This window comes from Grus americana, chromosome 25 (assembly GCF_028858705.1).
Source record: "Grus americana isolate bGruAme1 chromosome 25, bGruAme1.mat, whole genome shotgun sequence".
Lineage (NCBI taxonomy): Eukaryota > Metazoa > Chordata > Aves > Gruiformes > Gruidae > Grus > Grus americana.
In genome coordinates, this window is record NC_072876.1 from 111,756 (window position 1) to 222,993 (window position 111,238).

Genomic DNA, 111,238 nt, shown 5'->3' on the forward strand with positions numbered 1-111,238 from the left:
CTTTTAATTGCGCTCCCCAGGACAAGAAGGACATGGAGCTGTTGGAGCAAGTCCAGAGGAGGCCACAGAGATGATCCGAGGGTTGGAGCACCTCTGCCATGGAGACAGGCTGAGAGAGTTGGGGTTGTTCAGCCTGGAGAAGAGAAGGCTGCGGGGAGACCTTAGAGCCCCTTCCAGTACCTGCAGGGGCTCCAGGGAAGCTGGAGAGGGGCTGGTGACAAGGGCAGGGAGTGACAGGCCAAGGGGAATGGCCTGAAGCTGAAGGAGGGGAGATGGAGATGGGATCTGAGGCAGAAATTCTTCCCTGTGAGGGTGCTGAGGCCATGGCACAGGTTGCCCAGAGAAGCTGTGGCTGCCCCTGGCTCCCTGGCAGTGTTCAAGGCCAGGTTGGATGGGGCTTTGGGCAACCTGGGCAAGTGGAGGGTGTCCCTGCTCACTGCAGGGGAGTGGAACTAGATGATCATATTAGCATCAAAGGAGTTTTTATCTTCCACACACGTCACAGCCGAGCCTGAGTTTAAATGATGAGTGGTTTTACAAGGGTGACGCTCAAGGTGGTGCCCTGGATATGGTCCTGGCCACCTGGATAGTCAGGACAGGTAAGTTCCCACACCAGAGCCACCCTCATTGCTACCTCAAACCATGATAGGGATGAGGAGTGGCACAGAGCTCCAAAGCTGCGCAGGCAGAGCAAAACTCAGGCTTACCCGCATTTAGGCTACAAGCAAGGTCTCCCGGAAGGGTAAAGTCCATCAACTCATTATTTATGTTTGCTCTTCCACCTGCAGGTATAGGTGTTGTATTCAACCCATGCCATGACCTCAGGCATCACCCAATGATCCATTTGGACTCCACTGGTGAAGACCTGGTTTCCCTTCCTGCGTGCCTGGCAATGGCAAGAGAGGAAAAAATTAATAGGATTGGCATTTTCCCTTCAGCTGAAAGGTAGAGGCTGGCATCAGTTTGCTGTGACTGGCTTTGCCAAGGGGTGAAACGCCCGCTGGAGAACGGCAAATGATTCCTAGGGTTGAACTGAGAGGAAATTTAATCATTTCTGTCAAATTTAATGCTGGAAACGTCCCCACTTACCAGGGTGACCCCCCCCCCCCATCCCTGGCGGCAGCACAGGCCACATCCGTCTCTTCCACAACAGATGATGCTGGTTTGTTCAGGGTGAAATTGTAATTTCTGAAAATAGGAGAGAGCGGAACAGCCTCTGCTGCCTGCCAACGTTGACAGCGTGGCATAGAGCCAGCTGCTGGGGCCAGGGCAGGGCTGGCTTTCCAATTTCCTGCAAAATTCAGTGGTTAAATTGTGCAGGTACAGGTAAGGGGCTGTCCCATTAACCCCAGACCTATTCCCACTCAGGTTCTGCTCTATCACAGACATTACAGATATTTTCCAGGCTCCCACTAGAAGGAAACGCAAACCCCCAAGGCCTGGTTACAGATTTCTTCCCTGCGAAGGAGTCTGAGCTCTGGGTAAGTCGTTACACAGAAAAAACACTGGAGAAGTACAGGGGGAAATGCACCAAAAATGTAAAAATGTAATGTTTGTCAAGCCTCAGTGAAATGACGTGTAGATCTCCTGACACAGTATCACCACACTCTCCACGAGAGGGAGACTTGCCACTGCCACAGCCAGCGAGGACAGCAGCGCCGCACAGCAGCACCACAGGCCTGGCAGGCACCGCTTCGCCCTGCGCTCATTTCAGCAGATGTTGCTTCCAATCTTTAGCTCTGAACTGTCCCCCCCCATGATGAGAAACCCAGGATAGAGTAACAAAATGGTTTATTCTCATTTCCTCTTATTGTAGAGACCAGTTATGTACAGAAACTGTAAAAAAACAAAACCTCAAGAGCCTTCCAAGAAGAGCAATTACAGATGCTGCTGGAAAATAAAATCACAGGTACTAGAAGGAACCGAGAGTCAGTTCACTTTGATCGGGGAGGGAGAATGAGCCTTTGAGGGAGTCTCTCTCCTTTTCAAATATCCTTGATGACCTCTTCAAGCTCCTCTTTTGTGTACATGTGGAATTTCATCCCGGGCTCCACAGTGGCAAGCTGAAAGAGACGGAGCAAGGGGTTAAACGTGCCCACATACGTGAAGTGACAGCATGGGGCAGGGAACAGAGAGCTGCCGAAGCAGACAGAGCAGCTGTTCCTTCTTGGCTGCCTGATCTGCCAGCCCAGCAAGATCATTCCACCCCGTAACGTGCTCTTTGATTCCCTAAAATAGCTGCCCGCCGCAGAAATAGCTTTTAATTGACTCAGTCTTCTCATAGTAGCAGCAGCAGGGAATGTCTATAGGGAACAGGCAGGTTCTGCTTCTGCTTGCTGGGGAAAAAAAGACCCTGTTAATATGAGTCCTTCATCAAACACCCCTCAGAGAGGGGCAGTTCTTGCTGCAGTTCAGCGTGGCCCTCAGAAGTGCCTCTCCTCCTCCAGTAACTATCCAAGGGCACAAATCCCGGCCCATTACATGCCGTGAAAGAACCAAGACAGCAAAACACTCAAAAAGGGGACTGAGGATTAGCTCCAGGAAACTGAGGCAGGGGCAAACCTGCATTTTGATTGCCAAACACCGACAACAAGCAAGCCACGGTGCACCTTGCAGCTGCCTGGTGCCCTGTACAAGCAGCCCAAAGAGATCTCTTCCAAGGCAAAACCCAAGGGACGAAGCTGGGGGACAACACACTCCGCCCTGCCCCTTTGCCAGGAGCAGAGAGAGGCAGCGTCCAGGGCAGACAGCTGAGACATTTCATGGGGCAAGCACCAGAACAAGAGCTACTCAAAGAACGACAAGACTGGAAGAGGAATGTAAGCGGGACTTTTGTTCGCACCTAGCTCACGGCATGAGAGCCCAAGATACAGAGAGCTGCCATGGGCAGGCAAGCCAGAAAGTTGCAGGAGTTAGTTGGGATGCTCCAGATCTCGCTCGCAGGCACCCCTCCCCTGACACGTATCTTTACTCTTAAGGGATCAAAATGTTTGGCTGCAATAAGCTGAGCAGAGGGTCCTGGTAAGTCCCAGAGCTCTTCCTGGGCTTCTCCGCTTGCAAGGTCACCTGTAAAGCAGCATGAGATGGTGGGACACAATTTTGGGGTAGCAGGAGGGTAGCTGTAAGCCTTTTTCAAGGAGAAATGTCCCAAGGGCTCAGCCTGAGAGCCTCTGACAGCCCAGGTTTTATGTGGCATTCTCAGAGAAGTCACAGACATGCACATGCCACTTTCGGCCCCTCAAATCACCTGTACAGGCACTGGCCTGACGCCAGACCTGATGGGCTTGACACCACACATATATACACCCTGAAACCCAAAACAGGTATTCAGAGACACCAACTACTCCGCTTTTCCATGTCTGCTCAAACCTGTGCCTCACCTTCTCCCTACAAACAAAAGCTTTACTCAACTATTCCCTTACAGGCTTCACAGGGAAGCAATTAATTTAAAAGCATAACACCGTTTAAGGCTCCTGACTTTTGCCACCAACTGATTTAACTCTTCTAGGCCCACACTTTGCCCCTTCTCTTTGCTGCTAGATGGAAAATCCCATACAAGAGGGGGAAGCGGCTGAAGTAAATAAACTGGATGACCACATACTTGTAAAAGGCTAGAAAGCAAAGCAGCTACTTCAGGTAGAAGATTTTCAGCCAGAAGGGTGACTTGAGTCAATAGAGACCTTTTAATCCTCAGCACATTCTTCTCATACTTAACCCTGATACGATTCCTCAACACGTTCAGAGCTTTGCCAAGCACAGTTAAGCCCTGTTAAATGGGGACATGACTGTACACACTCTGCCTCAATTTCTTCACACTGTACTGCAGATCTTCCAGAAGAGACCTGAAGCTGATCAAGAGAGAACTGATCAGTGCAGGTTGGCAGTTCATCTGGGGAAGAAATATTTCAGCCTGCCAGCATCACTTCTGGACAGACCATCCAAGTTTTCAGCCTGCTGTTGGCCCTTTCTCCCCCAAAGGAAGGCAGTTAATCATGTCAGGAAGGGTCCCCAGCCAGTGTTTAATAATAAAATGGGGTGCACACTTTTAGGCTGTTTCGGAAATGGGCTCCCAGCACTCAGAGGAAAGGAATGGGAGAATGGCAGAGGGAGAGCTGCTCATAATGACATGATTTGAAAAGGTCTAGTGTCTCATAACCTGCCAGAAATAGAAGCAAACTCTATACGCCAGCCTTGCTCATCATCTATCCATTATCACTAACAAACTGGAAGGGTTTTTACCTTTGGTCCCTAAAAAGGAGCATTCCACGTCTCACCAGCAGGGTTTTAAGAGGACAGATACCACTAAATTTGTGGGGATCTCAGAGAGCACTGCGTGCTCGGGTCAAGCTGAGCTTTGTAAGCCTGGCTGCTTTCGGGCAGAAGCTGGAGGTTAGAGGAGCACATTCGGTCCTGGAGGCTTCACCTCTTTGGTTCTCCCATCCAACAGATTGTTGGCACCGACCCAAGACTGAATATAGCAAGTCCAGAAGCTGTATAATTTTCATTCCTTCTAATATTACAAGTACCAGGGAAAAAAGGAATGGCTAAACCCAGGGGAAGAAAAAGCAATCCGGCTGGCACGACAGGTTCCCACTGGCTGATTTGGCCTGTGTAAGGTCAGCAGGGGCTGCAGCCCATGACCAGGGAGCTCCACAAGAATCACTTCTGCTGGCACTCATGGATTACCCAGGCAAATGAGCCTGGCTGCATACCCCTACAAGTCAAAAGAAACCTGCAACCTTTCCAATGTGCCACAACGGGCAGTTTGAAGTCACAAGAACACGTGCAGCTAGCCAGTTGTTGGCTTGGGAAGTCCTGACCTGCTGCACCAACTCATTCCTTGCTCTAGAAGCAGAGGGAACCCTTCTCTCCAGAAAGCAAGTGGGTGGCTTTCTCACCTGGACATTTAAAATGCAAGACCCTACTGAGACACTCGCTGCGCAGCCGGCAGGATTTGCACCAAGGAAGCAAAAACTACAGGCAGCACAGATTTCTGCTCCACAAGCCATGATCACACACTGCTACTGGAGTCACGGTTACCTCAATGTTGGTTGCATTCAGTTTCTCCTCCATAACTTGTTTCAGGATGACGAGGGAAGATTTGATTGCTTCTTTCAGCGTCATTGACTGTAAAACAAATCACTCATTAATTGCATTGTTGACGCTCAAGCAAGCGCTCGTACGTTACCCCTTTGACTGCGAAAGCGTGCTGCTCTCCCTCCCGCTCTCCTCAAATCCTTTAAGCTGTCACTGGCAGCAAATTTAAAAGCTTATCAAGTTATCTACAGCATCAACAAGAGATCAAAGCACACTGTTCAGACAGGACAGTGACAATTGCAAGGATGGTGACTTTCTGCTTCTGTTTAACTTCTTTACAAAGCTTAGAATTGTTAATCTGGGCACATAAACCTTAGCATCAGGACCGAGACACGAGGGTCCATTTCCCTTCACCAGTCATCGTCTGTCAAGCAGTTCCCCCTCGCCGTGGGAGCTCTTGGCAGAAGCCTTTGTGCTTTAATCGCACAAATCCCTGTGTGAGGGAGAACTAGAGCCAGGGTGCTGTGCAGCATTCAAAGAGTGACGATAGCAGTGTTTGCAGTAACTTTGCACTTGGAAGACAGTTAACAAGCCACAGAGCCCAGAACTTGTATAATTCTGCTAGTGAACAAATTAGGTTATCGAGTTGTAGGCTGGAAGTCTTCACAGCAATCAACACCATCAGTTGTGCTTTCATTTACAGTGTTAGGTTTTTTACCACACAAAACGAACGGTTCTATTTAACATCAAATAGGACCAGTACTTGCAGCATAAAAGCTGTTAACTTCACTGGCTTCACTGATCTGGTGAAACAAAGCTGCTTGGTTTAGCTCCTTAGGCTTCAGGCCACATCCATACTGAGCCCTGATGCCGACCAGCGGTGTTTGTATAGCGGTTCTTTTATTTATAGAGTACTTCCTGACATGGCAGAGACCGGCATCTCGGACACCAGTCTTGTGTTCCAGCTGCAGCCTAGGGGGAAGCTGCTGGTAGTAGCACTCCTTGTCATAGAGATCCTCATCCAGCAGCTCAGCACTGACATCTAATCATGGCATAAACTACCAAGGACCAAGTCCCACCCTGACAAGCTCACACACATCCTCTACAGAGCAAGAAGAACCTTTCGAATCACTCATCGGGAAGGAAACCAGTGAATCCTCGTAGGTCGTGAGGTACCTCTGTAACTCGTGTGATATCAACCCCAAGCCAGCCTTTTACCTTATGGTAAACCTCTTGCAGAGAGCTCTGTGCGCCTTCTGAAGCGGAGCCGATTGCTCTGGCGTCACACTGAACAAACGTCCCTGACGGGTCCATGTGAAACCTGCAGGAACACGGGGGAGAGAGTGAACGGGCATCGCACCCCATCCCATCCCATGGCACCCCAAGGGCTTTCCCACCAGACCCACAGTGCTCCCCAGAGCTCCCTGCGCAGTTCGGAGCTGGGGAAGGACACAGGCTCCTCAGCAGCAACAGCTTGTCCGCCGACACGGGGCAGAGCTCGCAGCAGCCCCTCGCTGTGTCTGGCCTCCTCAGGGGACTGCCGCGATTAGCATAGCAGCAGGTCTCCCCTCCTGGCACACAGAATTGGAGATCAAGGTTTGAGGAGTGCCAGATCATCACCTGCAGACCCATGCTGGGCTGCTAATCAAGAAGGAGAGCTATACGCTCCTGAGACTGCCCTCCATACTCAGAGCAGAATCATTTTTCCTTTTTTTTTTTTTTTTAATAAAACCAACAAGTTTTCGCTCCTGCTCCTGGGAGAGAAACCTTATTGGGCTGGCTCTGCTGAGCCATTCCCACCTCCCGCGGAGGCTGGGTGTTTGAAGCAGAGGAGTTCAGGTTACAAGCACTCCACTACCTCCCCAGGGAATGTTACAGCACATATTATGTTACCAGTGGCTCTGCTAGTCCTTTAGGGAAAGGTAAGAATAAACTGGGGACGAGGAGAGCTTTAACGGCTACCTCCTGCCCAGGAAACCACATTAAGAAAAAGCAGGGATTCAGTGAAGACACAGCGTTCTCTTCAACCCCAAACAAGCAGCCGGTGCTCAGGCTGCTGAAAACCGTGCTTTGAAAGGAAGGGTTTAAAAGCATTAACAAACACATCAGGTACACAATGGGATAAGTAAAATCCCAGAATCAAGACATTAAAATGTCCTGGGAAGTTTCAGTGGAGGTTTTGTCTCTTCCCAGAGCTGGCTTGGATTAAGAAAGCTGAACTTACAGCTGGGGTCCCTTCTCATCAACTCCTCCAAAAAGCAGCGCAACACCAAACGGACGAGACTGCAACAGAAAGGAGCCAACAGGTTAGGCAAGGCCGAGGGCAAAGTCAGAGGGAAGCCAGCAGCACCTCCCCAGAGCCCCCAGTTGCGCACCATCGCCCCTGGGTCTGCATCCTCTTCCCCAAACTGCAGCGCCAGGTTGGACACGGCCTGTGTCACGCTCTCCACTGTCATGGTTTCATTGTAGGTGAACCAGTGATTCTGCAAAAAAATAAATTAATATTCAAATTATCACGTCGTTCCCAAAATACAACAATCCTGGATCGTTCACACAGCAGGCTGGAGCGATGCCCCACATAACCACCAAGACAACTTCCCTCCAGCTCCTTCGGGCAGGCTGCCGGCACCTGGGGCGCAGCCCGCTCAACCGCAAGAGGGAAGCGCCAGAAAGAGAGCGGGAAGTGCAGAACAAGCAGGGAAGCTTGTGCAGGAATCCCCCAGAAAGGCTTGGGATATCTATCTAGGCCTTGGGATGCCAACTGGGAAAACGCAAGGCAGGAGCAGTTTATCCCAGTGTGTCTTTCTGAGCCGATGGGGTTATCTGGTTCTCCAGAGGCAGGAGGAGTGCTGACGTGCAGGAAGAGTCTTTAGTACAGCACAGAGATTTGCACCTGGGACTTCTGAATACCTAAGGCACCGGGTAAATTTAAGGGGTCAAAAATATAAGCAATATAACCAGGCTTTTGTCCAAAGTTAGACACACAGCCCCATACATTCCCTGGAGCACATCCATCAGTGCTAAGAGACCACTGGAGAACCTGCCATAAGATTCCCAACAAACATGCAATACCAAATCAGGAAAAAAAAAAAAAACAAAACACGAGACTCCACCTGTTTGTTCTGCAAAAGCCCTGTGAAGGAAGCTACTCTCCCCACAAGCCTCCCACTCCACTCCGGCTCCTTTGCTCTAACGATCTTCCCGTGCCAGAGACTTCCGAGATGCCCCCAAGCCTAGCGCTGTTGTTTTAAGACGACAAATGTCAAATCTTACCTGAGTCTCCACTCTTGCTTTATCAATTAAAGTCTTTGCATCAGCTATTAAGCCACTCATGGCACACCCTGGAATTACAGAGGGAAAATGCAAGTTGTTTCACTGATTATTTGCGACTCTTCCCCCAGACTTCCCAAAGCCCACGGTGAAATACAAAAAGCCGCAGGGCTGAGCGGGTCCCCATGTGGGAGCACACAGCAGAGCCGCACCACGGCTTGCTGGAAGGGAAGGAGGGTGGGATGGAAAGAGATTTGCTCAAGAGCAAGGATCGCCACACAGCTGAAGGGCAGGGACATAACCCAGTTCTCCCAGTCACACTTCCCACCCACCCCAAATCTGGACTGGTTAAAGGAAACAATGTTTGAGGCTTTCCAAGAGAAGCTAACCAACAGAAAGGCAACCTGCTCGGAAGGGGAACTCACTCATGCCCTCCGTGGAGAGGGCTGGATAACCCATAGCTGGGGGGGATGCAGCAGGAGCCTCCAGCACAGATCCTCCTCTCCAGGAAGAGAGGGGCTGTATCGCGAGCACACGGGAGGAGGAAATCAGATTCTTCAAGAGCTCCTGCCATCAGCAACATGGGTATTTTGGAGGTCCCCTGCTTTTCAAGGCGACGTATTTGGTAATGAGCCCATCGTGGGCCCCCTCAGGGTGTGGGAGGCCGCTGCGAGCAGGGGTACAGGCTAACATTAGTGCTCCGAGAGAAACTGGCCTTGAGTCAAGCCTTTTGCAGTAATTCCCTGCCCTCCCAGATCTAAATTTGGGATCAGCTTTCATGAGGGAGGTCATGGAGGTGGTGGTGCTTCAGCTGCCTCTTCCTGCTCCTGTAACTATGTCCTGCTGGCCTGGAGCCTGGAAAACCAGTGACCAGGATCTGGTGTTCACTGGGAGGGATGAGCATCCCCGCTCTGCTCAGTAGAGCTGCCTGCAGAGAAGGCTAGTGCTAAAACACAGCTTCTGAAACTCGCAGATAGATAGATAGATAGATATAGCTATCTCCAAAACTTGAGCGATGCTCCCAGGGCTCTACCAGAGGGACACCGAAAGCTCATTTCTTTCTTCTTACCTATGTGGGAATCGATTTCTACAATCTTCTCAATGCTGCTGGGTTCCATGAGCGGGGAGGTGATCCTCTTCTCCACAGCCAGGCATACACCCTCCGAGGTCTGGATCCCGATGGCAGTGGAACCAAGCTGAAAACCACCACACGGTCACCACCACCACACCCAACATGGGGTCTAGGCGTGACGGCTTGCACAAATATAAACGCTGCAATGCTAATTTTGACTTGTATTATTTTCTAGGTGTTTTGATTTGGAGACAATTCACATCATCAACACAGAAATCCACTGCATGCAAGACTCTATGGCTTTGCACACACCAAATTTTAAATGTTACGACTTGAATGAAGAAACCGGAAAGGCCAAACCCATGCAACTTCCCAGCCCATTAGTTCGTCAGAACCCAGCAGGGCTGCCGCAAATCATTAATCTCTTCCCCAAGCAACATCAATTTTTACAGCTTAAAGCCTTATGAATTTTGCGAATCTTCCTTCGCAAGACAGAAGTTAAATTTTAAAGAGAGAGAGGAGGATTTCACATAATGGTCTCAATTCTGACTGTATCTGTACCTTTCCATTAACTCTTTTTCTCCCAAGTGTCCTCATATCCACAAAATTTACAACAGGAATGAGAGCATTTTGCGCACATACCATTTTCCAGGCAGCAGTTAATCACCCACAGCCGTAACCACAGCAAATTTTACCCTGGACACCACATTGTCACCATGGCCACGAGCATAGCCCAGGGATGGGGCGTCGGATCTCAAGGGCTCCCAGCAGCCCCTACCTTGCTCCCAGCACTTGTGTTTTCCACGTTGAGGAATTTACTGGAATAACTGTACCAGTTGCGGTGTGGAGATGCTGACTCTGAATACGAGGTATAATTTTAGCAGCAAGTTTCCCCAGGTAGCTACACATATAACCACAGGCCTGGCAGAAGGAAATCTCCCTGTTGCAGGGACTCGTGTTTTTAGACATTGCCCAACTCTCCAGACCTTTAAGCATGCAGCCTGCTAGAGCTGTGCACAAACCTCAAGGGAAAAAGGGACACCTGATGTCATTTCAGATGCATTTTTGTTAATGAAGCTACAGCACACAAATAAGAACTCCTCCTACACCCCTAACACACAGGCACAACATGTAAAACGTCACAAGAACCGCCCGAGCCGCAGCAATTTCGTCGGTAAGTTTGTGGGCTGATCTGGAAAAAAGGGAGAAGCCAGAAGGCTTCTGTGTGATTGCTGCTCTCGTAAACGTATTTGTAATTATAAAATTGGCATGATGACCACCATCATTTTAAGAGTTTTTCCTTCCCAATGCCTTAATAAATGTTAATTATTCCTTTTTGCTTTTCCATTTAAGCAGTCTTCAACGAGCTAAAGCAGTACAAGGAAGATAAAGCCAGCACCCTTCTTTTCCCCAAACACAGGCCTGCTGAGTTTCTTTGTTTCATCACTTGACCAGTTCTCCCCAGGTTTAAGCTTATTCCCAGTCATCACCCACATTCTCAGAAACAAGAACATTTATTAATTAAGACTATTTAACGCCCCAGAAAGGCCATTTGGCTCCACGGAGGTAGGTCAGTTTGCTCATAACAACCTTTAACTTCAGGTTTTAAAATTCACAGTCACCCACTCCGAGCTGCAACAGCAGCGAGCTAAGAAAAGGAAAGCTGACCTAGCGAGAGAGAAGTTGCCACTTTGGGGGTTTATTTAAGGGAATCCATCTTTTTATAAAGCCCACGGACCAGAACGGAACACTGCATTAGCTCAGGGAGGCGAAAAGAAAGCAGAGCGCTCCTCTGCTCTTAGACAAGCGCTTACAGACACAACGTGTGAACTTCTGCGGGCAGAGCCACAGTGTACAGGCTGGAGCTCTCACTTCGACATTAGCGTTAATAGGTTTGATTTGGGGATTAGCATCTCCAGATTGTGTTTGGTTTGGGGGAAAATTGGTTGGTAGAACACAGGGAGGGGAATATTCCCCTGCATTTGGGGGAAATTTGATGGCTTTTGATTCTTCACGAGCCATAAAAGGGTAGAACTGCAGGAGGTTTGGCTGGATGGAAGGAACTGAACGCTGGCATGTGCCTCTCTACTACAAACCGTAGATGAAAGGCTGCTGAAAAGCTGCCGGAGCAGTCGCAGGCAAGAGCAGCACCTATGGAGAAAGGCAGCAGCTCCTGCTCAGCGCTGCGTACTGCCGAGCAGAGCCCAAATGAACAGAACCTGCCTGTTTTTCTTCTGACCAAACCCAGGCTTTGGGTTTAAAAGAGCCCTTAATGTCACAGTTTGGCAACCAGATGGAGCTGACGATACCTTTATGGCCTCGATGGCATACTCCACTTGGAACAGCCTTCCCTCCGGAGAAAAAGTGTTCACACCCCTGCAAGAACAACATCAGAGATGGTGTAAAGGGCAGAAAACCGAAGGCTGACAAGAAAAGCAGTTCCGTATTCAAGAGCAATGTCAGGAAGGGTGATGCCAGCTGGGAAGAGGTAACACAGGGGGGCAGCAGGAACACATCATGGCTTTGCTGGAGCCTGTCACCTTCCTGGCAGACACTCGCAGCACCTGGATTCAGGACGTTAACAAAGAAAGAACAAAAGGAATGCCAGCAGGTCTAGTTACAGGTGGGAAGGAGATTTGTTTTCATGGCACAGTTCACACTGTGAATGCTGGAAGCAAGTAGCCTTCGGACTCCAAAAATTCTGCCTTCTCTCAGCACCAGGAGACAGCAGGATTCTGTTCTACCAGCACAGGCTCGTTCCTTTCCCTAGATACCCCATCACACCCCATTCCCGCCCTCCCCACGCACCAGCCCTGCCTGACTTCCACGGCGCTGCAGAAAGCAGGAGGTGACCCTGCCCTGCCAGCCCCATTGTGCCGGTGGCCAAGAAAAGCGCTGTGCCAGGGACTCCATCCACAGGCAGAACCCTCCGAGGGATTTCTTAAGTCTCCTGCTTTCCAGAGACATTTAGCAAGATAAACTACTGAGAGGCTCCCCCCCCGCCCCGTACCGAGGGCCTTTCAGCACTGGAAGCCACCCGTTCATATGGGATGAGCCTCCCTTCCCCTGTATTTAACAGAATCGGGCTCTCAAAAAAACCCAAATGAAATAATAACAGGGGGGTAGAGGGCTATCAGCTTACTAGTGCCCGGCGAGGCGGGAACCCTCACGGGCCCGGGTGGGGCTGGCAGGGGGACGAGCAGAGGTCCTTGGACAGAGCCCAGCAGGACTGCGGCGTCCCCGCCAACTCCTCAGAGCGGCCCCACGGCGGCCGCAGGCACGAATCACCGGCCAGGGCCTACCGGGATGGGGAAGGTGGTGACCGGCCGCAGGCCCATGACTCAGCCACAGGCCGCGGGCGGCGGAGAGGGCGCGGGCGAGGGACGGCAGGGGCGGATAAGCACTCACCGGTCGTATTCGGAGCGTGTGAGGAACATGGCGGCAGCGGAGGACGCGGGGGGGAGCGCGGGGCAGGGGGGGAACGGGCGGCGAAGGAGGCAGAAGCGCCGCTCTTCCCTCGCCGGGTTCTTCGCCGCCGCTTCCTGTCAGCGTGTCCGCACCGCGCAGGCGCCACCCCGCCCCTTCGCCCCACTTCCCCCCGCGCCGCCTTCCCATTGGGTCGCATCCCTTACCGCCTAGCCAATGGAAAAACGGGGAGGGCGGGCTCGGTGAAGAGGCGAGGGGGAGGAGCGGCTACCAGCGGGGATTGGAGGGAGCGCTGGAGAGGGGCGGGGTCAGAGCGCTAGAGGGGCGGGGTCAGAGCGCTAGAGGGGCGGGGCGGGCGGGCACGCCGCGGGCACCGGGGAGGGGGCACCGGGGCGGGGGTACCGGGGCATCCGAATACCGCAGGGTCCTCCGGGGCTGTGCCGGCACCCGGCTCCCGGTGCGGTGCCGACGGTCCCGTTACCGGCCGTTGAGGCCGGTAACGGGACCGTCGGCACCGCACCGGGAGCCGGGTGCCGGCACGGTCTCCGTCCCGTTCCAGCGCTTAGGGGCACAGGGAGACTGGTTGGGGGTCGGACGAGCCGATGGACGGACGGACGGACGGACACTCCCGGGGGGGCCGGGTCCGCGCGGGGCGGACCGGGCCGGGAGGTTGTCCCGGGGGTGTCCGGGGGCGGACCGGGGACCTTGCCTGGGGGCGGGGCGGTGCTGCCCGCCCCGGGGGCGGTGGGGTTCCCGGTGGCGGCTCTGACAGCGGAGCGGTCCCAGAGGGCGGTGGAGGCAGCACCGACCGCCCCCGGCCCGGCCATGTCGGAGCCCGGCGCACCCCCCGCGGCAGGCGACAAAGCGCCCCGGCTCCAGGTAGGGCTTCGGTGTGACACCCCCGCCCCGGTTCCCGGGGCACTCTCCCGGTGCGGCCCCTCGGTGCCTCGGCACAGTTCCCCGGGACAACTCCCGGTGCAGCCTCCCGGTGTCCCGGTGCAGCCCTCCGCTGTTCTGGTGCCGTGGCCGGTGCGGCAACCCGGTCCCCCGGTGCAGCACCCCCGTCTGGGGCAACTCCCGTTGCAGCCTCCCGGTCTCCCGGTGCAGCCCCCCAACCGGACCAGCCCCTCGGAACAGCTCCCCGGTCCCCCGGGGCAGCCCCCCCGGTGCATCCCCCGGTCCCCCGGGACAGTCCCCCCGGTCCCCCGGTGCATCCCCCCGCTCGGAGCAGCTCCCCGGTCCCCTGGATCAGCCGCCGGTGCCGCCCCGGTGCCCCGGCTCCCGCCGCTCTCTCCCTGCAGGACCGTGTCCTGGGTGGGCTGCGCTGGGGCCGCCTCCAGGAGCCCCTGGGCTTCATCAAGGTGCTGGAATGGGTGAGTCCTCCTCCGTGCCCCCCCTCCTGGGCCTGTTCCTGGCAACAGGACACCCCCCCGGGGCACAGTGCCTTCCCCAGCACCCCTGGGTGCTGGTCCCCAGGGACCCCTGTCCAGCACATTCCCCCCACCCCCAGATTTGGGGTGCCCCATTGCTTTCCAAAGTGCCGCCCCCCCCGACAAGGGGGACCCTGGACCCCCTCCAGAACCTCCCACACACCGGCAGCCTCGGGCGTGGGGACCCCATCCCAGGGGGGCTCCGGGGGCGGAGGGGTGCGGGGCTGCCCAGACGCCTGGGTTTGGGCCACGCGGCCCCCCCGGTGACCTTGAGCAGGTGGCTTTGCCCAGCCATGCCGGAGGGGACGGTGCCATCAGGGTTCCAGGTCCCCGTCATTCCCACGGGCTTGGGGGGCACCAGGCGGGGGGGGGGGGGCTGGGGGTCAGTGGGCCCCAGGAGGGGGGAACCCTGAGGATGGGGGGAGCCAAGTGCCCACGGCCCCAGCCCTGGCCCGGTCGTGCTATGAATGGCTCCGGGATTGTATTTCAGGGTGGCATTTCTGCAGCACAGCCTCGCTGTAGCTGAGGGGCTCCCGGCCGGCCCCACGTCTGGGTGCCAGCACTGGGGAAACTGAGGCACGGGGGGGGGGATGTGCTCATCCTCGGGGCATGAGGCTGGACCCATTTGGACATCTCCCACCCAGAGGAGCCGGGTCGAGAGGGCTTTTCCCCTGATCCCATGGCTCTTTGCTGTGGATAATCCCACCTGGGGAGGCGCTGGGCACCCCCTGCCAGCAGTGCCAACATGCAGGATCAGGCCCCGCGTGCACAGACGCCCCAAAACTGAAAGCAGGAAGAAAGTCCACGGGGTGGCTGCCGACACTTCTGCTTCAACTCTTGGTGCCGTACGTGGGCCTGCCCATCCCTACGGCATCAGGCCTGGCCGCTCAGCTTCCCCCCTTCACCCAGCCGGCCCCGGGAAGCTGTGAGCTCAGCCGGGATGAGTTGCCAGAAAACTATTTGGGAATGGCGTTTTCCCGGCACCCTCTGCCGGAGACGAGAGCAGCTTGGTGCCGAGGGATGGGACACGGTGGTGGCGGCTCCCCAGGGAAGGGGATGGATGCTGGCGGGACGACCCCGGGGGTCCCACACGGGGATGCTCCTGGCTAGCTGCAAACCCGCTCGGGTGCTCAGCACAGTGCCTAGAGTAAAGGGGGGGAGGGTTTGGCCTCGCTGCCCCCGCCGGAACATCGCCTGCCACTGCTGCCCCTGGTTTCAGCAACTCCAGCTGCAAATCCCGGTGTCGGCGGCAGCCCAGGTGCTGGTGCGTGAGGCCCGCGGCAGCTCGTCCTGCACAGCCGCAGCCACCATGACTCAGCGCTGCGGGTGCAAACCCCAAGCGGGACCAGTTGGGTGCATCTCCCCCTCCCAGGGTGGGGGGGTCCCCAGGGTCTCGAGCAGGTATCCCCCCCCGACCCCGCTGATCCTCTCCCGCAGCTCTTCGCCATCTTCGCCTTCGGGGCCTGCGGCTCCTTCAGCGGTGAGACTGGGGCAACGGTAAACTGCGGTGGCGAAACGAGAGAGATGAGCGCCATTTCTGTCCAGTTCGGGTACCCCTTCAGGTGAGGGGGCGCTGAGTCCGGACCCCCCCAGGAACCCTCTCTGGTGCGGCTCCACAGCAAGCTGGGGGGGACGTGGGGTGCCGGGTTGGGGTTAAACCCCATCCCTGCTGCTGGGACCCCTGTGGGACCGCAGCCATGGTCCCTGTGAGCAGAGAGGTGCCGTGTCCAGCCGGGGACACTCTGCACCCCCAGCACTGCAAGACATCACCCGGCTCCAGTTCCCAACACCGTCGGGGGGGGGATCCTCGTTAATCAGGGAAGGCGAGGACTGAGCCAGGCCAGCCATGAGTCACAGTTTTAACCCCTTCCCTCGGCTGCTGGCCCCGTGCCTGGGCACCAGACCGCAGCAAAGGGTCTGGGTTCCGACCCGGCAGCGGGTCCGTGCCCTCCAACAACCCCCGTGCGGTTGTTTCAGGCTGGCAGAGCCATCCGCATTGTCCCCTCCGTTCCCGGACCACCCGACATCCCTCTCCCACTGTCCCAGGTTATACCAGATCCCCTTCGAGATGCCGGACTGTGAGGGGCAGTCAGAGACCCACACCCTGCACCTCGTCGGCGATTTCTCCGCTCCCGCTGAATTTTTCGTGACCCTAGGGGTCTTCTCCTTCCTCTATGCCATGGCAGCTTTGGTGCTCTACTTGCGCTTTCATTCCCTCTACGGCGAAAATAAGAAGCTCCCCTTCGCGGTAAGGGGGCTGCATCCCTGGGGGGGGGACACACACGGGACGGATCCTGCGCCGCTCCGTGCCAGGGTTGGGGCTGAGCCCAGTGTTCCCATCCCGGCAGGATTTCTGTGTCACCATCTGCTTCGCCTTCTTCTGGCTGGTGGCGGCAGCAGCATGGGGCAAGGGGCTCACCGACGTGAAGGCAGCCACGCGGCCCGCCAGCCTCATCGCCGCCATGGGGGTTTGCCAGGGCCAGGAGGTGGTCTGCAACGCCGGCACCACGCCGGCCATGGGGCTGGCCAACATCTCCGTGGTGAGCGCCAGTACACACCGACGCCCACAGGCACACACATGCGTGTGGATGCCTGCGCATGCTTGCCAAACCCATGCACATGAATGCGCACACACGTGTTCACGTGAAAAAGCACATGCACATGTGAACATGCTGGCACACACATGCATGCACACATGTACGCTCACACCCGCAAGCCCTTGTGCATGCATACGCACGCTGGATTCGTGAACGGCGCAAACATGCGCACACGCTCCATGGCCATGGTGCTGACTCCCTGTTGGTCCCATGGGACACGGGACCCATCCTGCACCCCCATGAGACCCCCCCCAGCCACAGGGGACCCCCACGCCAGGGTGGACAGTGGTGATGCAGCCCCTGGCATGGGTGCGTGGGGTGCACAGGGCACATGGGGCACACAGGTTACATGGGGCACATGAGGTGCATGGGGTGCATGGGGTGCATGAAGCACAAGGGGTGCATGGGGTGCATGGGTTGCATGGATCACACGGAGTGCACGGGGAGCATGGTGCACACAGGGCACGTGGGGTGCACGGGTTGCATGGGGCACACAGGGTGCATGGACTGCACGGGGTGCACAACATGCACAGGGTGCGTGGGATACACGGGGCATATGGGGTGCACGAGGTGCCTGAGACTCACCCGTGGGTGCCCCCTGCCGGGGGTCTCTTCTCTCCCCCCAGCTCTTTGGCTTCATCAACTTTCTGCTGTGGGCCGGGAACTGCTGGTTCGTGCTGAAGGAGACGTCGTGGCAGGCGCAGGCTGCGCCCCGCGACAGCGCCGCCGAGCAGGGTGCCATCGACAAGCAGTAGCCGCAACCGGGGGGGTCCCACCTGTCCCCCGGGACCTCGCGCCGGCCGCCAGCCCGGGGACGGGGTGTCACTGGCCCCAGGGTTGGAGACGCGGGGCAGGGGGGTATGGATGCTGTAGGGGGGGATGCGTAATCCCAGGCAGGGCGCATTAACCGCTGCTGCCCGGCTGTATATAGGGGTCTGCGTAACCCTGGGTGTCCCGTTCTGTATGGGGGGCTCTATGTGTAACCCCGGGGCGTCCACGTCTGTTCGGGGACATATAAAAGTCCTGGGTACCGGCTCTATATAGGGGTATATATAACCCCTGGTGTCTGGCTCTATACAGGGGGTATATACAGTACCTGGGTGTCCTGCTCCATATAGGGTATATATAACCCCTGGCTGTCCAGCCCTGTGTCGGGGCTATATGTAACCCCTGGGAATCCACTGCTGTATAGGGGTAACCCTTGGGTCTGTATAGGGAATGTATATAATGCCTGGCTGTCCAGCTCTATATAGGGATACCCCTGGGTCCCCAGTCCCATATAGGCGATACATGTTACCCTTGGGAGTCCAGCCCCGTGCAGGAATACTCCCAGGTCCCCAGCCCCGTATTGGGAGAATATATAACCCCCAGCCCGGTATAGGGGCTATATGTCGCCCCCGGCTGTCCAGCCCCCTGTAGGGGTACCCCCAGCCCGGTATAGGGGTACCCCCAGCCCGGTATAGGGGCTATATGTCGCCCCCGGCTGTCCAGCCCCCTGTAGGGGTACCCCCAGCCCGGTATAGGGGTACCCCCAGCCCGGTATAGGGGCTATATGTCGCCCCCGGCTGTCCAGCCCCCTGTAGGGGTACCCCCAGCCCGGTATAGGGGTACCCCCAGCCCGGTATAGGGGCTATATGTCGCCCCCGGCTGTCCAGCCCCCTGTAGGGGTACCCCCAGCCCGGTATAGGGGTACCCCCAGCCCGGTATAGGGGCTATATGTCGCCCCCGGCTGTCCAGCCCCCTGTAGGGGTACGCGGACCGCCGGTCTGTCGCCCGGGCTTGGCGGGTGTCCCGGGACGGCGCCGGTGCGGGGCAGCCCCCGGGCGGGGCGGGACTACACCGCCCGTGGTGCCGCGGGGCGGGCGGGGGCGCGCGGCGCATGCGCGGGGGCGCGCGCGGGGCGCGCGCGGGGCGGGGGCGGCGGCGGCGGCGGCGGCGGGGGGGGGGGGGGGAGCGCGCGGGCGCGTTCCCACGGCGGCGATGGCGGCTCGTGGGCGCGCGGCGGCGGCGGCGGCGATGGCGGCGGAGCGGCGGCTGCCCAGCCTCGACGAGTTCGCGGGGCAGAGCTGGAGCGCCTGGGTGGAGCGGGCCGGGCCGCCGGCCGAGCCGGGTGAGGGGCGGCGGTGGCGGCGGCGGCGGCGGCGGCGGGGGGGGGGGGGTGCCGCGAACGGTGCCGCGCCCGCCGCCCCCCGGTCCTAGCGCCGCCGCGCGGTAGGCGGGCAGCGAGGTGCCCCGCAACGGGCAGCCGGCACTGGGAACTGGGCATCCTGCACCGGGAACCGGGGCGGCAGGAGCTCCGCACCGCGTACCGAGAATCGGGCACTCCGCACCGGGCAGCCAGAGCGGGCGTCGGGCACCCCAGTCTGGTCACTGGGAACGCTGCGCCCGTTACTGGGAGCCAGTAACCAGGTGCCAGAAACCCCTGGGTGCAGTGGGCACTGGGTAGCCTGGACCAGGAACTGGGTAGCCCAAACTGGGAACCAGTTGCTGCCGTTACCCTGGAGCAGGCAGAGGGCACTGCCCCACCTGTGCCCCACATCGTGGCTGGACGGTACCGGGCAGCTGGCGGGCACGGCGTGGGCTCCCAGTATGGCATGGCCATGCAGGACTGGGCACCCAGTGTGGGATGGCTGGACAGGACTGGGTGCCCAGTATGGCACTGCTGATTGGGACTGGGCACCCAGTCTGGCACAGCTGGGCAGGACTGCACATCCAGTATGGCACAGCCAGACGGGACTGGGCGCCCAGTATGGCATGGCCTGATAGGACTGGGGATGGACTGGGTACCCAGTATGGCACAGTGGGACAGCACTGGGTGCCCAGTATAGCACTGCAGGATGGCACTGGGCACCCAGTGCGGCACAGCTGGCTAGGACACCGTCACCACTGGCCTGGTGGACATCGGTTTCCCCGCGGCAGAGCCCGGTGCAGCCGGCTGGGGCCGGGACACCTGCCTGGCACGGCCAGCGAGGACACGGGCTGCGGGGCCACCGCCAGATGGGGACCGAGGTGTCCCCAGGGGCGTCTGGGGCTGACCCTGGTCACGTCCCAGCCAGGACGGGGCTGTCCCCAGGCACCCACACCCCGCTGACGGGTTGTCGGTAAGGATATGGTGCAGCGTGGTGGGACGGGGACTTCAGAGGCAATGGCATGCGATGGGACCAACCCTCATCCCGGGATAGATCCGTCCCTCTGGTCTCATTTTAGCCGGTTTAATTGTTCCGGGAGCACCGGTGGAGTTTGATGGCCGGGAGCGACGGTGCTGCCAGCTGTGAGGACTCAGCGGCCTTACCCAATGTTGGATGTGGCTGGGGGAAGCCAGGACCGTCCCTGTGCCGGCCACTGCTGACAGGGTTTTGTCTCCGGCAGGATCAGGGTCGGAGCTGGAGGAGAGCGGGAAGAGCGGCAGCAAGAAACTGGACGCCATGACCCTGATTAAGGAAGGTAAGCTCCCTCCTTTGGGGAGTAAAGCCGATGTTTTGGGGCTGTGCTTGCCTTCCAGCCCAGACTCTCGTGCTGTGATGCTTCCCACGGCACCGAGACACGGTGAGAGCTGTGCCGCGCTGCTCACCGAACTCTCACACCACAGACATGAACATCTTCGGCCACTGCCCAGCACATGACGAGTTTTATCTGGTGGTTTGCAACCACTGCAGCCAGGTGGTGAAGCCCCAGGCCTTCCAGAAGCACTGCGGTGAGCCAGGGGGGGCTCTGGGCACGGTTATCCCCCACGACGGCATCCCCTCCAGCATTGGGAGGGACACGGGAAGGCAGCCGGGGCCAGCTATGCCTGTGCAGCCCAGGCTGGGGGGCTCATGGCAGTGGGACCCCTGGCGCGGGCTAATGCCAGGCTCCCCCCCGCCCCGTTCCCCCACCCCATCCCACCCTGTCCCAGCAGAACGCCGCCACGGCCCGCTCAGCAAGCTGTATGCCCGTGCCGCCGCCAAGTGCCACGTCGCCGTCAACGGGCAGCCAGTGGCCAGCGGGAACCCTGGCACGGCCAAGGCGCTGCGGGAAAAGTCCCCCGGTGCCCGCGGGCGAGTCCAGCCCCTGCCCGAGCGGCCGGACAAGGACAACAACCTCTGGTGAGCACCGGGATGGGCGGCTCTGCCCCTTCTATGCCGCGGGGCCTCTCTCACCGCCCCCCCAAATTCTCTCCCCAGCTTGTTCGTGCCTGTGGTCAACCTGGAGAAGATTCCCAGCATCCCCAAACCGGACGGGCACGGGATCAAGGTGCCCCCCAAAGCTGTACACACCAACTCCAAGGAACCCATGGGGAAACCCGCCACCGCCGCGGTGCCAAAAGAGCCCCCGGCATCAGCCGGGGTCGGGGGGGATTCGGCGATGCCCGCCGACGGCCCAGGGTGCAAGCCGGAGAGCGCACCCGCCCCAGGGGAGAAGGACGCGTGTGCTTCCAAGCCGCCCCCCAGATCCCACAAGAAGCTGGCGCGTGAGTCCCCCTTTCCTTGCCGGCGACGGGGTGGGGGCAGCAGGTCGGTGCCGCACGGCACCGGATCCCAGCGTGGCATCCCGGTCCCATTATTTCGGCGGCCGGGTCTGACAGCGGGGTAGGTACCGAGGGGGCATCTCCCACCTCTCCTCCTGCACCCGGAGGGGCCGTGCCCTGACCGCAGCTCCGTTCACCCGGCAGGTTTAGGGTCTCTGCCCGCGGTGCTGGCTGGCCTGGAGGAACGGCGGTGGCGGCGTGCGGCAAGAGTGTGAGCCAGGGTTGAACCCCCCCTTTCACGTCCCCGGTCCCCCCCCCAGATATGGGAGTCGGACAGATGCTGCGGTGCTCGCGGGCACTCTGGGGCGACAGTGAGCGATGCCATTAGCAGAACCCAGGCTGGGGGTGAAATGGGGGGGAAGCTCGCCCTGGGAGGGAGGTGGAAGGAGGGGGGGCAAGGAGACAGCAGCCCCCCCCCACCCCAATGAGCTTTTGGGGTTGTTCGCCTCCCCGGAGTGGGGATGCTGCGGCCTCTCGCTTCGAGAAGGGGGTGTCTCCATCTCCAGCCGTGGCTGGGGTGGGTTGGGGTGACCCCCGCAGAACCCCCACCACCACCATGGCCGGCCGGCAGTGGTCCCGGTGAGGCCATGCCCCCCCCCGCAGCCGCCGGAGCCCCCCTGCCGCCACCGCTCTCATCCTGCCGTCCACACCTTTGGAAACCTCAACCGGGGCTGGACATGGCAGGGCAAAGCACTTGCTCCTCCCCCCTCCATCCACACAGCTCGGCCCCCCCCGGACCCCCCCCCGGCATCCCGCTGCCTTCCTCTGCCCGCAGGCAAGGAGTGCGACCTGAACAGGCAGTGCGGCGTGCTCAACCCCGACACCAAGAAGATCTGCACCCGCTTGCTGACCTGCAAGGTAGTGGGATGCCGGGGAAGGGGGGGGAAATGCTGGGGGCACGGACACACACCGTCATCCTGCCCAGAGGTTTCTGGGGGGATCCTGGTGGGTGTTGTGTCACCCCCCCCGAGCCCCTCCCCGCTGTCGCCCGGCACAGATCCACTCAGTTCACCAGCGCCGCGAGGTGCAGGGTCGGGCCAAGGACTTTGACGTGCTGGTGGCCGAGCTGAAGGCCAGCTCCCGCAAGGGCGAGTCCCCGAAGGAGAGGAGCCCCCATGGGAAGGAACCGCTGCTCCCCGCCCAGCAGGACCCCTCCTCGCTGCCGCAGCCCCCCGCCGGCCTCCCCAGCACCTCTCCCTGCCGAGTCAAGCCGCCCCACTCCCACTGCCTGCTCCCCAGGTGAGGACCCTGGCATCCGGGAGGGGGCGAGGGGGTGGGGGGACACCCCCGTATCAGGCATGCCAAAAATCTCTCACCACCCCCTCTCCGGCACAGGGCCCGGCTTTCCTCTGACAGCGATCCTGAGGATGTGCCATCCGCCTCGGGGGAGGGGGGCACGGGGGTGTTCCCCTTCCCCGTGCCCAAGGGGGGCAGCCGGGTGTCGAGTGAGGAGAGCGAGGAGGAGGGGGGCGAGGAGCCCCCCCACCCCCCCATGCGCCCGCCACGGCCCCAGGCGGTGAGTGATGGGACCCTGGGGCGGGTTGGGGACCCCCAACCCCACCATGAGCCCACCCAGCTGCATCTCGCAGCAATGGGATACCCTGGGCGGGGGATCTGGGGGGGCCATGCTGACCATGGTGTGTCTGTGTTGTGTGTCGTTCCCCCCCCCCTCCCCCGCAGTTTTGCACCTTCGGGAGCCGCCTGGTCAGCCCGGGCTGTTACGTCTTCAACCGGCGGCTCGACCGCTTCTGCTCGGCGCTGGGCTCCATGCTGGAGCGGCACCTCAGCTCCCACATGTGGAGGTGAGGGGGAGGCGTCGGGGCGGGGGGCAGCGGGAGCTGGGGGGTGCTGCTGGGTGCCAGGGTGCAAAGCTGCCCGCCCCCAAGGGAGGGTTTGCCTTCCCCAGGGTGCCAGTGTGGCGTGGAGGGGGTGTACCCAAACTGGGAGGGCAAGGATGGGAGCGGGAATTTGGAGAGGGGGTGGGGGGCTCCTGTCTCACCCCTCCCAGCCTGAATTGGGGGGGGCATGTGGCAGGGGTCAGGGATGGGAGTGGGGATTTGGGGGGGTCCCATCTCACCCTTCCCCTCCCCTCCTGCAGGAAGATCCCTCCAGCTGCTGAGCCCCCTCTCCACACCGCCCTGGCCCCCCCCAGCCCCACCACCTCCCCCTGCGGCCCCGTTGCCCCGACCCCCTCACCCCCCCCATGGACCTCGTCAGTGGTGGCCCCCCCCGGCAGCCGGGAGGGCCGGGTCCCCGCCAGCCTCAACTACACGGTGGGGTCCCCCCACGCAGCGGCCGCCTGCAGCCAGCCAGAGTGCGGGGGGGGCGGCAGCCAGTCCATCACCTCCCCACTGCCTGCCAACATCCCCTCGCCCTCCTTCAGCAAGTTGCCTTCCACCAAGGCCAGCAAATCTTCCCGAGCCCGGGAAGCAGCCAGTGGGATGGAGCCAGATACCCGCAAACGGAAGCCCCCTCTCGCCTCCAGCGGCCCACCCTATAAACGGACCTGTTCGGGGGACGGCGTCAAAAGCAAAAACCCCGGCTGCCAGGTTTTGGTCCCCCCCGGCAAGACGAACCCCACCCATCTGGGTTGTCCGGCTTCTTCCTCCACCACCGTCCTCAACGGCACGACACGGGTGAAACGACTCGCCCCCCCGGACTGCCGCGACCCACCTGCCGCCGCCGCCATGGACCCCCAAGGCTCGCCACTGCACGGACCGGGGGTGCCACCGCCACCCCCCCGTTGTATCTCTGACGACGAGGTCAAGAAGCGCAAGAACGCGGCCACGTACTGCCGGCCCGTCAAGCCCAAGCCTGTGCCCTCCCTGCCCGGCCCCCTGCCGCCCCCCAGCTCGGCCCCCCCCGACTCGAGCAGTTCTGTCCGCAGGAAGAAGCTGGGAACCCCCCCGGGCTTCGAGGAGAAGCGGAGCGCCCTGAAGGTAGGGCTGAGCTGGGGGGGGGGCATGTTGGGGGGGGGGGGTCTCTGCTGAGCTGGGGGAAGGGAGCGGGTGTTCGGGGTGCTCTTTGGGGTGCAGAGCAGCATCAGGGTGTGATGCTGTGCAGTGACTTGGGGGGGACCCCCCAGGGCCACCAGCACCCACAGGGGACGGGGTGGGACCCAGCTCCCAGGGCTCAGGGCCGCTCGCGTGCACCCGTGTCCTGAGGGACACCCTGGTCCTGGGGGGGGGTGGGACCACAGGGACACCGTGGGTCCTGGCGGGGGGTGGCATGGGGACCCTCTGGGGATACCCATGGCCAGGTGAGGGACACCTTGGGGACCCCCTGGGGACCCCCTGGTGCCGTGGAGGGGGCACTGGGGGACACCGTGATCTTGGGTCTTTGGGTCATGGGTGGTGGCTGCTGTGTGGACCCCTGGGGACACCGTGGCTCTGGGTGGAGGGCACCACGGGGACCCTCTGGGACACCTGTATTCCAGGTAGGGGACACCATAGGGACCCTCTGGGACACTTCAGCCCCAGGGGGGGATGCCATGGGGGTACCCATGTCCCAGGTGAGGGGCACCATGGGGACACTCTGTGTACCCCCCCGGCACAGGGTAGGGGACACTGTGGGGGACACCGTGGTCTTGAGTCCTGGGGACATCCTGGTTGAGGATGGTGGATGCTGTGGGGACCCTCTGGGGGGGGGGTGAGGTGGGGACACGCTCATCCATGGTGGGGAATGCTCCCTCTGGGGACACCCTAACCCTGGGCGGGGAGCCACCATGGGGCTACCCTAGCTTGGTCGGGGGCCGCTGTGGGTCTGGGGTCTCCATCACCTCCCCCTGTCCCCAGGGTCAGTCCCCAGGGCTGACCCAGCACCTCTCCTCTCCCGCAGTCCAAAGCCCATTAACGGAGGGGCCGCTGGGGCCACCCCCCGCTGCACACGGGTGTCTCCCCATGTCCCTCCACCACAGGCACGAGGAAGCCCCCACCGGAAAATGCCGAAAAACTGATGAAAGGGGAAGAAAAAACAAAACAACAAAACCCAACCTCCCCCAAGGAAACAAGGAAAAAACCAACCTCCAGAAAAATACCTCAAGACTCTCAGTTCTGTTCTCTTGCTGCTAAACCAGCCCCCGGGAGAGGCAGCGGCTGCGGCCGGGGGGGTCCTGGCACAGGACTGGCCACCGGGCCACCACGCCGGCCACTGCCGGCCGCGGATATTTATAAGAATTGCTATTGCTGTTTTTTGTTTCTTTTTTTTAAAAAAAAAGAAAAAAAAAAAAGCGCCAAGTAGTGCAGAGGGCGTGTGGAGGGGTCGGGCTGTGGCCGGGGGCGGGGGGCGGTCCCCGTGGTGGCTGGTGTGTCCCCAGAGCCGGGCCAGGGCAGAGCAGGGGCTGGGCTGTCCCCAGGGAGGGCAGGGGATGTCCCCAGGCCCACCAGGAGCCCTGAGGGGGCAGGGGGACAGCGGTGGGGACGGGGTCTGTGTGTGTCGTGTCCCCCCCCCGCTGCCGCTGCGCAGCGCCAAGCCCCGCCCACTGCCCCATGGCCCCGCCCCAGCAGGTGAGGCCCCGCCCCAGCAGGTGAGGCCCCGCCCACTGTCCCATGGCCCCGCCCCGGGGGTGGAAGATCGGGGGGGGGGGGTGCTGGAGGCCTGGGGGAGGCGGGGGGGGGAGGTACTGGGGACCATAGGGGGTTGTGGGGGGGCTGGGGGGGGACTGTCCGGATCGGTGGGGACATTGGGGTGCTGGGGGGGGCAGTGGGGTGGGGAGTGAGCACAGGGCTGCATGAGGGGGTCAGCTGGGCCTTGGGGTGGGTGCATCGGGGGGTGCCCCCTCCTCCCCCAAACCCTTGCTGCTGCCCCCCCCGTGCACACACCCCCCCCACACACCCCCCAGCTGGGGGCCAGGGTGGCAGTGGGGGCCCTGGCTCAGCCTGACCCCTTGATCCCAGCAGGGGGCCCACAGGGCTGGCGTGGTGACACTGTCCCTGTCCCCCTCCCTCCCCACCCCAGCAAGGAGCCCCCATCTTGGAGACAACACTTCCAGCACCCCAACAACGGGTGAGGGCTGCGCAGGTACGACAGGAAAACACGTTTATTTTGGCCAAGGCATCAGCGGGCAGCTGCCAGCACAGGGGGGGACACGCATCCCGGGGGGGGTGACATGGGGGACACAGGCTGGGCTGTAAGGGTGCAGGGGGTACCCCTATTTGGGGTGCTGGAGCCCCCAGGGTCCCACTCCCTGTGGGTTTGAGGCTGTGGGTTGCATGGAGGGGGCAGGAGGGTGTTGGGGGGGGTGGTTGCACCCTGTGGGTACCTGGGAGGGTGACATGCCCCTCGTGTCATCCCCCCCCCACCGAGCGCTGGCCAGGGTGGCACATGCCCCCCTGGTGGGACTCATGCTTCTCGACACACATGCCGGGGAGGGTGTGTGGGGGGGTGGGCTGGGGAGGGGGACCCCCAGGGCCCTTCTCCCGGTCCCGCGGCATGGGGGTGCCCTGGTGCTGCCATCCCTGGGGGGCACCCGCTGAGCTGGCCCGGGTACCATTACCGGCACTGTCACCCACGGTCCTGCGATGCCCGGTGGGTGACGGAGTCGGTGCCCCCCCTGCCATTCTGTGGCCATGCTGTCCCCACAGGAGCCCCCTCGTCCCTCACGGTCCCACGGTGCCATGCCGGTGTGGTGGTGGTGACCTTGGCAGAGGCCAGCGTGGGTGAACAGCAGTGATGCTCAGTCTCGGGGCGGGGGGGGCATGGCATGTCGTCCCCCCCCAAGCTGGGGCCACGGCGGTGGGGGTCCAGGCTGTCCCCTGCAGCGCATCCACTGGGGACACAAGGCGTCCCTGGGGACCGTCCCCGCGATGTCCTCCCCCTCCCTACACCACAATGGGGGTGTCGGAGAAGACGGAGCTGACTGAATCCGGATCGGACACCTTCCTCTGCGCCTTGGGGCCGTGGCGGGGGGGCGGCTGGGGGGTTCCCCCCACCTTGAACCTGCCGTTCTGCCCAGGGCCGGCGGTGGAGGCTGAGCGGGAGCGGCAAGGCTCCCCGGGGACTCCGGCGGCGTGGTTTGGAGTGGCGCTGAGGACGGAGGAGTTGATACTGTCGTCGCGGGGAGCCGGCGGCTTGTCGGCGCCGCGGCAGCAGCAGCAGCGGCAAGGGGTGAGGTACAGGTAGATGAGGACCAGCACCACGCTGAGGATGCAGCCCACCAGCGTGGTGTAGGCGGTGTTGAGGGTGTCGTGGGGACCGTGCAGGGTGAAGTTGTGCACCAGCAGCTCCACGTAAAGGGTCTCATTGAGGAGGGGACCTGCCACCCAGCAAGCATAGGTGCCAGCGTCCTCGGGGCGCAGCGCCCGTAGCTGCAGGCTGCCATTTGCCAGGAGAGCGGCGCTGCCGTTACCCCCTTCCTCCAACACCCGCTCGCCTCCCGGCATCACCCAGTGTCGGTTACGCACCCCCCGCAACCGGGTGTCGCAGCTCAGGGTGATGGTGTCACCCAGGTGGGCTTCCAGCACCGCTTCCCGCGCCTCGCTGCAGTTGAGTGGTTGCCGGCCGGCCAGGGTGAGGATACCGACGGGTGCCGGGGCGGTCGGCAACGAACACCGCAGCTCCTCCTGAAAATCCATCACGGCGCTTAAACGGCGGCGGTGACCACGGGCAACCAGCTGGAAAAGCGGACAGTCGCAGGCCAGCGGGTTGCCGTGCAGGTAGAGACGGTCGCGCAGCCAGGCGGGCAGCGCCTGCAGCTCACCAACGGGCAAGCTGCGGAGGCGGTTGGCCGAGAGGTCGAGCAAGGCCAGCTGGGGCAGGCGGCTGCCGTCACGCAGCAGCTCCAACGGGAAGCGGGCGATGCGGTTTTGCCCCAGGTAAAGCTTACGGAGACGGCTGAGGTTATCGAAGGCAGTACGATCCACGGCAGAGATCTCATTGTTGTAGAGGAGGAGGACCTCCAACTCGGCCAGGTCACTGAAGAGGTTTTCCTCCAGCGCCCGGAGACGGTTAGAGGAGAGGTCCAGGTGCCGGAGGTGGGGTACGTGGGCGAAGGCTTCGGTGGAGACAAAGGAGAGCCCGTTGTGGCTCAGCAGCAAGGCGTGGAGGTGGGCCAGCCGCCCCGGTGCCCAGTCGGCGCGCAGCCGGCTGACGTTGTTGTGGCTGAGGTCGAGGACGGCGGTGAAACGGGGCAGGGGAGCCGGCACCGAGCTCAGCACCGCCTGCGAGCAGCTCAGGATGTTGGAGGCGCAGATGCAGCGCGGGGGGCAGCTCCCGCCGGCGGACCCCCACGGTGACAGCAGCGCCAGCACCAGCAGCAGTGGCGTTAGTGGCAGCGGGGTCCCCCGCCCCCCAGTGCTCCCCATGACCACGTTCTGCCCCGTGGTGTCGCACGGGTGCTGGGGATGGGGCGCCGGCATGCCCGCGACCTCCGGGGCTGGCTTGCTCGGGGTGGCTTTGGTCACCCGGTGTCACGGCATGCGCCGGGCTGGCTGCTCACCTGGTGTCCCGGCACGGGGCGGCTCGGTCACCCGGTGTGGCAGCGTGGGGTGGCTTTGGTCACCCAATGTCACAGCACGTACCAGGCTTGGTCCCCACCCGGTGTCACGGCGCGGGGTGGCTTTGTCACCCCGTGTCACGGCGTGCCCGTGGGTCGCTGCCCACCCGGGTCGCGGCTCGTCCCAGGCCTCCCGCGCGCCGCAACCCCGCTCCCCCCGCGCTGCGGAGGCGGCCCCGGCCGCCCCCCCCCCGGCTCGTCCCGGCCCCCCGGTCCCGGCCCTGCTGCGGACGGAGCCCGCGGGAGGATGCTCACCGCCCCCGCTTCCCGGGGCGTTACCGGGGCCTGGTACCGGGGCCGGTGCGGAGGAGAGCGGGCAGGGCAGGCCGAGCCGAACCGAAACGCACCGAGCCGAGCCGAACCGAACCGAACGGGGCCGAACCGAGCCGGGCAGAGCCGAACCGAACGGGGCCGAACCGAGCCGGGCAGAGCCGAACCGAGCCGAGCGGAGCCGAACGGAGCCGAATGAAGCCGAACGGAGCCGAGCGGGCCGGGCCGAACCGAGACGAGCGAGCCGAGCCGAGCCGAACCGAGAGTAACCGAGAGTAGCCGAGAGTAGCCGAACCGACCGGAGCCGAGTCGGGCCGAGCGGGCTGGGCCGGGCCTCGCGCCGGCTGCTGCGCGCACCCGCGGCCCCGGGACGGGGTCTGGGGGCGGCCCCGGCGCGGCGCACCCCGCGCACGGCCGATCCCCATTGGCTGCCGCCGCATCGCCCTCGACCAATGGCAGCAGCGCCCGCTTAACCCCTCGTGGGCCGCGCATCGCCCCCCGGGAGGGACCCACCGCTCAGCCGGCACCCCCCCATCATCGCTTCATCCCTGTCATCCCTGTCATCCCCATCCCATCCCTTCCCCATCCCCATCCCCATCCGATCCCATCCCATCTCCATTCCATCCCACCCCCATCCCATCCTATCCCCATCCCATCTCCATTCCATCCCACCCCCATCCCATCCATCCCCATCCCCATCCCATCTCCATCCCATCCCACCCCCATCCCATCCCATCTCCATTCCATCCCACCCCCATCCCATCCCCATCCCATCTCCATCCCATCCCACCCCCATCCCATCCATCCCCATCCCCATCCCATCCCCATCCCATCTCCATTCCATCCCACCCCCATCCCATCCATCCCCATCCCATCCCACCCCCATCCCATCCATCCCCATCCCCATCCCATCCCCATCCCATCTCCATTCCATCCCACCCCCATCCCATCCATCCCCATCCCCATCCCATCTCCATCCCATCCCATCTCCATCCCATCCCATCCCCATCCCCATTCCATCCCCATCCCATCCCATCCCCATCCCATCCCCATCTCCATCCCATCCCACCCCCATCCCATCCCATCCCCATCCCCATTCCATCCCCATCCCATCTCCATCCCATCCCCATCCCCATCCCATCCCCATCCCATCCCATCCCATCTCCATCCCATCCCACCCCCATCCCATCCCCCCCCATCCCATCCCCATTTCCATCCCAGTCCCCACACCATCCCCACCCTCATCCCATCCCACATCAGCCCCAGCCCTACCTTCATCCCCAGCCCCATCCCACCCTCCTCCCAACCCCAGCCCAAATCTGTCTGTGCTGCCCCATCCTGTCGTGCTGGTACCCACTGGTGGCACCGGCCCACATCCTGCTGTGCCAGCCCACACCCCATGGCACTGGCCCAGACCCCACGGCACTGGCCCAGACCCCCCATTCCAGCCCGAATTCCCGGGTATTGGCCCCATCCCGCTGCCACCCACCACCCCGAGGATGGAGGGGATACATCCTGCCCTGGGGTCCCTGCTGTGTTACCACCCCCAGCCAGGCAGGGGTGCCCCGCACCCTCCCCCCCCCCCCATGTGTGCGGCCACGCCTCTGCCTCCCAGGCATATTTTTAGATGCAAACATTTGTGCCATTTTTTTGGGTCCAAAATTAGAGCGAAAGGAGCCAGAACAAACCAGGGTGAGATGATGCAGCTTTTTACTGGGAGGGGAAGACAGTAATCAAAGGGGAGCTCCCTGCAACACAGAGTAGGGTCCCCCCAGGGTGCCCGTCACCCTGTGCCCCCAGGAGGTGCCACCCCATGCTGTCCCCCCCCTCACTGCCATTGTGTCCCCCACCCACCTGCTGGGCCAGTGACAGGGAATTTTGTCCTTTGATCGTCCTCAATTTCTCTGCTTTAATCTGGGTGCTAATCCCTGCCCAGCACCCGCTGCCCAGCCCAGCCCCCACCCAGCACCCAGACCCCCCCTTCTGCGGTGGGGGTGCCCTGGCTGGGAGCACCCACACCCCAACCTCCCTGGCCCACCGGTGGGCTCTGGGTGTCCCTGTCCTTGTGCCACTGTGGTAGGGACCTGGCAGGGACCCAGGTGTCCTGGGGGGAGCCGGCAGAGCACTGTGGCCCTGGTAGTGTGCTGGCACGGCTGCAGGAGCCAGGGGTGCCGGGGTGCCGGGGTACGGGTGTGCCGGGGTGCCAGGCTGCTGGGGTTCCAGGGCGCTGGGATGCTGGACTGCTGGGGTACAGGTATCCCTGGGTGCTGGGGCGCTCAGTACCAGGGTGCCAGGATGGTAGGGGGCCATGGTGCCGTGGTGTCAGAGGGTGCTGAGGTCCTGGGGTGGCAGGGTGCTGGAGTACTGGGGTGTCACTGTGCCTTGATGCTGGGGTGCCAGGTGCACCCTGAGCCCCATAATGCCAAGGCAGCCCCCCCACCCCAGCACTAGCCATGCTGAGCCCCCCTGGGGTCTGGCTGGGCTGTAGTGTGGGGGTGGCAGCCAGCCCTTTTTGGGGGGCAGGACATCCCTGGGGGGAGCCATGGAGGTAACCCAGTCTGGGGTCTGCACAAGGGGGGCCTGGGGATCTGGTTTTGGGGGTTTGCATGGAGTGGGTGCCAGGAAGGGTGCCCAGTGCGGAGCAGGGGTGTGTGGGGTGCCCCTGGGGTTGGGGGGTCTCCCCCTGGCTGCAGGGCAGCACGGGGCGGGGGGCAGGAGGAATTCACAGGCAGCTGCGAGGCTGCGCCGCGGCAGCTCAGCCACCCGGGCTCTGAATTATTGATGCAAAGCCATAAATCTGCCTGTGCCAGCGCTGACACCAGCGTGATGGGGCAGGAGCAGCCCCGGCCCCCTGCCTCAGTTTCCCCAGGGAGGGGAAAAAACCCTCAGGGCCCCTTCCCCATTCTCAGGGGTGCTGGGGGGGGGAGCTGTCAGCATGGCTGAACCCTTGTCTGCACCAGGAGGAGACGGGGGCTGGTGGGGTGTGAGCCTGGGGTAGGCACCCAGGAAAGGGTGGGCACCCAGGTTATGGTGCCCACCTGGATTTTGGTGCGCCCCCCAGGACAAGGTGGGGGCCCCCAGGATTTTCCCTCACCCTGGGGAGCAGGATCGATCCCCTGCACTGCTGCACGGGGCGGGGGATGGACCCAGGGCAGGTGGGGGGGATGTGCCACAGGGTGGGTGCCCCCACGGGTCCCTGGCACTCCTGTTCACTTGAAGACCCCGTGCTGGTGTGACCGGTGCCCACAGTGACCGGGGAGCCACCGGCAGCCGTTGCCGGGCCCTGGTATGATAGGGTTGGTTCATCCAAGGTCCCGCGTTTCTAATCCGGTTTGGATGGATTTATTTTTGGGTCCTTGTAACCTAGCAATGGGCACGTGACACGCGGGGCCTGCGGCAGGGACATGCGTCGCCCGCCGGCCACTCACCACCCTCTGCACACCAGCCGGGGATGGGGCCCGCTCAGCCCGCTCAGTCCCCCCTCCCCAGGCACCCATGGGACACGGTCCAGGGCACTGCCAGGAGGAAGTTTGCAGCCTGCGCAGGCTTTTGGGGTGGCACCGGTCCTTGGAAGTGATGGGGATCCCCCCTTGCAAATTAATGACCGTGTCCTGGGGAAACTGAGGCACAGAGCATGGCAGGGCCGGGGGAGCACTGCCCCGATCCCAGTTGCTCCATTGCTGAACTGGGAGGAAGGGAAGGGGCACTGGTTCGGGGGTGGGCAGAGCCAGGGGCCTCTGTGGCCCCTCTGAGGGCCCCCCGGCCCTGTGCATCCCCCTGCACCCATCCCAATCCCCACTCTGTGCCCCCCATGCGGACCTGCCCCGTGTCCCCTCCTTCCCACCACCCCCCGGTGCCTCCAGTGCTGTCACCCTCGTCTCTCCGAGCCCCCTCTTTCCCTCCCCACCCCAAGGCCCCCCAGTGCCTCCTCCCTCCCAGTCCCCACCAGCCCTCTCCAGTGCCCCCCCATCCCCTCAACCGCCCCTTTGGGGGGCAACTGTGGAAACTGCGGCCCAAAGCCATGAGTGGGGCTGCACCGGGGAACCCACCCACTCTCCATCCCCCATCCCGCGGGGGTGAAGCCGAGCTCCAGCCGGCCGCGACCCCCGCCCCGGCCCCGCTGGAGCTGCGGGACCCCGGGGACCACCGGGAGGGGGGGCTGTGGCCGAGGTACGGCCGCTCTGGCGGGAGGTGTTTAGGACCCAGCAGCCGGGCGGGTGCGGAGCATCCCTCGCCGCAGCGGCCCCGGCCCCGGCCCGGCCCCGAGCATCCGCGCCCGGCCCGGCCCCCCCCGCCCGCTCCGGGCCCCCCCTGCCCTCGGCCCGGCCCGCGGCCCCATGCAGCCCCCCAGGGTAGGTGCCGCGGCCGAGCTGCCCCACCGGGGCGATGCCCGGGGGGAGGGGGGTGGTTGGGATGCGGCCGGGAGGGGGGGGGACGGGGACGGAGGGACGGGAATCGGGGGACTCCCCCGGGGCTGGAGGGGGGGGACCCGACCGGCAGCATCGCCCCAGGGCGCTGGGGATGGGGGGACGGCGGGCGGGGGAGGGGGAACCCGCTGCCTGCACCCCGCTTCTATCAGCAACTCCTCCCCCCCCCCCGGGAGGGTTCCCTGGGGTGCAGGGGATGGGGACCCCCTCTCCGCCAGGGAAGTACCCATGGGGGGAGGGGGCTCCGGGGTGGCCCCAGCCCCACACCCGCACCCTGGGTTCCGCTTTGCAGCCCGTGGCACCCGTTGGGATGGGTGGGGGTGCAGCACCCACCCTGGGGACTGGCTTGGGCTGGGGGGTCACGCACGGCCCTTGAAGCGCAAGGGGTGAACCCAGGGGCCCGGGTTGCCGGTGACCCCCCCCCCCAATCCCTGCGACCCCTCATGGTCTCCAGGCTCTGGGCGAAAGATCCCACTGGGGTGTTTTGAGTTGAAACATTGGAGCTTGGGGGCTGTAGCCCCAGAATTGCTCCTTTTCAGACGGAATGAGGCTTTCGGTTGACGAAGGGCTTTAGTGGGGGGGGTTGTGGGGGGGACCCGAGGGTGAATGGGGACTGTGGCCGGGGCCATGCCCCCACCCCATTGACAGCTCTACCTTCCCCACAGGTGCCCGCCGCTGCCCGGCAGCAAGGAGCGGGGAGATGAGGGGGGCTGGGGGGCACCCTTGGGTGCTCTGAGCACCACTGCCGTGGCAGCACCCATCCCCGGACGGCAACCCGGGGCCGGCGGCGGGCATAGGGCGTGCGAGGATGTGAGCACCCAGCGATGTCCCGCCACCCGGAGGATGGGCGATGGGCCGGTGAGCACCGGCACGGCGGCACAGGATGGAGCCCTCCCTGCCCGCCCCATGGGCCTGGAACGGCTCTAGGGCGGCGCGGGGGCTTCAGCCCTCCCCGAGCCCCATGCCCCCCAATGGCACAGCCGACGGCAAACCCAAAGACGTGGCCTCTAAATCAGTGGGGCTCTTCTTCATGCTGCTCATCGACCTGACGGCCATCGTGGGCAATGCCGCCGTCATGACTGTCATCGTGAAGACACCGGCGTTGCGCAAGTTCGTCTTCGTCTTCCACCTCTGTCTGGTGGACTTTTTGGCTGCCCTTACCCTGATGCCGCTGGAGATGCTCTCTGGCTCCGCCGTCTTTGACAGTCCGGTTTTCGGTGAGGCCATGTGCCGTGTTTACCTGTTCCTCAGTGTCTGCTTCATCAGCATGTGCATCCTCTCCATCTCCACCATCAACGTAGAGCGTTACTACTACGTGGTACACCCCATGCGCTATGAGGTGAGGATGACGGTGGGGCTGGTGGCCTGCGTCCTCGTCGGCGTCTGGCTCAAAGCCGTGGCCACCTCCCTCGTCCCCGTGCTGGGCTGGTTGTCCCCTGACCGCCCGCCTGTGCCTGCCAGCCGTGGTTGCTCCTTGCAATGGAGCCGCAGTCCCTATTGCAAGTTCTTTGTGGTCTTCTTTGCCGCCTTCTACTTCCTCCTGCCCCTCCTCATCATTGTGGTGGTCTACTGCAGCATGTTCAAGGTGGCGCGGGTGGCCGCCATGCACCACGGCCCCCTCCCCACCTGGATGGAGACACCGCGACGTCGCTCTGAGTCTCTCAGCAGCCGTTCCACCATGGTAACCACGTCAGGAGCCCCTCGTACCACCCCGCAGAGGACGTTTGGTGGGGGCAAGGCAGCCGCCATCCTGCTGGCCGTGGGCGGCCAATTCCTCTTCTGCTGGTTGCCCTACTTCTCCTTCCACCTCTACACAGCCCTGAGCACCCAGCCCTTGGTGGGGCCAGCGGCCGAGACCGTGGTCACTTGGCTCGGTTACTTCTGCTTTACCTCCAACCCTTTCTTCTACGGGTGCCTCAACCGTCAGATCCGGGGCGAGCTGGGACGACTCCTCACTTGTTTCTTCAAGCAGCCGCCCGAGGAGGATCTGCGTTTGCCCAGCCGGGAGGGTTCCATCGAGGAGAACTTCCTGCAGTTCCTCCAGGGCACCGGTTGTCCCGCTGAGCCCCGGCCTCGCACCCCCAGCCCCAAGCGGGACCAGCCCCCCGTTGATTTTCGTATCCCGGGGCAGATCGATGAGGACACGGTCGAGGGGACGGAACAACGTGGCGGGGATGGGGTCTACATGCCAGTGGTCGCCTCTCCCAAACCGGAGCTGTAATGTTGGGGAGGGCTGGGGACAAACATGGCTGCAAGGGGAGAGCTGGTGTGAGTGCCTCCATGGGCAGGGTGGGGGGTCTGCGGGGGTGAGGGGGGTCTCATGGTGCTCACCGGGAAGGGCCACCGGGTCTGGGGACGGAGGGCTGGGCAGCACGAGCCTGGGGAAAGCGTCTCACACCGGGGCCGAGTGTGGGAGCTGGGGGGGGGACTCGAGTTTTGGGGTCCCCTCAGGAGGGGGGTCCCCAGGCCCCCTCAGCCCTGTCTGTCCCAGGACCCTTCCCCGCACGGCCAGGACACGGGGCGGGGAGCTCCCCTGTGTCCCCTGCAGAGGGGGCGGTCCTCCCGTCCCCAGCGAACCTGGACCCCCCCAGGTCCCCAGCCCCTCAGGGTCACCCCCCAGCGCCCCGGGCCCCGCCCACCCACCCCGCAGCTGTGGGGCCGAGGCCTGTCCCTCTGGGAGTGCGTGGGGCTGGAGTCCCCCTCAGGAGGTGAGCGTGGGGTGGAAGGGGGGGGCTGAAAACGGGACATGGGGCCGGGGCGGGCTCGGGGCGGGCTGGGGCCGGTGTGGGGCCGGGCCGGGGCAGCCGTGGGGTCCCCCGACAGGCGGGTGCCCCCCCCGAAGGACTACAACTCCCATCATGCCCCGCTGCACCGAGGCGGAAGTATGTCCCTTCCCGCCTCACTCCCGTCACGCCCCGCTCTACCGAGGCGGAAGTCCCGCCTTCGACTCCCAGCATGCCGCACGAGGACTACATTTCCCGTCGTGCCCCGCAGCGGGGTAAGCGGATATCCGGTCCCGCCTCAGGGAGCCGCCCGGGCTGAGGGAGGAGAGAGGCGCAGCCCCGCACCGGCCCCGCTCCCATCCCGCTCCCGGCGGCTGGGCCGCTCGCCGGCCTTCCCCGCCGCCGCCATGGGTTGTACGCTGAGTGCCGAGGACAAGGCGGCGGTGGAGCGGAGTAAGATGATCGATCGCAACCTGCGGGAGGATGGCGAGAAGGCGGCCAAGGAGGTGAAGCTGCTGCTGCTCGGTGAGGAGGGGCCGGGGGCGGCTTGGAGCGGAGGCTCGGGGCGGTAAAGTGCCTCAGGGGAGGATGTTGGAGGGTAAGGGGGCTCTGGGGAGGATCTCGGGGGCGGGGATGGGGCCCTCCCGGCCTCAGGAGGGGCCTGGGGGGGGAGTGAAGGCGGCAGAGGTTGCGGTCTGTAGTGCCGCGGCGTGTGCATCGAGAAGGGGGCTTGGGGGCCCCCGGGGAGCTTTAATGAGGGGGATTGTAGGTCTCCCGGGATCAGGAAGGGGCCTGAGGGGGTGGGAGAGGGCTGGGGCGTCCCCGGGCCCCGCAGGGGTTTGAGAGGGGCCGGGAGGGCTGGGGGCTTTGTGAGGTCTCTGAGGCTTGGAGAGGCTGAGGGAGCCCCTGGGAAGGAGGCCTGGGGCTTTCCAGGACTCCGGGGGGCTCTAGGGGGGTCCGAGGAGGTCTTTGAGAGAGGAGGGGGCACACAAGATTAAAAGATCTTTAGAGAGTGAGGAGTGGGGAGGGGGCTGGGGAGGGATCCTGGGGGGCTGGGGAGGCGTGAGGAAGACCACGGGCTGTGAGGGGCTGGGGAATGGCCATGGTGGACAAGGCCACTTTGAGTGGCAGCCCTGCCTTTGTGTCGCTGGGGAGGTCTCGGCTCTCCCCGAGGTCCTCAGCCCCAGGTATGATCCTGTCCCCTCATGCCACCTTGGGTCCCCGATCCCCTCAGGGCAAGAGAGCCCCATGGGAGGTGGCTGGGGGGGTGTGTGTGTCTGAGGGGAGTGTACCGCTGTCCTGGAGCAGGGCTCTTCACCCGCTAGCTGCTGCCTGATGAAGTAATTCTCTGCTGTCTGGATGTTCCCAGTGCTTGGCCTGGCTGCTCCTGGGGGCTGGTCCCTCCTCGGTGGCTTTGGGTTGGGGCTCTGAGAGCAGAAGGTTGGGCTGGCATAGGCATCCTTCCATCTTCAGGTTTGCAGGACAGAGAAAGAAGGGAGCATGTGTTACTCATGGTTGGATACAGAGACTATATTGTTGGGGCTTGGCTGTTAAGCTTTTTGCTTGTTATGGGGTAGAGGAATGAAATCCTTTTGTCAGACAGTCAGGTGAGAACGGCACTCGTGTTTCTTGGGCTAGAAGTGCCCACGTTGGCATGTGAGCTGCCTTGGCAGGGGTACAGTAATCACGCTGTGTGCTCCGTGCCTTGCGCTGCCGTGGATCCTCTGATAGGATCTGACTTTGCGTGGAAGATTATTTCGGTTCGGTTCTTCTGTAGCTGGGCTGGTTCCGCAGAGTTTGTGGGAGTATGAAACCATCATTGTCGCTGCCCCGGTGCAGGTAGAGGCAGCTGTGAAGAAGGGAAGCATTGCTTCTCTGCGGGTTTTTTTTTTCCAGCTAAAATACATCCATGGGTTTTGAGAAGAGCTGAATGGAATATTGCCCTTTAGAAGAACTACAGGTTCTCTTTAACAGAGAACTTTTGCTGTACTTGGTCCACGTTTTGTTTGCTGTCTTAAGAAGTTCTTGCAGGTGATAACCAACTCAAGCGCAGAGGAGGGAAAAGCTGCCTGTCTCTGCCGGATACAGACCGACTCCTGGGCCGTCTCTTTGCAGCTTGGTGTGAGCTCAGGCCCAGCACAGTGCGAGGTGGCAGTTGGACCATCTGGGCATGTAGGTCTTCAGCTTCTAACGTCTGGGTGGCTTTTTTTTGTTATGCTGATGTTTTCCATCTCAGGGGAGACAGATTGAGTTTGTGAGGACCAGAACGACTGTGTTGAGCATCTCCTGTTAGAATAAGACACGTTAATGAACGATTCTGCTTTCCAAGTGATCCTTGTCCTAAGAATACTCCCTCTCCCCCACTCCCATTTAGCTTGTTTTTACTTGTACCCTTCCAAGAGGTGCTCTGAGGTTTGTGGTCTTGTGTTTATGTAGAAAGCTTCTTGGCTGTGTGTCAAGATAATCCTTTATTCTCTGGGGGTTTGTTTTGGTGTTAGTAAGCAACACTTGTAAATTTTCTGGATGGAATAATTCTCCCTTTGTATTTTTGTATGCCAGGTATTTTCTTTGTGGTGCTTTATTCTTTGTGGCAGTATTGAAAAGACACTGAGGGCTTTGGGGCCAAGACTGACCTTGTCAGCAAATGACAGTCAAGGGAGTATCTGAAAGGTTGTACAATAATTGGTTTCAAAGCACTACAGACCAGGTGAGGCTTTTAAAAATACAAGCAGCAGTTGCCTTTTGGACTGCTGTTGACTTTGGATGGCAGCAAAATACCTGATTGCCGTGCTCCTGAGCACAGGTAAGGGCTTGTGCATGTCGTTACTCCAGAGAAGCTCTTCTGGAATAATTGGACTTGCACGCAGCCTGACACTGGAGTAGTGATCTGTATCTACCCTCATTTAAAAAAAATACCCCTTTCAGATCGGGTTTGCACCTTGCCGTAACCTGCAATCTCTCTCAAATGTCATGGTTTTCTAGTTCTAAAAATTACTGTAATGATTGCTGGCGATCAAAGGGAATGCTGAAATGTGCTCTCTCCACGTGCAGCCCTGTTAATGTGCAGGTAAAGCAGAGCAGTTAATTGCCAGAAGAAAAATATCTGCAGTGGGAACAAATGTCTTTTCAGTCAGGCATCAAGAAGCTGATGGAAAAGTTCATGAGGTTTTTTCCATTGTTTGAGCAAGCATTTATTTTTTTTTTCGTAACATAGTATTAATGTCTAGGATACGTAGTGTCTTGTATCATTAACTGGTTGTAAGAGATCATGCGGTGGTTTATGTAACTGGAGCGAGCCTCTTGCAGTACTGCTGATGCAGTGAAGTGTAGAAGAACTGCATTTATCGATAAAGTTTGGAGTCCGTACGTTCTTCCCCAGCTCTGTTAAAATAACTGCCCTAGTTTGGGCTTTGCAGAATCATGTAGGTTAAGAAAAGCCTCGTGTTTGTGCAAAGGGTGGTTGTTCTTTCCCAGCTCTGCTGTTAACCGAGCCTGGGTGTTAGGAGAGCTTGGTGAGTTAACAACGGACCCAAAATCGGTTTTTGGTGCATTTGACTTCCTCCCCTCTTCCATAAGCATCCTTGGGCAGAGGAGGAGGGAGAGAGGATTTCAGCTGTGCACTCCCTTCTTCCAGGATCTGCTTTGGTTTGATTATTACAGCACCTTGCATCTGGGAGCTGGTTCGGATGCTGGCAGAGGTGATCTCGGTAACTTCCTAATGGTGGGATCGTTGGGGTAAAGGTAATCCTAGAGCTGCTTGTGTGGCAGCTTCTCCACAGGGATTTCAAGTCACTTCATAATGTTTCCCTTTCACAACTCTGCGTGTTGAGCAACTCCTATAAGCTTTTGGATTTTTTTAATAAAACAAAAGTAAACCTGAGCGTTGAATAGCCACTGACCCAAGGTTGTGCCAACCCCTGCTCATGTGATGTAATTGTTTCAAGTGCAAATGCCATCAGCATCTCCTCTTGAACCAGGGTACGGTTCGAATGATGGCACGCACCAATTTGCAGCAGCAGGTAAACGCTTTCCGCGACAAAAGCCAGCATTCCTGGGAGGCTGGGAACAGCCTGGGAGTCCTCGCTCAAATCCCCCTGCTAAACACTGCCTCTTCTTTCCTTCCTTTGCCTCCAGGAAAATGCTACTCTGCAGGCGCAGACATGCAATTTTGCTGACGTAGAAACCTGTGGGATTTTTCCAGTTGGGATGAGCAGCCAAAATGGAGGAGGGTGCAGGAACCCTTCCTGGTTAGTTTAGGTGCTAGACTGTATCCTTAGCTCTGCTCTCCTGTGCCTTTCGAGTCCGTCATGTCATGCTGTGTCTCGGGCTGGGGGGATTTTTGTGTGACATCGGGTGACAAAGCTCGCTGCTGGATGCACAAAGTTGTCCTGTTGCCAAATCCGGCCAGTTTCGTTTCTGTGCCCAGACTGGTCCGTGCAAATGGCGTTTCTGTTGCTCCGGCCGTGTGGGTGCAGCCAGCATTGAACTGTCTGTGCCTAAAACACACCGTTATTCATCCAGTTACAATTTTACTGCGTTTAGATACTCTGTGTAATTATGTCGAAGCATTCCTGCTAATTCATGCAAAATAATTAAAAGCACAAGTTTGTTCTAAAAGAGCCTTCATCTACATAACTAACCAAGCAAACTGCAAGCTCTGCTGCTCCTGGAGGCCTCAGGTTTTTTTCTGAAACTGATTTTCCACCTTTTTATTTTCCCCTCTCCAAATTCACCAAAGCTTCCTCAGCACTGATGCTTAACAAGACTTGGTAAAACATAGAAAAGAGCCTTCTAGGGATGCAAACTGGGGGAAAGCTGTTGATGCTATTTATTGTATCGTTAACCAGAAGTTTTCTAGTAGCGCAGCTACTTTGTTGTGGGCCCTTATTTCAGAAGGACCATCAGAGTGTCAGACCTGGCTGCTCCTGGGCTCTAGAGCTGTTTAATGTCCTTTGAAGTGTGACACGAAGCTCTGAGGTTGGGCATAGACCTCGGGTTGTCCTGCCTCTGCGGCGGTGGCTGCTGGAGTAGGGAACCCTCAAGGAGCTGTGGTCCTCTCTGATCTTTGAGCTATCTGGAGCTTTCCTCCCGCAAGTTTTTTTGAGGTACACGGCATGTATCTTGTGACTCATAGCCACGTGAAGATTTTTCTTGCAAATGCAGCAGGACTTAGCCCCGAGTTGTGTTTTCATAAGACAAAAATTAAATATCTCAATCCAATTAGCTTCAAGAGGCAACCGGTGGGAATTGTGATGAGATCAGTTCAGTGCCTGACTCCCAGCTTGGGTTATGAAAGGTGCTCTTGATATCTGAGATGTCCTGATCTTTGTGCAGAAGTGTCCCAGCCGTCTGGCGACCTCTTCCTAGTGGAGAATGCTTGAAGCAATTTAATGATGGCTCAGATCTCTCCGAAGACACAGCACTTCTTGTCTGTGCTTTGAACCTCTTCGAGGACTTGATGCACTTGTCTTCTACTGAGATGGAGGTAGTATCTGTCTTGGTGTTGGTATTTCCTTGTATTTATCTACAAAACAATTGTTCTTCACAGTGACTTAACCTCACTAGTTTACGGAGGAGTCAGCTGTGATTTAATCAGGGCAACTGCAGCTTGGAAAAGAGTCACACTGGATGCAGCCATGTAGGTGCAAACTTCTGGGGTTTTTTGCACAATGTCACATCTGATGCCATTATCCAGCTGTGGGATGGGACTGCTTCTGTCTGACGCTGCCTGGGTTGTGCATGCATCATGTGCTTGTGTAAAGACGGACAGACAGATGTGTTTGGGCCCAGCACTGGCAGCTGAGCACAGAGAATTTATAACACAGCTCAGCTACAGATGGAGTGACTGGCTGGGGAGTTGGGATTTCATCCTATTCTCCAAGAGCCCTCTGGACATGGTTCAAGTTTCATTAAATTCTGAGGCAAAGCATTGAAATAACTTTTTGTGGAAGAGTATGCTGTGAAGGGGTTGGTTTTTTTAATTAGAACATGGCTTTTTTTTAAGTTTTGAGCGATTATAGCTGTAAAAGTCGCAATGCTCATCACTTCAGATACATGAGACGCTTGCTCCTCGTGCAAGTGGGATTGAGCAGTAGTCTCTTAATGATTTAAACAGGATTTGTATCTGAAATGACTGACAGATGCTGATTATTTTTCTAGTGAGCTCTTTGTAAACCGGGCGGTGAGACTCGGGTGATACCACTCCTCTGTGCCGTCACCTTTTGTTCCCCCATGGGTACCAGAGATGGCGGCCATCTGATGCCTGTCTCTTATTTCATGTTTTCTCAGTTGGTGTTTGGTAACTTCTCTGCCTCGTTTAACCTTCTCTCGTTACCAGGGTGGCACTGGCTGGGATATCTTTAAAAACAAACAACGAGCAGGATCTGAATTCTGGGGCGAGCGGAGGTGCTGATGGAGCTCAGCCTCCTGTAGTTTTGTGTTTTTGGGGTCTCCATCCACCATGAACTCCTCGTGTTTGAGGAATGAGCTTTTCCCTCAGTGGGGGAACTAACAGTCTGTTCCCCACCCTGCTGCTTGTTTTGATAAGAGTTTTTAAACAACTCAAGACTGTTGTCCCTGCATCGGGTTGAGTGCATGTTTGATTATTTTTTTTTTCTATAAACAGGCACATCACAAGAAGAAACTTGATACCCAGGAGACCAGGCTAATAAAAATCTTTTCCAAACCCCTCTCTTCCCACTGTTCCCTCCTCATCCAAGTCATCTGTTTCTTTCTGATATAATTCCCATTTTCATTCCACCATTCCATAAGCCTTTCTCTGTTTTATTCCACTCGTGCTAGTATCCAAGCAGACCGGGCGGTGCCTTTTCTATCCTGTATTTCTGTAAGAGCATCCACTTGTGTGAATCCTGCTTGAGAAAGATTCGTATTGCTGTGTTATTCCATGGCATTAGGAGGATGAAAAATCTCCCATGGAGTGCATCTTCAGGACAACTCTCATGACAGGTTAGGGAAGATGTTTGTGCTGCATTTGTGACGTGCCGCGGCGCTTCACTGGAAGCTGCTCCTTGTGCTTAAACTTAGGTCTGAACATAAAAACATAGGTCTGACCTACTATAAGTCAGGAGCTGTAGGTGAGAAAAGGGTGCCCAGCCAGGAGAGATGTTCATTTGATCTTCAGCCAAAAGACACATCACAGCAGCATGTTGCGGATCAGTGGGTGTCTTGAGTCCGTGCTGCTCAACAGCAGGCGCAATTAGTTTAAAACACTCCCAGGAGTGTTGTTCAAAGAGCTGCAAAAACAACTGCAAACCAAAAGTCCTAGACTGGCTCTTTGCTATGTAGCTTAAAAAGCAGCAAAGGGGGCTTTTCCTGAAGAGAACAAGGTGTTTGCAGCTGATTTTTGGAAAGGATTTGAATGCCCTGGTTGGGGAGGAGGGAATTCGGGGCTCCCTTGCTGAGCATTTAAGATACAGGTTGCCGGCAATGGTGTGGGTTGTTGCAGTGTCCTACCATGGGCCTAGCTGGTGCTGGCTTCATGGAGGAGAAGGGCACAGCTGGTATTTACAGTTCTCACCCTTGGGCCGGTTGGCTGCTTCACGGTGGGAATGAAAGGCTTCGTTTTCACCAGTGAAATTTCTTTTTTCATGTGTTTGTAGCTATCAGCAGTTTCAGTTGTGACACCCCTTCTTCCCTGTGCTGCTGGTGGATTAGGTAATGCGACCGTTAGCATCCCTCTCCTGAATCGGATTTGAACTTTGATTTGATTCTGGCCATGGATGAAAATAGCTTTTTGTACGAGAAATTATTTTTGTATCAAAGGTAAAAAGGGATGTTGCCAAAGTTCAGGATGTTCGTGCTGTCACTCAAATGCTATTGCACGCTGGTCTTGCATTTTCACCAGAAGACTTGTTTGTGGAGTCACCACTTTGACATTTATTGTCTTGTAGATTTAGAGCAAGGCAAGGTGCTTGAGGGATGACAATGGAGGAACACTAACAGTTGCTGTCTGCCCACTTCAGGGCTACAAGTGGTTGTAAACCAGTTGTTCTCTTACTTAGCTGTGCCTCTGCAAGTTTACATGGTCATTAAAATCTAGTGCAGCAGCCATGCAAGGGTGGGGGGGAACCAGTCTACCTTTCAAAACTAGCCTTTTTCCCTTTTTTCCAGTTTCTATCTTTAATTTTATCAGTAAAAAACTTTTTTAACCTCTTTAATTTTGTAATCGCATGATTTTGTGCCTATATCTGCAACTCCTTAAGCAATTTCTCGGTGACGTCAACAGTCACTCAGATCTGCGTGTGGATGACAGTGCATTAGCAGGTGGCTAGCTCAGCCCTACCAGTTTTTCCCGGTGGTCGGTAGGACTGGTGCAGAATTCCTGGGGATATCTCAATCACAGGATGTTTTTAACCGCACTCTAGTATGAAGCAGAGCTGGCACTTTGAACCCAGTGTTTCACAGTCCCTTGTTAGGCTGTGACATGGTACGATGTCAGCTTTAAATGCTGCAAATTAAATCAGTTGATGGTCTCTCGCCATGCTGGCACCGACTGCTTGGAGTTCTCTCTTCATTTGATAGATGAGCTTTGGCCTCGGCGCTGCCCTGCACGGAGGTGGTGGCTGTGCCAAGTGCTCAAAGGGTTTCTCTTGGAAGGTACCTGTTAAAAATCTCTGCTCAAGCTTTAAGGCAGTCCTTACATGTTCGAAGCCTGTAAGTAAAACAAAAGCTAATGCCCTAACAAAGATTCAAGGCAAAAAGAAACAGGCTTGGGTGCTCAGGGGTTAATGTTCATCACTGAGGCATTTACAGTTTTATGGTTTCAAGTCTTTAATTTTTCTGTCTTACACAAACAACATTTTAAGGCATATTGAATGGCTGAATGATATATAAATCTAATTCTTTCCCTAACTTTTTTCATATGGGGACATTATTAGATTCACGTGGAAAATAAACGCAATTGCATGCAGCATGAAGTGCCTGTGATCTGTTGTGAGCACGTGAAAGCGAGGTGGAAACGCACAGCTCCTCGGCGTATACCGCAGGGCAGTTCTCGGGCTGGGTTGGCCAGAGCCACCTGGACACGGCTCTTGCACCGCTCACCTCTGTGTTTGGAAATCCTCATCGGGGGCTGCTGCTGGTCCTGAAACTGTATCAGCTGCAGCCCAGGTAAGCCAGCAGGCACAGCAGTACGCTGTGTTTCATTAGAAAGCTGGTTGAAGTGATCCTAGGGCTCGTGTTACTTCTGTTTTCAAAATGGCATTCCTTAAAGACTCCTCCATTTTTATTTTGTCCAGAGGCAGCGACAACTTCAAGTGCTTTATCCTATAACATTGGCTCCTGTTACCTCCGATGTTAAGCTTTAGTCAGCCCATATTTTATTTGTATATATTATTTTTTCTGATATGTAATTATTCTTGTAAAAGTGTAAGTGTCAACCTAAGCTGTCCCGGTTCCTGTTGACTTTTCTAACAATAGCTGTATCTTCTGTGGCCTGCTGGTTTGACACTGCCACTCCTTTCTCTAATGTTTTTTCCCCCCTTTTCCTGATTCCCAGCACAGCTCTTGCTTGTGATGTCCAAGAGCTTTCCAGGGGTAGAAAAATCTTGACAAGGGGAGATGGGGCAAATGTTAGCAGGGCTGGCAGCTCGCCCTTGCTTAGAAATACACATGCAAGGAGGTGGGGATGTCAGGATTTGAACGTGCTACAATGAAGTTAGAAACCAGGAGGATGGAAATGGGGAAGAGGACCTGATAGTTCAGCTTTCCAGAAATGCGGGTGCAGAGGTACAAGGGCTGCAGGAGGGTGTGTGGGGTGTCCAAGAGCCTTTCCAGGTGGAATACAAACCTCTTAAGAGCATGTTTGTGTGTAAGGGGAAGTATTCGTGTGCACTCGCTAGGGTGGGATGTTGAATAAATGTTGACAAAAGGAAACATCTGTTTTCTCAGGGAGATATCTATCCATTAGGGTTTATGATGATTTGAATAGCTCCTGCTCCATGCTTGCAATGGTTCCCCTGACATTGTAGCGGCTGGGCTCCTCACAGCTATGTTGTGCTGTTTATTTGGCCCCTTTTTAGTCTGTTAGAGGGGAGATTGTTTTTGGGATTTGCAGGTGGGCTGTAACCCCAGCCAGGTGATTTGGTGTCCCTTCATAGCTGAGCCTTAGCACAAAAGGGTCTGGTTGTCTTCCTGGGTCTGCAAATCAGCCCTGCAGCTTCAAGCTCTTCAAGTGAAATGTCTGGGGGTATTCCCAAGCTATTTAAGAGAGGATATTGGAAACCCTAAGAAATTCCAGTGGATTTTGGAGTTCAGCAAGGGTTGCAGCATCATCCTTGCCTCAGGAATGGTCTGGCAGTTTCTGCCAAACCCCTGCTGAGATTTTAAAGGCAATACGGGCTGTTGCTGTAGTTACAAGCTGTGCACGCTCTCCTCTAGAGGCTGAAATCAGAAACATGTCAGACCATTAATTTTTGTCTTCCTTGCTTTTACTTTAATGGATATTCCAGGTGCATCTCTTCTGTGTCTCTAGTAAGAATTTGTTTCAACAGTGACCTGGTTTCTCTTCAGAAACTTTCAGATGCTGCAGAGCTTTTCCCCTTAATTGAAGGGGGGGGAAAAAAATTCCTCACCTGAAGTACAGTTTAATGCAGTTTTGCTACAGCTTTAGAAAAAAGCACTTAAAATAAGATTGTTTGTACCTTCTGAAGCAGTGAACTGGATGCTCATTTTGGGAATACATAGGTAGACTTTGACCTACCGTCCTTATTTCCCGAGCAGTTTGAATTAAGTAGTAATTGGTTTAAAAGCAAACATTTTACCCAGATTGTAGCTGCATAGACCTATAATTCCCAGTCTAAGCTGTGTTTTGGTAGCTTGCTTGTTGCTCTCTTCCCTGTAATCTCCAGCGCGTGGACATGCAGAGTTGCTTGGCTTCCCATCTCCTGCTACAGGAAAGCCTTGCCTGCCTTAGGCGAAGTGGTTGGATGATAATTTCCCCCCTTTGTATCCATCCTTCTCCCAAGGCCAGTACTAATATGGCTTGAAAGCAGCTCAGGTTCCTTTCCCTCTCCAGAGGGAAAAGGGATCCGGCTGTAGGACTTCTACTGGGCTTGCCACCCCTTTGAGCAGGAGGGAATTTGGCGATGTCTGATGGTGACAAGCTGTCCTCAAAGTGCTTGGGGTATTAATCGGATATTTTGGGGTGAGCTCCGGGGAGGCACTGCAGCTCCCACAACCTCCCGGCTCTCGTTTCTGGAGGGAAGGGTTGCTAGCTGAAGGATGTATTGAAGAACAAGATCTTCACTGAATTCTTGCATCGATCAAGTGAGGCAAGCCACTACTATAAAAAGCAGCAAATGCTTTAACGGATGAGCTGCTCTTTGTGTCTAGGGTGTGCAAGCAGAGCTGTGGGATAGATAGGTTCCCTGCTGCTAATTTGGGAAGAGAGAAGTTAAGACTTCTGAAACAATTTTTCCATGGAGTTACGACATCCCGCTTAGGTCAGCCTCAGTTTCTTCTGACGAAATGTGATCCCTGTGTAGCTGTGCAAATCGGAGCGAAAAGGAAAGGTTTGCTTTTCCTTTTACAGTCAGAAATGCTGTGACTTTCATGTTTTTTGAACCCAATACTGGCCAGTGTCATGTTTCATGATTTTTGAGCTCTTTTGAGCTCCCCATCTGGTCCCTGCCTGTGATCGCAGAGGCTGGGAAGAGTCCGTAAGAATTTCAGTGTAACTCTATCCACTCTCACTCATCTCAATTTCTAATGCAAAGCATTGTGTATTCTGTAGGTTGGAGCAGTGTTTCCATAGCATTTAAATTCCTAGTCTTTTTTTTTTTCCCCTACTAAAGGTACTTGACTGAAGGCTTAAGCCACACGGTAAGTGTAAACACCATGCATCAGGGTAAATGAAGCTGCATGATAGCAGGGAGCAAAGAGTACAGATTAAAAGCTGTTTACCGAGTAGGTCCAATATGGATTTCTTTATGGAAACCCTTAACGGCCGCTCCAGTGAGTTGGGAAAAGGAGAATAGCAGCTTGTGGGGTGTGTACATCTGCAAATATTTAGAGAAGTTGTGTCAAAGAACAGAAGTGAGAAGCTAAGGTCGGAAAGTAAGAGTAAAATGCAAATGACTGTGGTCCTTGTTTGCGGTGGAGGGTAAGATAAAAGGTACAAAGTGAGAGAGGGCCCTGAAAAAGCCTTATGCTGTGTGGGGGGATGTAGTACAGGTATCTCAGAATAGACATGGGCAGCGTTAATGCTTTTTTGTTTTACTGAGCAATTGAGATGAAACTGTGCCCGATGTTGGCCATCTCGTCCGCGAGCAGCTGCCACCCCAGCAGGAGCTCCCGGCAAACGATTACGGAGCTGGAGGGCAAACGTTTTTAAATGGCTGTTTAATGAGGTACCTTGTCTGGGAGAGGACCTGGAACATCAAGAAAAACCTCCTTTAGGAGTAACATCCCAAGAGGAGATGACTTACTGCTTGGCCGTGCCCTTGTAGCTGTGACTGCCATTAGTGGCTGCTGTAGGAGCCAGTTCTGTGTTGTACGTTTTCCAGGAGAGAGGTTTAGAGGATATGGGTCTCTGTTTCCTACCTCTGCTAGTCCCTTAGGAGCAATGGGGGGAGTAGCTCCTCTGAGAGTGTGGATTGCTGCTCAGTTAAACTCCACTGAAGTGTGCGGGGGTTGGAAACGAGAAGGTAAGGAGTTAACTGAATACAGTTTGAATTAGTGTTGTATAACCAACTTGGTGATGTTGTCATGGCATAATTGTATCTGATATTGTTTTGTCAGTCAAATGACAGGTAGTACAAGTTCAGCATCGCCTGCTGCAGCAGCAGATTATTTTAAGATAATATAAGGAGGAAATGACAGCAAATAAGATGATGAGAAATAAAAGCCAGAGAGGTTATGTTCAAAAGTCTTTTCTAAATTCCCACTGGCAGGACTCTGGGCTGAATGCTGCTGTTCCAGGACACCAAAACTTTCAAGTCACAGCACCTTCATATGAGAAATGTGGAGGATGGCTGTGGAAAATAAAAATGAGGTTTTGTGTTCCTCCCAGGGTGGAAGTGCTGATACAGAGCGTTCAGGTTTTCACATCTGACCACGAACTCTGTCGCGCTGGGTGCCCGAGAAGCTGTAGCAGGAGCACGCAGATATTGCCAAGCCCTTCTCGATGCCATCTCCCTTAAAATCTGTGCCAGCCGGAAGAGAGGCGCAGACGTCTTGGCAGCTGGGAGAAGAGGCGATAACAAAAGAAAACCCACCTGCTAAAGGGAAGGATATTTCCTGTGAGCTGCTGGTTTTGGATGGAGTGTGGAGTGGGGAGGCCTGCTGGCATTGTGTGCTCCAGGCCCCGGGGTTTGCTTGGGTGGAAGGTGTTAACTCCAACACCTCAGCTGATTTTGGGGGATTCTGCTGAAAACATGCTTCATTCTTCTTCCCTGTAAATGCTTTGAAGCTTTGAAGGTGGAATGTAGTTTATATTGAGGCTGAACCAGCAACAGCTTTTCTTTAAGGCTTAAGGGAAGGAAAAAAAAAATTGCCTTATGCTTAGGAATAATTTAAAAGTTGAAATTCTTTAGTTTGCAGTTTTTAACTTGACAGCCTGAAAGCATTTTGTCATGAGAGGCTCTAACCTGGTAACCCTTCAACCTAAGCTAAAGGCTAATTGATTTAAATTGCACTACATGCCCTATCTTGGAAACAGTTTTCCTGCTGTTGGGGGCAGCTGTAAGTGGTGCAGTCCCCTGAGGGGGATGTCAAGACAGGTAAACCCAAGGCAGTATCTCACCAGTCGGCATTCAAAGGTGTCAGTGCTCTTCCATGTACATCCTGGCCATGGCACCCCCAGGAGCTGTGCAGGAGAGGCACTGGGTACTTGTTCATTGAACACCAGCATGTTTCTCTTGTTGTGTCTCTCTCTTTCTTGTGCGAAACGGATCCAAAGAAGTAGAAATCCTTGTCTGGCCACCCAACGATGGAGGTACAACCCCATGACACCTGCAAATGGGCCTAATGAGTTAAGGGACCGTTTGACTTGATTTTCCTCCCATTTGGCAGCCTGAGAACCTGCCATGAAAGTGTTTGTCCTACTGTGAAGGCTCTTACTGTGTGAAGAGGCTGATTTGCATTTGTTCTCTTCAGCCACCAAAAGCTGTGAAAATATTTGGCTGCTTGTTTGGTTTGAAACTGTTTAAGTGCAAATAGGAAATGCACCTTCAGCTTGAAAATGACCTTGTCTGATGTTGGAGAAACTTTCAGTTGTAATTTAATACAGTGATGGATCCTCAGGAATCCCTGTCAACATCTGGGAACTGAGCAGGATGAACTCAGGAGTTGGAAATAAAAGTGCAAGGCTGTAATGGCTGCGTTGTCCTCATTCGGTCCTGATTGCCGGTGACAGGTCTGGGCTCAGGTTGGCATGATGTGTTCACCACCGGTGAATGAGCTTCTTGTATTGGGCTGTTGGGTAACTTCAGAAAGCAGCAGTTGTGTTTGCTCCTTCCCAGCCACTGCTGGAACCTGCGCCTTAATGTTCCTGCCAGTGCTTTTAATTCCCTTATCAGCCAAAAGGGTTTTACTAGTGATACTGGAAAGAACCTGAAGGAATGTGAAACAAGCAGGCTAAAAGGTGTACAAAATTTCAGGCAAGGAAGTAGTTTGTAAACTATTGCACACACAAACCCAGCAAAGCGACCTCTTATCTTCAGGGGTTTGATTTCTTGGTTCCTCTGCCCATCTGACATGAAGTGGTGAGACTGGGAAGAGAATTCTGCTGCTTTTACACCCTGTTCACAGTGCTGTTCCCAGGAGCTGGCCTTCCTGAGGCTTTGAGGATGTGAGAATGACACTGAAATGTAGTGTTGACCTCTCTGGATGTTGCAAGAGGCTTGGGGAGCTCTTTCCTGGAAGCCATGCTTCCCGAAGGTAGCACCAAGAACCTTTTCTGCCTTTTTTTTTTTCCTCTCCGGAGAAGTATGCCACAGCCTGACATTCCTGAAAGCTGGTCTGTTTTTGTTTCTTTTCTTTTTTCCTGTTAGTCTGATAATCTAAAAAGATTTTTTTTTTCCTCTTCCAACAAAGCTTGCCTTGCTTGTAGCAATGCTGTTTTGGGTTAGCACACTGCCGCGTTGTGTAGGCTCTGCAGGCTGGGACATCTGGTGCCTTCATGCCAGAAGTGAGTGGGAGCTTGGGTCTCTTAGTCCATCCAGGATCTCTTGAGTCATATATCCAAATCCAGGCAGGCTCAACTTCATTCCTTTGCCTTTAGCAAACCCAGTTCAGCAGCTCAGAGTGAGCCTTTTAGGCTGAGGAGCCCTGAAGCCAACAACTGGTCTGACTTCTTTGCGGTGAACTGGCGTTGCGGTTACACAAGGTAGAGTAATCCAGGACCTGCTCTTCTGCTGACGCACAGTAACGCCGTGCGTGCTTTTCCCATGCTTCATGGCCGCAACAGGCATGCGTACAGGCAGCGCAGCTCGGCTGCTGCTGACTACAAAGCTTGGTAAACCGTGATAACGTGATGACTTTGAATCCTGGAGTAGGCATCTGCTGCACCAAGCTGTGCAAACGTATCAGCTGCTGCATGGGTGTGCAAAGGTGGTTTCTGCCTCGTGGCTGTGGGAGGGGGACGCGGTTTGTGAGTGCTCTGTGGTTCAAGAGCAAAAGCTGTGAAAAAACAGATGAACTAGCTGTTATTTTGCAGACAGACAGGGATAATTCAGCTCCCCCCAGGTCTGCAGAGGTTTGGCAAGCCAGGTTTCTCTGCCTGTCTTTGAAGGAAGGCTGTTTGCAATGCCATGGCCTGTGGGTCTGCTATTTCAGCTGCAAATCATCCTGTGGCAAAAGCTCATTTCTGAGCTAAACCTGCGAGTCTCTTTACCTTCAGTTTCCCAGAATAATAATCCTTGTATTGTGGGAAATGATAGAAAATAGAGCTTGTTAATCAATTAACATCTGCCTTGCGTGTTCTGTGGGTGGATGCATATTGGTGTGCCACGGTGAAGATCCCCGAGTTGTCTGGTGACTGTGGGAAGGTGTTAGCAGCTGGAGGGTTAGAGCAGGAACCCAGGTCCCTGATCTTCCTGCTGGTGATTCACAGACACCTTAGTTGTGACTTCAAGTCTAGACAAGTATCTTCTTCAAATACTGCTGGAGCTGTTTAAGAGTTATCTAGCTCAGGAGTGATGTCGGTGTGCTTACTTGTACTAGTAATGGATCGTGGGAGTGCACCGAAGTCTTTTCTCCAGGATCTGTGACTGCATCCACCTGGTTATTCCAGGCTAATGCTTTTCTCTTGCACAGCTCGGTAACAGCGGGTAGCAGGTGATGATGCACTTAGCTGTAGGGCTACCATGGGCTGTAGTTACTGAGCTGGAAGAGGGATGGTAGATAATCTATTAGATAAATCCTTGTCCCGGTTTTTCAGACCTGCCTCCCAGGTGGCTAGCCTCAGTGATCAGGAAGTGTACTCTGGAAATTCAGAAATTCTAGGGGTTTTTTAGCAGATGAATGCATGAGTGTCGGCATCTGTAAATAAAATCTGGGAAGGATGTACCTGTGGATGTGCTCTTCAGCGATCCCTCCTGAGGGACTTGGATGGCAGAAGTCTCTTACTCCAGACCCCATCATCTTCTGTGTGAGAACTGGGAAGAGTACATTCTGCTCTTCCTTTTAATTTCATGTGGTTGCTAACTGGATTTTTTTGTGTGCTTTTCAGGTGCTGGAGAGTCTGGGAAAAGCACCATTGTGAAGCAGATGAAGTAAGTGAGAGTGCAGGCATGTAAACTGCATTTTTGTGTGAGATGAAATAAGGAATCTGTGGTGCCCTTCTGGTTTGGCTTGGGAATGACAGCTTGGTTTTCTTCCAGGATTATTCATGAGGATGGCTACTCGGAGGAAGAATGCAAACAATATAAAGTGGTTGTCTACAGCAATACGATCCAGTCCATCATTGCAATCATAAGAGCCATGGGAAGGCTAAAGATAGACTTTGGGGAAGTTGCCAGAGCAGTAAGTATTTCACTTATTTCCCTTAGTCTGAGTCTGCTGTGAATTGTGTTAATGAATCCTGGAAATTCAGTCCATGATACTCACAGTGGAAATATGTTTTGTTGCAAGATGAAATAGCAAAAGACCTTTCATAATCTGTAATGTATTACTAGTACAAAGCCTCAAGTATTTTACTGAGGTTATGGGTAAGAACCTTTAGTAGTTTGAATGCTCAAAAAAATAAATAATCCCTAAACCTTTGTCTAAGCTATTTGATTTTTTAACAGAATTCTCACTTTTTGTTTAAATTGCTTGACATCAGTCCTTAGTAGTGTTTCATAGCATTGTGCCAGTAAATTTTTAAGCTGAGCCAAATAAATCCTAATAATTTTCCCTACTCGTAATTGTCCTCTTAGTTGTTTTGGGGGTTTGAGGCCCTGCTTTTCCCCACCCATCCAGTTCTGCTGATTCCTTGGGCTATTAGTAGCATTCACCTCTAATCCTTCAAGATGGTAGAAATTGAAGTAACCTACTCTGTTTCTTTGTGATGCCACCCCAGATATTTTGAACTTAAAATTTCCCTGGCGTTCCCCTCCACCTTTCCTCTGTGCTTGTTGAAGCTGAGTGGTGAGCTCAGCCTAGCTAGTGTAGCTGGAAAGACTCAGAACTGAGGTCCCCCTCTGTATTGTGGCAGTTCAGACCTTGATTAAGTTAATTTAGTGCAAGGGAGTTACCCTTTGGAGTAGTAAAACATCAGTGTGGGGTGCAGGTCAACGTGGTTTTCACTTTCAGAAATCTGCTTGTTAACTTGTAGAAGAGTGAGGTCCTGCTCTAAGGCTTCGGAGAAGAATTTTTCATGCTCCAGGGCAAACACTCAAATCCTGATTGGTCCATCCCGTCTTCTGATTAAATCCTTTGTGAAGAAATTGGTCTCCCTTACTTCTGACAGCTAATGCAGCAAATGGCAAATACTCAAAGCTTTAAATCTGTAATCATCCAAAGCCTGCTTCTGATAGTGAATTTTCCCTTGTTGCCATACTGTACAACACTATAATAATGGTTTTCCAGTCTAAAAACTGTTATTTATCAATAACTTGATGATTTGGGAGAGATTAATGGATAGACAGCATATGAGAGAGAGGACCAGGATTCCGTAGAGCAGTTTGCAGCCCTGAGGATTGTTACTGATGATAAGCCTCACTGTAATTTGTAAAGGTAAAAATGAGTGTAGATCCTAATTGTTGCGATTTCCCCTCTTTCTGCAGGATGATGCCCGTCAGCTGTTTGTATTAGCTGGAAGTGCAGAGGAAGGTGTGATGACTGCTGAGCTAGCTGGTGTGATTAAACGGTTATGGAGAGATGCTGGGGTTCAGGCCTGCTTCAGCAGATCGAGAGAATATCAGCTTAATGACTCTGCATCATAGTAAGAAACTGTTACTGGCTTCTGGGCTCTTGGTGTTCAAAAAAGGGCCGATATGACTGAAAGCAGGGTGGCCTGTGTCTCACTGGTTTACGCAGAGCTGGGCTCACAAGGTGACTTTGCTTTAGCTCATTTAAGTCAGTTTTACTGTTTGTCTTCCCTCTATGTAGTATTGTGTAAAAACCCTTATTTTGTGCCTAGGTGAATTTGTCAGTCCGTTTGGTTTTAGTGGAAGAATTAACTTAGCAGCTTGCGTTAAGCTGGCTTGGTACAGCAGGTGATCAGCTACATCACCTTCCTTATCCCTACAGAAAGGAGTAAGACCTCCTAAAACAGAGCTCCTGATTAAACTGCTACATTGGTGAGGAGCAACAGCTTCTGCCAGTGGGATCCCCCGATTATTGGCAGATCGATATTCGCATAGTTGTTCTCCTTAACAGCTCTCGTTGCGCTTCTGTTCCCATGCCTGTCACCACATGGGCAGCTCTGCAGGCTAGCTATAAACCTACTTATCGTTCTCTTTCTAAAACGCACACAATTGCTTAACAATTGGAAAGTTATGACCAGATAAATAGGCTGCTGCTGGCTGGTTAATGAGAATTTTGACTAAATACCTCATCTATTTCCAAGAGGCAGGTTAGTGCAGGGAGGGGAAACTCTTTGTTTTAGTGAGCAAAAGAGTTGTTGCTTTTTTCTTTTTTTTTTTTTTTTAAGGTCATGTGCTTGTTCTCTCTAGAACAAATATTTGCAACTCTGAAAGGATGATTTTTGGGTTTAAGTGTGCCTCCTGATGTCCAGCTGAAAACTTGTTTCAATTTAGCCAAGTTTTAAGCCTTTGAAAAAATCAGTTTGGAAGTGCTTTATAAAGAAACTTCAGATGTGTCACAGCTCTGTTGCCTGCAGGCTCTTTCTGCACAGAGCATATTTTACCTTGAAAATAAGGAAGAATCTTGCTAAATTTGTACCACCTTGGCAGGCTATCATGGGTTTAGATCAAGGTGAGTTGACAAGAGGAGGCTTTCTCAGATTCGTGTGTGCCTTTGCAGCATGCAAGGAGGAAATTTCTGCTTCAAAGGGAGAAAAAAGGATAGATGAGGAGGGGGGACAAACGAGGGAATAATTTAATGAAAAGTTATGGAGAGGAAAAGGAAAACTTTAGGGACTACTTAAGCAGAGGATCTAGGGCAGAAAGCATACGTGGTTGAGTGGAGCTTAAGGAGGAAGCTGAAGATGGGAAACCTTGGCTTTGGTCTTGATGGTCAGCTTTGAAAGAGGAGGAGAATGAAAGCAGGCTGGAGAAAACAGGGTAGAAAGGGGTCGGAATCAGAGCAGGTTGGGGAGTGAGGATGTTAGCCTGCTTTAAGTGCCCACAGATCTCAGTGCCTTCCAGAGACTGGGTTTCAGGTGGTCATTCCTGTTCCGGAATATCTGCCACCCACTTGTGTCCAGTTTCTGGTACTGGTACGTGGAGGCACAGCTACTGTGACAAATTGCTGTCATGGGCTGGTGTCAGATCTGCATGGCAGAGAGATTTCAGCCCGATGACCCACGTGGCATTTTTTCTGATAAACACATCAGAGAATTTTGTTTCCTGTCCGAAGACCACAGGAAGTTGCACTAAAGCAGCATTATTTTGAATTGGTAGCCCAGCAACTCAGTTGGGAAACACTGTGAGTAGGTTCCTTTCGTGCAGAGTACAATTATGCAGTGAAAGACGTGGGTTTTTTTCTGTGGGACCTCACCACATACAGAATCAGCATTCAGTTGATATTTTTTCCTTTCCACTCAACATGTGGCTCATGACCTTCCTTATCTTCTGGTGTTACCCAATTTATTCCCTCGTCCATGCTTAAAGGATGGATGTCTTATCCATTTTTGTGGTCATGTAGGTCTTAGCTTTTTGTGTGTAATTTTCTTGGGGGGGGAAATATGAGGAAATCCAAGTGATTGCTTGTGAAAATTAAGTGGCATCAAGAACAAGAGTGCTGTGGCAGAGAACCCAGGTTTTCTGGGCAGCATCAAATTTTTCCAAAAACTTTTCTTCCTGCTGTTTCCTGCCTTGCTGAGCACTTCCCCTTGTGTGGGCAGGGATCCTGCCTGTCGGAGAGCTGCCCCGGCAGGCAGGAGGTCATGTGGGAGGAGAGGAGGCAACCAAAATAATAACAACGGCATGTCGTAATCCATACGCCACGGGTGAGGGCAAGCTCCCAAAGACAACCACTTGTGACACTGTGATCCATCCTGGAATCATAGCGGTTTGTGTGTTTTCTTCTTATTTTTGAAGAACAGTTGAGTAATTCTTGGTCTAAACTGTGGATGTTCAAGGACTCAGCGTCTTCTCTAGGCACCATCTGATAACGTCCCTCTAGCAACTGCCCTCCTCTTTTGGTGTGATATTTCAAACTTTTTTTTTTTACTTTGCCTTATTGCAACTTCCCATTTTTCTTTACCTATGACATGAGCAAACAGCTCTGTAGCTCACTGGGTTGATGCCGTGGAGAAGCATTTCAGACCTTTGTGCACAATTCTTGGTGTAATAGCTACAAAGACCAAAAACCTGTTTGGTGCAGCAGTGCAGATGCGAAGGCACGTTGCTGTCTTGCAGTTATCTCTATCTGATACTTGGAAATGTCGGCAAGCAGATAATGCTTTAAAATATTTTAGCTGCTGGTTTTGCTACTTTTTTCCAAAGTTCATGCAGACAGTGTGCAGATACTGTAGGTAATTATCTGCAGTCTCACAAGCAATTAGTGTAGTTTCTGATCAACCATTCTCTATTCTGGCATATCTTGTCTTGTTCCCAAGTGGCAGTTTTGGCCTGAATTCCCTGACATAATGCTGGATAAAACCTAGATGTGGGTTTCTTTTTTCCTCCCCTTGGCTTTCAAGCACTAGCTTGCAGGGCATTGTCCTCCCATTTCTATCCTCATGCTCCCTTGTGATTCCACCTTGGGATCACAGCTCAGGTTTTTGAAGCGAGTGTTTTCATCTGTGCTGCAGGCTGCAGGGCTCTCTTAGCTGGCCCAAATGAGCATTGGAATTGATAACACACACCGTTCCCTTTTCTCACTCTGTTACTTTGTTTTCTGCTTTGCTTAACCTGCCAAAATTGAGGGGAAAGAGGAGGCAGACTTCTGCAAAATAAATGCATTTTGTAAATACAGGTTTCACCAGATCTCTACCCATTTTCTTCTCGCTGCAGGAAGACTCAGCTAGAGATGATTAATTCTGTATGAGCTGTCAGCCTCTATAGGAAGAATACTGTTTGTGTTTTCAGACTGGCACACGTGCTTCTGATAACATTTCTTGGAAGCTTGGCGTTCGGTGGCTGCAAGTATCGACCCACTCGGCTACCAAACCTGTATCTTTCTGCCCTCTTGTCTCCTCTCCCTGGCGAATGCTGGCTTTTGTTTGCTGCTCTGCCTTCGGGCCTGATGGTGACAGCCCCTCCTTTCCGTATCTTAGGCTCATAATAAATGCTTTGTATGAATCTTTCAGAGCTTTCGGAGCCCTTTTTTTGGCCCTGAAAGCTTTTTTCCAGGGCTAAAAGGAAACATGACTGAATTGTTAGGAAAATACCATTGCATGGTTCATGTGAGCATGTGGAGGAAGGGAACTCTGTTATCTTCACTAGCTGAAAGCTGTCCACTTCAGAACATCCCGCTGTTGTGCTCGGTGTTTCTTAGAGCAGTCTTAGCATGAGATGGCACGACAGTGAAGCTGGTGCGTTTTCTGATTGAACTGGAACTACACATCCCTGCACTCACAGGTGTTGAACCAGTGCCAGCCTGGCACAGGATGTCCTGGGAAGGCTGGGAGGGTCAGGAAGACAAACACGAGTTGTGTTGTAGGCTTTTAATCAGCTTTTTTGTTGTTGTTGTTGTACTCGAGCCCTCATTTTAAGGGTGAAAAAAGAAGGGAAACAAAACCAAACTGGTTTTTTTTGCAAGTTTGTATTTGCAAGGTGGTGGTGAAGCATGAGAAATAGTTGGCTCTGTAAACACAAGGATCTGAGGTGGGGAACGAGTGTTGCAACCTCAGCAAACAAAGGAAGCCTGGTAGCAAAGATGATTGTGAAAAGGGATTCAAACCGCGTGGGATGTAGAAAGATTCAGTAAGGTCTATGTTTTCAGTTCCCGAAACAATATTTGTGAGGAATGTCTTTAAACTTTCAGACAGACTATGGCAAGCTGTGGGTTATGAGTTGCTCAAAACCATGAGTCTCAGACTGTGCTTTTCCACTTGTGTGGGGGGTCTTTTTTGTTGTTTGTTTTTTTGTTTTTTGTTTTTAAGTTCCACTAAATCTGTATGTGGTAGAGGGAAACAAGTGGCACTCTGCACAGGCTGGGCTCTGCAGCCTGGTTTTATTGGGTGTCCACTGCCTCCGGCAAGGCAAGGATGGCTGGAGGAGGCTCTGTGCACGGCTCTTCTGGGCTGGATCTCCTGACTCATGGGATTTATCCTTTGAGTGTCTCTGGAATTAGTCTGGGAAAGCTTTTTTTTTTTTTTAAGGCAGCTCGCACATAGAACATAGCTTAATCTGATATGCCTTGTTCCCCTGATTGATGTGCAAGCGTTTGAGTGGCACTCTGCAATTCATTTGGTGGGAGTTGCCTGACTCCGATTCGCTCCTCACTGGCTGCCTAAAAAGCCTGAAGTAGGAATTATACCACTTTCACTGCCCAAACTTCTGATGCTGAAAGCTGGCAATTGGGAGCAGATGTTTTACAGCTCCAGCTTGCACATTTATCCCTTGAGTGGTGCAGGGCAGCTGTGTGACCCGTATCAAAGCCAAGCTGTTAGGAGTTGCTGGGTCAGTTCTTAGGTAGTGTTTCCATTGGCTTTTGAACCACCATATCCCAGTGAAACCCACACTGATAGGAAAGGGAGGAGAAAATAAATCTGGGCACGTGATTTCCTCAGCAGAAATATTTCTTAACAGAAGCCCAAGGAAGGTAAGTAACTTCCAAATTCTGTTTTACTAAGCTGAAACTAAAGCCAATCCCAAGTGAGTTTTGGGTGCTGCAGTTCTGGTGGAAGAGCGGTTCACAAACCTGTCATGCCACTGAACACAAGAGAGGAATGAGAGAAGCTGGCTTTTTCTGGGCTAAAACAGCTTGCAGATACCAGCTCTTTGAGAAAAACCCCGTGGCACCAGGCGAGCACAGGCAGGATTCTTCTGGAGTTTGGAAAACAGGTAATTCTTGGCCGGGAGGGCAGAGTTTATTACACCAGTGTAGAGCTGTTGGGCCACTAAAATTTCACGGTATTGATTAAAAACCGCTCCTGATAAAGATGTGCCCGTAGCTGTTAGGGATAATGCTGCTGGCACCTGTAGATTCTTGCTCCAGTCCCTTCCCAATGGAGTTGGAGCAATCCTCGTCTCTTCTGTGGAGGCAGGAGGCCATCACCTTCCCCTTAACAGGAAAAATGAGCTCAGAGGTGTTGCTGGCTGGTGTTGGATTTCTGACACTGCTGGAAATGATGTGTACCTCTTACTTACGCACCCGAGAGCCGAACTTCAAAGGGAATCTGCTGGAGTTGGAATTAGTTGGGGTCTCAATGGGTGCGTTGCCTTGATGCTGCAGAGAAACAGCTTCATCTGGCGGCCGTGCCGTTGGGGGCTGAATGTGTTGTGTGTTAGTTTGCTCTCACTGAAGGAGGTGAAGGAATCTGCCTGGTTTTGGGGGTAGTTCTCAATGCTTAATTCTTTCCTCCTGGTTCATTTGACATAACCTTGCCCTTTAAAAGCAAACCACTGGATTCATGGCCTTGTGCTTTGATGCGAAAGACCTTGACTACTTTGAATTGCCCCAAGAGATACCAGTCTTGGCGTGACTTCTGCATCAGCAGTACTTCTCGTGCTTGCGTCTTATCAGGCTTCACTCCCCAGCTAGCTGAACTCTACCCAGCACACGCTGCAAGGTTGTGTGGGGAGGGGTTAAAAAAAAATCCAGCCACAAAATCAGCCCTGGGATAGACCCAAGGGGGTTCGTTCACTGCACGTTCGAGGTCTGTACGTGAAGATGATGAATAAATTCCGTGATGACTTTCTTCTGCAGTTTATAAAAGATTCATGGTGAGCAAGCAGACTAAAAAAAGTGCATCTTGTGTTGTCTCTTCTGGTTTAGTTACCTAAATGACTTGGATAGAATATCCCAGCCGACCTATATTCCGACTCAGCAGGATGTTCTGCGGACCAGAGTTAAAACTACAGGCATTGTGGAAACTCACTTCACCTTCAAGGACCTGTACTTCAAGTAAGTGAAGGGCAGCGCTTGTCCCTGTGGACTGCAGTGATTTCTTCTGTGCGTGGTGGTGGGTCCCACACCTGCGCTGCAAAATGTCTCACCCTGTTTTAACTGTCCTCCTTGCCCCCGTTACACTCTCTCTCTACTGGCATCGCTCACTGGAGATACTGGTTTGACTCTTATTTGCCTTCTTCTGTTCTTTTCAGCTGCTTTTATGTTGGAATCGCAGACACAGGTACTGACTGCTTGTTTACAGGATTCCCCCCCCACCCCCCAAAAAACCAAACCAAAACTAAAAGGACACTGACTCCTGGATTTTGAGTTTGAATTTAACCCTTTCCTTTGAAGCAGGAGAGAAGAACTCTCCCTGCAGTCAGGCTTGGCTCTGGGCTGCATGGTGTTCCCCATGAAGCTGTAGAAGACTCAGGTATTGAACCTGGTCTTGGCAATGTCCCTTTATGTATCGCTAATCGAGCTCCCTCTGACCTCTGTAGTGGTTGCTAGCCTGCAGTTTAGCTCTCCTCCCTGCTCTTAGAAAATTCTTGCTTTGGATCCTGAGTGCACTCCTGACACACAGTCTGTTGCCCCGCAGGGTGGGTATTCATGTCCCATAATGTGGATGTAGGAAAACACAGTACCTGTATTTTGGGCGAGTTCCCTTCATCTGTGGCAATGTTTTCAAGTCTTTGTTGTTCAGAGCCTTTAAATAAGAATTTATTTGCTTATTTTTAGTTTGTTTGAAAGACCTATAGCAAAAATCCAAGTGTTGCTTAAAATCTGATTTGTTTGCATGCTTTTTTTTGGGAGAACAGTAGCATTTTGGCTTCTGAACTTACGAACCCTTTTAACAAAAATGCCTAAACACTTTGCATCATTGAGCTAATTACACAGCTTCTGGTTCATCCAGGGGGAAAAACTTCCATCGTGATGTATTAGGATTAGCATTTCCAGCTGTGGTGTGTGGTGCTCTTTTAAAAATCACCATGTCTGACTGATGGAAGAGCAAGCTGGAGGGAGCAGGCGTACTCCGTTTAATCATTATAACCCTTCTTTTTCAAGTGAAATGGCTGAGCACTCAGATGTGCCTCCCTGATGCAAAGAGGGGAATTGCTCTTCCCCAAGCCTGCCTGGAGTCATTGATCATGTGCAGAGCCTGAGACACGAGGTGTCTCATCTTGGAGGGATTTGCTCCACAAAGGAAAGCATTAATACATCTTAAACCCTGAAGCTGCCATCTTTCCTGCGACAGAAGCCTTGATGTTAAATCTCAGACGTTAATAATGGGCTGAGGTAGCTTTAATATAATTGTGATTCGAATTTAGGTTAGCTTGGCGAAGCTGTGTTGTCAAGGATGCCATTCCTTTCCCGACTAATGGCAAATGATACAAGCTAGGTAAATAGCCTGTATCCTCACAGAGATTTTAATCTTTCTTCCTGTGGTCTATGGGGACAGTTTACCTTAAATAAAAGATTGCAGTTAGTGGAATGACATTTCTGGCTGCCTTGTTTGGCGTCATTGAATTGCATCGTTTTTGGCTCAGCCTGGGCAGTTTCTCTCGTGTCTGCCTGTTTGCTCTGGTAACAAATCAATGTTTATGATTTTCATAGCGCTCGGATATTGACTTGTATCTGGCTTGATTTAATTAAGTCATAGTCCATCAGAACATCCTGGGCAATCCTGCTTCTCATCAAAATATTTTGGTGAGCAGGGTGTTGTGACTGGCCAAGACTCTTGCATCTTTTTTTTTTTTTTTTTTTTTTTTTACAGACAAACTCTGCAGCCTCTGAGCTTCAGTAGCTCGTAGATGTATTTATTTTTTTTAAGACATGAGACTGTTTCTTAACCCCATTAATTTTCTGGGTCCTAGTAGTAGCAGGCAGGTAGTATGTTCCAGATAATTCTTTGTGAGATACAGTGTCAATTAACTGGAAGAGCTGACTCTGAGTAGGTGTTTGGAGTCCAGTCAAGCAAATAGATTGTTGCTAAGGAAATAGGAGATGGAGAACAAAATAAGCATGCCCTGGTGAATCAGCAGACTTCTGGATAGCAATGTAGGTAATGTCTAGTTCCTACTGCTGAAATTGCTCTGAAGAATTTTAAAATCCAGTGGGCACTCTCCTGAGAAAGGGAGGGCTCAGAGTTGTCAGTCTTGCTGATGGAAGGCTGTGTACCTCTTCTCCCCTGAACCCTGCTTATTTGAGAGTTCTTAGCAGAGCCTCCTCAATGGTGCAGTGGCCAGGAAGGAGGTCTCCAAAGCTTCTGAGATGGTTCTTCTGCCTCTCCCAGGATGTTCGATGTTGGTGGCCAACGGTCAGAGCGGAAGAAGTGGATCCACTGCTTTGAAGGTGTGACGGCAATTATTTTCTGTGTGGCCCTCAGCGATTATGACCTTGTCTTGGCCGAGGATGAGGAAATGGTATGTTGTGGAGGAGTTACCAGTGCCTGGCTGCACGGTACTGTAGGAGGGAGGTGGAAGCAAGTGCAGACCTACTTGGGGGTGGAGGTGTCTCTGGCTTGCTTCTCTGGTAACAGTTGTTCAAGGGCTGTGAACATGAGCACTTCCTTGCAGCAGCCTGCAGGATCTTGCCCTAGAAACTGATAAAAATAATACAGAAATGGTGGTGCTGTCCCTGTAGCCTGTCCCCCTAGGTGTGAGTACCTCCGTGGAGGAACAGACACATCCTGGGGGAGTTTTCCCTGCTCAGGGTTGTGCCCGTGCTCTTCCTGATGAAACAGCAGTGAGAATATTTCAGTGACACTTGACTCTTTAGTCCAGCCTTTGTAGTTAAGCCTGTCTGTCCCTCCATCCCATCCTCCCCTGATAGCTTTGCAATGATGCATCGCCCTTCTCGTTGTTTTTCAGAACCGGATGCATGAGAGCATGAAACTGTTTGACAGCATTTGTAACAACAAATGGTTTACAGACACATCGATCATTCTCTTCCTGAACAAGAAAGACCTGTTTGAGGAAAAGATTAAGAAAAGCCCACTAACGATCTGCTACCCAGAGTACACCGGTAAGGTTGGGCTCACGAAACGGCGTTTTATTTATGTTGCCAGGACCAGGAGCGAGTCAGTTAAAGCCTACACAATCCAGGATAACTCAAAAGCTTATCTTTTTCCCCATTCCCTTAACTCTGTCTCTTGGGTAGCATCTTCGGGCTGTCCAGTCAGCTGATAGCTCATTTTCTCGAAAGAGATGCGGTCATGCATGTCTGTGGTTCGGAACAGCCCTTGTCTGTGTGTCTTATGGCCTGGAGTATGGATAGCTAAGTATTGCAGTCCAGCAAATTGAGGTCACTTTGCATTTTCCACATGTTGTTAGGAAAATACTTTATTTAACTTCAATTTCAGAGGCAATGAAACTTATCTGCATCCTGGATATGGCACTTGTCCACCCTGGTGTGCTTGTTTTGCAGCCCTCCCCTGCCAGGGCCCACATGATGCTTCGTAGTCACTGCTAGAGGCATTTGACTTTTTTCTTTAAATGGTCCTTCCTTCAAACCTGCTTATTCCTGTTATTTGTCACTCTTCTGATACAACTGCAAGTCTCTAGCATGAAGCGTTACTATAGGTAGTTATCTCAGGGTGGGGAGCGACTTGTCCGAGGTCACTGACCAGAAGCTGGGAATAGACTCTCAGATTTACTAGAAGGAGTTAATGGTGGATTTGGATTTATAGCTGGATAAGGCAGATGGTTGCAAGCAGCTTAATATGTACTTAAAAGATCTCTCTGCTGTGAACTGCTGGCCAAAGTAAGGGATCTTATCTTTTTCAGGCTCCAACACGTACGAGGAAGCAGCTGCGTACATCCAGTGTCAGTTTGAAGATCTGAACCGAAGAAAAGACACCAAGGAGATCTACACGCATTTCACCTGCGCCACTGACACCAAGAACGTGCAGTTCGTGTTTGATGCTGTTACAGATGTTATCATTAAAAACAACCTGAAGGAATGCGGACTCTATTGAGAAGGGGTGTGGGAAGAAGGTAAAGCCGAGCCGCTCATAGCATTTAAATATTACATGCCAACTCGGGCTGGCTTTGCCTTTCACCTTGCTAATGCTGACTCTTTTCTTTTCAGGTTTTTTTTATGATGTGGCATTTTGAGAACCAGACTCTTTGCTGCCTCATGGGGACAGCTGCAAGCATGAACAGGACCAGGGAAATGAAAACAGCATGCGGAATCGTTGCATTCTTTAGCACAATCTTCTGTATTAGGGACCTTTATATTGATATGGGATGTTGAAGTTAGGTCAAGGTGGAACAACTGTTAGTGTGACTAGATCATCCTGGCATCGTTTGGATGGTGTAATCTCAAGTGTGTACAGCTGTTGTGAAGTTGAGGTGCTGGATTCCAGACCTTCAATATGTAGCTTTCTCTCTTTCTTTGGTTAACAAGCCACCACTAGTCTGTTTTTAAGGTTTTGGGTTTTTTCCATCAAGAAAACTATAACTTTACTAAATTTTATTTCTTTATTTGCAAACAAATCTTGTTTTAAAAATAAAAAAAAAACAACAACAAAAAAAATCACTGAACTATGCACATGTGACCAGATCATGCAGAAAGTATTCCTCTTAGCAGGAACTCTTTGTTTTTAACACTTGGTATGGTCAGGATTTAATATTTCTGCAACTACTTAAAGGATCCTTAGAGCTCTTACAGCGATAGCTTTGGCTTTTTCTGACATGTAATTTGTTACCATCCTGCTACCTTAAGGCTTTTGAAAGAAACTTCTGCAGCAGGACAAATGAATCTTTTCAGCTTATGGTTAGGGGTGAACCTGATTTATGCTGATAGCCAAATCGAGATTCCTTCTGCGTGGTAAGCGTAAAGCCAGCTTCGCGGTGAACGTGTATCCAGGCTTGGAGAGATGAAACACTGGGCTCCAAACTGGCTGGGAAACACGTGCTGCTACAGAGCTACTCAACCAACCACTTACTCTTGTGCATTTTTGGTCTAAACCGGTGGGTAATTTTGTAAAGGGTGCACCTCATTCTACATTTACCATGGCCTTTTCTGTTCAGAGACTCCCAAACTGTATTGACAAGCATGCCTTTACTTTGTATATGTGGTGCCAAATTCCCATTTGCCATTGTTGTTACTGTAGTAACATTCATAACCAGTCAGTACATTCCTTTGCTGAACCATTGCATTGAAACTCTTTTCCCCCAGTTTGTCACGTGTACAGTTTCAATCTGTTATAGTTGTTGGCAGTATTAAAATGGTGAGTAAACAGTTTTAGCCTTTCCTCTAGTTTATTCTTAATTCTCCCCCCCACCCCACCTTTTGCACTTTGCTGGTCAGCGCTTTGATGGGAAATGGGTTTAATTAACGGGAAGGTTTCTTGTGCTTTACCGTACGCGATTGTCAGTGCTCTCTGTGCAGCCACCGATTGGTCTTGATGGGAGATCTGGGTGTGGATTGAACACAAAGAATGTAAAGTACTTCTCGATCCAAGCTCTTGGGTGGAAGGACGGGGCTTGGGAACAGTTATCACAGAGAAATTGAAGTGGGAGAAATGATAGACATCCATGTCATGCGTATTTCCTTTATTTTGTTTTCCTACAGTTAAATGAAGCTGTTCATGGGATTTCTGCAGCAAACAGTGAGAGGATACAGGACTTGTCTGTAGTACCGGCATAGATTTATTTACAAACAGTAAAGAGCAAATACAGCTCTAAATAGCAGAATGAAAATCTTTCAAGTAACCATTTCCTCTTTATCCAGCCCATTCCTCTGACTTACCTCCGTCAGACCCTAATGTGCGTGCTCCTGCCTGCTCCTGCCTGTGCTTGCCCACCATCACCTACAACCTGAGCAGCATTCCCTCAAGTCTTAGGGCACAAAGAAAACCCCCAAAGCCCTAATTTTTCTTGCCAAAGGATTGAAGTTGGTTCCCAGAAGTGACTTGTAGGTAACCCAGCCTCTGCCTTCCCCAGAAATCCCTGGTTTGATTAATTCGACTTTGATATAAGGGAAGAAACCAGTTACAGAGGGACAGGCAGGGGAGGAGCGCCTGTCCCCGCCTCCTGCAGAAGCGATGCTGATGGTTCAATATTAATTTTTCTGCCTGGCATGCTCAAACCACTCTGGATCTCATTTATAAACACTGCAGAGAGCAGGGTTTGCTTTCTTCAAAAAAAAAAAAAAAAAAAAAAGAGGAAATGGCCACGAAAGGGAGCAGGAAGTTCAGCTTCAGCCCCTTCCTATTTTGGGCTTGAAAGTAGGCGGCTTGGTTGGGCAGGTCATAGAAAAAGTGGGGTCTGAGTAACTTTTTTTTGGTTAATCCTTCTGGCTCTGCTCAGCAGAATGGCGATGTGAAATTGAAGTCCTTTCTTCTTCTAGCAGGAAGGAAGGAAGAAGAGGAGTGTTAAACACTTTTTCAAACCATGCGGTTAAGGTTGTAACGGTACAACGTGCAGGAAGGGCGGGTTGAGAGAAGCAACTTTTTCATTGCACAACACTTGGTGATGGGGGGAAAAATGCATCAGTTTAAATGCTCTGACCCAGGTTGGTGTAAATGTTACACCAAGTGTTCCCCCACTGATCAACCCCTGTAGCTCTCGCTGCTGCCTGCACCCTCAGGTGAAGGCAGGCCCTCCCTGCCTGCTGCCTTGCTGCACTATGTATTCATTTTTTCTGGATGCTAGAAGCAGGTTTTCGGTTGACGGCTGCTGAGTGCTCTGCTTAGCAAGCAGCTTTGTTCGCAGCACAATGCAGAGCTGGCAGCCGAGGGCTGCACCCCCGGTCCTGTCTCTGCCTGCGAGGAAGCTGCCTGCCTGTTTTATTTTTGGAGTTTTTTTAATTCTTGCTTCTCTATTAATGTTCAGGGATAAGGGAAGCGCCGGAGGTTCCCTGGAACAACAAAGTGGCAAAGCTGGTGGCTGCGTAACAACCTCCGAACCGGGTTGCAAACCGGCGTGGCGCCAGTGACCGCGTTGTGGTAACTGGAGGCCCTGAGATAAAATGGCTTTATTTTGCCCGGGTGCATAATTTGGGCTATAATCTGCTGGTTTCATCTCTTTTCTGTTGAAGCGGTCTGACAATGAATTCAAAATAATCCCATCGCCCTGCAGAGCGGGATGGAGCCAGCTCTGCTGTATCTTCGCCCCCCTCCCCTTCCCCAGCCCTTTTTTTGTGGCTAAATAACAGTTTCCCAGGTACCTGCCCCCAGATGCTCAGAAGAGGCCACAGTCCTTGAGGTTCTCTTTGATGATGACATCTGTGACTGCGTCAAAGACAAATTTGACGTTCTGCGTGTCTGTGGCACAGGTCATGTGGCTGTAGATCTCCTTCACATCCTTTCGCATGTTGAGATCAAGGAACTGGGTCTTGATGTAATTTCCTGCATCTTCAAACGTGTTGGGACCTGTGGAGGGAGGAAACGCTGCTGCTGCGGCTGAGCTGCTCCCAGAGAAGATGAGAGCTGGGCGAGGACCAGGGGATGCTTAAGGCTTAGTTTTTAGGAGCTAGATCTGAAATCTCCCTCCGGAGGAGGAAGAAGAGGAGAAGGGCTGGGTGGCAACTGCACCTAGCACGGTGATTAAAAATTTAAAAAAACAAAACAAAACCCCTTTTCTCCCATTTCAGTCCTTCCAACCACCTTCCGCAGGCCATGTCTGTCTTATCCTCTGCTCCTCCCGCCAGGGATTGATCCCAAACCCAAGCTGCTGTGTCTGCATCAGGCCCACGTGCCTCCCTGCCGGACAGCAGGTTTTGGGGAGAGGGAAATGAACCAACTCACCGTCGTAATCTGGGAAGCAAATGCTGAGATGGACTTTCTTGATCTTTTCCTCAAAAAGGTCCTTCTTGTTGAGGAAAAGGATGATGGAGGTGGCGGCGAAGAACTTGTGGTTGCATATACTGTTGAACAGGTGCAGGGATTCGTGCATGCGGTTCTGCAAGCAAACAGGCTCGTTGGCACAAATAATTTACTTACCACTTTTGGCCATTACAGCCCCCCAGATTCCCCTGGTCCTCAGACCAGAACGTTTCCCTGTGCTGCTGGGGGTGCTCCCGTTTGCCACAGCAGCCGCTGCTGCCTGTCCCCTGCCTGCACTGAGAGTCCCTCTTGCCCATTGCAGTGCAAGCAACCCGGATAAATCCAGACTCTGTTTGGGATGGGGAGCGGTGTTAAGCAGCTCCGGGCAGCGTGATGCTCCAATCCCTCCCAGCAGCTTCTGGGATGGTCAGAAATGAAGGCTGACAGTGGGAAAAATATTTGGGGAAAGGTCACAGCCCTGCGGCATGGCTGCTGGAAGGTGCTCGGTGAGGGCGTGGAGCTGCTCTCCCCATTATCCGGGCCGTGCTGCAGGATGCTCTTGCTGGACCGTTAACCTGTAGCTCGGAAAGGAGCAGGGAAAAGGTTTTAACGCAGATGTGAGGTTTCTGGTTTGCAGCAGGGGCGCCCTTGGGAGGACGAGGCTCCAAGCAGGGGCTTTTGCTGACAGACGGTGGATCTCCTTTGTGTGGCAGCAGGCAGGTTCTTCAGGGTTAATGGGGATGTCCTCTCCAGATTCCTGTTGCAGCAGCTTTTATGGTTTCAGTGGGCAGGGCACCCACTTTGGCCAAGTCCTGCCCCATCCTGCACGTGGAGAAGCACTACAACCTCTGCTGAGGGCTTCGATGGGGAAGATGCTCTCTGCAGCACGTGCTGCTGCTTTGTGGCTGAGGAAGGGCTGCGTGCTCCTGCCCCAGCTCCCGGCGAAGGTGTTTGGAGCCCAGAGCACCAGGGAGCATCCACGGGATCGGAGGCCGTAGGAGATGCCAGGCAGGGGTGCTTTGCCCCAATCCTGTAGGCCGGGGAGAAGGCAGCCTGCTTCTCCTGCTCTGCTCCTTTATTTCTTTCAAGAAATGACCTGGTTTGGGGCTGTCACGTTCCTCCTCTCTGGACCTCTGTCCTCAAAGCTGCTTTCCCCCGGGGCCGCTTGCAGGGACGGTGAAAGCTGCCCCTTATCGCTGCCGTTCTGCCCACCTTGGAGGGCACGGTGAGGCACGAGGCGCCTCTGGGCGAGACTTTCCTTCACTGAGACCCATTTGCACCTCTCCTCCTCCTGTGCAGGGCTGGCTCCTTTGGGTTTGCTCCGGTGGTTTTCCTGCTTTGCCTGTGGCTGCTTGGAAGGACCAAGGGGTTCCTCGTGGGCATGGGGGAGGGCGGCCGCACGGCCCGCATTTTGCCTTGGTTGGGCTGGTTGTGCCCCAGAATAAGTGCTGATACGTTACTGGGTGTAACTGGGTAGGAGCCAGCTCTGTCCTGCATCTCCCAGCCCTTCCCCAGATCACCCAGAGCATCAGATGACGCAGGGCCTTGCCCTCCCGCTCCCTGAAGCACCTGGCTCCTCTCCCCCTCAGCCACTGAGCTGTTCCCTGGGCCCCGACCCACCACTTCGTCGTCCTCCACCAGCACCATGTCGTAGGCGCTCAGCGCCCCGCAGAAGATGATGCAGGTCACCCCCTCGAAGCAATGGATCCACTTCTTGCGCTCTGATCTCTGCCCTCCTACATCGAACATCCTGGGGAGGGGACAAGGATGGGGTGGGGGGGTGACGCATCTGGTCCTGCCACCCACCACGTGATGGTCCCAGCACCCTGTCCTCGGTGGTACTAGGGATGCCGTGACCGACGACCCCTGGTCCAGGTGGGGGGTTGGTGGTCCCTGGAGCATCAGGTTCACCCCAAACCCCTTCCCCGTGTTGGGACTGGGTGGAAGGGCACCCACCCACCTGAAATTCAGGTCTTTGACAGAGAACTTGGTCTCAATGATGCCCGTGGTCTTCACTCGGGATCGCAGCACATCCTGCTCGTTGGGGAGGTAACCGGGGGCCGTGATCCTGTCCAGCTGGTTCAGGTAACTGGGGGGGGGCAGGGACAGGACCCGCTGCCGAGGGGCTGTCCATGTCCCGCACACCCCCCCGATGGCTTTTTGGAGAGGGGTGGGGATAAGCTCTGCCAAACACTGGGAGTCCAAGGCAGCACCGTCCCTGGGGGAGCTGGGGGGCTGCAGGGACATGGGGGGGGGGGTACGACGGGGGGGGGGGGGGCTACAGCCCCCTGGCACCGGTGGGATGAAGAATGGCAGCCTCAGGGGATTCCCAGGATCAGGGACGGGATTGATTTTGCCAGGCTGGGTGGGAAATGGCAATGAGCAGCTGGGGGGGGTCCCCAGGCACGTCCCTGTGTCCCATCCCCCCCTCCCAGCTGGTGACCCCACTCACTACGCCGCCGAGTCGTTGAGCTGGTACTCGGCGGCCCGGTCGAAGCAAGCCTGGACTCCCCCGTCCTTCCACAGCTTCTTGATGCAGTCAACCAGCTCAGGGGGCATGGTGCCCTCCTCAATGGAGTCGGCCAGGTTGAAGAGCTGCCGGCCATCATCCTGCAAGAGAAACCCTTCGCCACCGTCCCACCTGTGATCCCTGTCCCCCCAAAAGCCACCCCGGGGCCGCCGGGAAGGGAGCTGGGGGGGCGCAGCACAGGGCTGCTATGGACCCCGGCTCTGGGGTCTCCCCAGCCCCGTGTCCCCTCAGCTGGTGCGGGGGGAGGACATACACAGACGGGGATGATTGCCCTGACTGACCGCGCGGGAGGACTCGGCATAGTCGATGCCCAGCGTGGACATGGCACGGATGATGGCCAGGATGGACTGCAGAATGTTGCCGTAGATGATGGACTTGAACTCCATGCACTCCTCGGGCGTGTAGCCATCCTGGTGGATGATCCTGAGGGGAGCACAGCGGCCTCAACCCCAAGCTGTGGCACCTTGGAGTGCTCCCTCCCCCCCAGCATCACCCCACGCTGGGAATCAGCAGGGTGCCACCAGCAGCATGCCATGGGGGGGGTGACCGGGGTGACCCTGCTGTGGGGCTGTCCAACCCTTGGGCTCATCCTCGTGACCCCTCCACCCCCCGCCCCGTTCCCCAGTCTGGGTGCCTCATCCTCGGGCCATACTCACTTCATCTGCTTCACGATGGTGCTCTTGCCTGACTCTCCAGCCCCTGGAAAAGGATGGGAGGACACCTTAGTGCTGGCCAGGGCAGGACACACCACAGGCCTGATGTCACAGTGATGGGCACAGCACAGGGACCGGAGCCACTTTCCCTCCTGCTCTGCTCTGCCCTGGCCGGGCACCCGCCCTGGTCTTCTCTCCCCGGTGCCATTGTCCCCACGCCACCTCCTGTCACCTCTTGCACCCAGTGCTGGACCCCCAGGGGTGGTGGGGACCCACTGGGCTGCCGGTCCCCAGGGTCCCACACCTCCCACCTGCCGTGGGCACCACCGGCGATGGCTTTGGTGCGGTAAGCGGCTTAGGGCAGCACAGGAAGCTGCTTAGAATTAGGGTGCTAATCGCCTTGACCCCAGCCCCCCCCAACCTGGATAAGCCCCCGCTGCCGGTCTCTGCCCCGCGGGGCCCCAATGTCTCCCCATGGGGTCACCCTATTGCCCCAGTGGGGTGCAGGGGGTCCCTTGAGGGACTGTGCCCTCCCACCCTGCACCCAGCAGCAGTGTTTTGGTGTACAGGAGTTCCCCAGGGTCTCGCTGACCCCCCGAGGTGTGTCGCAGCCTGGCCCAGGCGGGACCTGGTGTCCTGGTCCCCTCCCCATCACCACATTCTCCCCTTCATCCCCGCCACCCGTCTGGTTGCCGCCGAGAGCCAATGTGTGTCCCCCCCCAGCTCTTCCCAGGCACAGCCCTGGGGACTGGACAACCTCAGCTCACTAATGGCAACTCATCAGGCTAACGAGGGCTAAGGAGCTGTAGGGAAGGGGCTCTCCTGGGGACCAAGAAAGACAGAGCACAAGGAGTTGATGGGGTCGGGGACGGCCCGTCCCTGTCCCCGTCCCCTCTCCCTGGTTGCATTTGCCCTCTGCCCATCCCCAGCAGCCGCAGCCCCCTGGCATCAGCAGGGTCCCTGGTGCCAGGTGGGGACAGGGGGACATCTCCTGCATCCTCCCAGGGACATCCCCTCCACCCTTACCAAGCAAGAGCAACTTGACCGTCTTGGCCTCTTTATCTGCATCCTCCTGGAGCTTCTTCTCCAGCTCCTTGGACCTCTTGGCCATCTCTTTGTCTTCAGCGCTGGCCCCGCTGCCCATGGCCTCGTCTTCCTCCTCAAACTCCTCGAGCTCCTCTAGGTCCCCGGGCTCTTCCAGCTCTCCGCGGGGAACGGCGCGCGCACCCCGGGGGCGGGCGGTGGGCGATGCGGGGAGAAAGAGGAGCCCCGAAAGGCCAAGCTGGGTACCTGCTGCCCCAATGTCGGGGTGCCCCGCAGCCGGCAGAGCTCGGTGGGTCCTCGCAGGCCGGCTGCCCCCCGCGTTCTCCCTTAATTCCCCATGGATAACCTGATTTTTTTGGACCGTGGGATTTGGGGACTTTTTATCTCGCCACGTGACCCAGGAAATCCAATTAGCCCAAGATGGCCAAGATTAGGGCTCAGGAAAGAAAAAAAAAAAAAGATGGAGCATCTCAGGGAAGTGGGCACGGGGCTTTACATAAGGGGGCAGGCGGTGTGACACCCCCTGCCCACAGGGGACAGGGACGGCCTGTGTCCCCTGGGATGGCTGGGGAGAGGCCGTGGGTTTGGGGCTCCCCTCGTGCCCGTTGCCTGCATCCCCCCACGTGCTGGCTTGGCACTGGGGATGGGGTCATCCCCCTGCTCATGTTTGTGTCCCCCCCCCTCCCTGGGAGCCCCAGGGTCCCCGGGTGCTGCAGGGGTGGTGGCAGGGGGACGATGGTGCTGGGGGATTCCTCCTGCGGGGGAAAGGGAGCTCATTACCCCGGGGGGTAATGAGCCCCCCTAATCCTGCCCCGCAGGGTGCTGCCCCTCGCCCTCCTGCTGCCTAAGCTCTTTAATGGGATCGTGTGTTCAGCCTTCCTCCTCCTCCTCCTCCCCCCCCCCCGGGCTCAGCACCCCCCTCCCCAGCCCAGCACCCATCCTCCAGGCCAGCAGGACCACAGGGTCCCCCCACAACCCTGAGGGGCAGGTGGGTGCCCCCTCCCTGTCCTGCTGGGGCTGATTTTGGGTGCAGGGGTGGGACCTGCCGGCAGCCCCAGGCTGGGGTGTTGGGTCCCCCCAAAGGTGTTGCAGGTCCCTGTCATTTGGGCTTAAGGTCCCCTAAATCCCTGCACCCCACAGGGTGACGAGGGCCTTTATGTCCCCTTGCTGGTGTCCCCACGTCCCTCCTGGCGTGTGTCCCCCCCAAAACTCCCCCCTGCCCTCTCTGCGAGCCGTGGTGGCATGGGGACAGTCTGTCCCCGAGGACACAAAGCCCCTTCTGAGCCTCTAATGAACTTGGCGCTAATGAAGGTGGTCCAATTAAAATACCACCCCCCCCCCTCGCCTGGTGTCACGGGGAATGACGGATGGACGGTGCTGGGGAGAGGACACGGCTTTCGCACGGAGCTCAGGCTGGGGGTCCCCGCTGTCCCTCCCTCCTCAATGGCTGTTGTGCCCCCCCAGTCTGGCACAGAGGTGGCCCTGACAGGCGGTGTCACCTCGCTGTTCTCTACTACTCCATGGGACAACGGGATGGGGTAGGGGACACGGCGGGGCGGGGATGGGCTCTGGCTGGTGGCATTCCCTCTACTCCGGCAGTGGCTAAAAATACCCCCCTGCTCGGGTGCCGGATTAGGGGACCCAGCGGGGACACAGCCCGGCACCCACCCAAACGCCTCCCCTGGCACTCGAGTCGGCGGCACTGGGAGCCACCGGCGCAGGTAGGGACGCACGGGGATTGGGGACACATGCACAGGGATGTGACACCCCCCAGCAGCCCCCCAGCTGGGTCCTGCTTCTGGGGTGGGTGGGGTCCCCTGTATGATGGTGCCCCCAGCTTGGCTGGGAGGTGAGGTGGGGTTTGGGGGGGCTGGGGAGGTCAGGCCCTGTGCTGTTGTCCCCTGTGGGTAGTGAGGGCACCCGCCCCCCCCCCCCCCGCCAGGTCTGGGGCGGGGGGGCTGGAGGGGAAGGTGTGAGGCCTCTCTTTTGGGGTGCAACACCCCATCTTGGGGGGGATGCTCATCGTGGAGGAGGTGATGCCCCATTTGGGGGGATACTTGGTCTTTTTTTGGGGGGGTACAGTTGTCTAATGGGCGGATGACGGTCCGTGTTGGGGGGGTGCAGTGCCCAGTGGGGGGTACGGAGCTGCCGTTGGGGGGTGCGGTACCCCAACTCTGATGGGGAAGATGCCCGTCTCTGTGGCGGGGGGCAACACCACCTTGTCTGGGGGGGGGCCCCTGTTGTTGGAGGTGCCGCTGCCATTTTGGGGGGGGCCCGATGTCATCTCTCGGGGGGGGGTACGATGCCTGCCTGCTGGGGGAAAGCCCAGCTGCCCGGGGCGGGGCTCAGCACCGCATCCCCGGGGCGCACAGCACCCGTATCGGGGTGAGTCCCCCCGCCCAGCGCCGCAGCAGGGCTGGTTGCTCCGACAACCTTCCTCCTCCTCCTCCTCCTCCTCCTCCTCCTCCTCCTCGCCCACATCCTCCTCCCGCCCCATCCTCTTCCTCGGCCCGGCTTCCGGCCTGGCTCCGCCGGGGACTTTGGTCCAGCCCCGGGTTTCCTGCGGCAATCATCAACCCGGGGAGGGAGCGCGGCCATCGCCCGGCCCTTCGCCCCGCCGCCGCCAGAGTCCCCGCCGGCCCGGGGCCCCGCCGCCCCCCCCGGTACCGTCCCCATCGCCCCCCCCTCCACCCCGCCGCCCCCGGAGCCGCCATGTCCTCGCTCGCCCCGGCCAAGTACCCCTTCAAGAAGCGGGGCAGCCTGCAAGCCCCCGGCCCCGCAGGTGAGACCCCCGCCCCCCCGGCAGGGGCCCGGCAGCACACGGGGGGGGGGGGGGGGGCGGGCCGCTGGTCACGCCGAGGCCGGGTGGGTGGGGGGGTGTGTGTGTGGGGGTGTCCTGGCGTGGGTGCTACGGGGGGGCTGTCTGTGTTTTTTTGGGGGGAAGGTGCTGGGTTGCTGCTTGGGGGGGGGGTGTTTTGGGGTGGCGTGCCCATCACCGTGGCGTCTGGGCTGCTCGGCGGGCCCTGCCGCTGCCGGGGATTGAGGGGGGGCAGTGGTGTTGGGGTGTCCTGTGTCGTGTGTGTCCCCCCTCCGGCAGCGCGGGGCGGGGGGGGCCTCTGCGGCGGAGCAGTGGCGCAGCGGGTGGCGTGAGCCGGGGAGGAGGAGGAGGAGGAAGAAGAAGAAGAAGAAGAAGAAGAAGAAGAAGAAGAAGAAGAAGAAGAAGAAGAAGAAGAAGAAGGGGGGGAAGCGCAAGGGCTGGGGAAGTGCGGGGTGGTGGGACCCCCACGGGGTGGGGGCAGGCTGCTGGGGGGGGGGCGGGTTCATGTGACATCCCGTGGGTGGTCTCGGCTGGCACCGCGGCTGGGGGTCGCGTGGCACTGGGTGCTGGGGGGCGATGGGGGCACCTCGCGGTTGGCACCCTGCTGGCGCTGCTGCTGGTGGGGGGCTCGGGGTGCTACGGGGCTGATGTCAGCCGTGGGTGGCACATGGTGGCAGGCGTGTCCCGGGTGGGTGGCACAGGGGGATGGGCACGTCCTGGCGGCATAGAGCACTCTGGGTGTCACCGTGTGCCAGCCGTGCCCTGAGTGACACGGTGCTGGGCACCTCCTGGGTGACACCGGTGCCATCCCTGCCCTGGGTGACATGGGCACCAGCCCTGCCAGGGTGTCACCAGTGAGGGTGGGCACCCACTGTGGGTGGGCACCCACAGGTACCTGCGTGGTGGGGACACTGAGGCAGGGGAGAGAGTGGCTCCAGCTGAAACGCTCTTGCACGCGTGTGTGCACAGGGGGTGCTGGGCAGTTAAAGCACCCCCTGCCCAGCAGATTGTGCCTCAGTTTCCCCATCCCAGACCTCAGCAATGGACGGGGTGGGGGGGTGCCTCCCCTCCCTCCCAGTTTGGGGTGCCCCACTCCTCCTGTGGTGGTGCCTTTCATGCTGGATTGGGCGGGGGCAGGAGGATGGGGGGGCAGCGCTGGCATTGGAGGGGGGCAGACAGAGAGCTGGGGGGTTGTGGATGGAGCAGCCCGGCTGAGAGGAGGGGTGGTGTGATGGGGGGGTCCCAGCGTCCTGCCCTCCCTCGTGCCAGGAGGGGTCCTGTCTCCCGTCCCTGAGCCCCTCGTTCACTTACACCCCCCCCCTCAGTGCACTGGAGGCGGGGGTAGAGGGGAGGATCCCTCCTACCCTTCATCTGCCTCAGTTTCCCCATCACCGTTGGGGGGACCAGCATCCCAGTTCTGGGGGGGGGGGGGCTGTGGAGGGGCTGATTAACCCCTCCCTGCCCAGGAGGGGGCTCTGCCCCCCCACCAGCTCACACTGTACCGGTGTCTGCAGAGTTGCGGGGTGGGCCGGGGTCCCGGCCCCTGCAGTCAGCGTGTTCCCTTCCTGGGACCCCCCACTGCCTGAAGCATTTCCCCGTTGACCTGCGCACCTCCATGGACGGCAAATACAAAGAGATCGCGGAGGTGGGTCCCGTGCACCGAATTCACCAGGTCTCGGAGGGGAGGGGGTAGGGCCAGCGGTATCCCACCTCCATCCTTCCCCCTCCCATCCTCACCCACCCGCCCCCCCAACCCTTCCCCCCCACCCAGCCTTTCCAGCTCCCCTAGGGAGGGAACCCCCGTGGCCTTTCCCCTCCCAACCCTGCGGGCTGAGACTGGGCACAGCTCGTGACAGGGATGATCCGGGCAGGAGCTGTTCTGCCGCTCGCTGGCCGAGAGCGAGATGAGGACGGCGCCCTACGAATTCCCGGAGGAAAGCCCCATTGAGCAGCTGGAGGAACGGCGGCAGCGCCTCGAACGCCAGATCAGCCAGGACGTCAAGTAAGCTGGGGAAAGGGGTGTCACCCCCCCACCATGGGACGGGATCCCCGCATAGGGATGGGCCACCCCCGCCACCCTGGGTGCCCCGGGGGGGCTGTCGGTCCTCTGTGCCAGCTCTGTGTCCTCTCTCCCGTGGGTGTTGCGCTTGGTGTCCCCTTTTTAATTTTTTTTTTCTGGTTTCTGTGTGGTTTTTTGTCGTTTTCGGCATTAACGGGGTGTTTTCTCTCCCCGGCCCCTCTTCCCCTTCCCCCTCGTCCCGGCGGTCCCTGTCTCCTCCCCCCCCCCCCCCCCGCCTGCTTGTCCCCAGACTTGAGCCCGACATTTTGCTCAGAGCCAAACAGGACTTCTTGAAAATTGACAGTGCTGCGGACTTACAGTGAGTGTCCAGCTCGGTGCCACCAGCCAGGGACACGGGGGGATGGTATTGGGGACCCTCTGACCCAGTCCCCCCTACACCGCTCCCCCAAGCCCAGAGCCGAAAGGTCCCCACCTGGCTGCTCTCGCTGGCACTGAAGAGGTTAACGCACCTGGGGGGGTGGTTTTAGGGGTGGGAGTTTGGGGTGGTGGCACAGGACCCCATCCTGGCCCTGTCACCCCCACGGACGGGGGGCTCCGACGCTGCGTGTCCTCCTCCCTCCTGTCTCCGCTTGGGAGTTGTCTCTGTCACGAGTTATTTCGTTCTCTGTCCTCCCCCGCCCCGACTTTTTGTTGTGCTCGTGTGGGGTTGGGAACGTGTCTGGGGGGGACAATGCTCCCGCCGATGGGGACGTGGGTGGCACCCAGCTGCCCGATCCTGGTGGTCTCATCCCTGAGGACACCATCGCCCTCATGTTGCCCTGGGGCTGGACACAGTCCCTGGGGTGGGTGCTAGTGCCGCTCCCGGGGAGGGACACGGGGATACATGTGGGGACAGACCGTGTTGCCATCTCACCCGCCACTGTCTATGCCCACAGGCTCTTCAAGGAGCAGAGCGAGGACCTGGTGGACCACGTCCCCAAGGAGCGGGAGGCGCTGCTGGAGCGGGAGTTCCAGCGGGTCACTATCTCTGGAGAGGAGAAATGTGGGGTGAGGCCCCCCCCCCCCCCAGCCAGGGCCAGGTGAGGGTCTTCAGGATGTCAACCCCCACCTTGGGGTTGGTTTATTTTGGTCTTCCCCTCCCCCAGGTGCCCTTCACGGACCTTCTGGATGCAGCCAAGAGCGTGGTGAAGGCGTTGTTCCTACGGGAGAAGTACATGGGGCTGTCGCTGCAGAGCTTCTGCAAAACCACTGCCCGGTACCTGCAGGAGCTCTCCGAGAAACCCCTGGAGACCCGTGGCTACGAGGAGGTGCCCGAGACCCCTGTGGCCGCCGGTGAGCATGGGATGGTGGGGTCTTCACACTGGGATAGGGTGCTGGAGGGGCTTTGGGGGAGCCGTCCGATGATGTATGTCTCGTTGGGTGTCTTCTGGCTGCAGATGCCCCCGTGCACCCCCCGTTTGCAGAGCAGCATCCCTACGAGACGTGGGACCCCCAGACCATGCCGGCTGATCTGGGCTTCGGGTTGAAGATGGTGGATGGCGTGGTGCACGTCTACACCAAGCAGGACCTCACCGACAAGTGAGTCGCGAGGCGTGGGGGGCAGCCATTCACTGGTATGACGAGTGTGCTGGGGGGGCTGCGCTGGGTGCCGTGGGGGACAAGGGGAGTCTGCTGGACCCTGTTCCCACACGTGACCCGCCTCTGTCCCCCCCAGGAGCACGGAACTGGACCTGCCATACCCTGACCTGCAGGAGTTCATTGCTGACATGAATTTCCTCATGGCTTTGATCATCAACGGGCCCATGTGAGGGAGAAGGGTCCCACCATGGGGTTGTCTTGAGGGCGGGGAGGGAAACAGAACCTTGGGGACAGCACCAGGAACGTGATGGTGGCTATGACACATGCTACTGGTGCGGGTCCCATGTCCGTGCATCCATCCTTGCTCATGGTCACTGTTCATGTGGAGGGGGGGTTCAAGAGTCTGGAGCCATATCCCCTCATCCTGGTGGGCACCAGCCTTATGGGGCTGGATGTTCTCCTTCCTCTCCCCCAAAACTGATGCCCCCTCCCCACCTCGGGCAGCAAATCCTTCTGCTACCGCCGGCTGCAGTACCTGAGCTCCAAGTTCCAGATGCACGTTCTGCTCAACGAGATGAAGGAGCTGGCGGCCCAGAAGAAGGTGCCCCACCGTGACTTCTACAATATCCGCAAGGTACCCGCTGGCTCGTGGTGGGGGTCCTGGCTTGACTGGGGGAGCACTTGGAGGCTCTCAGGGCTGAACAACATCTCCGGCCGTGCAGGTGGACACCCACATCCACGCCTCATCCTGCATGAACCAGAAACATCTCTTGCGCTTCATCAAACGGGCCATGAAGAAGCATCTGGATGAAATTGTCCATGTGGAGAAGGGCAAGGAGCAGACACTCAAGGAGGTCTTTGAGACAATGAACCTCACCGCCTATGACCTGAGTGTGGACACGCTGGATGTCCATGCGGTATGGGGGACACTCCTAAATCCTGGAGATGAGCAGGGCCCCCAGTCCATCTCTGACCAGGGTGGGGGGGGGATCTTCTCCAGGGGTTGTCCCAGGGTGGGGGATGCTGGGGGCTCTGACTAGTGTTGTTGTGGTGGCTCTGGGGTGACGAGGGGTCTCAGCTCACATCTGCGTCCCCCTGCCAGGACCGCAACACCTTTCACCGCTTCGACAAGTTCAACGCCAAGTACAACCCCATCGGTGAGTCCATCCTGCGGGAGATTTTCATCAAGACGGACAACCGCGTCTCAGGGAAATACTTCGCCCACATCATCAAGGTAAGCAGCCTTCATGGGTGACCCGCCCACATCTCCCTCCCTCTGATGCCCATGGTGGCAATGCCACCCACGTCCCCCTTCCCCGTGGCCGAGGGGTGACACTTGCCCCCTCCCTGGCAGGAGGTGATGTCCGACTTGGAGGAGAGCAAGTACCAAAACGCTGAGCTGCGGCTCTCCATCTATGGCCGCTCCCGGGACGAGTGGGACAAGCTGGCCCGCTGGGCTGTCAACCACCGCGTCCACTCCAACAACGTCCGCTGGCTCGTGCAGGTGCCCCGGCTCTTGTGAGTACCGGGGGGGTGGGGCAGATACCTTCAAGCAGGGCCATGTCCTGGATGGGGAGACCAGGGACACCCTGCTGATGGCTGGGGTGGGGTTGGATGGGACACCCGGCTTTAAGGGGTCTGTCCACCTGCAGCGATGTCTACCGGACAAAGAAGCAGTTGGCCAACTTCCAGGAGATGCTGGAGAACATCTTCCTGCCCCTCTACGAGGCCACCGTCCACCCTGCCCAACACCCAGAGTTGCATCTCTTCCTGGAACACGTGAGCACCACGTCCTGCTCCCGGTGGGGGGGACAGGGGACACCGGTGACACCTGCAACCCCCAGCCTGGACCCAGCTTGAGGGCTGGGGCAGATCTGCTGGAGGAGCGACCATCCCACCCCAGGGTTGTCTCTCCTGCAGGTGGACGGCTTTGATAGCGTGGATGATGAATCCAAACCAGAGCATCACATCTTCAACCTGGACAGCCCCTTGCCGGGCAACTGGGTGGAGGAGGACAATCCACCCTACTCCTACTACCTGTACTACATGTACGCCAACATGACGGTGCTCAACCACCTCCGACGGTAAGGACACCTTTGGGGTTCTGGGGGGAGTCTTGGGGGGGGTCAGATGATGATGGTTGACGCCACGTTGCAGGAAGAGAGGCTTCCACACCTTCGTCCTGCGCCCGCACTGTGGTGAGGCCGGCCCCATCCATCACCTTGTCTCGGGCTTCATGGTCTCGGAGAACATCTCCCATGGCTTGCTGCTCCGCAAGGTGAGCGGGGATGGGGGTGCCCGTGGGGGCCAGGTGCGTGGCTGGGACCCCCCCTCACCCCACTGTGCCCCCCCCAGGCCCCCGTCCTGCAGTACCTCTACTACCTGGCGCAGATCGGCATCGCCATGTCCCCGCTGAGCAACAACAGCCTCTTCCTCAGCTACCACCGCAACCCCCTGCCCGAGTACCTCTCGCGGGGGCTCATGGTCTCCCTCTCCACCGACGACCCCCTCCAGTTCCACTTCACCAAGGTGAGCTGTCGGGGGTGGGACTCAGGCCACCGACCCCCCCCAAAAACAGCTACAGAGTGGCCACCAGCCAAGCCACAGTGATGGGATGGGGTTGGTGGTGGTCAGGAGGGTGCCAATGCGCTCCGGAGGACGCCGATCGCCCAGGGAGGGTGGGAGAAGCTGAGGCCCCCTGTCTGCTCTGGGGGGTGGCCCGTGGGTGGGTGCTGAGGCCACGCGTCTGTCCCAGGAGCCGCTAATGGAGGAGTACAGCATCGCCACCCAGGTCTGGAAGCTCAGCTCCTGCGACATGTGCGAGCTGGCCCGCAACAGCGTCCTGATGAGCGGCTTCTCCCACAAGGTAAGGGGGTCTCCGTTCCCACCGGCACCCCTGAGCACCCCGCGGCGGGTGCTGGCACCACCCAAGGGTGCGAGGCAACTGCGGGAACTTCTCCTTGCTCTTCTCCCCAGGTGAAGAGCTACTGGCTGGGGCCCCACTACCTGAAGGAGGGTCCGGAGGGCAACGACATCCGTCGTACCAACGTCCCCGACATCCGCGTGAGCTACCGCTTCGAGACGCTGTGCCAGGAGCTGACCCTCATCACGCAGGCGGTGCAGACGGAGGAGCTGGAGACCATCCAGGAGGAGGATGCTCTCACCATCACCTCCACCCTGGGCACCCACTGACTTCCCCCCCTCCCTGGGCTCTTGTCCCCCACTCCCACGGGGACCTCGCTGTCATCACCCTGCATATCCCCCCAGGGCTTTGCCGTCGTCCCCCTCCTGCTACCTCCTGCCCTGGGAAGGGGATGCTCCCTGCTGCTGTCCCCAGCGTTCCCCCAGTGCCACCGGGGAGGGTCGGGGGTTGCTGGATTCTCCGTTTCTTGGTTTTTTGGTCTTTTGTTGGTGGGGGTTTTTTAACTGGTGTTTCCTGGCTGGGTTGGTCCTTGCCGGACTTGGTGGCACGGAGACAAGGCTGCAGGAGGTGACATGGGTGCAGGCACCGCCCCGGGGTCCTGGCGTCACCTCGCGGGCTTGGGATGCAGTGACAGGTTGGGAGACGCTGGTGCCAGGTGTGGGGATGTTGTGGGGGGACCCAGCCCAGCAGCAGGACCCAGGTCCCTTTTCATCACCTGCCCCTCTCTCCGTCCACTTTCTCACCCCACGGGGATGTGGGGACAAGCCAGGCAGCACCCAGGGACCCGACCTGGGGCGCTCCGCACCCCTGGCTCCTCTCGCACCCTCCCCCAGGGACACCACATCAGTGGGGAGCCGGCGGCCCAGGGGCCACGGGGTGCTGGCTGGAGGGAACGGTGCTTGGTGGGAGCGTGGGGGGCCGGGGAGACTCGTGTCCCCATCCCTCGCGGGAGCAGTGCGTGGCCCGGATCGTGCCGGATGGGGCTTCTCCCTTCCCGGTGGGACATCACCCCGTCCCCCTGTCCCCCCAGCCGTGCTCCTGCCTCTGCCTGCGGTACGGAGCCGGTGGCCGGCGCTCCCAGGAAAACGTGATGGCCACTACAAAAAAAAAAAAAAAAAAAAAAAGAAAAAACAACCAAGCATGAAAAATAAAGTATTTAAGTAAAATACTTTAAGTGGTGGTGGCGGGAGGTATTCTGGCCCCAGAGGGAAACTGAAGCAGCGAGAGGGTGGCCGCGTAGATCGCTGCTGTGGCACAGGGTGTGTGTGTGTCCCCCAGCCTGGGGGGGTCTGCAGAGACGGTGGGGTGCCGGGGTGGGATCGAGCGGCGGGTGGCAGCCCCCAGCGCTGGCCCCAGGGCTGGCAGGACGCTCTGGCACCCTGCCGGCACCCTGCCGGCACCCTGCCTGCGCCCGGTCACGTGAGCGGGAAGGGGGAGGGTGCCGCGGGGGGGGGGGGGGGCTCGGCCCCCTGTCCCCGTCCTTGTCCCCATCTTTGTCCGCGCAGAGCCGGAGCTGGGTGCCACCATGGTGGTCACGTTGGGATACTGGGACATCCGCGGGGTGAGCGGGGCGGGGGGGTGGAGGGGGTGTCCTACGGTGGGGAGGGGGGTCCCGGGGGTGGGGAGCGCGGGGGGTGCTGGTGGGTGCCGAAAGATGGGTGCTGTGTCCTCCCAGCTGGCCCACGCCATCCGCCTGCTGCTGGAGTACACGGAGACCCCCTACCAGGAGAGGCAGTACCGGCCCGGCCCAGGTGAGGGGGGTAAGCGGGGTGTCGTCCCCCCCCCGTGGCTCCCCCCGAGACCCGTGTCACCTCGGTTCCTGCTGCGTCAGGAACGAGCCCGAGGAGCAGAAACTGCCCGTTTCACAGGGCGAAAGCGCAGCCCGTCCTCCTGCCCCCCTCCTCCTGCCAGGTCTGGGGGGGCACCTCTGCCCCCCTTCCCCCCCCCCCGCCCTGGACCTTGGCCCTCCCTCGATGTCCTCCCTTATCTGCCCAGGGAGGGTGCCCGGGGTGGGGGACACACATGGCTGCTCCTGCGGCGCAGAGTGGGGACCTCCCAACATTAATTTGCTGTGGGTGGGATGAGCGGGGCTGGGGGGGCCGGGGGAGCCTCCATCCCCCCATCTCTCTGCCTCCTCCCTAGCCCCTGACTTCGACCCGAGCGACTGGACCAACGAGAAGGAGAAACTGGGCCTCGACTTCCCCAACGTAGGTGATGGACGGGGAATGGGGGGTGTGGGGAGGGGGCTGGGGGGGCACCGAGGCTGACCCCCCCATGCCCCCCCCCCCCCCAGCTACCCTATCTCATCGATGGCCCCACCAAGCTGACGCAGAGCAATGCCATCCTGCGCTACATCGCCCGCAAGCACAACATGTGTGAGTGCTGGGACAGGGGGGGTCACGGCACCCGGGGGTGCCTGGGGGTCGCTGATGTCTCCCCACCCCGCAGGTGGTGAGACGGAGGAGGAGATCCTCCGCGTGGACATGCTGGAGAACCAGATCATGGATTTGCGTATGAGCTTTTCCCAGTTGTGCTACAACCCCGACTTTGTGAGTACCCCTATGGGAGGAGGGGGCACGGGGGGGCAGACCCCCCCTCCCACCGGGGATCTTGTCCCCAACCCCGCTGGGGACACGGGGACAAGGGTAATCAAGCCACAGCCAGCACAGGATGCGTGTTGGTGTGCACCCTTTGCCTGGTTGCATTTGGAGGCGATGCCCCTGGGTGCTGGGGGGGGGCTGGGAGGGAGGGCAGCCCCCACCCCAGCTCTGTGCCCCCCCCTGCGTAGGAGAAGCTGAAGCCGGCGTACCTGGAGCAGCTGCCGGGGAAGCTGCGGGAGCTGTCACGGTTCCTGGGCTCCCGGCCGTGGTTTGCGGGGGAGAAGGTAGGTGGGGGGTGCTGGAGGCTTGGGGGGGTCCCGGTGGGGTCTGAGCCCCCCATCACCCCCCACCCCCCCACCCCCCCGCAGCTCACCTTTGTGGACTTTGTGGCATACGACATGCTGGACCGGTACCGCATGTTTGTCCCCCAGTGCCCCGAGCTGCAGGGCAACCTGGGCCAGTTCCTGCAGCGCTTCGAGGTGAGCGGGAACGCGGGGGGACACCCGGGGTCCCCGTCCCCATCCCAGCACCCCGAGTCCTCATCCCTGTCCCCATCACCATCACCAACACCCTGGCATCCCTGTCCCCCCCCTCTATATCCTGGTGACCCCATCCCTGTCCCCATCCTGATGCCCCAGTATCCCCATCCTCGACACCCACTGTCCCCATCCCCATCCCTGCCCCCCGGTGTCCCTGTCCCTGCCCCCCAGAGTCCCCATCCCCGTCCCGTCTCCTCCCCACAGGCGCTGGAGAAGATCTCTGCCTACATGCAGTCGGGGCGCTTCATGAAGACCCCCGTTTTCTGGCGCACGGCGCAGTGGTGCAGCACCAAGGAGTGAGTGGGGGGGGGGGTCTTCCCCCCCTCCCCCCCCTCCCCCCCCGCCTTGCCCCCTCCCCCTCCCCCACAGAAATAAATTGGGGGGCTGCTCCCTTGTCCTGCTCCGCATGGGGTGCATTGAGCCACTGTGACGCCACGGGTTGCCGGGAAGGGTGGGGGCCATGGGGACCCCCATTTGGTGGGGGCGTCTCCTGGGGGGTGTAACAGGGGAGGGGGCTATTGGACCCTGGGATGGGGGGAAGCCATTCCCCCATGCTCCCCAGGATAAGGGGGACCCCCCTGTGGAGATTATGAGGCCCAAGGGGGACCCCATGCCCCCCCCAGGGTAATGAAACCCCCATGCAGCTTAGGGAGCTTAAAGGGGGGGGACCCCATGCAGCTTGAGGGGGGGTCACAGAGGGGGCCATGGCCCCCAGGATAAGGGGGTCCCTGTGCAGACTGGTGGACCTGTGCTCCCCAAAGCCAGGGGGACCCCCATGCATTCCAGGGGGCTGCAAGGGAGGACTCATCCCCCCCCAAGGTAAAGGGACCCACATAAAGCTTAGGGGGTGCAAGCGAGGTGAGAGGACCCCCCACGCAATCTGGGGGCATCAAGGTGGGGCTCATGCCTTTCCAGGACTCAGAGACCCCAGTGCAGACTGGGGGGCTGAATGGGGGACCTCTGCACCCCTCAGATAAGGGGGACCCCCCCCACAGCCTGAGGGGGGGTGCAGAGCCCCCAGGCTAAGGGGTACCCTCGTGATGCTTGGGGGGGGGCACAAGAAGGGGCCCCCATGAGCTCCCGGGACACCGGACATCCCCACCGCAAAGGGGGTGAAGGAGATACCCCCCGCCGCGTCCCTTTAAGACCGCTCCGCGTTAGGCTCCGCCCCCGGGGAAGGGGCGGGGCGGTGTCACGCGGGGGGGCGGTGTCACGCGGGGGGGCGGTGTCACGCGGGGGGGGCGGTGTCACGCGGGGGGGGGCGGTGTCACGCGGGGGGGGGGGGGCCACAGCGTTCGGCGCGCGCGGCCATGGCGGTGTTGGGCTACTGGGACATCCGCGGCGTGAGTGGGGGGGGGGGCGCACCCCGGGGGGGCCCTTCTCCTGGGGGGTGCCGCGGCCTGACCCCCCTCTTCCCCCCCTTCCCGCGTGGGGGGGCAGGGGGGCTGCGGGGGTCCCCTTGGTCTTGGGGGGGGGGGGCGGTGGGGTTCCCCTTGGTCTTGCGGGAAGACTGCGGGGGTCCCCCTATATTGGGGGGGCGTTGCTTTTGGGGGCACCCAGTGGGTTGTGGGGTCCCCCGTGCCTGCGGGGGGAGGTGGCTGGGGATGCGGGGGGGGGGGGACGCGGCTCGCCCTCCTCCGTGCCTCAGTTTCCCCGTGGCAGGGTTCAGGGGGAATTGGGGTGCGGGGGGGGTTTCACTGATCGCTGCCCCCCCCCCGCACCCCCAGCTGGCCCATGCCATCCGCCTGCTGCTGGAGTACACCGAGACGCCCTACGAGGACAAGCTCTACAGCTGTGGGGAAGGTGAGGGGGGTCCGGGGGGGTCCCCATGGCTTTTGGGGGGGATCACAGCGTCACCCAACACCTCCCTCCCTCCAGCTCCTGACTACGACAAGAGCCAATGGATCAACGAGAAGGAGAAGCTGGGGCTGGACTTCCCCAACGTAGGTGGTCTGAGCCGGGGGGGGGGGGTACGGGGTGGGTGCCCTGGTGGCCCCGTGCCTTAATGTCGCCGTGCCTTGATGTCCCCTCCAGCTCCCCTACTTCATCGATGGCCCCACCAAGCTGACGCAGAGCAATGCCATCCTGCGCTACATCGCCCGCAAGCACAAGATGTGTGAGTGCTGGGAGAGGGGTGGTCACGGCACCCGGGGGGTCCCTGGGGGTCGCTGGTGTCTCCCCACCCCACCACTCAAGGTTGGGCTTGAGGTTGGAGTTGGGCTTGGCTTGGGCTTGGAGTAAGGTGGCCTTGGGTTGGGGTGGGGTTGGGGTGGGGTGGGGGTGGGGTTGGGGTTGGGGTGGGTCCCCCCCCAGCGCTGATGTCTCCCCATCCCACAGGTGGTGAGACGGAGGAGGAGATCCTCCGTGTGGACATGCTGGAGAACCAGATCATGGATTTCCGCATGAGCCTGGTGATGGTCTGCTACAACCCTGACTTTGTGAGTTCTGCAGGGTTTGGTGACTGTGGCTGTGCTGGGGTCCTCCCTGGCCGTGTGCCTTGGGCTGTGTCAGCATTCGGGACCCCACGTGGGGAAGGTGCTGTCCTATGGGGTGGGAGGACCAGGGTGCCCAGCCTCACCCTTCCACCCCTTCCTCCTGCAGGAGAAGCTCAAGCCGGGCTACCTGGAGCAGCTGCCGGGGAAGCTGAAGCTCTTCTCCAATTTCTTGGGGGACAGAAAGTGGTTTGCAGGGGAGAAGGTACCACCGGGACCCTGGAGGGGGACGGCGGGCGCTGGGGAGGGGTTTTTTCCCCACGTTGGTCCTCACCGCATTCCCCCCGTCCCCAGCTCACCTTTGTGGACTTCCTCATGTTTGATGTGCTGGAGCAGAACTGCATCTTTGAGCCCAAGTGCCTGGAGCCCTTCAAGAACCTCAGGGACTTCATGGACCGCTTTGGGGTGAGCGGGGTGACCCTGGGCATCACCCTCCCTTCCCTGGGGAAGGACCCCGGCCCCCGAGGGCACCCAGGGGTGGGGGATGCCCTGGTGGGATGGGTCCCTGACGCTCCCCTTGACCCCACAGGCCCTGGAGAAGGTGGCTGCCTACATGAAGTCCAGTCGCTTCCTGAAGATGCCCATCAACAACAAGATGGCCAAGTGGGGCAACAAGAAGGAGTAGGGGGCCAGCATGGGGCGAGGGAAGCTGGGAGGGGGGGTCCTGACCTGACCCCCCCAGGACCCTCCACCATGGGGTGGGGTGGGCACCGCCGGCGTGAAGCCCCCTGATGCAATAAAGTGCTTTAGATGCGGCACCCTGAGCCCCGACCCAGTGCTGAGGTGCGGGGGGGCGGCCGTGGGTGCGCCGGGCTCCCCCCCACCCACCGTGGGGGGCTGGAGGGGCCCCAACGGGTATCGCCACCGCCCTGGACCCCCCCCTTTGGCTTGGCTGGGGTTTCGGGGGGCACGAGCTCAGCCCTGTGGTGTCCCCGGGGCCCCCCCTCGCTCCCCTGGGAAAGGCGCTCTGGGCCCCCCCCCTTCTCGTTAGCGCATTCCTGCCCGCTAACGGCAGCGCTGACAAAGGCGGGGGAGTGGGGGACGGACATGGCACGGGGACTTGGTACCCTGCCACCACCCCCCTGTTGCGCAGAGCTGGGTGGGCTGGGGACAGCCCTGTCCCCTGGGCCCCTCGCTGCTGCCCCCCCCCAGATGGGGACCCGGAGGTGTCCCTTGGGTGCTGCTGGGCAGGTCCCCCTGGGGGGTGACATGCCGTGTCCCCCTCCCTGCCCCACGGGGTGGCCCACGGGTGACACAGGGACGGGGGTGCTCCCCCCTCCCGTGCCGTCACTCTTTATTTGCCACAGCAGTCGCTTTACATTTTGTGGGGCGCACACACGATTCACGGTGCCGGACCCCCCCGGGGGGGCTGCCTGCCCCCCACCTCACCACTGGGGGTCTGGCAGCGCATCTCCCGGGGGCAGGGATCCCCAAGAGCCCTCTGGTGCGGCGGGGGGGTCCCAGCAGCCTTGTGGCTTTGGGGGGGATGTGTCCCCTAACCACCAAGCAGTGACTCTCTGTCTTGGGGGGGCCTGGCGGGGCGGGGGGTGTGGGAGTCTTGTCCCCCCCGAGCCCCCCTGGGTCCTGCAGTGCTCCATCCTGGGAAGCGTGGGGTGGGGACAGTGTGGGGACACCGGTGGCTCAGTCCCTGGGGCCCATCTGTGGAGAAGGGGAAGGCAGAAGCGTTGGGTGGGGTGGGGGGGAGCCCCGGGTTGGGGCGGGGGGGGGGGGCGCGGGGTTGGGGGTCCCTCACCCCCAGGGACGTCCTGACGGCAGAGAGCTTGAAGAGGACTCGCCGCCATTCCTCGGGGCAGACGGCTCGAAGCTCGGCCGGACTCATCTGCAGCAGCTGGTGCCCCCCCAGCACCCCCAGGCACCGCACCGTGCTGCGGGGCGGACAGACAGGGGTGAGCTGGGCATGGCCCCCCCGCACGGAGCCGCACGCGTCGGGGGCGTCCAGGGTCCACCTACATCCTCGAGAAGCCCTTGTCCTTCAGCCAGGCTGTCACCTCTGCCGGCGAGGAGTCGGGGTGCAGGTTGGGGGGGCTGTCCTGGAACGGGGGACAAGGGGAGAGGACAGCAGGGTGGCCCCCTGCCACCCTCTCCTGGTGGCGGGAGGGGGTGGGAGTGGGGACACCCACCTGGCTGGGGCCCTGCCACTGCCCCAGGGGCTCCAGGATGTTGCTGGGGATGTAGCCCTTCTTCCCCTGGCCGTCCTGCACCAGCCACCACTTCTTCCGCTGGTCCAGGATCTGGGGGGGGTGACAAGGGGTGACAGCACCCTGCTGTCACTGCCTTCCAGTACGCACCGGCAGGCAGGGTGGGGGTCCTGCTCCACCCTCCCGGGGACACGCTGGTTTCTACCTGCAGCGTGTCCCCCATCCTGACGCTCAGCTCCTGCGGGTTCCTGCCCTGGAACTCGTACAGGGATCGTGCCAGCCCCTGGGCGGGGCGGGGGGGCCTGGAGATGGGGGGGGGGGGGGGCGTGAGCATCCTGCCGGGGGCCAGATCCTGCCCCGGCCCTCAGCATCCGCAGGGCAGCAGGAGCACTTACTCTTGGCCGCCGTTGTCCCTCTGGCCGGTGGCTGGTGACTGTGCGGGGACCGGAGAGAGGGGCGGGTGTTGAGACCGAGCTGGGGAAACTGAGGCAGGTGGAGGGATGTCCTGCCATCCCCCCCCATGCTGTACCTGCTCCACCGGAGGGGGCAGCCACCCGTCCGAGAAGACGGGGATGTAGCGGGGCACCAGCTCGCCGTTGGGGTACTCTGCCCTGCAACAGGCAGGGAGAAAGCCAAGGTGGGTGGTGTGACCCTCCCCAAGGGCGGAATCCTCCCCCCCCCGGCGGTGGGGGCTGTACCCCACCTGGTGCTGTTCCAGGCAATGCCCAGGCTCTTCCAGGTGCTGTAGTCATCCTGGTGCAGGGTCTGCTCCAGCAGCTCCACCACCTCCGGCACCAGCAGCGGCACCTCCACCGCCGGGGCCAGGCTGGCGTTGGGGCAGTGGTCCAGGACCTGCGCCGGGTGGGCGGTGATGGGGCAGCACCCCCATACTTGCCCCCCAGAATGGGGGGGAGGGGGTGTGGGTGAGGGCGGCTGCCCACCCTGCTCACCCCTGGGTGTGGGCTGGGACCTGCTTTTGGGGGCACTCACGAAGGAGAGGGCCGTGAAGATGAGACGCAGCAGCTCGGCGGGGTCTGGCTCCTGCACGTGCCGGTGGGTCCTTCCCTGTGTGGACAGGGAAAACGGTGTCCCCACGCAGCCCCCCCGTCCCCACGCAGCCCCCCCATCCCCATGCAGCCCCCCTGTCCCCATGCAGCCCCCCCGTCCCCATGCAGCCCCCCTGTCCCCATGCAGCCCCCCTAATCCCCACGCAGCCCCTCCATCCCCACGCAGCCCCCCTTCCCCAGACAGCCCCCCTACTCCCCACGCAGCCTCCCCAATCCCCACACAGCCCCCCCTGTCCCCACGCAGCCCCCCCAATCCCCACACAGCTCCCCCAATCCCCACGCAGCCCCCCCTTCCCCAGACAGCCCCCCCAATCTCCCCGCAGCCCCTGCAATCCCCATGCAGCCCCTCCATCCCCACGCAGCCCCCCCATCCCCACACAGCCCTCCCAGCCCGGCGGCAGAGCGGGCAGGGACACGCCAGGGACGCCCACCAGCCATGGGGTCCCATCCAGCCCGACAGACCTACCATGAGGTTGAGGGCATATTTCACCTTCTGGAAAAAGTCCACGAAGTCATCCGTGGAGGGTAGAGCTGGGGGGACAGAGGGGGGGGCTGGCACCGGGATGGCCCCCCAGACCCCCCGAGACCCCAGGGGCACAGCCCTCCCTCACCGCCTTTGTTCTTCTTCTTCTTCTTCTTCTGCTTGGTGTTGCTGGCCAAGCCCAGGGCCGTCTTCAGCTGCACCACGAAGAGGTCCAAGTCGTTCAGCACGTGGTTGAGGACCTCCTGTGGGAGCAGAATGGGACCCGGTGGGTGCCGGTGGGGAGGGCTGGGGGTGTCCCCGCCCAGGGACATGGGACGGGACTTACAACATCTCGGTCCACGTTGGACATGACCTGGCCCAGGGGGTTGGTCCACGGCATCTGCTGGGTGTCCAGCAAGCCTGCTGACAGCAGAGGGTCCCAACTCTGCCCCCCCTCGCCCCGCTCCCACTCCTGGGGAAACTGAGGCATGCTGCAACCCCCACCCAAGACTCACCATAGTCTGAGGGCAGCTCACGCTGGGGGGGCGCGCGGATGTTGGGCTTGGGGGTCTCTGCCCACCGCTCTGGGGCTGTGTAGGGACCCTGAGCGTACGGGGGGGCCTGGCGCGGTGGCATGTCCAGGCTGCTCCTGGAGGGATGGGGACGGGGGAGATGAGGGGGGGGCTGAGCCTGGGGATGGGGTATAGGGGTGTGGGGGGGGTTGAGCTTGGGGATGTGGTATGGGGATGCAGGGGGTCTGTGCCCATGGGAATGGGGTAAGGGGGGGGCTGAGCCCAGGGATGGGGTATGGGGGTGGGGGGGGTCTGTGCCCATGGGAATGGGGTAGGAAGGGGACTGAGGCAGGAGTTGGGGCACCAGGGCAAAAGGGGGGTGAGGGGAGGTGTCTCTGCCTAGAGGCAGGAGGGCAGCAGGCAGGAGGGCTCTGCACCCATGGATGGGACCCTTCAGGGGACACGGGGGCAGCATGGACTTATCCCCCATCCACAGGGAGACACCACCCCCCCCCAGACTCCCCCCAGCTTAGAGGGGGCAGACGTGGGGAGCCAGGCCTGGCTGTCCCTGGGGAGGGGGTGAAGAACCATGTCCCCCCCCTTACCTGTGCCCGTACTGACTCCTCTGCTCCTCCTTCCACTGCTTCATCAGCTTCTCCAGGCTGCTCTTCAGCGTCTCTGCCTGACACAGACCCACCACCATCACCCCTCCATCCCGGGGTGATGGCCCCCCTCCCCTGGCCCCCCCTCAGGGCTCACCCCCAGACGCTCGCACTGGAAGAGCAGGACGCTGGTTCCCGGGGGACTTCGCTCCTGCACGCTGATGGCCAGCACCGAGTCGTAGCCACAGACGTCCAGCGCAGCCGAGCACCCCTGCACGCTGCCCAGCGGGTAAGCCTCCAGCTCCTCCTGGCCGGGGGAAACAGGGTGCTCAGCCCCCCAGAATGGCTGGGGCGGGGGTAAAGGGCTAAGGGGGTGCAAGGGTTATAGGAGTGCAAGGGTTGGGGGGAGTGGGCTTATAGGGGGTGTCAGGGTTATAGGGGTGCAAAGGTGTGTGGGGGTACCAGGGTTATGGGGGTGCCATAGCTGGGGGAGTACCGGATTTGGGGGGGGGTTGGGTCCGGGGGGGGTGTCATGGCCAAGGTGGGTGCTATGGTCAGTTGGGTGCTAGGGGTGCAGGGTGTGTGCCAGGGCCTGGGGGGGTGCTGAAAGGCTGAGGGGGAAGGGGGGGGGTGTTACCAGGATTAATGGGGTGCCGTGGCTGGAGCGGGTGTTGCGGTCAATGGGGGTGCAAGGGCCATTGGGGGAGGGATGCCAGGATTGTGGGGGTGCCAGAGCTGCAGGGGGTGCTACAGCCAGGGAAACGCCAGATTTATGGGGGTGCTGGGTCCAGAGTGGGTGCCATGGCCAAGCTGGGTGCCATGGCCAGGGGGTGCCAGGCTTTGGGGGGGTTTCCATGGCCGGGGGGGGGGGGAGGGGGGTGTACCTTGCTTTCCACATCCCTCAGCACCAATTCCTGGTCCTTGACTTGCAGGATGAGATCCTGCCCCCAGACTCGTCCCTGGGCCTCCAGCACCTTCAGGCGCGCCAGGCAGTCATCCGTGCCACGGATGTCCCTCTCCAGGCGCACCGTGAGCAGGTGCTGGGAGCGGACACGGCACCGGGCGTCACCGGGTGCCATGCTGCCACCCTGTGCTCTGCAAACTGGGGGCACCCTGGCAAGGTTGGGGGGCTTGGGGTGGTTTGGGGGTCTCCTACCTCGACATGGTGCTGGAAATCACTTTGTGGCTTGAGCAGGGTCTGGCCGTAGTCCTTGCGCTGGTCTGCGGGGACATGCAGGGTCAGGGGATGGGGACAGCTTGGGGACAGGAGCGGGGCGGGGGGTTGGGGTGCAGCCATTAACTCACTGTAGATGTTTTTCCCGCTGGGGCGGGCGAAGCTGTTGGAGCGTCGGAGCGGGGAGCTGTCGTCATATTCGCTCCTGGATGGACGGACAGACGGACCTTCATGCCTGCAGCATAGTCCCCTCTCCCCACCCAGCCCTCCAGAGTTCCCAGGGTGGGGCCCCACCCTGCTGGGTACTCACCGGGACGGGGGGTTGCTCCAGTGGCCAAAGGGGTCTCCCATCTTGCCGGGGGAGGCTCGATCCTGCTACGGGTTCCTGGGCTGGGCACTGTCCCCATCTCACCCCCAGTGTGTCCCCAACCACCTGGGGCCCCTCCCATGCCACCCACCCCCCCCCAGGATGGTGGCATCACCCTGGTCCCCAGCAGGACCCCCCCCCGCCCACCCATCCCCAGCCATCCTGCCCCATCCTAGCCCCGCGGGGTTCACCCAGCAGCTGGAGCCAACCCCCCCCCCATGTCAGTAGATGGGTCCCTGTCCTTGGGGACACCCGGGGTGCCCCTGCTCACCCCAATCCTGGTGCCACTGGCTTGGCCGCCCAGGCTGGAAATGCGCAGTGGAGGGTGACGCAGGCAGGGCAAGCGCTTGACGTCGGTACCGCACCCGCCTGCTCTTTGCCCGATGGTGTCTGCTTCAAGGCGGGGGGGGGCAATGACACAGGGAGGGGGGACAATTACCTGGCAGAGCCGAGCCGCCACCACCCCACGCACCCTGGGGTGTCCACCCTGCGGCAGGGCTTGCTCATGTGGGGGACACCCCGGTTGGACTGCAGCCCGGAGTGGGCAGGGTGCCCCCCCACCCCAAGGTCAGCCTGCCCCCCCCCCGAGGCTGAGCCCTGGTGACGTCCCACACGGCAGCACCCAACCCTCTCTCCCACAGACCTCTGCGCCTGTGCCCGGCAGGTAACCCCGGGCTCGCCCCAAAACTTGGTTGTCACTGGGATAAACCTTTCCAGGGCAGTTTGTGCCCGGGGGGTGTCCAGCCCTGCTCCGTCCCACAGGGTCCCCTGTGCAGGATCGGTCCCTTGGCACCCCCAGGAGCATTGGGGAGAGCTCCGGCCCCGGTCTGTGTGTGTCCCCCCCAGCTGGGGGACACTGGGTGGCCACAGTGTGGTTGGCCCTGGCCAGGGGTCATGTCTGTGGGACTGGGGTGACCCGCTGGCCCTCCTTCCCCAGCACAGCGAGGTGGATTTTGGGTTCATCTTAAGTCTTTTGGCTTCTCTGGGCTGGTCTTGGTGCAGCTTGGTGGGGGTGATGGGTCGGCTGGGCTGTGGCCATCATGTCCCCAAGGGAATTGCTGGGGGTCCCATCCGTGTGCCCCCCAGCCCTGCAGGCTGTCACATCCCACCTGACCTCCTCTCTCTGTTTTCTTTCCAGATCTTTGGGCCAAACTCACCCCACTGCGGAGGGACCTCAGCATCCTGCACCCCAGAGCGTCGCATGGAGCAAGCGGTGACACCCCTTTGGGTTTGGGGACCGGTACGAGCAGAACCGAGGGGACAAGGGGTGTGTGTGTGGCGGGCGCTGGAAATGGCCTCAGGGATCGGGGAGGGGGTGTAGGGGTTGGGGTCGTGCCTCAGTTTCCCCATTTCGGGGAGGGGCCGGGTGCAGTCCCCACTGAGGCCACTAGGGAGCAGCAGGTCCCCACGTCACCCCGTCCCCAGATGGGTGACACCCCCCAGATGTGCAGCCTCCCCCACATATAGGACCCCAGATGTGCAGAGTCCCAGATGTGCCCGGTGCCACCCCAGGTCCTGCTGGTCCTGCCGGCCTCACCGGGGTCCTTGGTGCTGGGGACATTTGGGGGACATTTGGGTGACATGTCTCGAGGGAGGGGCACAAGCAGTAGCCTGCTCTGTGGCAGCATGGTCCCCATGGAAGGTTTGGGGTTACAGCCCCCCAGTAGGTCAGCACCCCCCCGCCAGATATACTGCTGTGGAAGGGAATTGGCGGGGCGGGTCCCGACAAGGTCCCCCTGACCCCTCCTCCCTCCCCATTAGGGACAGGGCACCCTGCCTGGAGGGAGAGGGGCTTAGGGGGAGCTTTGGGGAGCAAAGCGGGGGGGTGTCTCTTGGGTTATGGGCCAAAATGTCCCCTCCAGGCCCTCCCCGAGGGCCCTGTCATGCTCTGGAGGGGATTTAAATGGCATTTGGGATCCATTTAGGATGGTGGGTGCTGTCTGGCTGGAGAGTGCTTGTCCCCGTGCTGCTCCCCAGTTCACCCAGTGCCACCCAGCAGCCAGCGCCGGGCCACACTGGCCAACACAGCACCCCTCCCCAGCACCCCTTCCCTCCCCAGCACCCTGTGGGCAGCCAGTCCACCCAGCACCCCTTACTGGGAGCCATGGAGGCAGGGAACTGGGATGCCACGGCATCCCCAGCTCTGCCTGGGTCCTTTCTGGTGATGGTCCCACGCACCAGGGTGGCCTCGAAGTTGTGACGAGCTGCAAGGGGGAAGCAAAGTCCCTGCGGCGACAAGGACGAGAAACCCTCTAGGGTACTCGTTCACCAGGGATGCTGAAGGCACCCACTCAGCCCCAAATTGTGTGCCCTGGGGTGTCTCCAGCCCTCCCAAGCTTCCCCTGCACCCAAGCCACGTCCCAGGGACTGAACCGCGGCACCCCGGTACCCCTCGCCCCAGCCCCGCTGCAAGCTCGGCCGTGACTCAGTTTCCTCAGCCCCATCCCACCGCCACTCCAGGCTTGGCCGTGGCGCAGGGGCTACGTCAGGCCGGAGGAATCCGGCTCCTTCCCCGGCTTTTTATGGCACTCGTGGGTGTGGGGTGGGCTTGATTCCCCCCTCCCCCCCCCCCCCAGCAGCACCCACGGCATGGGGAGGACCCATGGCCCATCCGTGTCCATCCCTTCGCAGGGACAGGGTGCTCGCCCCGCCCCTTCCCAGCTCCTCCCAGTCACCCCACTGGGTAAGCTGGGAATGGCGCTGGCTGCAGAATTATTATTAAAAGCCTCATTTTAATTTTTTTTTCTCCCCTCCATTCCCAGCCAGAGGCAACACCTCCCTGTGCAGCCCCAGCCCACCACGCCCCCCTCACCCTTCCCCAGGCTCGAGAAGTCCCCAGGGGCCACCAACCCCCTCGGGAAGAGCCGGGAAGGGGCTCGGAAGCTTCTCCCACCCCTCCAGCCTGGGGTGACGCTGAAGAGATCTGGGGTTCTCTTTTCTGGGGAGAAAAATGGCCCCATCCTTTTCTGCCCTGCACAGCTGCTGGGTGGGGGGACACCCACACCTGCCAAGGGGACAGGGCTGGGGACACATCCTGATGCCCTGCACCAGCCGTCAGCCGCCCACCCTGTCCCCACTGGGCATGCAGGATCTGGCCCTCCCCCAGGGACAACCCGGGGTTGATGCAGATTTGGGGGTGCCCAGGCCGAGGGGGAGCACGGGGCCATCGGTTCCTGGAACTACCGGTGACACATTGCTCCCGGCCAGGTGCCACCGGGGCTGTGGTGCCGGAAAGCAGCTGCGGCTCCTCCAGCTGCTGGGTGCCAGCCAGCGGCACAAACCGCCGGCCAGCCTGGATCCATCCCCACGTCACCGAGGCGAAGTGTGGGGTGGACCGCGGTGTACCCAGACCTGCCACCTAATTGCTGGGCACCGGTGGCTCCCTGTCATTTTGGGGACACATAGGGAGGATTTAACCCCTTGAGGGCTGGGAAACTGTGCCGGATTGTTCTCCCCGGGCACATCACGGCACGGCACAGCATGGCACGGCCCGGCATGGCCCCCAGGGTCAGGATGTCCCTCCCAGCGAGGCCCAAACCCACAAGCCCTTCTGCCCTCCGCGGGGTCTCTTTGGTGGTGACAGTGACAAGTCGATGTCCCAACTGTCACGGCAGCCAGGCTCGGATGCTGTTTTGGGGTGACAGGCAGGGACAGACGGAGGGATGCTCGGCGACACCCCGCTGTCACCCTGCCTCCCTGCATCTCGCTTGCTGTGTCCCCACCCATGGTCACCCCCCTGTCCTCTCCCTGGTTCTAGACCCGTCTCCACCAAACGAGCGGAGTCAGAGCCAGAACAGGGGGAGCCCCAGGTGGGTGCCCAGCCACGGCAGCACCTGGGGGATGCTCCTGCAGATCTGGACCGGGGTCACATCCTGCCAAGGGGCTTAGGCACCCACCTGGCATGGCCACCACGGGAGCTGGTGTGGCACCGAGAACCACCGCTGGGTCCCTGTCACCCTGCTGTGTCCCTTTGCCTTGGGGGCTCGCTGGGGGCTGCCACTCCCCCCCTGCCATCCCCGGAGGTCCCGGCTCAGCACCACCACCAAACCCCTCGCTTCCCCGGGAACGTCCTTGGGGTCCCCTCGGGGTCCCAGCCCCAAGCCCAGCGCCCCAAGCTCCATGGCTCTGGGGCGTACTGGCTCTTGTTGCTCTGGGTTATCCCAGTTTTGCCAGCATGCTGCTGAATCCCATCTCTTCGGAGGAACAGGAGGAGATCTCCAGGGCTTTTCTTTCCCAAATCCCTGCAGCAACGTCCTCAAAAGCTTTTCAGAAGCAGCACCCCAGAAGCAAGCCGCCTCCTCCTCTGCTTTTTAACCTGTTGATTTTTTTTCCCCCTCTCTCGTCTCTGGAGGGTGATGGAGATGCTGGCAAGTGGACAACGCACTGGGGGTTACGAGGGTGGCAGGCGCCCGTGCCCAGCTCAGCTGGGGATGCCTATGGCCAGCAGCTCCCGGCTCAGCCGCAGGAACCTGGCTGGAGACTGGAGGCCTTTGGACCTTGAGGTTTTTTTTGTTTTGAAGAGGCTGAAATGGAAAAGAGCAGCGAGGGAGCTGCGCATGCTGCAGAGCATTGGGGATGCAAGGATCACTTGGGTCCCCCCAAAATCCTGAGCCATCGTCCCAGCCCACAGACAGGGCAGGAGCCCCGTGAAGGCACACGGCATACAGCCACAGCAAAAGCTTTTTTACCTCCAAAGCAGCAGCTGGCCCCATGCCTTTGGCCACACACCTGCAAAAAGCATCTTGCTTTTGGGGTGAAGCGGGAAAACCAGCGTTCCCGGGGTCACCCGTGTATGCAGGAGACCCATCTTGCTTCGCTCCCCACCGTCTCTTATCCCAGCAGTGCAGCCTGGCCATGGCCTGGGGATTTCCAGAGGTGGTGGGACCGAAAGGGCACTGGCAACACAAGGGTTTAATTAGAGGTGACGAGGGCATGCAAACGAGCAGGTTATAGCCCGTTTGGGGGTGGCCGAGCTGCTGCAAATCCCTGGAGGCTTTGGAGGTGCTTCTTGGTGCTTCCCGTGCTCTGGGCGCCAGGGGAAGGATGGGTTTTGGGGTAAGGACCAGCTGGGAGATGTGGCCGAGGTGGGGAGAGGGCAGGGAGGTCGGACCTCCAAAATCATCCCTACCCGTGGGGAATGAGTCCTTGATGTGCAGAGCATGGGGAAGCCTGAGCAGTCCGGGGAACCCTGAGCAGTCCAGGGAACCCAGCGAGCCCAAGGAGAGCTTGGAAAGGGGTCTATTCTGCTCCGGTTTTGGCAATTGGGATGAATTCCCACATAGGAAAAGTCGGCATCTCCATTGCCCTGGTGCTGCCCCTCCATCCTGCTTCCCACCCCTTCCCTCCTCACCATCGCTGCCCAAACCAGGGGTGAACCTAGCCCAAAGGCTTTCCAGAGCAGCAGCCTCTCTAGCAGCAGGATCCGGCCCTCGGAACTTTCCTCCACCCCTAAACCCCCACAAATTCAGGGGTGAGCGGAGCTCAGCTGCCAAATCCCTCATCCTGGAGGGCTGAGGGACCCCACTGGGTCTCGGCAGCAAAAAGAGCTCGGCAAAGCCTGGAGCCCCAACTCTTCCCTTGAAGAAAGTGAGCTGAGTTTCTTGCCTGGATGGAGCAGCCAGAGCTGGTCAGAGACCTGTGCGATTTGCTTTTAGATCTCGAGCCTGGGGCCACAATGAGGAGGAGGATGGGGTCAAGCAGTGCAGCTGACTGTTCCCAGAGAAAACACATTTTTACCAGCATCTTTCCAGGGAGGGTGGTGAAGGCGGTGAATAAAGTGGCACACGGGTGACGGCAGCACATGATGCTGAGCTGGTCGGGGTGTGGAGGGCACAGCCAAGAAAGGCTGCGAGCGGGCGATGTCGTGGTGGGTTGTGATGAGCGGTTCCCTTCCTGAGGTAATGTGCTGCTGAGTCAACACTCAAGGAGACCTCGTGGGTGGTGGGATTGATTTGGGAGCAAACCCGTGAAGTACCTGGCAGGGGACAGGCGAGGAGCGTGCCGCCGAGCACGGGTTTGTGACGTCTTGCTTGATGGAGAAGCTCCAGAGGAAATTGTGAAAGGGTGACCAGATGCTGTCTGCGTGGGCTGGTGGGAGATGCGGTGTGATATGGGTGGGGAAAGCCCATGGCAGGAGGTTCCCAGGGCATCAGATGGGGTGGGTTCCTCCTCATACGTCATCGGATGCATCTTGGGTCCTTCCTACCCTCGGGGATGTAAGCTGGGTAAGAGGTGGTTGCAAAAGGGCACAGAGCTGAAAGGGGGGAATTGGAGCTGGATTAGCACTACAGGGTGTTTTATGCAAAATCCCAACTCCTGCTTCTGCTGTCAGGTGGCATCTCCCACACTTGCACATAGTCCCCGATCCCACGGGAGGCACTGGACAGGAGTCTGGGTGCCCCAAGTCCCCCAGCATCGCTTCCAGAGCAGCACAGTTGGGGCTTACTGGGACACAAATGGCTGTTTTTTTCCCCCAAAAAGCAACTGTTTCCTGCCAGAAAATGTCATTCCATTGATAAATACTCAAAATGGAAAATGTTTGACCTTCCCTGTTGTTTGACTCCTGTGGGAAGTTGGCCGGGGGGGAGAAATCCTTGGCTCGCCCATCCTATTCAGCCCAGTGCAGCTTCTGCTGGGCACCAGGAGGGACATGTGCCTGGATGGCATGAGTGTCCAAGACCATTTGCCAACCGGCAAGGGGTTGATCAGGTCCTAAAATTGTTCTACATAAGTTTTTGGAGAAAAGTATCCAAATCTCTGAATGCTTGGCCATTCTTTCTTTTTTGGGGGCATGTGTCTGGTCTCCAGGCAGCATCTTCACCATGAATCCAACTGAAAGCTGGTGCCTTTTTCTTCTGGTTTGGAAGGTGTCTGATGGCCATGCCACCGATGGACATGGGAAAGGTAAGGAAATAGCAAACCCAGGTGATTCACCGATGGAGAGGACTTGCAAGGCAAAGGCGCTCTGCGTCTCCTGTGGATGATTTTTGCCATCTGAGCATGTCCTAGTCGTTAGTTCAGCCTCCAAAGTGGCTTTTAAGTGGCTTTTAAGGGACAGGGAAGAGAAGGTGACTGAGGTCCCTGAAGCTGGGAGATGGCTGATGCCTTCGAGATGCCTCCAGCAGCTTCCTGGAGTCACGGAGTGAACTGTGTCATTGCTCATATGGGACGCAGATGGTCCTGGAGGGATGTGGTGGGTCTGAGCTGGTGCCTGCAGATTCAGACCTCCTTGGTCTTCTCTGGTCTGGTTGGAGATGCCTTGGCCAAGGCTGGTCTATGGGACAGGAGGGACCTGAGTGTCTCTGAGCCATCTCAAGGTCTGGTAGAGGTGGAGATGTCAACAGAGGAGCTGGGGTTCGGCTCCCTCCAGGCGAGGGCTGGAGCGGTGGTGCAGGATGCTCATCCGATCCTTCAGAGGAGGCCACAGAGAAGAGCTGAACCTGGGGTGGTAGCTGGGATGGTTCAGGCTCGTAGACACTCCAGCCCATAAACAGGGACCTCCTGGCTCCGGATGCTGAAATCAGGCAGTTGCTTGAAAATGTCAGCTTGTGTTTAAATAAAATAAAATCATAACAAAGCAGCATGCTTCTGGCTTTCAGGGTGGTGCAAACCCAGACAGCAAGAGTGCAGACTGCAAAGACCTGGGGCCGTGGACGGTCTGGGGCAGAGGGAGAAGAAAGCCCTGCTCTGCGGCCCCTGGAAGGGATGCTCCACAGGGCACTGTCCTCCTCCTCCCCTTGCAGCTAGGGGTCTGTTTTGGCTATTTGTTTTGGTTACTTATAACGTTCCCCCCCTTTTTGTTTTTAATTTTTAAGCAGCGTCTTGTTGCTCTGGGGAGGACCAAGATACAGCCGGCCCCGGCACGCAGAAACACAACAGCAGAAATGGGCATGTCAGGTCCCGGGGGACCTCCCGGGGTACACGGCACGGGGCTCTGCACCCACCAGCACCCAAGGGTGACCCCGCGCTGAGAGAAAGGGGCTTGGGAAGATGCACTTGAGATGGAGCCTGCCTTGCTGGAGGGGTTAAAGCTCTGCTCCCGGGGAAGAGCCGGCTCCTTTCCAACCTGAGTAAGTCCATCTCTCCTGCCAAAACCCGGCGCCGAAGGCCATTGCGGGGCTTTGTTGGCTGTAAACAGCGTTGCTCGACGGTGCCGCACGACCCGCGGGGCCCGCACCACTCAAACCGGAAGGCATTTTGATAACGTTCATTAATTAAGAGCTGGCAAGAGGCGTTACCCAGATGCTGTCACAGGAACCAGCTGTGGAGGAGGCACTGGGGGGTCTGCAGCCACCCTGGCTCCGCCGCCGCTTTGGGGTCATATTTGGCAAAACCCCTCAGAGGGACGGTGGGGATTTGCGGCCGTGGCGAGGACAAGAAGCACCACGGCAGCGCCGGGCAGTGTGTCTGGCCAAACCATGTTGGCTGTTTTCAAATACCCACGTGGACCACCCGCCCGGCCCCAAATTTCTGGGGCATGGAAAGCAGCCGGTTGCGTTGCACCAGGGGCATGACGCTGCTGTCACCTCCAGTCCCCGGCCAGCGCTGCAGGATGGGCACGGCGAGGTGAGATGGAAGTGACCAGAGGGGTTAAATCTCCTCCCCAGCTCCTGGGAAGGGCCGGCTCCTTTCCAGCCTGAGTAAGCCCATCACCCTGCCAAAATCCTGCTCGGCGCTGAAGGCTGGCATGGGGTTTTTCTGCCTGAGAAATGATGTTCAATGCCTGACACACCGACTGCAGAGGCACGGAGCAGGGAACGCATCCCAGAGTAACCTGGCCTTGAGCCGGTGATGTCAGCACTCCAGAATCTTGCAGGATCTGGCCCGGGACACCACGCAGCACCCCAAAATCCTGCAGGATCTGGCCCGGGGCACCACCCAGCACTCGGGGTGACTGTGCTGGTTCCAGCCTCTGCAGCTCCATCCGGCAGCTCCGGCACAAGCTGCACAGTTATTATTTACAAGAGGGGTGGGAGTTTCATCCCTTTATTTTTAAATTTATTTTTCTTTATTTTGGATTTCTGACTCATCTTGGCCTGTTGCCAGGAGAAAACTGGAATAAAAAGTGCCCCAAATATCATTTGTATCAGCTAAATAAAATCCTCCCTCAAATGCTCAGGGAGGGAACCCAAGCAGCGGCTCGCGGGGGCTGCCCAGGATCCGGAGCCACTTCTCCTTCCCCCGGTCTCATTTCTACGGAGGAGGAAAACTCAAATTTTCCTCTTTTTTCCCAAACCACAGCTGGTTTCCAAGCTCTGCAAGCACAAAGCCAGGCCCGGAGCTGCTCACATGATGGACAGAGAGGCGATGGACGCTCCCCAGCTCTGGCTGCCCTCGGGGTACCCGTGGGGGCACCTGGTCCCCGTGTCCATGGGATGCTCCACGGGGACATCACACCCATGGGGCTGCCAAAACAGGGCTTGCACCCTTGTATGGGTGGGAGTGGAAGGTGATGCTTGTGGGGGGGGGGGTGCCCTGGAGGGGAGGGTGTCTTATTAATGAGGGTGCCCAGTTAATACTGGTGCCGAGAGATGAGGTTTCCATATTAATATGGGTGCCTGGTTAACAAGGGTGCCCCAGAGATGCTGTTGCCTCTGAGATGAGGGTGCCTTTGAGGTGAGGGTGTCCCGGAGACAAGGGTGTCCCACTACTGAGGGTGTCCTGGAGACGAGGGCACCCCAGAGGTGACGGTCCCCCATTAATGTGTCTGCCCAATCAATAAGTGTGTCCTGGAGATGCGGCTGCCCTATTAATGAGGGTGCCCTGGAGATGAGGGTGCTAGTGCTTTTCGGAGCAGTTTCGATGGGTCTCTCCTCGTCAGGGTGGGCAAGTGGTGGGAAGGTCCCTTGTCCTCTCCGTGGCCAAGCGTGACTCAGCAGCAGAGCCTGGCTGGAATGTGTGAAGATTGGGGGAAACCACCCCAAAAGCAGCATCCTGGGGGTGTGTGGGGGACGAGTTGTGACTCTGGCATGCGAAGCATCTGCCCGAACACCCCCAAATCGAGGCCCCCCCCCCACCCCATCCCCTCCAGGAGATGTATCCTGCCCTGTGACAGCGGCAGTGCCGCAGCATGCACAGCCCTGTTGGGAAGGTGGTGGAAGATGCGGTGCCACGGGGGAGGCTGCAGAAAATCCCCCTGCTCAGCCCTGCAGAACCCCGATCCACCTTTTCCTTTCCAAGGGGAAAAACACTGCTTGGATGATGCTCGGCCGCATCCTGCCCAGCTGCCCTGGGCCAGGTGAGCTCTGGGAGCTGACAGAAACCAGCTGCCAAGTTCTGGTCCTGATACCAGGTGGGATCAATTTGCCCCCCTGGATTAACAAAAGGATTGGAGGGATGGGGGAGGCTGGTGGGCCCCAATCCCTATCCCTTTCCCTATCCCTTTCCCTATCCCTTTCCCTATCCCTTTCCCTATCCCTTTCCCTATCCCTTTCCCTATCCCTTTCCCTATCCCTTTCCCTATCCCTTTCCCTTCTCTCCTGATTGCAATAGCAGCTCAGGTCCTGCTTGCTCCCAGGGCCAGGTGCTGTACAAAGAGGAGCTGGCAGCTTGTTTGCAGCTTCATGGAGAGAGGCTAAGTTTTATTTCTTTTTAAATCTGCAGCCTGGAGGTGTTCCTGTGGCAGATGCCTTGTGCTCTGAAATGGGGGGGGGTGTGGGGTGTGTGCGTGTCCTGTGGCTGTGGGGGTGGCTGTGGGCATTGCAGAGGTGCTTGGAGCTGCGCCTGTCTTTGCAGCACCCAGGCTGGGGTCTGGGGGTGGGCTTGGGGGCAGGGATGAGGCCAGTGTGGTTGCACTGGGGGGGCCCTGGGGCGGGGATGGGGCACGTGCTCCCTCCCTCTGAGTCGGTGGGATCACCCGCGGTCACCACGTGGCTGGTGCTGTGACGGCTCGTGGGGTGTTTCAGGGTGGGGTTGACACTCAGGCTCCATCTGCACCCTGAGATGTTCAGCCTGGGGGGTTTGGGTGAAGCATGACCCCCCCAGGACAGGGGCTGGGGTGTGGGGAAGCACCCCATGTGCTGCTCAGCTCTCTGCTGTAAACCTTCCCCCCAAAAAAGGGGATTTCAGTGCATGAGTGACTCCAGTTTAATTTTTTTCCATGCTGGAGGGCAGCCGTGGCTCCAGCTGCTTTCCTGGCTCTTCGCCCCCCAAAGCTTTTGGGGTCAGGTACCTCGCAGTGACATTGAGCCTCATCTGCGAGGGGAAGGGCTGAAGCGAAGCCAAACAAGCCTGGACCTCCCCTCCAAGAGACCTGCCGCTGGGCAGGAGGAATTAGCAGCTCTCAGTGGTTTGGGCTTTTCCCAGGGAGCTGATCCCAGCTCGTGTCCTGCTTTTCCGCAGGCTTTCCATCAACTCAGGGTAGCCAAAGGGTCCCCGCTCTGAGTTCCTGCTGTGGCCAGGTGTAATTTTGGCATCCCTGGGAATGGAGGTGGGCTCCATCCTGGCACCGTGCCACAATCACTGGGAGGAATTAATATTTTCTTTCTTTTTAATGGGCATTTCCCTTCCTGCATCTGCTGGTGGCTCCAGCATCAGCCCTGGGGTGGGATGGGGATTCAGCCGATGGCTCTGCCCTCTGTGAGCCCCTGGGGGACATCACCACAGGGGTAGGAGCGGGAGGGTGCGACCCATGCGGAAACCACAAACGGTTTCGATGTGTTTATTAGCCCAGGCACAACTTCCCTTGGCCTTATTTCCTAATGCTGGTGGCTGCATTGCGAAGCCGCTCGAGCTCAGTTCTACACGCATTAAGGATGTGCAATGAGCAGGGGGGATGCAGCACCCATAGGTGCATGGTGACAGCCCTGTTCAGTGCCTAGGGGGGGCCCTGAGGGGTGGCTGTGTCCTGGGGACAAGGCAGAGGTGGGTTTGGGGAGGTGGGTCACAGCTCCGGCATGGCTGGAAGCTACGTCCCTGTAGCCATCAGCATGGCCTGGGGGTGCGGGAGTGGAGCCGGAGCAGCGCGTGGGCTGGGAGGGTTCGCCGTCACCCCGGGGTGATGCTCGCTGTCGTGGAAAGGGTGAGTGGTGCTGGCTGTGGGTCACACTCTCCCCCAGGAAAAGTTCGGGCAAAGGTTATTCTTAAAAAAAAAAAAAAAAAAAAAGAAAAGATAAGTTTCCTCTTTTCCTTCCTCATCGGAGGCACGTGGTGGTGAGGTCATGGAGCGTCTGGGCTCACAGGCAGGACGTGTTTCCAGCTCAGTGTAATCGCATCCCCAGGGCCACGACGAGACTGTTCTTGGCGGGGTCTGGGCGAGCGGCAGGGGGGAGGTTTCTCCTGCCTCTGCCCCCATCAAGCAGCGCTCCCCCACTGCCCCTCCAGCTCCATTTTCCTCCTGGTCAAGCGACCACATCCTGAGCCAGCCCTCGGGCTGTTTCCTTCACTCCTGCGGGGTTTCCTGGAGCGGCTTCTGCGTCCCAGAGGCGAATGTGGCTTTGCATGGAAAATCAGCCCCAGATGTGGCTGAGCCGTTGCTGCTGCATCGCCAGGAGCAGGGACGGGGCCCGGGGAGGGCTTGGGGATGCAGGGACAGCGGAAGGGACATGTTGGGTGGCAGGGCTCTGAGAGCCAGGACCTCCTGGAGGGGTTTATGGCACCCACCAAGGAGCACGGATTGGGGGACTGTATCCTCTCTGCAGTTGGATGCTGCCCCGGGAGGGGTGTTGGGGGCACCCGGGGGCTCCCCCCACCCTTGGGAACAGTTGCTGGGCTGTGGAGTGGTGCCACCAGCACCGGGCTGAGCAAAGCCCTGGTATTTTGACTGCGTAAGAGCCCGGCGCAGCCTCCAGCTTGGCCGCACAGCCCTTGGCATGGGAGGACGTAGGGCAGCTCCCCTTTGATCAGCTGCCGGTTCCCATCCTGGGGCTGTTTTCTGGGAAGCGGGATTGCCTGCTGGCGGGAGGCAGGTCCCCATCACAGAGCCACCGGGAGCCGGGCTCTGTCCCCAGCCGATAGCACAGCCGTGCCAGGGGGTCATCGTGAATTTTAACAGATCAGGGACCCCGCGGCCAAGGCTCCCGGCTAAGCGTGGGGCTGCCAGCCCCACTCGGGGCAAATTGGCGGAGGGCTCTGGGGCAGGAACTGCATGCTAATCAAAAGAGGATGGAAAAGTCTTGTGGTTGCTTGGAAATGAAGCACGGCTACAAGCAGACCACACCAGCCTCCAGATGCGACAGCAGTGGCTGTGGGATGAAATTCCGCTGGATTATACTTAATTACAAAGCGCTTGGGGGGGGTGGCAGCAGGAGACTGGCCCCGTGGCATCGCTGGGAAGGGGCAGCGGCACGGAGCCCCTTCCCCATGGCTGGGAGCGGGTTTTGGGATGGATGGGCCCCGGCTCACACCTGGGTCTCCTTGTCGAGCTGGGACTTGCCCGGCTCATCTCAGCCCCTAGACTTAAGCCTTTCCAAGATCTTTGGGGATCCTTGGTCCATCCCATTGCTTGGGGTGGGAGGAATCATGCTGGGGGGCTGCTGACTCTCCGTGACTTGGAGGGACTCGGCATCCAGGCCCCCTATCCTGCATCCTCCCCGTGCAAGGACATGGAAGATGACCCCAAACTCAGTGTCCAGGTGAGGGGCCCCCTGAGCATCGCCCTCTCTCCGGGGCCACAAGCACCCTTGCAGGTTCCCTATCGTGGTTTCGTGCTCTTCAGCCTCTCTGGGTACCGTTTCCGCCTGCCCCGTTGCAACAGCGTGTTGCTCCATGGAGTTTCGAAGGGGCTGTGGGGCCGTTTTGCCGGCGGTCCCGCGGGCCGGAGGGCTGCCGGGTGGGAGGATGGGCGGAGGCGCAGCAGCACATGCCAAGATGCATCAGCCTGTGTTTTTCTGGTGGCTGCTGAAGGTTGTTTGTGCTGTCCCGGGGATGATACAATGCTCTTGGCGTAGGTGCATGACCCAGTGGCCGGGCACATCCGGTGCTATCGGTCGGGAGGAGGGCGATCCGGGCTACCCTGGAGCATCTCCTCCTCTAAGCATGAGGCACAGTCCCCCCCAAAACTGCTGTGGGACCCTACTTTTGACCAGCTTTGCTGCATGCCTGCATGAACACTCCACTTTCTAGCTTTGCTAAAACACCCCCCCCTTGCATCCGCAGCACGGCCAATGCTCCCCAGAGCGGGACGCGGCGTTTGCTCCCTGGCTGAGCAAGGAACCAGTTCACCTGCTGAAAGGACCATTAGTTTTCTTAGAAGAAGCAGCAAATGCTTCAAAATTGGAGTCTCCAACCACTTGCAAACTGCTGGAGCCAGTTTGCCCCATAGCTGGGGGCTGCTCGGCTCCGCTCTTGGGGGGGGGGGGGGGGATAGGGGTCGTGATGGGTGGGGGTAAGAGGATGGGGAAAAGGGGGAAAGCGTCAGGATGGGAAACGTCCCTGGGACGGAAGCTGAGGTTACTGGGATGGGGCAGGAGCACCTCGGTCAGCTGCGAGGGAGATGGGAAAGGCCAGATTTAGCATCGGTGTTGGCCGGGGAGCGTGGGAGTGGCAGGAGCGGCTGTACTTGCTAGCTGATGGCTTTTCACCGAGAGATGCCGGCACCCGTGTCGCCTCTTGTGATGCTGGACCCGAGCTGCCTGGAAGCGGGGGGTTGGAGCTGATGTTTGTAACACATTTATTTTGTTTCCCAGAGCCTGAAAGATGCTTTTAATAAACCCAAGTGGATTCCAGACCCTTCCCAAGCACAGAGTTTGGCTGGGGAAACGAGACACTGGAGAGCTTTTTGCAACGCCCCAAAACTCCCCTTCACCCTCTTATCGCCACCTTCACCCCTGCCTGCCATCACAGAGAGTCCAAATCTCCTGTTTGCAGCCCAAAATGAACAACTTGGCCTTGAGCCAGGGTACCAGGTTGCCAGCACGTGTGTTTTGTGGCATCGGCACACCCGGCACTGGTGGCTCCTCCGGCATCACGATCCCTCCGAACATCCATCTGAAATGCCTCCTTGCAATCGAAAACGGCCGGATCCAGGTGCGGAGCCACGGGTCGGCTCTCACGGCCGAGGCTCATTAGGGTTAAACCACTGCCGCCTTCCCTCGACCTGCCATCCCGTCCCCCCAGGTGGGGCTCGGGCTCTCGGTGGCTGTCCTGGAATCGCGGGCAGGAGGGAGGAGGCAGCTTTATGGTGTTAAAACCTCTGCTGCTCATGAAAAACACACTCTGCTCCACCAAAACAGCTGCTCCATGGCTGCTGGGCTGAGTAATGCCTCGAATTCCTGGCAGGAGCCTTCTCCTTTCGGGAGGCGAGGGCTCCTTCTCTGGTGAGCGGGGCCCTTCGTGTGTGCCCCCCCCCCCCCCGGGCATGGGGCTCTCCTGGGGGCTGAGCCCTGCTTAGGGACCCGCCAGCCCCCCCTCAGGGATCAGGCAATAAAATTATGGGGGTTTGCACGCTGCAGAGGGTCTGGTGGGTGACGGTCAGTCCGTCTGTCCAGCCCTCTGTCCAGCTCTCCATTCAGCTGGCCCCGTAGGCGCTTGTCTCGGTCTCCATCCGCAGCGAGGAAGATGATGTGGGCTGAGCCCTGCTGCTCCCGGCAGCACCCAGGGACCAGCCCTTGTCCCCCAGGGTGCCACTCTGGCTGGCAGGGATGTCCCCGGGGGCTGGGGGTCCCCCCTGATTTCAAGGATGCCAGAAGTGAAAGCGGCGCTGCAGCTCCAGGGGACGGATCCTGCGTGGGGGAGAGCTGCTGCCAGCGGCAGGGCAGGATGGCCGCTGGCTGTGGAGCAGGATGAGGCCATGACTCAGCCATTGCCAGGGCTCTCGCAGACCCCGACCGGTCCCCTCTCCCCCTCCTTCCCTGGCAAAGCCCCGGTGGCACCTGGGGACCGGGGGGGCGCAGCCGGGGATGAGGCCCCGCGCGTGTGTGTCCGCGGCGGAGATCGGGGCCAGTCGCTGATGTAAACAGCTCCGGCTGCAGATAAACAACCAGCCCCTGCGGGGAGGACAAACAGCTCCTCTGTCTGTGGCCAGGGTGGTTCCAGACCCTCCTCGCGACACCGCGGCAGCATCTCTGTCCTTTGGGGTCAGTGGCTCGAAATACCCCCTCTGGCCTCATGTTTGTGGGTGCCACGGGGGTGCCCTGGGGCAGGACCCACATGGGGTGCAGATGCCCAATTTGGGGGGGAAAAGGGAGGATTTAGCCACCTGGACGTGTGCCGAGGTCACGGGTGACGCTGTCTCCATCCATCACGGCAGCCCGAGGGCCGTGGCATCCTGGCGAGGTTTTGGCAGGAGCTTGTGTCCAGCCCCGGCGGCAGCCAGGGACCCCCCCAGCCCTCCTGGCTGCTGCCCCCCCCCGCCCCGGCGCCAAGGCCAGGCTTCCCTGGAGTGCTCCCAAGCCCTTTGCCCATCCTGCCCCCGGTCCTGGCACAGAGCCACGCTCCCCCTGCCGCTGCTCGGCTGCCCGTCCCCCACCTGTGCCCAGCTGCTGCTGGCGCAGCCCCCGGACCCCCCTGTGGGTCAGCACCCGCTTGGCTCCAGACAGGCTGAGCTGGAGGGTGCCAGGGTTGCACCCACGTGTCACCGTGCCGCGAGCACTGGGTGATGCCGAGCCGGCAGGCGCTCCCTGTGTGGGGCTGAGCAGGGGATGTGGCACACCGGAGGCTGTGACACCCCCCCCCCCAGCACCCTGGTTCAGGGTATGCTGGGAGTACTGGGGAGCCCCAGGCACCCACGGATGCAGCCCCCCCGGAGCGTGAGCGCATGGAGATGCCACGGGGTGGGCAACCTCCTGCCACCATCCTGAAACCGCTGCAACCGAGGGGCTGCCAGTGGCACCTCCCGCCCCCCGTTGTCCCCCCCCAGCCTTGGTGGGTGCCGGCGGGCAGCCGCCCGGGAAGGATTTTGGCTCTGGCTCCAGCCACATTCCTTGGTGGAGGGAGGAGTGGAGCTGGAGTCTGGTGTGACTCAGCGCCGGTGACCCATGCGGGGCCATAACCCATCCTCTGTCCCCCCTCGCCGCTGAGCATGCACCCCTGGCATGGGTGACCCCTCCCCGAGCCAAGGGGCTGAGCTTTATCCCTGCCCAGGGACCCCCCCAGCACGCTCCGAGGAGGTG

At 58.3% G+C, this 111,238-nt stretch overlaps 11 protein-coding genes across 18 annotated transcripts; 7 read left to right on the forward strand and 4 right to left on the reverse strand.

The window, feature by feature from the left end:
- Positions 1–1,774: 1,774 nt before the first annotated feature.
- PSMA5 (proteasome 20S subunit alpha 5) lies at positions 1,775–12,946 on the reverse strand. Its single transcript, XM_054803919.1, has 9 exons — positions 12,788–12,946; positions 11,689–11,755; positions 9,377–9,503; positions 8,311–8,378; positions 7,413–7,520; positions 7,262–7,320; positions 6,256–6,358; positions 5,041–5,127; positions 1,775–2,063 (listed from the first exon to the last, which is right to left on the reverse strand). Exons 1-9 carry the CDS (start codon positions 12,814–12,816, stop codon positions 1,986–1,988), a joined length of 726 nt encoding a protein of 241 aa, XP_054659894.1. The 5' UTR covers positions 12,817–12,946; the 3' UTR covers positions 1,775–1,985.
- A 372-nt stretch (positions 12,947–13,318) lies between these two features.
- On the forward strand, positions 13,319–17,883 carry SYPL2 (synaptophysin like 2). Of its 2 annotated transcripts, none has more exons than XM_054803916.1 (6): positions 13,319–13,684; positions 14,107–14,178; positions 15,673–15,797; positions 16,213–16,483; positions 16,584–16,775; positions 17,459–17,883. In XM_054803916.1, exons 1-6 carry the CDS (start codon positions 13,631–13,633, stop codon positions 17,585–17,587), a joined length of 843 nt encoding a protein of 280 aa, XP_054659891.1. In that variant the 5' UTR covers positions 13,319–13,630; the 3' UTR covers positions 17,588–17,883. The 2 variants fall into 2 exon arrangements, with proteins under 2 accessions (XP_054659891.1, XP_054659892.1); XM_054803917.1 differs by having other exon boundaries at positions 16,282–16,483; positions 17,459–17,881.
- An 878-nt stretch (positions 17,884–18,761) lies between these two features.
- Positions 18,762–25,510, forward strand: ATXN7L2 (ataxin 7 like 2). Of its 2 annotated transcripts, none has more exons than XM_054803803.1 (11): positions 18,762–18,942; positions 20,202–20,276; positions 20,422–20,526; positions 20,731–20,917; positions 20,996–21,282; positions 22,115–22,197; positions 22,337–22,578; positions 22,675–22,855; positions 23,020–23,141; positions 23,438–24,278; positions 25,177–25,510. In XM_054803803.1, the coding sequence occupies exons 1-11, from the start codon at positions 18,813–18,815 to the stop codon at positions 25,189–25,191; spliced, it is 2,268 nt and encodes a 755-aa protein (XP_054659778.1). In that variant the 5' UTR covers positions 18,762–18,812; the 3' UTR covers positions 25,192–25,510. The 2 variants fall into 2 exon arrangements, with proteins under 2 accessions (XP_054659778.1, XP_054659777.1); XM_054803802.1 differs by having other exon boundaries at positions 25,256–25,510.
- Positions 25,511–26,371: 861 nt separating this feature from the next.
- On the reverse strand, positions 26,372–29,505 carry AMIGO1 (adhesion molecule with Ig like domain 1). The gene has a single exon (XM_054803795.1). The coding sequence runs from the start codon at positions 28,692–28,694 to the stop codon at positions 27,159–27,161; it is 1,536 nt and encodes a 511-aa protein (XP_054659770.1). The 5' UTR covers positions 28,695–29,505; the 3' UTR covers positions 26,372–27,158.
- A 3,815-nt stretch (positions 29,506–33,320) lies between these two features.
- On the forward strand, positions 33,321–35,781 carry GPR61 (G protein-coupled receptor 61). Its single transcript, XM_054803912.1, has 2 exons — positions 33,321–33,453; positions 34,194–35,781. The coding sequence occupies exon 2, from the start codon at positions 34,412–34,414 to the stop codon at positions 35,747–35,749; it is 1,338 nt and encodes a 445-aa protein (XP_054659887.1). The 5' UTR covers positions 33,321–33,453; positions 34,194–34,411; the 3' UTR covers positions 35,750–35,781.
- A 750-nt stretch (positions 35,782–36,531) lies between these two features.
- On the forward strand, positions 36,532–66,122 carry GNAI3 (G protein subunit alpha i3). The gene is made up of 9 exons (XM_054803650.1): positions 36,532–36,776; positions 52,942–52,984; positions 53,093–53,234; positions 54,479–54,636; positions 60,765–60,893; positions 63,172–63,301; positions 63,749–63,902; positions 64,664–64,873; positions 64,968–66,122. Exons 1-8 carry the CDS (start codon positions 36,659–36,661, stop codon positions 64,852–64,854), a joined length of 1,065 nt encoding a protein of 354 aa, XP_054659625.1. The 5' UTR covers positions 36,532–36,658; the 3' UTR covers positions 64,855–64,873; positions 64,968–66,122.
- Positions 66,123–67,053: 931 nt separating this feature from the next.
- Positions 67,054–72,976, reverse strand: GNAT2 (G protein subunit alpha transducin 2). The gene is made up of 8 exons (XM_054803651.1): positions 72,859–72,976; positions 71,836–71,878; positions 71,461–71,602; positions 71,102–71,259; positions 70,610–70,738; positions 70,270–70,399; positions 68,632–68,785; positions 67,054–68,256 (listed from the first exon to the last, which is right to left on the reverse strand). The coding sequence occupies exons 1-8, from the start codon at positions 72,974–72,976 to the stop codon at positions 68,066–68,068; spliced, it is 1,065 nt and encodes a 354-aa protein (XP_054659626.1). The 3' UTR covers positions 67,054–68,065.
- Positions 72,977–75,340: 2,364 nt separating this feature from the next.
- On the forward strand, positions 75,341–83,381 carry AMPD2 (adenosine monophosphate deaminase 2). Of its 2 annotated transcripts, XM_054804025.1 has the most exons (18): positions 75,413–75,658; positions 77,209–77,339; positions 77,566–77,696; positions 78,004–78,072; positions 78,650–78,761; positions 78,860–79,046; positions 79,151–79,292; positions 79,429–79,518; positions 79,797–79,926; positions 80,015–80,209; positions 80,395–80,526; positions 80,647–80,810; positions 80,945–81,071; positions 81,213–81,376; positions 81,450–81,570; positions 81,648–81,821; positions 82,048–82,158; positions 82,269–83,381. In XM_054804025.1, the coding sequence occupies exons 1-18, from the start codon at positions 75,589–75,591 to the stop codon at positions 82,482–82,484; spliced, it is 2,466 nt and encodes an 821-aa protein (XP_054660000.1). In that variant the 5' UTR covers positions 75,413–75,588; the 3' UTR covers positions 82,485–83,381. The 2 variants fall into 2 exon arrangements, with proteins under 2 accessions (XP_054660001.1, XP_054660000.1); XM_054804026.1 differs by lacking the exon at positions 78,004–78,072 and having other exon boundaries at positions 75,341–75,658.
- Positions 83,382–83,616: 235 nt separating this feature from the next.
- On the forward strand, positions 83,617–85,759 carry LOC129196467 (glutathione S-transferase 2). Of its 2 annotated transcripts, none has more exons than XM_054804029.1 (8): positions 83,617–83,776; positions 83,891–83,966; positions 84,358–84,422; positions 84,509–84,590; positions 84,664–84,764; positions 85,004–85,099; positions 85,247–85,294; positions 85,559–85,759. In XM_054804029.1, the coding sequence occupies exons 1-8, from the start codon at positions 83,741–83,743 to the stop codon at positions 85,652–85,654; spliced, it is 600 nt and encodes a 199-aa protein (XP_054660004.1). In that variant the 5' UTR covers positions 83,617–83,740; the 3' UTR covers positions 85,655–85,759. The 2 variants fall into 2 exon arrangements, with proteins under 2 accessions (XP_054660004.1, XP_054660003.1); XM_054804028.1 differs by having other exon boundaries at positions 83,618–83,776; positions 85,184–85,294.
- Positions 85,760–86,613: 854 nt separating this feature from the next.
- On the forward strand, positions 86,614–88,604 carry LOC129196468 (glutathione S-transferase Mu 1-like). The gene is made up of 8 exons (XM_054804030.1): positions 86,614–86,697; positions 87,082–87,157; positions 87,233–87,297; positions 87,389–87,470; positions 87,692–87,792; positions 87,956–88,051; positions 88,141–88,251; positions 88,376–88,604. The coding sequence occupies exons 1-8, from the start codon at positions 86,665–86,667 to the stop codon at positions 88,469–88,471; spliced, it is 660 nt and encodes a 219-aa protein (XP_054660005.1). The 5' UTR covers positions 86,614–86,664; the 3' UTR covers positions 88,472–88,604.
- Positions 88,605–89,133: 529 nt separating this feature from the next.
- EPS8L3 (EPS8 like 3) lies at positions 89,134–94,729 on the reverse strand. 4 transcript variants are annotated; one of them, XM_054803885.1, is made up of 20 exons: positions 94,462–94,546; positions 94,134–94,220; positions 93,955–94,028; positions 93,806–93,870; positions 93,534–93,689; positions 92,807–92,956; positions 92,653–92,729; positions 92,051–92,184; positions 91,882–91,958; positions 91,684–91,798; positions 91,539–91,603; positions 90,996–91,070; positions 90,709–90,857; positions 90,535–90,616; positions 90,401–90,438; positions 90,211–90,307; positions 89,988–90,098; positions 89,818–89,897; positions 89,600–89,732; positions 89,134–89,505 (listed from the first exon to the last, which is right to left on the reverse strand). In XM_054803885.1, exons 2-20 carry the CDS (start codon positions 94,172–94,174, stop codon positions 89,488–89,490), a joined length of 1,737 nt encoding a protein of 578 aa, XP_054659860.1. In that variant the 5' UTR covers positions 94,175–94,220; positions 94,462–94,546; the 3' UTR covers positions 89,134–89,487. The 4 variants fall into 4 exon arrangements, with proteins under 4 accessions (XP_054659860.1, XP_054659859.1, XP_054659857.1 ...); XM_054803884.1 differs by lacking the exon at positions 94,462–94,546 and adding an exon at positions 94,630–94,729 and having other exon boundaries at positions 89,818–90,098; positions 94,134–94,198; XM_054803882.1 differs by having other exon boundaries at positions 89,818–90,098; positions 94,134–94,195; positions 94,462–94,564.
- Between the last annotated feature and the right edge of the window lie 16,509 nt (positions 94,730–111,238).

What these genes read in the sequence shown, in the direction of transcription:
- PSMA5 (XM_054803919.1), bottom strand. Translation starts at nt 12,816, where the DNA reads ATGTTCCTCACACGCTCCGAATACGACCG. An exon ending in ACACGCTCCGAATACGACCG is followed by an intron (nt 11,756 to 12,787) that starts GTGAGTGCTTAT and finishes TTGTTCTTGCAG; the next exon opens with GGGTGTGAACACTTTTTCTC. An exon ending in TGCAAGAGGTTTACCATAAG is followed by an intron (nt 5,128 to 6,255) that starts GTAAAAGGCTGG and finishes TTTGTTTTACAG; the next exon opens with TCAATGACGCTGAAAGAAGC.
- SYPL2 (XM_054803916.1), top strand. Translation starts at nt 13,631, where the DNA reads ATGTCGGAGCCCGGCGCACCCCCCGCGGCAGGCGACAAAGCGCCCCGG. An exon ending in ACAAAGCGCCCCGGCTCCAG is followed by an intron (nt 13,685 to 14,106) that starts GTAGGGCTTCGG and finishes CTCTCCCTGCAG; the next exon opens with GACCGTGTCCTGGGTGGGCT. An exon ending in ATAAGAAGCTCCCCTTCGCG is followed by an intron (nt 16,484 to 16,583) that starts GTAAGGGGGCTG and finishes CCATCCCGGCAG; the next exon opens with GATTTCTGTGTCACCATCTG.
- ATXN7L2 (XM_054803802.1), top strand. Translation starts at nt 18,813, where the DNA reads ATGGCGGCTCGTGGGCGCGCGGCGGCGGCGGCGGCGATGGCGGCGGAG. An exon ending in TCCCACTGCCTGCTCCCCAG is followed by an intron (nt 22,579 to 22,674) that starts GTGAGGACCCTG and finishes TCTCCGGCACAG; the next exon opens with GGCCCGGCTTTCCTCTGACA. An exon ending in AGAAGCGGAGCGCCCTGAAG is followed by an intron (nt 24,279 to 25,255) that starts GTAGGGCTGAGC and finishes CCTCCACCACAG; the next exon opens with GCACGAGGAAGCCCCCACCG.
- AMIGO1 (XM_054803795.1), bottom strand. Translation starts at nt 28,694, where the DNA reads ATGCCGGCGCCCCATCCCCAGCACCCGTGCGACACCACGGGGCAGAAC.
- GPR61 (XM_054803912.1), top strand. Translation starts at nt 34,412, where the DNA reads ATGGAGCCCTCCCTGCCCGCCCCATGGGCCTGGAACGGCTCTAGGGCG.
- GNAI3 (XM_054803650.1), top strand. Translation starts at nt 36,659, where the DNA reads ATGGGTTGTACGCTGAGTGCCGAGGACAAGGCGGCGGTGGAGCGGAGT. An exon ending in GGTGAAGCTGCTGCTGCTCG is followed by an intron (nt 36,777 to 52,941) that starts GTGAGGAGGGGC and finishes TGTGCTTTTCAG; the next exon opens with GTGCTGGAGAGTCTGGGAAA. An exon ending in CTGCTACCCAGAGTACACCG is followed by an intron (nt 63,903 to 64,663) that starts GTAAGGTTGGGC and finishes TATCTTTTTCAG; the next exon opens with GCTCCAACACGTACGAGGAA.
- GNAT2 (XM_054803651.1), bottom strand. Translation starts at nt 72,976, where the DNA reads ATGGGCAGCGGGGCCAGCGCTGAAGACAAAGAGATGGCCAAGAGGTCC. An exon ending in GTCAAAGACCTGAATTTCAG is followed by an intron (nt 70,400 to 70,609) that starts GTGGGTGGGTGC and finishes TCCCCTCCCCAG; the next exon opens with GATGTTCGATGTAGGAGGGC. An exon ending in TTGCTTCCCAGATTACGACG is followed by an intron (nt 68,257 to 68,631) that starts GTGAGTTGGTTC and finishes CTCCCTCCACAG; the next exon opens with GTCCCAACACGTTTGAAGAT.
- AMPD2 (XM_054804025.1), top strand. Translation starts at nt 75,589, where the DNA reads ATGTCCTCGCTCGCCCCGGCCAAGTACCCCTTCAAGAAGCGGGGCAGC. An exon ending in AAGCAGGACCTCACCGACAA is followed by an intron (nt 79,293 to 79,428) that starts GTGAGTCGCGAG and finishes TGTCCCCCCCAG; the next exon opens with GAGCACGGAACTGGACCTGC. An exon ending in TTGATCATCAACGGGCCCAT is followed by an intron (nt 79,519 to 79,796) that starts GTGAGGGAGAAG and finishes CACCTCGGGCAG; the next exon opens with CAAATCCTTCTGCTACCGCC.
- LOC129196467 (XM_054804028.1), top strand. Translation starts at nt 83,741, where the DNA reads ATGGTGGTCACGTTGGGATACTGGGACATCCGCGGG. An exon ending in CGCCCGCAAGCACAACATGT is followed by an intron (nt 84,591 to 84,663) that starts GTGAGTGCTGGG and finishes CCCACCCCGCAG; the next exon opens with GTGGTGAGACGGAGGAGGAG. An exon ending in CGTGGTTTGCGGGGGAGAAG is followed by an intron (nt 85,100 to 85,183) that starts GTAGGTGGGGGG and finishes ACCCCCCCGCAG; the next exon opens with CTCACCTTTGTGGACTTTGT.
- LOC129196468 (XM_054804030.1), top strand. Translation starts at nt 86,665, where the DNA reads ATGGCGGTGTTGGGCTACTGGGACATCCGCGGC. An exon ending in GCTCTACAGCTGTGGGGAAG is followed by an intron (nt 87,158 to 87,232) that starts GTGAGGGGGGTC and finishes CCCTCCCTCCAG; the next exon opens with CTCCTGACTACGACAAGAGC. An exon ending in CGCCCGCAAGCACAAGATGT is followed by an intron (nt 87,471 to 87,691) that starts GTGAGTGCTGGG and finishes CCCATCCCACAG; the next exon opens with GTGGTGAGACGGAGGAGGAG.
- EPS8L3 (XM_054803884.1), bottom strand. Translation starts at nt 94,174, where the DNA reads ATGGGAGACCCCTTTGGCCACTGGAGCAACCCCCCGTCCCG. An exon ending in AATATGCCCTCAACCTCATG is followed by an intron (nt 91,071 to 91,538) that starts GTAGGTCTGTCG and finishes CTGTCCACACAG; the next exon opens with GGAAGGACCCACCGGCACGT. An exon ending in TCTTCACGGCCCTCTCCTTC is followed by an intron (nt 90,858 to 90,995) that starts GTGAGTGCCCCC and finishes CACCCGGCGCAG; the next exon opens with GTCCTGGACCACTGCCCCAA.